This window comes from Oncorhynchus tshawytscha, linkage group LG08 (genome assembly GCF_018296145.1).
Source record: "Oncorhynchus tshawytscha isolate Ot180627B linkage group LG08, Otsh_v2.0, whole genome shotgun sequence".
NCBI classification, from domain to species: Eukaryota; Metazoa; Chordata; class Actinopteri; order Salmoniformes; family Salmonidae; genus Oncorhynchus; species Oncorhynchus tshawytscha.
The window spans coordinates 89229234-89373412 of NC_056436.1; the positions used below are offsets into that span (position 1 = coordinate 89229234).

A 144179-nucleotide genomic window follows, 5' to 3' on the forward strand; every position below is an offset into this window, starting at 1 on the left:
TCTAGCCATCAATAATGGCACGCGAACAACAAAACAACACTGTCAAGAAATCTTAAAGTAAATGATGTTGTCACATCGTTGTTCAGTGACGACAGTAATTTGTCTGATCAATCTGGGTAAAATAGTGTTACTCTTTCATTTATTTATTTAGATAGCTACGGAACATGTCAAATTCAGAAGTGTCAGAACCTTACGGCTGAACCCAGATGATAGTTCAGAGCCATAAGGTTCTATGTATGATTGCACCCCCCCCCCCCTAATAAAATGGGATTTGGAGATGTTGATACTCTGCACATTAGGCACCTTTCATTTGAGGACTTTAATGGGTTATGAATGAAGAATTCACTACAAAACAGATGTGGGATGTGAAAACATTGATGCTTTGCGCAGGTCACGATATCACAGTCGTTGTAAGTAGCTAGCTACCTAGTTCAGTTTGAATTCTCTCATAGCTCTGGATAACTGTCAAACATAGGACACAATCACCAAGCAAGGCAACCACAGCTGTAGTCATAGAAGCTATTGGCTTGGCGGGCAAACAAACAACTACAACTCAACAGCCAACCCCCTCCCTCTCAACAGCCCCCCCTCCCTCTCAACAGCCAACCCCCCTCTCAACAGCCAACCCCCTCCTCTCAACAGCCAACCCCCCCCTCTCAACAGCCAACTCCCCCTCCAACAGCCAACCCCCTCCCTCAACAGCCAACCCCTCCCTCTCAACAGCCAACCCCTCCCTCTCAACAGCCAACCCCTCCCTCTCAACAGCCAACCCCCTTTCCCAGCCAACCCCCTCCCTCAACAGCCAACCCCTCCCTCTCAACAGCCAACCCCTCCCTCTCAACAACAGCCAACCCCCTCCCTCTCTCAACACAACAGCCCCCTCCCTTTCAACAGCCCCCTCCCTTCAACAGCCAACCCCCTCCCTCTCAACAGCCAACCCCCTCCCTCTCTCCAACTCAACAGCCAACCCCCTCCCTCTCTCCAACACAACAGCCAACCCCCCTCTCAACAGCCAACCCCCTCCCTTTCAACAGCCAACTCCCTCCCCTCTCAACAGCCAACCCCTCCCTCTCAACAGCCAACCCCTCCCTCAACAGCCAACTCCCTCCCTCTCAACAGCCAACCCCTCCCAACAGCCAACACCCCTCCCTCTCAACAGCCAACCCCCTCCCTTTCAACAGCCAACCCCCCTCCCTCTCAACAGCCAACCCCCTCCCTCTCAACAGCCAACCCCTCCCTCTCAACAGCCAACCCCCTCCCTTTCAACAGCCAACCCCTCCCTCTCAACAGCCAACCCCCTCCCTCTCTCCAACACAACAGCCAACCCCTCCCTCTCTCCAACACAACAGCCAACCCCTCCTTTCAACAGCCTTGGAACCCCTCCCTTTCAACAGCCAACCCCCTCTCAACAGCCAACCCAACAACAGCCAACCCCTCCCTCTCTCCAACACAACAGCCAACCAACCCAGCCAACCCCTCCCTCTCAACAGCCACCCCCCCTCCAACCCCCCCCCTCTCAACAGTCCCTCCCTCTCAACAGCCAACCCCCTCTCCAGCCAACCCCTCTCTCCAACACAACAGCCAACCCCCTCCCTCTCTCCATCTCTCTCTCCTCTCCTCCTTTCAACGTCTTGGATTTAAATTGAAAAAAGTTCCTTCCAAACCCAGAGCAACTGTCTGATCCAGGACTTCCTGCTCCACCACAATGGTGGTGACATCATCACAGCCCATCCACCCCTCTACTAGACCCCCCAGTTTAAAGAGGTGGTCCCTTTTCATGTGGGAGCCACCAAGCAGACCCAGGCCTCTGCTTTTGTAGCAGGCAGCCAGAGAGAGGTCCCAAATGGCATCTTATTCCCTTTATAGTGCAATGCCCTGCTCTAAAGTAGTGCACTATGTAGGGAATAGGGTTCCATAGGGCCCTGGTCTAAAGTAGTGTACTAAATAGGGAATAGGTTTCCACAGGGCCCTGGTCTAAAGTAGTGCGCTATAAAGGGAAGAGGGAGGCATTTGGGGCGCACCCAGAGAGAGGCTGATGGTTGAATGCAGCTCCCTCCTCTCCCCTCCATCTCTTTGTTTTGTCGGGACAAAAGGTAGTATTCTCCACCAGACTCACGGCCGGCCTTTCTCCCAGATTAATAACCCCAGCAGGGGGGCAGCCAACCCCCCTTTGTCCCCTTCTGCCCCCACCCCCACAGAACCATCTCCCTTGGGGAATAGCTCCCCGATCACCCCCACAGAACCATCTAACTGCCCTCTTCCTGGATTAATGACTAGGGGATCCGTTAGTTCCATTAGTTAGCAACACTATGGAGGGTGATTTGCAACTGAAATGTTGGTCACTTCCTGCTGTGGTTCTGAGATTGTTCTGACATGTTGGTCACTTCCTGCTGTGGTTCAGTAGGCCTACTGACTGAGCAAAGAGGATGTTTGTCACTTCCTGCTGTGGTTCAGTAGGCCTACTGACTGAGCAAAGAGGATGTTGGTCACTTCCTGCTGTGGTTCAGTAGGCCTACTGACTGAGCGAAGAGGATGTTGGTCACTTCCTGCTGTGGTTCAGTAGGCCTACTGACTGAGCAAAGAGGATGTTTGGTCACTTCCTGCTGTGGTTCAGTAGGCCTACTGACTGAGCAAAGAGGATGTTTGGTCACTTCCTGCTGTGGTTCAGTAGGACTACTGACTGAGCAAAGAGGATGTTGGTCACTTCCTGCTGTGGTTCAGTAGGCCTACTGACTGAGCAAAGAGGATGTTGGTCACTTCCTGCTGTGGTTCAGTAGGCCTACTGACTGAGCAAAGAGGATGTTTGGTCACTTCCTGCTGTGGTTCAGTAGGCCTACTGACTGAGCAAAGAGGATGTTGGTCACTTCCTGCTGTGGTTCAGTAGGCCTACTGACTGAGCAAAGAGGATGTTGGTCACTTCCTGCTGTGGTTCAGTAGGCCTACTGACTGAGCAAAGAGGATGTTGGTCACTTCCTGCTGTGGTTCAGTAGGCCTACTGACTGAGCAAAGAGGATGTTGGTCACTTCCTGCTGTGGCTTACGGCTTCTGCATGCTTCAGTTCGGCTGGCGCCTCGCCAAAGTCAGCGTGCTCGTATACTCCCTCCCTCCCATACTTGTTAGTATACCTGCTGTGGCAACAGCTACTTGTTAGTATACCTGCTGTGGCAACAGCTACTTGTTAGTATAACTGCTGTGGCAACAGCTACTTGTTAGTATAACTGCTGTGGGTATTTTATTTGGATCCCCATTGGCTGTTGGTATTTTATTTGGATCCCAATTGGCTGTTGGTATTTTATTAGGATCCCCATTGGCTGTTGGTATTTTATTAGGATCACCATTAGCTGTTGGTATTTTATTAGGATCACCATTAGCTGTTGGTATTTTATTAGGATCACCATTAGCTGTTGGTATTTTATTAGGATCACCATTAGCTGTTGGTATTTTATTAGGATCACCATTAGCTGTTGGTATTTTATTAGGATCACCATTAGCTGTTGGTATTTTATTAGGATCACCATTAGCTGTTGGTATTTTATTAGGATCACCATTAGCTGTTGGTATTTTATTAGGATCCCCATTGGCTGTTGGTATTTTATTAGGATCACCATTAGCTGTTGGTATTTTATTAGGATCCCCATTGGCTGTTGGTATTTTATTAGGATCACCATTAGCTGTTGGTATTTTATTAGGATCACCATTAGCTGTTGGTATTTTATTAGGATCACCATTAGCTGTTGGTATTTTATTAGGATCACCATTAGCTGTTGGTATTTTATTAGGATCACCATTAGCTGTTGGTATTTTATTAGGATCACCATTAGCTGTTGGTATTTTATTAGGATCCCCATTAGCTGTTGGTATTTTATTAGGATCACCATTAGCTGTTGGTATTTTATTAGGATCCCCATTGGCTGTTGGTATTTTATTAGGATCCCCAGGCTGTTGGTATTTTATTAGGATCCCCATTGGCTGTTGGTATTTTTATTAGGATCACCATTAGCTGTTGGTATTTTATTAGGATCACCATTGGCTGTTGGTATTTTATTAGGATCACCATTGGCTGTTGGTATTTTATTAGGATCACCATTAGCTGTTGGTATTTTATTAGGATCACCATTAGCTGTTGGTATTTTATTAGGATCACCATTAGCTGTTGGTATTTTATTAGGATCACCATTAGCTGTTGGTATTTTATTAGGATCACCATTAGCTGTTGGTATTTTATTAGGATCACCATTAGCTGTTGGTATTTTATTAGGATCACCATTTTATTAGCTGTTGGTATTTTATTAGGATCACCATTAGCTGTTGGTATTTTATTAGGATCACCATTAGCTGTTGGTATTTTATTAGGATCACCATTAGCTGTTGGTATTTTATTAGGATCACCATTAGCTGTTGGTATTTTATTAGGATCACCATTAGCTGTTGGTATTTTATTAGGATCCCCATTGGCTGTTGGTATTTTATTAGGATCACCATTAGCTGTTCCTAAAGCAGCAGCTACTCTTCCTGGGGTCCAACACAGAACATTAATAGACAAGAACAGCTCAAGGACAGAACTACATACATTTACAGTCATGTATGCATACATTTTACATACGTTTGGTCCCGGGAATCTAACACACTACCCTGTTATTACAAGCACCATGTTCTACCAACTGAGCTACACAAAGGACCAATGGTATTCTAACACAGTCAAGAGAAACCTTTCAGAAATCTGGCAACAACTTATACAACTGTCTCACACGTACAGAAGAACTAAGTTGAATATGTTGTATTGATACATAGTTGTACTAATCTCCCCTCTCCTTCTCTCTCTCCTGTAGACTCCATCCGTAATAAAGGCGGTCGTGTGTTTGTCCACTGCCAAGCCGGCATCTCCCGCTCTGCCACCATCTGTCTGGCCTACCTGATGAGGACCAACCGCGTGAAGCTGGACGAGGCCTTTGAGTTTGTCAAGCAACGCCGCAGCATCATCAGTCCTAACTTCAGCTTCATGGGCCAACTGCTACGGTTTGAGTCCCAGCTCCTGGCTACTTCATCCTGCTCGTCGGAAGCCGGGAGTCCTGCCCTGGGGAAGAGCAGTACGGTCTTTAACTTCCCCGTGTCTATCCCCGTCCATGGCTCTGCTGGACACGGACAGCTCTCCTTCCTCCACAGCCCCATCACCACCTCACCAAGCTGCTAAGGGGAAGAGTAGGATCAGATGGAGGGCTGTCTGTCTTAGCCTGGACTTGAACTGAACTGTCACTATTGGTGTAGAGTCGTTGTGACTGTACTGTAACAATACTAGTCGTGACAGGGTCATTGACAATGTACTGTCAGTGTCACTCAAATACAGGTGATTAATCATTGAGTTTTGGATAGACATTGAGCTCTAGAACTGATGGAACCCTTATTGTTGCCCTTCCTGGTGTAAAGGTCATAAAGAAGTGATCCTGGCATCACAGGACAAAAGGGATAACTTTTGGAGAGACAAACCAAGTGACCTAGTTTATGGGTTAAATCCACAGGTCTGCCCTATCGACTTGAAAGGAGTTTCTCTCGCTACCAATATGGCAGTATGGTTATCGCAGCATTCTCTGTAGAATAAGGAATGACACCCACAGATCTGCCTAGAACACCTCAACTTCTAGGAAGAGACAGAGAAGTCAATGGCTGAAGGTGAATGACACCCACAGATCTGCCTAGAACACCTCAACTTCTAGGAAGAGACAGAGAAGTCAATGGCTGAAGGTGACTGGGGGAAAGGGTCAATTCTTTAAAGGAAGTTAGAAGTATTTTAATGGGATGAAGAGAAGAAATTGTAGTCAAAGAATCGTTGTCAAAGATACAAAGTTATTTAACGAGAGTGGGCAGCTTTTGATAATCACATGTTTTTTTTTGTTGACCTGACACAACTCTTAACAAAATGGGCAAGTAAACCCTCCCTTGGTCACTCACAGGCAGTTGTCATATTTATTGCTACCAACTAGACTCTCAGGAATCAAGAATTACTTTCAATGTCCCACAGCTTTGTTCACACAGAGACAAACTGTCTTCCTGAGGGACTCCCGCTAATGCCTCGGCAAACGACACCCGTTTGGATAAATCACTCCTCAGACTCTTTATTGTTGACAAACAATGAATGTATCTCTGATCTCTGGCCAATCGGCCGGCTAGGAGAGTGACAGAAGGTTTAGTTTAAAGTGGACTGGAAAGCCCCATTCACATGCAAATGTATGCCTTTTATAAAATACTATGAGACCCTGACAAACCTGAAAATATTGCGGGAAACAGCCAACCAACCATCAGATACCTCTGAAACACCACCATGCCTCTGAAGTGCTAGCAGCTGTTAGCTAACGCTAGCTCTGTTAGCATCATGCTAATTCTGTTAGCGTCATATACTGTTAGCAGCTGCTAGCTCTGTTAGCATCATGCTAATTCTGTTAGCGTCATGTACTGTTAGCAGCTGCTAGCTCTGTTAGCATCAGGTACTGTTATTAGCAGCTAGCTCTGTTAGCATTATTAGCATGCTAATTATGTTAGCAATTTGTACTATTAACAGCTCTGGGAGAGTCAGAACCCCTAAAGCACTAAGACGGGGATCAGACTCACCAGAGACTGCTGTCTGTCTGATTACCTATGTGATATTTATTGATCTAAAGTAATATATTTCTTACATCTATTTTTGCAAATGTTTGTTAGTTGTTTTTGATACCTCTGAATAAATCCAATTTGTCTTTTCTACTTCATTGCAGAACTGTGTCTTCAATATATTAGACCCAAATAAACCACAATCTATGTTATATACATAAAGATAGGATTTATTTTTATTGAACTAGGTTAGTCAGTTCAGAAAAAATCTTATTTTCAATGTCGGCATAGGAACATTGGGTTAACTGCCTGTCAGCTTGGGGATTTGAACTTGCAACCTTTTCGGTTACTAGTCCAACGCTCTAGTATAGTTCCTGTATAGTTCCCATACCTAGTATAGTTCCCATATAGTTCCCATACCTAGTATAGTTCCCATATAGTTCCTATACAAGGTATAGTTCCCATACCTAGTATAGTTCCCATACCTAGTATAGTTCCCATACCTAGTATAGTTCCCATATAGTTCCCATACCTAGTATATTTCCCACATAGTTCCCAAACCTAGTATAGTTCCCATACCTAGTATAGTTCCCATATAGTTCCCATACCTAGTATAGTTCCCATATAGTTCCCATATAGTTCCCATACCTAGTATAGTTCCCATACCTAGTATAGTTCCCATACCTAGTATAGTTCCCATATAGTTCCTATACAAGGTATAGTTCCCATACCTAGTATAGTTCCCATACCTACTATAGTTCCATATAGTTCCCATACCTAGTATAGTTCCCATACCTAGTATAGTCCCATACCTAGTATAGTTCCCATATAGTTCCCATAACTAGTATAGTTCCCATAACTAGTATAGTTCCCATATAGTTCCTATACCAAGTATAGTTCCCATAACTAGTATAGTTCCCCTATAGTTCCCATACCTAGTATAATTCCCATATAGTTCCCATATAGTTCCCATCCCTAGTATAGTTCCCATAACTAGTATAGTTCCCATATAGTTCCCATAACTAGTATAGTTCCCATATAGTTCCCATACCTAGTATAGTTCCCATATAGTTCCCATACCTAGTATAGTTCCCATATAGTTCCCATACCTAGTATAGTTCCCATACCTAGTATAGTTCCCATATAGTTCCCATACATAGTATAGTTCCCATACCTAGTATAGTTCCCATACCTACTATAGTTCCCATATAGTTCCCATACCTAGTATAGTTCCCATAACTAGTATAGTTCCCATATAGTTCCCATAACTAGTATAGTTCCCATATAGTTCCCATACCTAGTATAGTTCCCATATAGTTTCCATATAGTTCCTATACCTAGTATAGTTCCCATATAGTTCCCATATAGTTCCCATACCTAGTATAGTTCCCATAACTAGTATAGTTCCCTTATAGTTCCCGTATAGTTCCCATACCTAGTATAGTTCCCATATAGTTCCCATACATAGTATAGTTCCCATAACTAGTATAGTTCCCATATAGTTTCCATACCTAGTATAGTTCATATACCTAGTATAGTTCCCATATAGTTCCCATACATAGTATAGTTCCCATAACTAGTATAGTTCCCATATAGTTTCCATACCTAGTATAGTTCCCATACCTAGTATAGTTCCCATATAGTTTCCATATAGTTCCTATACCTAGTATAGTTCATATACCTAGTATAGTTCCCATATAGTTCCCATAACTAGTATAGTTCCCATACATAGTATAGTTCCCATAACTAGTATAGTTCCCATATAGTTCCCATACCTAGTATAGTTCATATACCTAGTATAGTTCCCATACCTAGTATAGTTCCCATATAGTTCCCATACCTAGTATAGTTCCCATAACTAGTATAGTTCCCATACCTAGTATAGTTCCCATAAAGTTCCTATAACTAGTATAGTTCCCATATAGTTCCTATACCTAGTATAGTTACCATATAGTTCCCATAACTAGTATAGTTCCCATATAGTTCCCATATTGTTCCCATACCTAGTATAGTTCCCATATAGTTCCCATATTGTTCCCATATTGTTCCCATTTTGTTCCCATACCTAGTATAGTTCCCATATAGTTCCCATATTGTTCCCATATTGTTCCCATATTGTTCCCATAACTAGTATAGTTCCCATATAGTTCCCATACCTAGTATAGTTCCCATATATTTCCCATATAGTTCCTATACCTAGTATAGTTCCCATATAGTTCCCATTCCTAGTATAGTTCCCATATAGTTCCCATATAGTTCCCATATAGTTCCCATACCTAGTATAGTTACCATATAGTTCCTATACCTAGTATAGTTCCCATAACTAGTATAGTTCCCTTATAGTTCCCATATAGTTCCCATACCTAGTATAGTTCCCATATAGTTCCCATACATAGTATAGTTCCCATAACTAGTATAGTTCCCTTATAGTTCCCATATAGTTCCCATATAGTTCCCATACCTAGTATAGTTACCATATAGTTCCTATACCTAGTATAGTTCCCATAACTAGTATAGTTCCCTTATAGTTCCCATATAGTTCCCATACCTAGTATAGTTCCCATATAGTTCCCATACATAGTATAGTTCCCATAACTAGTATAGTTCCCTTATAGTTCCCATATAGTTCCCATACCTAGTATAGTTCCCATATAGTTCCCATACATAGTATAGTTCCCATATAGTTCCCATACCTAGTATAGTTACCATATAGTTCCTATACCTAGTATAGTTCCATAACTAGTATAGTTCCCTTATAGTTCCCATATAGTTCCCATACCTAGTATAGTTCCCATATAGTTCCCATACCTAGTATAGTTCCCATATAGTTTCCATATAGTTCCTATACCTAGTATAGTTCCCATACCTAGTATAGTTCCCATAAAGTTCCTATAACTAGTATAGTTCCCATATAGTTCCTATACCTAGTATAGTTACCATATAGTTCCCATAACTAGTATAGTTCCCATATAGTTCCCATATTGTTCCCATACCTAGTATAGTTCCCATATAGTTCCCATATTGTTCCCATATTGTTCCCATTTTGTTCCCATACCTAGTATAGTTCCCATATAGTTCCCATATTGTTCCCATATTGTTCCCATATTGTTCCCATAACTAGTATAGTTCCCATATAGTTCCCATACCTAGTATAGTTCCCATATATTTCCCATATAGTTCCTATACCTAGTATAGTTCCCATATAGTTCCCATTCCTAGTATAGTTCCCATATAGTTCCCATATAGTTCCCATATAGTTCCCATACCTAGTATAGTTACCATATAGTTCCTATACCTAGTATAGTTCCCATAACTAGTATAGTTCCTTATAGTTCCCATATAGTTCCCATACCTAGTATAGTTCCCATATAGTTCCCATACATAGTATAGTTCCCATAACTAGTATAGTTCCTTATAGTTCCCATATAGTTCCCATATAGTTCCCATACCTAGTATAGTTACCATATAGTTCCTATACCTAGTATAGTTCCCATAACTAGTATAGTTCCCTTATAGTTCCCATATAGTTCCCATACCTAGTATAGTTCCCATATAGTTCCCATACATAGTATAGTTCCCATAACTAGTATAGTTCCCTTATAGTTCCCATATAGTTCCCATACCTAGTATAGTTCCCATATAGTTCCCATACATAGTATAGTTCCCATATAGTTCCCATACCTAGTATAGTTACCATATAGTTCCTATACCTAGTATAGTTCCATAACTAGTATAGTTCCCTTATAGTTCCCATATAGTTCCCATACCTAGTATAGTTCCCATATAGTTCCCATACCTAGTATAGTTCCCATATAGTTTCCATATAGTTCCTATACCTAGTATAGTTCCCATACCTAGTATAGTTCCCATAAAGTTCCTATAACTAGTATAGTTCCCATATAGTTCCTATACCTAGTATAGTTACCATATAGTTCCCATAACTAGTATAGTTCCCATATAGTTCCCATACCTAGTATAGTTTCCATACCTAGTATAGTTCCTATATAGTTCCCATATTGTTCCCATACCTAGTATAGTTCCCATATAGTTCCCATATTGTTCCCATATTGTTCCCATAACTAGTATAGTTCCCATATAGTTCCCATACCTAGTATAGTTCCCATATATTTCCCATATAGTTCCTATACCTAGTATAGTTCCCATATAGTTCCCATTCCTAGTATAGTTCCCATATAGTTCCCATATAGTTCCCATATAGTTCCCATACCTAGTATAGTTACCATATAGTTCCTATACCTAGTATAGTTCCCATATAGTTCCCATACCTAGTATAGTTCCCATAACCATACCTAGTTCCCATGCCGACAGAAACAAACATCTTTCTGGTAAGAAGAGGGGCGGGGGCGTATGCCTTATGACTAACGTGACATGGTGTGATGAAAGAAACATACAGGAACTCAAATCCTTCTGTTCACCTGATTTAGAATTCCTCACAATCAAATGTAGACCGCATTATCTACCAAGAGAATTCTCTTCGATTATAATCACAGCCGTATATATCCCCCCCCCAAGCAGACACATCGATGACTCTGAACGAACTTTATTTTACTCTATGCAAACTGGAAACGATTTATCCGGAGGCTGCATTCATTGTAGCTGGGGATTTTAACAAGGCTAATCTGAAAACAAGACTCCCTAAATTTTATCAGCATATCGATTGCGCAACCAGGGGTGGAAAGACCCTGGATCATTGTTACTCTAACTTCCGCGACGCATATAAGGCCCTGCCCCGCCCCCCTTTCGGAAAAGCTGACCACGAATCCATTTTGTTGATCCCTGCCTACAGACAGAAACTAAAACAAGAGGCTCCCACGCTGAGGTCTGTCCAACGCTGGTCCGACCAAGCTGACTCCACACTCCAAGACTGCTTCCATCACGTGGACTGGGAGATGTTTCGTATTGCGTCAGACAACAACATTGACGAATACGCTGATTCGGTGTGCGAGTTCATTAGAACGTGCGTTGAAGATGTCGTTCCCATAGCAACGATTAAAACATTCCCTAACCAGAAACCGTGGATTGATGGCAGCATTCATGTGAAACTGAAGGCGCGAACCACTGCTTTTAATCAGGGCAAGGTGTCTGGTAACATGACTGAATACAAACAGTGCAGCTATTCCCTCCGCAAGGCTATCAAACAAGCTAAGCGCCAGTACAGAGACAAAGTAGAATCTCAATTTAACGGCTCAGACACAAGAGGCATGTGGCAGGGTCTACAGTCAATCACAGACTACAGGAAGAAACCCAGCCCAGTCACGGACCAGGATGTCTTGCTCCCAGGCAGACTAAATAACTTTTTGCCCGCTTTGAGGACAATACAGTGCCACTGACACGGCCTGCAACGAAAACATGCGGTCTCTCCTTCACTGCAGCCGAAGTGAGTAAGACATTTAAACGTGTTAACCCTCGCAAGGCTGCAGGCCCAGACGGCATCCCCAGCCGCGCCCTCAGAGCATGCGCAGACCAGCTGGCCGGTGTGTTTACGGACATATTCAATCAATCCCTATACCAGTCTGCTGTTCCCACATGCTTCAAGAGGGCCACCATTGTTCCTGTTCCCAAGAAAGCTAAGGTAACTGAGCTAAACGACTACCGCCCGTAGCACTCACATCCGTCATCATGAAGTGCTTTGAGAGACTAGTCAAGGACCATATCACCTCCACCCTACCTGACACCCTAGACCCACTCCAATTTGCTTACCGCCCAAATAGGTCCACAGACGATGCAATCTCAACCACACTGCACACTGCCCTAACCCATCTGGACAAGAGGAATACCTATGTGAGAATGCTGTTCATCGACTACAGCTCGGCATTCAACACCATAGTACCCTCCAAGCTCGTCATCAAGCTCGAGACCCTGGGTCTCGACCCGCCCTGTGCAACTGGGTACTGGACTTCCTGACGAGCCGCCCCCAGGTGGTGAGGGTAGGCAACAACATCTCCTCCCCGCTGATCCTCAACACTGGGGCCCCACAAGGGTGCGTTCTGAGCCCTCTCCTGTACTCCCTGTTCACCCACGACTGCGTGGCCACGCACGCCTCCAACTCAATCATCAAGTTTGCGGACGACACAACAGTGGTAGGCTTGATTACCAACAACGACGAGACGGCCTACAGGGAGGAGGTAAGGGCCCTCGGAGTGTGGTGTCAGGAAAATAACCTCACACTCAACGTCAACAAAACTAAGGAGATGATTGTGGACTTCAGGAAACAGCAGAGGGAACACCCCCCCATCCACATCGATGGAACAGTAGTGGAGAGGGTAGCAAGTTTTAAGTTCCTCGGCATACACATCACAGACAAACTGAATTGGTCCACTCACACAGACAGCATCGTGAGGAAGGCGCAGCAGCGCCTCTTCAACCTCAGGAGGCTGAAGAAATTCGGCTTGTCACCAAAAGCACTCACAAACTTCTACAGATGCACAATCGAGAGCATCTTGGCGGGCTGTATCACCGCCTGGTATGGCAACTGCACCGCCCTCAACCGTAAGGCTCTCAGAGGGTAGTGAGGTCTGCACAACGCATCACCGGGGGCAAACTACCTGCCCTCCAGGACACCTACACCACCCGATGCTACAGGAAGGCCATAAAGATCATCAAGGACATCAACCACCCGAGCCACTGCCTGTTCACCCCGCTGTCATCCAGAAGGCGAGGTCAGTACAGGTGCATCAAAGCTGGGACCGAGAGACTGAAAAACAGCTTCTATCTCAAGGCCATCAGACTGTTAAACAGCCACCACTAACATTGAGTGGCTACTGCCAACACACTGTCAATGACACTGACTCTACTCCAGCCACTTTAATAATGGGAATTGATGGGAAATGATGTAAATATATCACTAGCCACTTTAAACAATGCTACCTTATATAATGTTACTTACCCTACATTATTCATCTCATATACATACGTAGATACTGTACTCTATATCATCGACTGCATCCTTATGTAATACATGTATCACTAGCCACTTTAACTATGCCACTTGGTTTACATACTCATCTCATATGTATATACTGTACTCGATATCATCTACTGTATCTTGCCTATGCTGCTCTGTACCATCACTCATTCATATATCCTTATGTACATATTCTTTATCCCCTTACACTGTGTATAAGACAGTAGTTTTTTGGAATTGTTAGTTAGATTACTTGTTCGTTATTACTGCATTGTCGGAACTAGAAGCACAAGCATTTCACAACACTCGCATTAACATCTGCTAACCATGTGTATGTGACAAATAAAATGTGATTTGATTTGATTTGGCCTAGTATAGTTCCCATATAGTTCCCATATTGTTCCCATACCTAGTATAGTTCCCATATAGTTCCCATACCTAGTATAGTTCCTATACCTAGTATAGTTCCCATATAGTTCCTAAACCTAGTATAGTTCCACATATAGTTCCCATTCCTAGTATAGTTCCCATACCTAGTATATTTCCCATATAGTTCCCATACCTAGTATAGTTCCCATATAGTTCCCATACCTAGTATAGTTCCCATATAATTCCCATACCTAGTATAGTTCCCATACCTAGTATAGTTCCCATAACTAGTATAGTTCCCATATAGTTCCCATACCTAGTATAGTTCCCATATAGTTCCCATACCTAGTATAGTTTCCATATAGTGCCCATACCTAGTATAGTTCCCATACCTAGTATCGTTCCCATATTTTTCCTATACCTAGTATAGTTCCCATACCTAGTATAGTTCCCATACCTAGTATAGTTCCCATATAGTTCCCATACCTAGTATAGTTCCCATATAGTTCCCATATAGTTCCCATATAGTGCCCATACCTAGTATAGTTCCCAAATAGTTCCCATACTTAGTATAGTTCCCAAATAGTTCCTATACCTAGTATAGTTCCCATACCTAGTATAGTTCCCATATAGTTCCCATACCTAGTATAGTTCCTATACCTAGTATAGTTCCCATATAGTTCCCATACCTAGTATAGTTCCCATACCTAGTATAGTTCCCATACCTAGTATAGTTCCCATAACTAGTATAGTTCCCATATTTTTCCTATACCTAGTATAGTTTCCATATAGTTCCTATACCTAGTATCGTTCCCATATTTTTCCTATACCTAGTATAGTTCCCATACCTAGTATAGTTCCCATATAGTTCCCATACCTAGTATAGTTCCCATACCTACTATAGTTCCCATATAGTTTCCATATAGTGCCCATACCTAGTATAGTTCCCATACCTACTATAGTTCCCATATAGTTTCCATATAGTGCCCATACCTAGTATAGTTCCCATACCTAGTATAGTTCCCATATAGTTCCCATACCTAGTATAGTTCCCATACCTAGTATCGTTCCCATATTTTTCCTATACCTAGTATAGTTCCCATACCTAGTATAGTTCCCATATAGTTCCCACACCTAGAATAGTTCCCATACCTAGTATAGTTCCCATATAGTTCCCACACCTAGTATAGTTCCTATACCTAGTATAGTTCCCATATAGTTCCCACACCTAGTATAGTTCCTATACCTAGTATAGTTCCCATATAGTTCCCATACCTAGTATAGTTCCCATATAGTTCCCATACCTAGTATAGTTCCCATACCTAGTATAGTTCCCATATAGTTCCCATAACTAGTATAGTTCCCATATAGTTCCCACACCTAGTATAGTTCCCATATAGTTCCCATACCTAGTATAGTTCCCATATAGTTCCCATACCTAGTATAGTTCCCATACCTAGTATAGTTCCCATATAGTTCCCATACCTAGTATAGTTCCCATACCTAGTATAGTTCCCATATAGTTCCCATAACTAGTATAGTTCCCATAACTAGTATAGTTCCCATATAGTTCCCATAACTAGTATAGTTCCCATAACTAGTATAGTTCCCATATTGTTCCTATACCTAGTATAGTTCCCATACCTAGTATAGTTCCCATACCTAGTATAGTTCCCATATAGTTCCCATAACTAGTATAGTTCCCATAACTAGTATAGTTTCCATATAGTTCCTATACCTAGTATAGTTCCCATATAGTTCCCATACCTAGTATAGTTCCCATACCTAGTATAGTTCCCATATAGTTCCCATAACTAGTATAGTTCCCATAACTAGTATAGTTCCCATATAGTTCCCACACCTAGTATAGTTCCCATATAGTTCCCATAACTAGTATAGTTCCCATAACTAGTATAGTTCCCATATAGTTCCCATACCTAGTATAGTTCCCATATAGTTCCTATACCTAGTATAGTTCCCATACCTAGTATAGTTCCTATACCTAGTATAGTTCCCATACCTAGTATAGTTCATATACCTAGTATAGTTCCCATATAGTTCCCATACCTAGTATAGTTCCCATATAGTTCCCATACCTAGTATAGTTCCCATACCTAGTATAGTTCATATACCTAGTATAGTTCCCATATAGTTCCCATACCTAGTATAGTTCCTTTACCTAGTATAGTTCCCATATAGTTCCCATACCTAGTATAGTTCCTTTACCTAGTATAGTTCCCATATAGTTCCCATATAGTTCCCATACCTAGTATAGTTCTCATACCTAGTATAGTTCCCATATAGTTCCCATAACTAGTATAGTTCCCATATAGTTCCCATATTGTTCCCATACCTAGTATAGTTCCCATACCTAGTATAGTTCCCATACCTAGTATAGTTCCCATATAGTTCCCATATAGTTCCCATATTGTTCCCATACCTAGTATAGTTCCCATACCTAGTATAGTTCCCATACCTAGTATAGTTCCCATATAGTTCCCATATAGTTCCCATACCTAGTATAGTTCCCATACCTAGTATAGTTCCCATATAGTTCCCATAACTAGTATAGTTCCCATATAGTTCCCATACCTAGTATAGTTCCCATACCTAGTATAGTTCCCATATAGTTCCCATACCTAGTATAGTTCCCATATAGTTCCTATACCTAGTATAGTTCCCATATAGTTCCCATACCTAGTATAGTTCCCTTGTAGTTCCCATACCTAGTATAGTTCCCATATAGTTCCCATACCTAGTATAGTTCCCCTACCTAAGAGACTGTAGTTCCCCTACCTAGGAGACTGTAGTTCCCCTACCTAGGAGACTGTAGTTCCCCTACCTAGGAGACTGTAGTTCCCCTACCTAGGAGACTGTAGTTCCCTTACCTAGGAGACTGTAGTTCCCTTACCTAGGAGACTGTAGTTCCCATACCTAGGAGACTGTAGTTCCCATACCTAGGAGACTGTTCCCTACCTAGTGTAGTTCCCTACCTAGGAGACTGTAGTTCCCCTACCTAGGAGACTGTAGTTCCCATACCTAGGAGACTGTAGTTCCCCTACCTACTGGAGACTGTAGTTCCCATACCTAGGAGACTGTAGTTCCCCTACCTAGGAGACTGTAGTTCCCATACCTAGGAGACTGTAGTTCCCCTACCTAGGAGACTGTAGTTCCCATACCTAGGAGACTGTAGTTCCCCTACCTAGGAGACTGTAGTTCCCCTACCTAGGAGACTGTAGTTCCCCTACCTAGGAGACTGTAGTTCCCCTACCTAGGAGACTGTAGTTCCCATACCTAGGAGACTGTAGTTCCCATACCTATGAGACTGTAGTTCCCCTACCTAGGAGACTGTAGTTCCCCTACCTAGTAGACTGTAGTTCCCCTACCTAGGAGACTGTAGTTCCCCTACCTAGGAGACTGTAGTTCCCCTACCTAGGAGACTGTAGTTCCCATACCTAGGAGACTGTAGTTCCCCTACCTAGGAGACTGTAGTTCCCATACCTAGGAGACTGTAGTTCCCATACCTAGGAGACTGTAGTTCCCCTACCTAGGAGACTGTAGTTCCCCTACCTAGGAGACTGTAGTTCCCATACCTAGGAGACTGTAGTTCCCATACCTAGGAGACTGTAGTTCCCATACCTAGGAGACTGTAGTTCCCCTACCTAGGAGACTGTAGTTCCCATACCTAGGATATTTTTGGTGCCTGGAAAGCCAGGTGTCCTTTTCTGAGGTTCAAGACGTAACAAAACAGCATTTATTTTGTTGTATCAACTGGATCAGTGGAAGTTCTATTTTTATTTTTACATGTTGATCCAGATGACGATCTTTAAAAAAAAAATCAAAGGCGTGATTGTAGACATGTGAAGACATCTGACATACTAAGAAGGCAGATGGCCTGGTCTGAGGTTCCTTTGTGAAGTGAAGTTCCCATTCCAAGTTGTGACCTCACACATTCTGCTAGGGTCTAATGCAATGGAATCTCCCTATACTGCATCGGGACTCCCCCTGTATAGAATCCCTGGGGCCTGACGTATGGGATCCATATTAATGTCTCCTATTGTTTAGACAACACAGTGTTGCCCTTCTCCCCACTGAAGTGATCACGGGCCAAGCTGGCAGCAGTCTGGGGTACCATTAACACACACACACACACACACATATATTAAGGAGCCCCCCTCCCCATCCCTCTTCCACACCCCTCTGGAGGCTAAAAGAAGAGCAGCTGCAAAGCGTTTGGGAAAAGTGTGAAAAGTAAACATAAGAACTAAAGAGCCTTGTGTCCCCTTTCTCCTCTGCTGTCCGCCTGGCCCTCTGTTCTCCTCATGACCAATGAGAGATGGAGGTGTGTGTGTGTGTGTGTGTGTGTGTGTGTGTGTGTGTGTGTGTGTGTGTGTGTGTGTGTGTGTGTGTGTGTGTGTGTGTGTGTGTGTGTGTGTGTGTGTGTGTGTGTGTGTGTGTGTGTGTGTGTAGGTCTTCTAGTGCAGGAATACAATACCCCTGTCCTATATCCAGGGAAGACCGGTTCCTCTCAGTGGAACCCCTGTCCTATATCCAGGGCAGACCGGTTCCTCTCAGTGGAACGCCTGTCCTATATCCAGGGCAGACCGGTTCCTCTCAGTTGAACCCCTGTCCTTTATCCAGGGAAGACCGGTTCCTCTCAGTTAGCCAGGGTAGGGGTAGCCAGGTGGAAATCATGGCAAGCCGTGGAAAAATGCTTATTGAAATGATCGATTATTGTAGATTTATCAGTGGTGACAGTGTTTTCTAGCCTCAGTGCAGTGGGCAGCTGGGAGGAGGTGCTCTGATTCTCCATGGACTTTACAGTGTCCCAGAAGGAGGTGCTCTTATTCTCCATGGACTTTACAGTGTCCCAGGAGGAGGTGCTCTTATTCTCCATGGACTTTACAGTGTCCCAGAAGGAGGTGCTCTTATTCTCCATGGACTTTACAGTGTCCCAGAAGGAGGTGCTCTTATTCTCCATATTCTCCATGGACTTTACAGTGTCCCAGAAGGAGGTGCTCTTATTCTCCATGGACTTTACAGTTTCCCTTAGGACTTTAGGAGGTGCTCTTATTCTCCATGGACTTTACAGTGTCCCAGAAGGAGGTGCTCTTATTCTCCATGGACTTTATAGTGTCCCAGAAGGAGGTGCTCTGATTCTCCATGGACTTTACAGTGTCCCAGAAGGAGGTGCTCTTATTCTCCATGGACTTTACAGTGTCCCAGAAGGAGGTGCTCTGATTCTCCATGGACTTTACAGTGTCCCAGAAGGAGGTGCTCTTATTCTCCATGGGCTTTACAGTGTCCCAGAAGGAGGTGCTTTACAGTGTCCCAGAAGGAGGTGCTCTTATTCTCCATGGACTTTACAGTGTCCCAGAAGGAGGTGCTCTTATTCTCCATGGACTTTACAGTGTCCCAGAAGGAGGTGCTCTTATTCTCCATGGACTTTACAGTGTCCTAGAAGGAGGTGCTCTTATTCTCCATGGACTTTACAGTGTCCCAAAACATTTTGGAATTAGTGCTACAGGAAGAACATTTCTGTTTGAAAAAGCCTTTGCTTTCCTGACTGAGTATATTGGTTCCTGACTTCCCTGAAAAGTTGCATATCACGGGGACTATTCGATGCTAATGCAGAACGCCACAGGATGTTTTTGTGCTGGTCAAGGGCAGACAGGTCTGGGGTGAACCAAGGGCTATATCTGTTCTTAGTTCTATATTTTTTGAATGGGGCATGCTTATTTAAGATGGTGAGGAAAGCACTTTTGAAGAGCAACCAGGCATCCTCTACTGACAGGATGAGGTCAATATCCTTCCAGGATACGCGGGCCAGGTCGATTAGAAAGGCCTGCTCGCAGAAGTGTTTTAGGGAGCGTTTGACAGTGATGAGGGGTGTTCGTTTGATAGAGGACCCAGTACACACGCAGGCAATGAGGCAGTGATCGCTGAGATCCATGTCCCAGTTTAGGTCACCTAACAGTGCGAACTCTGAAGATAGATTGGGGGCGATCAATTTACATAAGGTATCCAGGGCACAGCTGGGGGATGGGGGGGGTTATAACAAGTGGCAACAGTGAGAGACTTGTTTCTGGAAAGATGGATTTTTAAAAGTAGAAGTTTGAATTGTTTGGGTATAGACCTGGATAGAACTGTCAAAGGGGGCTGTCATTCTATCTTGTCAGAAAAGTTCTAGTTAGGGATGGAAATGATGATCATCCAGGTGCTTTTCTGGCAAACTTGAGTCAACTTTGTGTTGTTTTAAGACAAAACTCAGGTTCCCTTTATCTAATATCAGGTTTTGGTTGAAGATCTGATAACATTCGGTATCAAAAATATACAAAAGTAGAGAAAATTAGAAAGGGGGCAAATACCTTTTCACCGCGCTGTCTGGTTCTCAGAAAGGTAGCTGGGAAGTGCTTACCCCACCAACCAACCACAGACAAGCTGGGAGTTTGATGACATATGTGCTACTCCCCTTTCTCTCTCTCCCCCTCATCCGTTCACCCTTCCTCTCCCTCCTCTTCACCCTTCTCCCCCCCCCACTTATCCTCCTCCCAGCCTCCTGTTCTTTTGTGTCTTTTCACTTCCTGTTGTTAAGGATGAGGTCACAGGAATAAGGAGGAGATGGGAGTGTGTGTGTGTGTGTGTGTGTGTGTGTGTCACCTCATTGGCCCATCTTTAGAAGCAGACGAATGTGAGAAAAAAACCTTCAGTCAAATCACACACAGGACAGAGAGGAGGATCACACCGTTTGGTGTGTCAACACAGTGGCAGACAATGCCCAAACCGTTGAAATAGGAAATGGTAACCTCTTAATGTTGACAGCCTGTGACCAGCTTGGTGCTGTGGACCACCTGGAAAATATTAGCCTCATTTACTTCAGTATAATCAATACTACTTTTCATCACTTTTTATCTCCCGATAAAGTTACAGTGTTTTATGATTGTTGTTGGTGATTATTTGTTGTTGTCTATGGAAAGAAACTCATATTTGGCCATAGACTAGAAAGTGTTAACTCAGTGAGAGTCTCTTTGGTAATGAGCGCCATCAGGACTGTGAAAGAGAATAATGGCTGGCTATTGAATCAGACACTACTGGAATACTCTGGAATTCTTATCTTCACATTGCCAAAACCTCATCATCTCTCAATAACTTCAAAATGAAGACTGGGGGTCAGCCTGATGAACCAAACTACTCAGTAATCTCCTCAACCTGATTAACCAAACTACTCAGTAATCTCCTCCATGAAGCCTGGAGGTCAGCCTGTTGAACCAAACTACTCAGTAATCTCCTCAACCTGATGAACCAAACTACTCAGTAATCTCCTCCATGAAGCCTGGAGGTCAGCCTGTTGAACCAAACTACTCAGTAATCTCCTCCATGAAGACTGGAGGTCAGCCTGATGAGTGGCAACACTGATTAGAAGCACCTGCTGCTCATTGGTTGTTCTTTATAAATGCTGTTTTGAATTAAAATATAATAGTACTTACACACTGAAGGCTGTAAAGCCTCAGCCTGATGAACCAAACTACTCAGTAATCCCTCCATGAAGACTGAAAATCATGCCTGAGAAACAAATAATGCAGTCAATCTTTCCAGGAGACATCTTTTTGAGGGCATACCTGATGAACCAAACTTTTTGTTTGTCTGAAGACTGTTTACATCCCCTGTTATTGAACATTTCTAGTTTGCCAAGATAATCCATCTACCTGAAGACTGTGGCACCTTAACCAAACTGATTAAACAGCATGAAGACTGGGGTGCACCTTGTGAACTGGGCTACAGATGTCACCATGAAGACTTGAGGTCAGCCTGATGAACCAAATTGGCACACTACTTAGATTTAACCTCCTTTCTACCAGCCAAATGACTGCAAGCATGTCCAACAGAGCTGTTTTATGGCCAGATAATTGAATGTCTGGTGAAGGAGAAGAGGACCAAGGTGCAGCGTGGTAAATGTTCATTTTGATAAACAAAATAAACTGAACACTGAAATGACAAAAGGTAACAATTTAGAGCGGAAACTAAACTGATGATCTTGTAAGGAATGTTCGCACAAACAGAAAACAATCATCTCAACCAAAAAGGGGCTTACAGGCTGCCTGTATGACAGGTAGATGAGAAAAGCCAGGCTGCCTGATTGTATGATTCTCAATTAGAACACCAGGCTGCCTATTGTATGATTCTTTATAAATGCTGTTTTGAATTAAAATATAATCAGAGACAACCAGGCTGCCTCAAGGTATGATTCTCCCTGATCAGAGAAAATAATGCTGAAACATGGAATAATTCAGTCAATTTAGAGACATCCAGGCTGCCTAACCCCTGATTCTCAATTGAGACAACCAGGCTGCCTAAGTTGATTCTGAATCAGAGACATCCAGGCCAAGATAATCCATCAGGTGTGGCAAGAAGCTGATTAAACAGCATCAGAACATTACCAGGTGCACCTTGTGCTGATTCCAATCAGATGTCACCAGGCTTTGAGGATTCTCAATCAGGACAACCAGGCTGCAGGCATGATTCTCAATCAGAGCTGTTAGGCAGATAATTTGATGTCTCAATCAGAGACAACCAGGCTGCCTAGCGTGGTAAATGTTCATTTTAATAAACAAAATAAACTGAACACTGAAATGACAAAATAACAAAGAGAAAACTAAACAGTTCTGTAAGGAATACAATCAAACAGAAAACAATCAGGCTGCCTACAACCAAAGAGAAAACAGGCTGCCTAAGTATGATTCTCAATCAGAGACAACCAGGCTGCCTAAGTATGATTCTCAATCAGAGACAACCTTGCTGCCTAAGTATGATTCTCAATCAGAGACAACCAGGCTGCCTAAGTATGATTCTCAATCAGAGACAACCAGGCTGCCTAAATATGATTCTCAATCAGAGACAACCAGGCTGCCTAAGTATGATTCTCAATCAGAGACAACCAGGCTGCCTAAGTATGATTCTCAATTAGAGACAACCAGGCTGCCTAAGTATGATTCTCAATCAGAGACAACCAGGCTGCCTAAGTATGATTCTCAATCAGAGACAACCAGGCTGCCTAAGTATGATTCTCAATCAGAGACGACGATCGACAGCTGCCTCTGATTGAGAACCATACCCGGCCAAACACACAAATACAACATAGAAAAATAACATAGACTACCCACCCCAACTCACGCCCTGACCAAACTAACACACAGACATAAAAAAGGAACTAAAGTCAGGACGTGACACATAAGCAGTTTACAATGTCGTTTTAGAGAATTTTGCAGTACGTCCAACCGGCCTCACAACCGCAGACCACGTGTATGTCGTCGTTTGGGCGAGCAGTTTGCTGATGTCAACGTTGTGAACAGAGTGCCCCATGGTGGGGTTATGGTATGGGCAGGCATAAGCTACAGACAACAAACACAATTGCATTTTATCGATGGCAATTTGAATGCACAGAGATACCGTGATGAGATCCTAAGTCCCATTGTCGTGCCATTCATCCGCCACCATCACCACATGTTTCAGCATGATAATGCAAGGCCCCATGTCGAAAGGATCTGTACACAATTCCTGGAAGCTGAAAACGTCCCAGTTCTTCTATGGCCTGCATACTCACCAGACATGTCATTCATTGACACTGTTTGTGATGCACTGGATCAACGTGTACAACAGTGTGGCCCAGTTTCCGCCAATATCCAGCAACTCCGCTTAGGCATTGAAGAGGAGTGTTGCAACATTCCACAGGCCACAATCAACATCCTGATCAACTCTATGCAAAGGAGTTGTGTTGCACTGCATGAGTCAGATTGTGGTCACAAATGTATCTGGGACCAACAGATGCATATCTGTACTCCCAGTCATGTGAAATCTATAGATTAGAGCCTAATGAATTCATTTCAATTGATTGATTTCCTCATATGAAATGTAGCTCAGTAAAATATTAGAAAATTGTTGCGTGTTGCTTTTACATTTTTCTTCAGTATAGTTGACATCAGTAAAGTTCTGCCATCTCTGATTCTGAAACTCTGCACGGTCAATCCGTTGTTTGGCCATACAGCATTGACTTTCTTTTCTAAACAACACCAGTTTTTAAAACTTTGGCAAAAAGTAAAGTCTACAAAACTTAGACCTGTTCGTTACATATTTTAGTTTTGGGAACAAAAAACTATATTTAGATCAAGTGTTTAATTAATGAGAAAATGTGCAGAATGCCAGCAAAAATCCAGATAGTCTGGCTAGCTACATATTACACGTTTCTAATTTGGTTAAATTAAAGTGTACTGTGAGCTAGCTAGCTAACGTTACGTGTATGATCTCTGTAGTAATTTTATTCGTATCTCAGAGCCATTTGCATTGCTAGTCGGAGCCTAATGTTAGCTAGCTAACATTGAACCTGGTTGGTTAGCTACCTGCAGATTCATGCAGGGTATTAATATTATGAGTTAGGATTATGGTTCATTGTTTAGCTAGCTAGCTACATGTTGAAACAAAAGACCATTATGCAAGTAACCATTTCAATAGAATGTTCGTGAAGTCACTGCGACCACTGTCGATAGACGTAGCTGGTAAATTCGCTCTGGCCATCTACTACGATTTCAGAGCACTCTCGTCAGAGTGTCCCAGAGCGCAGAATAACTGACACATTTACGAAAGCTCAACACTATCTATATACTCTCTATACCCAGACTACAAGCCCCCCCCACTATCTATATACTCTCTACACCCAAACTACAAGCCCCCCCCACTATCTATATACTCTCTACACCCAAACTACAAGCCCCCCACTATCTATATACTCTCTATACCCAGACTACAAGCCCCCCACTATCTATATACTCTCTATACCCAGACTACAAGCCCCCCACTATCTATATACTCTCTATACCCAGACTACAAGCCCCCCACTATCTATATACTCTACAAGCCCCCCATATCTATATACTCCCCCAGACTACAAGCCCCCCACTATCTATATACTCTCTATACCCAGACTACAAGCCCCCCACTATCTACTACTACAAGCCCAAACTACCCCCCACCTATATACCCCCCAGACTACAAGCCCCCCACTATCTATATACTCTCTACACCCAAACTACCCCCCACTAAGCCCCCCCAGACTATCTATATACTACTCTACATCCAGACTACAAGCCCCCTATCTATATACTATCTATATACTCTCTATACCCAAACTACAACCCCCCCCACTATCTATATACTCTCTATACCCAGACTACAAGCCCCCACTATCTCCCACTATCTATATACTCTCTACACCCAGACTACAAGCCCCCCAGTATCTATATACTCTCTACACCCAGACTACAACCCCCCCACTATCTATATACTCTCTACACCCAGACTACAACCCCCACTATCTATATACTCTCTATACCCAGACTACAACCCCCCCCACTATCTATTTACTCCCCCAGTATATCCAGACTACAACCCTCCCACTATCTCTATACCCAGACTACAACCCCCCACTATCTCTATACCCAGACTACAACCCCCACTATCTCTATACCCAGACTACAACCCCCCCACTATCTCTATACCCAGACTACAAGCCCTCCAGTATCTATATACTCTACAACCCCCCACTCCATCCAGACTACAAGCCCTCCAGTATCTATATACTCTCTACACCCAGACTCCAAGCCCTCCAGTATCTATATACTCTCTCCATCCAGACTACAAGCCCTCCAGTATCTATATACTCTCTACACCCAGACTCCAAGCCCTCCAGTATCTATATACTCTCTCCATCCAGACTACAAGCCCCCCCCCACTATCTATACATAACGCTCTGAGAGACTCTGGGTTGAGGTCAGTGATGAAGTAGGTCACCACAGACTAGTATGTATTTCTGTGCCTGGAAATGATTGATCTCCCCTTCTAGGATGGAGACGCTGTCTTTAATAAAGTATGGGGATTCTATTGGGGTAAGGAGGCACGCAGGAGGACATGTTTCTCTGTTGAGATCATTTCCTTCAGAATCGCTCTCCCTCTTTGGGGCCGGCAGGCAGAAATGAGATCCTGGAATGTCTGGCATCCAACCTTAAGCGCGCACGCGCACTCTCTCTCTCTTTCTCTCTCTTACACAAACACACTACCCTCTCTCTCACGTTCAACTCAAATGTGTCTACCGCATTTAACCCAACCACTCTGAATCAGAGACGTGCGGGGGGCTTCCTTAATCGACATCCACGTCATTGGTGTCCGGGGAACAGTGGGCTAACTGTTTGCTCAGGAGCAGAACGACAGATTTTTACCTTGTCAGCTCAGTGATTCGATCCAACAACCTTTCTGTTGCTAGTCCAAAGCTCTAACCACTAAAAGCCTACCGTGTGTGTGTTTATCAACAAACCGGGACCATTAATTTCACATTAAGGTCAATTGAGTGTTTTATCAAACATTAGGAATGTAAAATGTATGTAAAACTCCATCTGTAACAGCAGAACACTCAATCTGTAACAGAACATTCCATCTGTAACAGCAGAACAGTCCATCTGTAACAGCAGAACCTTCCATCTGTAACAGCAGAACCTTCCATCTGTAACAGAACATTCCATCTGTAACAGAACATTCCATCTGTAACAACAGAACATTCCATCTGTAACAACAGAACATTCCATCTGTAACAACAGAACATTCCATCTGTAACAGCAGAACATTCCATCTGTAACAGCACATTTCATCTGTAACAGCAGAACATTCCATCTGTAACAACAGAACATTCCATCTGTAACAGCACATTCCATCTGTAACAGCAGAACATTCCATCTGTAACAGCAGAACATTCCATCTGTAACAGCAGAACATTCCATCTGTAACAACAGAACATTCCATCTGTAACAACAGAACATTCCATCTGTAACAACAGAACATTCCATCTGTAACAGCACATTCCATCTGTAACAGCAGAACATTCCATCTGTAACAACAGAACATTCCATCTGTAACAACAGAACATTCCATCTGTAACAACAGAACATTCCATCTGTAACAACAGAACATTCCATCTGTAACAACAGAACATTCCATCTGTAACAACAGCACATTCCCAGATCGAATTAAGATCGAATCCTACTACACTGGCTCTGATGCTTGTCGGATGTGGCAGGGCTTGCAAACTATCACGGATTACAAAGCGAAACCCAGCTGCGAGCCCAAGAACACCAAGGTAACTTGTCTAAATGACTATCGCCCCATAGCACTCACATCTGTAGCCATGAAATGCTTTCAGAGGCTGGTCATCAAATCAAATCAAATTTATTTATATAGCCCTTCGTACATCAGCTGATATCTCAAAGTGCTGTACAGAAACCCAGCCTAAAACCCCAAACAGCAAGCAATGCAGGTGTAGAAGCACGGTGGCTAGGAAAAACTCCCTAGAAAGGCCAAAACCTAGGAAGAAACCTAGAGAGGAACCAGGCTATGTGGGGTGGCCAGTCCTCTTCTGGCTGTGCCGGGTGGAGATTATAACAGAACATGGCCAAGATGTTCAAATGTTCATAAATGACCAGCAAGGTCAAATTATAATAATCACAGGCAGAACAGTTGAAACTGGAGCAGCAGCACGGTCAGGTGGACTGGGGACAGCAAGGAGTCATCATGTCAGGTAGTCCTGAGGCATGGTCCTAGGGCTCAGGTCCTCCGAGAGAGAGAAAGAAAGAGAGAATTAGAGAGAGCATACTTAAATTCACACAGGACACCGGATAGGACAGGAGAAGTACTCCAGATATAACAAACTGACCCTAGCCCCCCGACATATAAACTACTGCAGCATAAATACTGGAGGCTGATACAGGAGGGGTCATGTCTCACATCAACATCAACACCATCATCCCAGACACCCTGGACCCACTCCAATTCACATACCGCCCAGTGACGAGAGCCTACCAGACGAGCTAAATGCCTTTTATGCTCGCTTCGAGGCAAGCAATACTGAACCATGTGTGAGAGCACCAGCTGTTCTGGATGACTGTGTGATCCACTCAATGTAGTTGATGTGAGTACTTACCCATCTAGCACCAACTGGCAGACTAACCAAAATACAGGGGGTGGTCCGCCCAGGTCTTACCTAGTGTGCATAGACATAGTACATACTACGGGTATATGTATGCCCGCGGGTCTCTTGCCTAAGCACTCCCTAGGTGCCTTCCTCTTCACGCCTGGGAACAAATGAAACAGAATACAAACAGTTCAATAATCCCCCCCCAAAAAGTGTCCTATTGACACAGACAGGACATACTAATTAGCTACCCAAACTCACAACCTACCGTCCCACCTCAATCACCAATCAGAGAGCTCAGAGCACCCGGGTCTGGTGGGCTAATGATCCCGGATGAGCCCCCATTATGTTACGAACTCCTCTTGGAAGAGGGAACGCAACACCCTGCTACAACTCAACTCCCCGTGGAGGTAAAGAGATATGGGACTGTAGGTGTGAGTAAGGATGACAAAGGCAGAGAGAGGGGTACCATTACATGGGAATTTATTCCTTCACACGGTAAGTAAGGTAGGAAAAGGGGCTTGGACATTTACTTTCTTTGCTTTGGTTCCGTTCAGCCCCTTTTCCCCAAATTTACCGCTGAATTCATGGTTCCTTCTATTAAGTCGTCCAGGTCCTGAGGAAACAAAGCCAAACCATCACACCACCAGCACCATGCTTGACCGTTGGTATGAGGTTCTTACTGTGGAATGTTTGGTTTAAGGCCGGACATAATGGGGACCCATCTCATCCAAAAAGTTGTATGTTTGACTCATCTGTCCATAGAACATTCTTCCCAGAGTCTTGATGATCATCCAGGTGCTTCTAGGTGCCTTTTGGACGAGATGGGTTCTACCTGGTGAAAACCAAAAGCTGAATTCCACAGTAAGATCCTACACTACAGACGCCAGTGAAGTGGGGTCCATCTTAACCCAGATCACACCAGAAGGAGAGAAGGTGACCACATACACTCACAGAGGTATCCGCTGAGTTGAAGGTAAGTAAGAAGGAGTGTCGGGCTGTTGTCTGGGCAGTAAAGATGTGGTCAACCAGATCGGAACACAATCTGACCACAAAGCCACTTTTGTGCTTGCAGATCCGTCACTTCAATGCTGTCTTCGTATTCTGATAGCAGAAGTCACATGTAAGTGTCAAGTGTAGACACGACCCATGTCACGGACGGATCGGATTTATATTGGACTGAGTTGTGTACAAGGCGGGACTTGGGATTATGAACTGATAATTATTGGGTGTTTTAGTTACGGACTCATAGGGTTGAGTCATTGTGAAAATAAAGTGTTTTTTGTTGTCTTTGCCTGAACTTTGATACAATATAATTTAGAGTTTTGCGCCATATACTATTTATGTTTATTTTGTTCCAATTTCATACATAAGGTGTACAAAGAAGGCTTCAGTTTCTCTAGTTATATTCAGTTTCTCTAGTTATATTCAGTTTCTCTAGTTATATTCAGTTTCTCTAGTTATATTCAGTTTCTCTAGTTATATTCAGTTTCTCTAGTTATATTCAGTTTCTCTAGTTATATTCAGTTTCTCTAGTTATATTCAGTTTCTCTAGTTATATTCAGTTTCTCTAGTTATATTCAGTTTCTCTAGTTATATTCAGTTTCTCTAGTTATATTCAGTTTCTCTAGTTATATTCAGTTTCTCTAGTTATATTCAGTTATATTCAGTTTCTCTAGTTATATTCAGTTTCTCTAGTTATATTCAGTTTCTCTAGTTATATTCAGTTTCTCTAGTTATATTCAGTTTCTCTAGTTATATTCAGTTTCTCTAGTTATATTCAGTTTCTCTAGTTATATTCAGTTTCTCTAGTTATATTCAGTTTCTCTAGTTATATTCAGTTTCTCTAGTTATATTCAGTTTCTCTAGTTATATTCAGTTTCTCTAGTTATATTCAGTTTCTCTAGTTATATTCAGTTTCTCTAGTTATATTCAGTTTCTCTAGTTATATTCAGTTTCTCTAGTTATATTCAGTTTCTCTAGTTATATTCAGTTTCTCTAGTTATATTCAGTTTCTCTAGTTATATTCAGTTTCTCTAGTTATATTCAGTTTCTCTAGTTATATTCAGTTTCTCTAGTTATATTCAGTTTCTTTCTAGTTATATTCAGTTTCTCTAGTTATATTCAGTTTCTCTAGTTATATTCAGTTTCTCTAGTTATATTCAGTTTCTCTAGTTATATTCAGTTTCTCTAGTTATATTCAGTTTCTCTAGTTATATTCAGTTTCTCTAGTTATATTCAGTTTCTCTAGTTATATTCAGTTTCTCTAGTTATATTCAGTTTCTCTAGTTATATTCAGTTTCTCTAGTTATATTCAGTTTCTCTAGTTATATTCAGTTTCTCTAGTTATATTCAGTTTCTCTAGTTATATTCAGTTTCTCTAGTTATATTCAGTTTCTCTAGTTATATTCAGTTTCTCTAGTTATATTCAGTTTCTCGAGTTATATTCAGTTTCTCGAGTTATATTCAGTTTCTCGAGTTATATTCAGTTTCTCGAGTTATATTCAGTTTCTCTAGTTATATTCAGTTTCTCTAGTTATATTCAGTTTCTCTAGTTATATTCAGTTTCTCTAGTTATATTCAGTTTCTCTAGTTATATTCAGTTTCTCTAGTTATATTCAGTTTCTCTAGTTATATTCAGTTTCTCTAGTTATATTCAGTTTCTCTAGTTATATTCAGTTTCTCTAGTTATATTCAGTTTCTCTAGTTATATTCAGTTTCTCTAGTTATATTCAGTTTCTCTAGTTATATTCAGTTTCTCTAGTTATATTCAGTTTCTCTAGTTATATTCAGTTTCTCTAGTTATATTCAGTTTCTCTAGTTATATTCAGTTTCTCTAGTTATATTCAGTTTCTCTAGTTATATTCAGTTTCTCTAGTTATATTCAGTTTCTCGAGTTATATTCAGTTTCTCGTTATATTCAGTTATTATATTCAGTTTCTCGAGTTATATTCAGTTTCTCGAGTTATATTCAGTTTCTCTAGTTATATTCAGTTTCTCTAGTTATATTCAGTTTCTCTAGTTATATTCAGTTTCTCTAGTTATATTCAGTTTCTCTAGTTATATTCAGTTTCTCTAGTTATATTCAGTTTCTCTAGTTATATTCAGTTTCTCTAGTTATATTCAGTTTCTCTAGTTATATTCAGTTTCTCTAGTTATATTCAGTTTCTCTAGTTATATTCAGTTTCTCTAGTTATATTCAGTTTCTCTAGTTATATTCAGTTTCTCTAGTTATATTCAGTTTCTCTAGTTATATTCAGTTTCTCTAGTTATATTCAGTTTCTCTAGTTATATTCAGTTTCTCGAGTTATATTCAGTTTCTCGAGTTATATTCAGTTTCTCGAGTTATATTCAGTTTCTCGAGTTATATTCAGTTTCTCTAGTTATATTCAGTTTCTCTAGTTATATTCAGTTTCTCTAGTTATATTCAGTTTCTCTAGTTATATTCAGTTTCTCTAGTTATATTCAGTTTCTCTAGTTATATTCAGTTTCTCTAGTTATATTCAGTTTCTCTAGTTATATTCAGTTTCTCTAGTTATATTCAGTTTCTCTAGTTATATTCAGTTTCTCTAGTTATATTCAGTTTCTCGAGTTATATTCAGTTTCTCTCGAGTTATATTCAGTTTCTCGAGTTATATTCAGTTTCTCGAGTTATATTCAGTTTCTCGAGTTATATTCAGTTTCTCGAGTTATATTCAGTTTCTCGAGTTATATTCAGTTTCTCGAGTTATATTCAGTTTCTCTAGTTATATTCAGTTTCTCTAGTTATATTCAGTTTCTCTAGTTATATTCAGTTTCTCGAGTTATATTCAGTTTCTCGAGTTATATTCAGTTTCTCTAGTTATATTCAGTTTCTCTAGTTATATTCAGTTTCTCTAGTTATATTCAGTTTCTCTAGTTATATTCAGTTTCTCGAGTTATATTCAGTTTCTCTAGTTATATTCAGTTTCTCTAGTTATATTCAGTTTCTCTAGTTATATTCAGTTTCTCTAGTTATATTCAGTTTCTCTAGTTATATTCAGTTTCTCTAGTTATATTCAGTTTCTCTAGTTATATTCAGTTTCTCGAGTTATATTCAGTTTCTCTAGTTATATTCAGTTTCTCTAGTTATATTCAGTTTCTCTAGTTATATTCAGTTTCTCTAGTTATATTCAGTTTCTCTAGTTATATTCAGTTTCTCTAGTTATATTCAGTTTCTCTAGTTATATTCAGTTTCTCTAGTTATATTCAGTTTCTCTAGTTATATTCAGTTTCTCTAGTTATATTCAGTTTCTCTAGTTATATTCAGTTTCTCTAGTTATATTCAGTTTCTCTAGTTATATTCAGTTTCTCTAGTTATATTCAGTTTCTCTAGTTATATTCAGTTTCTCTAGTTATATTCAGTTTCTCTAGTTATATTCAGTTTCTCTAGTTATATTCAGTTTCAGTCTAGTTATATTCAGTTTCTCTAGTTATATTCAGTTTCTCTAGTTATATTCAGTTTCTCTAGTTATATTCAGTTTCTCTAGTTATATTCAGTTTCTCTAGTTATATTCAGTTTCTCGAGTTATATTCAGTTTCTCGAGTTATATTCAGTTTCTCGAGTTATATTCAGTTTCTCGAGTTATATTCAGTTTCTCTAGTTATATTCAGTTTCTCGAGTTATATTCAGTTTCTCTAGTTATATTCAGTTTCTCTAGTTATATTCAGTTTCTCTAGTTATATTCAGTTTCTCTAGTTATATTCAGTTTCTCTAGTTATATTCAGTTTCTCTAGTTATATTCAGTTTCAGTTTCTAGTTATATTCAGTTTATTCAGTTTCTAGTTATATTCAGTTTCTCTAGTTATATTCAGTTTCTCTAGTTATATTCAGTTTCTCTAGTTATATTCAGTTTCTCTAGTTATATTCAGTTTCTCTAGTTATATTCAGTTTCTCGAGTTATATTCAGTTTCAGTTTCTCGAGTTATATTCAGTTTCTCGAGTTATATTCAGTTTCTCGATTATATTCAGTTTCTCGAGTTATATTCAGTTTCTCGAGTTATATTCAGTTTCTCTAGTTATATTCAGTTTCTCTAGTTATATTCAGTTTCTCTAGTTATATTCAGTTTCTCTAGTTATATTCAGTTTCTCTAGTTATATTCAGTTTCTCTAGTTATATTCAGTTTCTCTAGTTATATTCAGTTTCTCTATTCAGTTTCTCTAGTTATATTCAGTTTCTCGAGTTATATTCAGTTTCTCTAGTTATATTCAGTTTCTCTAGTTATATTCAGTTTCTCTAGTTATATTCAGTTTCTCTAGTTATATTCAGTTTCTCTAGTTATATTCAGTTTCTCTAGTTATATTCAGTTTCTCTAGTTATATTCAGTTTCTCTAGTTATATTCAGTTTCTCTAGTTATATTCAGTTTCTCTAGTTATATTCAGTTTCTCTAGTTATATTCAGTTTCTCTAGTTATATTCAGTTTCTCTAGTTATATTCAGTTTCTCTAGTTATATTCAGTTTCTCTAGTTATATTCAGTTTCTCTAGTTATATTCAGTTTCTCTAGTTATATTCAGTTTCTCTAGTTATATTCAGTTTCTCGTTAGTTATATTCAGTTTCTCGAGTTATATTCAGTTTCTCGAGTTATATTCAGTTTCTCTAGTTATATTCAGTTTCTCTAGTTATATTCAGTTTCTCTAGTTATATTCAGTTTCTCTAGTTATATTCAGTTTCTCTAGTTATATTCAGTTTCTCTAGTTATATTCAGTTTCTCTAGTTATATTCAGTTTCTCTAGTTATATTCAGTTTCTCGAGTTATATTCAGTTTCTCGAGTTATATTCAGTTTCTCGAGTTATATTCAGTTTCTCGTTTCTATTTCTCTAGTTATATTCAGTTTCTCTAGTTATATTCAGTTTCTCTAGTTATATTCAGTTTCTCTAGTTATATTCAGTTTCTCTAGTTATATTCAGTTTCTCTAGTTATATTCAGTTTCTCTAGTTATATTCAGTTTCTCTAGTTATATTCAGTTTCTCTAGTTATATTCAGTTTCTCTAGTTATATTCAGTTTCTCTAGTTATATTCAGTTTCTCTAGTTATATTCAGTTTCTCTAGTTATATTCAGTTTCTCTAGTTATATTCAGTTTCTCGAGTTATATTCAGTTTCTCGAGTTATATTCAGTTTCTCGAGTTATATTCAGTTTCTAGTTATATTCAGTTTCTCTAGTTATATTCAGTTTCTCTAGTTATATTCAGTTTCTCTAGTTATATTCAGTTTCTCTAGTTATATTCAGTTTCTCTAGTTATATTCAGTTTCTCTAGTTATATTCAGTTTCTCTAGTTATATTCAGTTTCTCGAGTTATATTCAGTTTCTCTAGTTATATTCAGTTTCTCTAGTTATATTCAGTTTCTCGAGTTATATTCAGTTTCTCTAGTTATATTCAGTTTCTCGTTATATTCAGTTTCTCTAGTTATATTCAGTTTCTCTAGTTATATTCAGTTTCTCTAGTTATATTCAGTTTCTCTAGTTATATTCAGTTTCTCTAGTTATATTCAGTTTCTCTAGTTATATTCAGTTTCTCTAGTTATATTCAGTTTCTCTAGTTATATTCAGTTTCTCTAGTTATATTCAGTTATATTCAGTTTCTCGAGTTATATTCAGTTTCTCAGTTTCTCTAGTTATATTCAGTGTTCTCTAGTTATATTCAGTTTCTCTAGTTATATTCAGTTTCTCTAGTTATTCAGTTTCTCTAGTTATATTCAGTTTCTCTAGTTATATTCAGTTTCTCGAGTTATATTCAGTTTCTCTAGTTATATTCAGTTTCTCTAGTTATATTCAGTTTCTCTAGTTATATTCAGTTTCTCGAGTTATATTCAGTTTCTCGAGTTATATTCAGTTTCTCTAGTTATATTCAGTTTCTCTAGTTATATTCAGTTTCTCTAGTTATATTCAGTTTCTCTAGTTATATTCAGTTTCTCGAGTTATATTCAGTTTCCTCTAGTTTTATGTAGCTTATATTTTTTTGTGAATCAGGGTGAACATTATATCCTAATGAAACATTCTGGGAACGTTTAAAGAACAGATTAAATGTGTTCTGGGAACGTTCTAGTAACGTCAGACTAATGTTTTTAGCCCCTATAAGAAACACGGTAGAATCATCTGCACAACTGGACAGTTTTTGTGTTTTAGGAACATATCTCTTGTGATGTCACCACAATGTCCCCCCCCAGACTGTTCCCACCTGACTGTTCCCCCAGACTGTTCCCACCAGACTGTTCCCACCAGACTGTTCCCATCAGACTGTTCCCCCAGACTGTTCCCATCAGACTGTTCCCCAGACTGTTCCCACCAGACTGTTCCCACCAGACTGTTCCCCCAGACTGTTCCCACCAGACTGTTCCCATCAGACTGTTCCCCCAGACTGTTCCCAGACTCAGACTGTTCCCACCAGACTGTTCCCACCAGACTGTTCCCATCAGACTGTTCCCCCAGACTGTTCCCACCAGACTGTTCCCACCAGACTGTTTCCCCCAGACTGTTCCCACCAGACTGTTCCCCCAGACTGTTCCCCCAGACTGTTCCCCCAGACTGTTCCCACCAGACTGTTCCCACCAGACTGTTCCCCCAGACTGTTCCCATCAGACTGTTCCCACCAGACTGTTCCCACCAGACTGTTCCCATCAGACTGTTCCCCCAGACTGTTCCCACCAGACTGTTCCCACCAGACTGTTCCCCCAGACTGTTCCCACCAGACTGTTCCCCCAGACTGTTTCCACCAGACTGTTTCCACCAGACTGTTCCCACCAGACTGTTCCCATCAGACTGTTCCCCCAGACTGTTCCCATCAGACTGTTCCCACCAGACTGTTCCCACCAGACTGTTCCCATCAGACTGTTCCCCCCAGACTGTTCCCACCAGACTGTTCCCCCAGACTGTTCCCCCCAGACTGTTCCCCCCTGTTCCCACCAGACTGTTCCCCCAGACTGTTCCCACCAGACTGTTCCCACCAGACTGTTCCCCCAGACTGTTCCCCCAGACTGTTCCCACCAGACTGTTCCCACCAGACTGTTCCCCCCTGTTCCCAGACTGTTCCCACCAGACTGTTCCCACCAGACTGTTCCCACCAGACTGTTCCCTGTTCCCATGTTCCCATCAGACTGTTCCCCCAGACTGTTCCCACCAGACTGTTCCCACCAGACTGTTCCCACCAGACTGTTCCCACCAGACTGTTCCCACCAGACTGTTCCCCCAGACTGTTCCCACCAGACTGTTCCCACCAGACTGTTCCCCCAGACCCCCCAGACTGTTCCCACCAGACTGTTCCCCCAGACTGTTCCCCCAGACTGTTCCCCCAGACTGTTCCCCCAGACTGTTCCCACCAGACTGTTCCCACCAGACTGTTCCCCCAGACTGTTCCCATCAGACTGTTCCCATCAGACTGTTCCCATCAGACTGTTCCCCCAGACTGTTCCCACCAGACTGTTCCCAGACTCCCACACTGTTCCCCCAGACTGTTCCCATCAGACTGTTCCCCCAGACTGTTCCCATCAGACTGTTCCCCCAGACTGTTCCCACCAGACTGTTCCCCCAGACTGTTCCCACCAGACTGTTCCCCCAGACTGTTCCCCCAGACTGTTCCCATTAGACTGTTCCCACCAGACTGTTCCCCCAGACTGTTCCCATCAGACTGTTCCCCTGTTCCCCCAGACTGTTCCCATCAGACTGTTCCCCCAGACTGTTCCCATCAGACTGTTCCCCCAGACTGCTCCCATCAGACTGTTCCCCCAGACTGCTCCCATCAGACTGTTCCCCCAGACTGTTCCCATCAGACTGTTCCCATCAGACTGTTCCCCCTGTTCCCCCAGACTGTTCCCTCCAGACTGTTCCCCCCCCCAGACTGTTCCCCCCAGACTTTTCCCATCAGACTGTTCCCACAATCTAATGAAACATTCTGGGAACCTTTAAAGAACATATTGACTGTGTTCTAGGAACATTCTCACAACACCAAGCAATGTTTTATGCAAACATTTTATAATCAGCACAACTGGACAGTTTTGTGTTATTAGAATATTTCCGCGACCTAAAACAATGGTCCGGGAACTTTCACAGAATCAATTTTGGTTTGCTGGGTGGGCTAGCCTGGATGGATTTTATAATACCACATTAGGTACATTATACAAGAATTAAACATTTAATGAAGTTTTAAAATTCTGTAGCCAAAACAATGACAATATCTCTTCATAAGTACGTGGCTTCTTGGTTGGAAGCATATCGCCCACAAGTAGTCCAACTGTTGTTCTATCAGAGAGTGTCGGAGTGGGTCCTAAATGCCAACCTATTCTCTAGCCATTTGGGAATCAACCTAGTGGTCTAGTTCACTTCTACAAGGCAACATTCTTCTAATCTTGGTTCTACAGTTCTACAGGGGTGTGCATGCTTTTGTTCCCACCCAGCACAAACACACCTGATTCTACTAATCAAGGTGAGTAATTAATTAGTTAAATTGGGTGGGTTAGTGCTGGGCTGGAACTAAAGCCTGGAGCTCTCCAGAACACAGTAAACTTCCTCTTGAGTCCTGCTGGTAGACATGGCGCCCCCTAGCGTTGAAACACAGTAAACTTCCTACTGCTGGTAGACATGGTATGTGAGCGCCCTCTAGTCTTGAAAACGTAGAGCTACTGCTGTTCTCTCATTGTGATGTGTGTTTTGTCCTATATTTATAGTGTATTTATTTATTTATTTTTTAATCCCAGGCCCCAGTCCCAGCAGGATGCCTTTTGCCTTTTGGTAGGCTGTCATTGTAAATAAGAAATTGTTCTTAAACTGACTTGCCTAGTTAAATACAGGTTAAATAAAGGTTAAATAAAGGTTAAATAAAGGTTAAATAAAGAAATGAAACAAGTATTTGTTTTCCACCACATGTCAGTTAAGAGCCCGTTCCTCTCCACATGTATCACTGCAATATGATCAGACAGATGATTTATACTTAATAACTTCCTATCAGATTATCAAAGGGATATAACTTTATTAACAACACCACATTATGACATTATGTTCTTAGGTCGTCATTGAAAATAAGAATTTGTTCTTAACTGACTTGCCTAGTTAAATAAAGGTAAAATAAAAAAATAAATGTGAAATGTGACACTTGACTTAACTGCCCAGTGTCAAGTCACTTGACTACTGAATGGTTGGCCAAGATTATTCTGAGCCATGGAGCCATTAGAGATGAGGTGAAATGAAATATGTCTGACTGTATACTAATGGGATATAAATAACCCTGGGACCAGTGTGATATGCTGCGTGTCACTATCTATCTAGTCGGCAAGGCTACATTGAAGGTAGGTAGGGAGGACGCTGAAAGAGGACAGGCAGGTAGGAAGGCAGGGCCCTGAAAGAGAACAGGCAGGTAGGAAGGCAGGGCCCTGACTCTCTCTCTCTGGCCCCGTTTATACCTGGTGCTTTGTCCTGATCTCTCTGGCCCCATTTATACCTGGTGCTTTGTCCTGATCTTGTCTACATTTCCAGAAATATGTCTACACGTGGTATTAACATGCATCAGTTATCGTGTCTGCATCGTGACCAGACTAATTGGTCCTTTCCTTTATGCAAATTATTTCACAGCTCTTCTTCCAAAATAATATTTATTTATTTAATGTAAGATACCTAGATTAAATCAATCAATGGAGCCACCAGTCAATGATTTTAGAGTGCAGAATAATTATGATTTAAATGGTTTCTCTGTCCAGATCTGTCTACACTTGTAAAATATCCAGACACAATGAATGTGTCTGACTACCTCTGGAGGTGATCAGGAAGATCTGATCACAATGTGTCTTTTGTTTGTCTACATCGGTCTAAAAATGTGGGCACAATCAGAATGTGGACAAGATCAGGATAAAGGACGAAGTTAGAACCAGGTATAAACAGGGCTTCTGTGAGAGGATAGAGACAGGATGCATTTAGTTCATTCACACCTATGGGTCAGCCTTTGCATTGAGACGTGATAACCATCCTTAATCAAGAGTCCGCACTATGGCAATCACAACATTTTGTATTTTAAAGGGCATCATTTTCTATTCCCACTGTACCTTTGTAGGAATCATAATGACTAAACAAAAACAACCAGACGTCATGGACCCAGCTCAACCAGTTCCTACATATTTCAGCCAGTCATCCGGACCCTTCCAGTTGACAAGGAAACAACAGAACCTTCTAGTTGAAAGTGTTGTGGAGTTGACTAAGAAGTACATTGGTCACAGTAGGCAGCTTTATGCAACAAAATAAGAAGACTGTCTGTAATGTAAATGAGAACAAGATAGAACCGAATGATGGTTTATTGTTCAGGGCTTTTAACTATGAATGAAGACAGTGCCTTCAGAAAGTATTCATACCCCTTGACTTGTTACAGCCTGAATTTAAAATGGATTAAATTGATTTTCTTCTCCCACCCATCCTTGGGGTATGTCTATCAGCTGTGAGTTGTATTGGGGTATGTCTATCAGCTGTGAGTCGTCTTGGGGTATGTCTTTATCTGCTTTGTACATCTGGATTTGGGGATTTTCTCCCATTCTCCCTTGCAGATTTTCTCGAGCTCTCAAGTTAGATGGTGACTTTCGGTGAACAGCAATCTTCAAGTCGTTCCACAGGTTTTCAATGGGATTCACTTCTGGGCTTTGCTATAAGCCACTCAAGGACGCTCACATTCTTGTTCTGAAGCCATTCCAGCGTTGCTTTGGCTGTATGATTGGTCACATTGTCCTGTTGAAACGTAAATCTGCGCCCCAGTCTAAGGTCGTTTGAACTCTGAAGCAGGTTTTCATCAAGGATTTGCCGGTATTTGGCTCCATTCATTGTTCCCCTCTATTCTTACTAGTATCCCAGTCCCTGCCACTGAAAAACATCCCCATAGCATGATGCTGCCACCACCACCATGCTTCATGGTAGGGATGATGTTAGATGGGTGATGAGCTGTGCCTTTTTTTTTTCTCCGTACATAGCACTTTGCATTCAGGACAAAGAGTTCTGTTTTGTCTCATCAGACCACAGAATCTTTTGATCTGTCTTTCACGTGCCTTTTGCAAACTCCAGGTGTGATGTCATGAGCCTTTTGCGAACTCCAGGTGTGATGTCATGAGCCTTTTGCAAACTCCAGGTGTGATGTCATGAGCCTTTTCTAAGGAGTGGCTTCCATCTTGCCACTCTCTCATGAAGCCCAGATTAGTGAACTCTGTAGTTCTGTCAGAGTGGTCATTGGGTTGTTGGCCACCTCCCTGACCAAGATCCTTCTTGTCCGGTTGTTCAGTTTGATCGGACAGCCAGCTCTAGGCAGAGTCTGGGTAGTTCCATATTTTTTCCAATTCCCAATAATGTAGACCCCTGTGCTCTCAGAAACGTTCAACACTCTAGACATTGTTTAATACCCTTCCTCAGATATATGCCTCATCACAATTACATCTCAGATATCTACGGACAGTTCCTTAGACTTCATGGTTTAGTTTCTGCTCTGACATGCACTGTCAACTGTGGGACCTTATATAGACAGGTGTGTTTCTTTCCAAATCATGTCCAAACAATTGAATTGGCCACAGGTGGACTCCAATCAAGTTGTAGAAACATCTCAAGGATGATCAATGGAAACAGGATGCACCTGAACTCAATCTGGAGTATCATAGCAAAGGGGTGTGAATACTTTTTCTACTGAGCAGTAGAAAAAGAGTGGTTGGGCTGCAATTAGCAGTGAATTCAATGCAAATGTAAATGTAAACCACAAGAAGGTAAACCACAACTTCAGGTGAGATATCTTCATTCTTAACAGTATTTCACATTTCTCATATTCATATTTTTGTGATAGCACTTATATTGAATGATATCTTATGGACTGTGGAAGTACCTTAAAAACTGGCTTTAAGGACCTCCCGGGTGGCGCAGAGGTCTAAGGCACTGCATCACAGTGCTAGCTGTGCCACCAGAGACTCTGGGTTCGAGCCCAGGCTCTGTCGTGACCAGCCGTGACTGGGAGGTCCATGGGGAGACGCACAATTGATCTAGCGCCGTCCGGGTTCGGGAGGGTTTGGACGGTAGGGTTATCCTTGTCTCATCGCGCACTAGGGACTCCTGTGGAGGGGCCGGGTGCACGCTGACCAGGTCGATGGGTGCATAGTGTTTCCTCCGACACGTTGGTGCGGCTGGCTTCTGGGTTGGATGCATCGCTGTGTTAAGAAGCAGTGCGGCTTGGTTGGGTTGTGTTTCGGAGGACGCATGGCTCTCGACCTTCATCTCTCCCGAGCCCGTACGGGATGATGACCAACCTCTGGATGGTACACCGGACGATGACCAACCTCTGGATGGTACACCGGACGATGACCAACCTCTGGATGGTATAACCAGATGACGACCAACCTCTGGATGGTGTACCAGATGACGACCAACCTCTGGATGGTGTACCAGATGACGACCAACCTCTGGATGGTGTACCAGATGATGACCAACCTCTGGATGGTACACCGGACGATGACCAACCTCTGGATGGTATACCAGATGATGACCAACCTCTGGATGGTATACCAGATGATGACCAACCTCTGGATGGTATACCAGATGATGACCAACCTCTGGATGGTATACCGGATGATGACCAACCTCTGGATGGTACACCAGACGATGACCAACCTCTGGATGGTATACCAGATGATGACCAACCTCTGGATGGTATACCAGACGATGACCAACCTCTGGATGGTATACCAGATGATGACCAACCTCTGGATGGTACACCGGACGATGACCAACCTCTGGATGGTATACCGGATGATGACCAACCTCTGGATGGTACACCAGACGATGACCAACCTCTGGATGGTATACCAGATGATGACCAACCTCTGGATGGTACACCAGACGATGACCAACCTCTGGATGGTATACCAGATGATGACCAACCTCTGGATGGTATACCAGATGACGATGACCAACCTCTGGATGGTATACCGGACGATGACCAACCTCTGGATGGTATACCAGATGATGACCAACCTCTGGATGGTATACCAGATGACGATTTGGACAGTTCAGATGAAGAACGGAGCACAAATGGTACATATACAAAATAAAGTAAATGTGTTACTTCCTTTGGTAAATATATTCCACCGTGTGTGTCAATCTTTATTTCATTCTAAGGACGATATGAGTTTATTTGTGCTTTTAACTGTGTTCTTTTTCCAGAGGAAAGGAATTTGAACAGGTTGGAAGAGCCAGTACACAGTGAGTGTGTAATGTGAGCAAGTTGGAAGAGCCAGTACACAGTGAGGGTGTAATGTGAGCAAGTTGGAAGAGCCAGTACACAGTGAGGGTGTAATGTGAAGAAGTTGGAAGAGCCAGTACACAGTGAGTGTGTAATGTGAAGAAGTTGGAAGAGCCAGTACACAGTGAGTGTGTAATGTGAAGAAGTTGGAAGAGCCAGTACACAGTGAGTGTGTAATGTGAAGAAGTTGGAAGAGCCAGTACACAGTGAGTGTGTAATGTGAGCAAGTTGGAAGAGCCAGTACACAGTGAGGGTGTAATGTGAGCAAGTTGGAAGAGCCAGTACACAGTGAGGGTGTAATGTGAAGAAGTTGGAAGAGCCAGTACACAGTGAGGGTGTAATGTGAAGAAGTTGGAAGAGCCAGTACACAGTGAGGGTGTAATGTGAACAGGTTGTAAAGACCTGGATGTAAAGACTCCTCAGTTCACAAAATGGCCCCCGCAGACTTTGAACTATTCTACACGCAGTTGCTTCACTGGCACCACACAAAATCACCAGTTTCACAATGAAAGGTCACCGATGCCAAAAACCTCAACATGATCAGAACTTGGAGATAGTTGGGTAAAGGCCTTCTGAGACAGAGAGGAAAGTCTAGGCTCAAGCAAAGATATCTCAAATACATTTCTTTGTACATATGAAAGTGGTCTCGAAGTAAATTAACAGATGACTCCTACCCAGAAGTACTGGTCTAGCCTCTGTAGTGCATGTTGGTCTTCATTTAGACATTCCACATAGTCCAGGCTCCCTCACATACAGCACAAAGCAGAAATTAAACCTGCCTCTTTCAAAGGATTAATGTAAGCTTTAATTTAGTCCTAGAGTAGCTCTAATCCTGCCTCTTTCAAAGGATTAATGTAAGCTTTAATTTAGTCCTAGAGTAGCTCTAATCCTGCCTCTTTCAAAGGATTAATGTAAGCTTTACTTTAGTCCTAGAGTAGCTCTAATCCTGCCTCTTTCAAAGGATTAATGTAAGCTTTAATTTAGTCCTAGAGTAGCTCTAATCCTGCCTCTTTCAAACAACTTTGTTTAATACAGACAAGCCAAATGTACAACTAAAATATATCTGTGCAAGTCACTTCGAGTTAACATAGCTCAAAAACAGGCATTTTAGTCTGGGACTAGGTTTAAGCATTGTCTGTGAAAACAGCCCTAAGACTATCAGTGAAGAATGGCTAATATTGAACTTGCTATTAAAAAGTGAGGTCTATGCTGAGTCAGAGAGAAGAATGTTTCAAAACACACACACACACGTGCACTTAAAGGTTGTCAGGCCTAAACCAAACCATTCAGGCAAATTTAAAACCAGGTCAAACCCTTGGAGGTCACACAAGGAGAGTTCAGAGAAAGTATTGAGAGGACCACATTTACACAGGGCTCTATTCAATCCACATCACAGAAGTTCAGCTTTACAGTGTGATTTCCATTTAACAAGGCAACGTTCCTGCTGTAGTGGAGATGTTGGATCAATTACCTTCATGGGATCTGTAACACTTGAGCTTTACAGATTGAAGAGAACCCATTTTCTATGGTGGACAGGAATCAAGATGTGATTGAGGGCGTTTTCACTAACAAAGAAACATCCCCCTAACTTCTTGCAGGTGTTTAGTGAGCATGGTGGATTTGAAAAGTGTTGACCTTTTTTTAAAAGAACATCATTTTCTATTCCCACTGTACCTTTGTAGGAATCATAATGACTAAACAAAAACAACCAGACGTCATGGACCCAGCTCAACCAGTTTCTCCACATTTCAGCCAGTCATCCAGTTGACAAGGAAACAATATACTTGGCTAAAATAGTTTTAATTACAGATTAAAAAGGTAGGCAAGTAACATACACATGAAGACTATACCATTTTACCAACAAGTACACTACACAAGTCTTAAAAGACTAGGTAGTGAAGGGTTAAGTCCTCTACGACAGACAGGAAGCCCATACGGTTCGGAAAAGGAAGCAGGTGGTGAGGAACTGATTCAAACGATATTGAGGCACTTGACAGGTTATTTACTGACCCCTTAGCATTTAGAATGCAAAAATACAAATGTCATTGTTTTGACAAGGCAACAGGAAATGGTTCAAAATAATGTTGAAGGCCTGGTGTGTCACTGAGACAGTCATGTTTGGTTCAGCACTCTCCTTTACTCCTGATGTGAATGTTACTCTTCTGCTCCCTGGGAACACACACACACACACACACACACACACACACAAACAGCAAAATTAAAACATGCAAAGCAAGAGAACAAAGTCAGTTGAAAGCTTTAGTTGGACACTTACATGTTTTCAAAGCACAGCATGCATTCATTAGAGTAGTTGGTGCCGTCACTTCCACACACTGGCTTGTAGTTGCGGGGGCACATGGGCAAGTTGTACTGGGAACAGTCAGCCTGTTGGACAAAGACCAGACTATGTAATAAAGGACTTTGGTCTCAATAAATAAGAGCGAGGTATTGGTAATAGTGTTCCGGTATGACACCATTATGAAGAGAACAGATGACAGGGAACAAACCATACATTTCCCCATCCCTTCCACAGTGCACCCGGGGAAAATTCATTAGTTGGATTCTATTACAAAACATTTCACAATGAAACATTTTAAATCTAGAAATCAAACAGACCAACAAAACAAAAACAAAACAAGATGTACAATATAAATTCTCATTTGTTGAAAAACATTTGAGTACACTGTTCGTTGCAAAATGTTCTGCAATGGAATCGGACTCTTAAGCTTCCCTTCCCCCTATCTGGGAGATCTGCTGCAGCCCTCATCCTCCACCCATTCTGCCATCGCATTCTGTTAGATGTCCCCAAAGCAAACATCCCTGGGTCGCTCCTCTTTTCAGGTCGCTGCAGCTAGAGACTGGAACGAGCTGCAACAAACACTCAACCATAGACAGTTGTTGATCTCTTCAAACACGGACAGTTGTTGATCTCTTCAAACACTCAACCATGGGCAGTTGTGACTGTTTTGTATGGTGTACTGTTGTCGCTACGTTCTTGACCTTTGTGCTGTTGACTTTGCCCAATAATGTCTACCATGTTGTGTTGCTACCATGTTGTGTTGCTACCATGTTGTTTTGTAATGTTGTCTTAAGTCTCTTTGTGATTTTGTGATGTGAGTTTTGTCCTATATTTATATTGTATAATTTATTTGTTTAATCCCAGGCCCCCGAGCCGGCAGAAGGCCTTTTAGTAGAGCGTCATTGTAAATAAGTATGTGTTCTTAACTTGCCTAGTTAAATAAATTAATACACCAGACGGTCATGTCAACCAATTGTTAATTAGGAAGTGGCTACACCTAATCAAATCCAATGTTATTGGTCACATACACGTGTTTAGCAGATGTTATTGCGGGTGTAGCGAAATGCTTATGTTTAGATCCGACAGTGCAGTAATATCTAACAATATATACCCAATACACACATCTAAATAAAATAATGGAATATATAAATATGGACGAGCAATGTCAGAGTGCATAGACTAAGATACAGTAGAATACAGGTGTACAATAAAATGTAACATAACTACTGTTAATCGAGCACATAGGACAAGTGTTTAATGAATGCGCAGTCTTTCACTCCCCCATAAAACAAAGAGTGCAGGCTGCTTACCTCGGTGGTGCCGTCAGGGAGACTCGCTCCCCGTGCCAAAACTAAAAATACAGAAAAGATGTCAAGTCTTACACTCATTATGATTTAATGGCAGATTTCAAATCTAAACGACAGAGGGTGCATGTTTATCTAGCCATACATTTGCGCGTTACCCAACAAAAGCAGTCCGCCGGTAGTATCGACGGTTTGTCTAAAGAAGTCTGCTCTTAGAAGTTAATGTACAGTTATTTAATATAACTATTTGACGGCCTCGTGAAACGAATTAGGTAAAGTTAAACAACACTCACCGGCAACACAGACAAGGGCGAGAATCAGCCGTGTAAAGTTCAACATTTTCCCGTTGTGAAGGTGGGTAGACAAGTGACGCTGTCCCGCACCGGAGCCGTAGTTATCCGGTGTAGGTCTCCACCCCCTAAGGTTCGTCACTTGTTACCACAATCACAAAGTCATAAACCTAGCCCATCTAACCTTACATTGTAATGAATTTTTACGAAATAGTAACAGTTTTTTAATGATACGTTTTAACAATGCACCGTAAAAATAACCGCCAAAAGATGTCACGCGTTTTCCAAAACACCATGTGTTCTGTATTCTAAGTGTTTGTATTGTGTTGGCCATGTGTTCTGTATTCTAAGTGTTTGTATTGTGTTGGCCTTGTGTTCTGTATTCTAAGTGTTTGTATTGTGTTGGCCTTGTGTTCTGTATTCTAAGTGTTTGCATTGTGTTGGCCTTGTGTTCTGTATTCTAAGTGTTTGTATTGTGTTGGCCTTGTGTTCTGTATTCTAAGTGTTTGTATTGTGTTGGCCTTGTGTTCTGTATTCTAAGTGTTTGTATTGTGTTGGCCTTGTGTTCTGTATTCTAAGTGTTTGTATTGTGTTGGCCTTGTGTTCTGTATTCTAAGTGTTTGCATTGTGTTGGCCTTGTGTTCTGTATTCTAAGTGTTTGTATTGTGTTGGCCTTGTGTTCTGTATTCTAAGTGTCTGCATTGTGTTGGCCTTGTGTTCTGTATTCTAAGTGTTTGCATTGTGTTGGCCTTGTGTTCTGTATTCTAAGTGTCTGCATTGTGTTGGCCTTGTGTTCTGTATTCTAAGTGTTTGCATTGTGTTGGCCTTGTGTTCTGTATTCTAAGTGTTTGTTTTGTGTTGGCCTTGTGTTCTGTATTCTAAGTGTTTGCATTGTGTTGGCCTTGTGTTCTGTATTCTAAGTGTTTGTATTGTGTTGGCCATGTGTTCTGTATTCTAAGTGTTTGCATTGTGTTGGCCTTGTGTTCTGTATTCTAAGTGTTTGTATTGTGTTGGCCTTGTGTTCTGTATTCTAAGTGTTTGCATTGTGTTGGCCTTGTGTTCTGTATTCTAAGTGTTTGTATTGTGTTGGCCATGTGTTCTGTATTCTAACTGTTTGTATTATGTTGGCCATGTGATCTGTATTCTAGCTGTTCGTATTGTGTTGGCCTTGTGTTCTGTATTCTAAGTGTTTGTATTGTGTTGGCCTTGTGTTCTGTATTCTAAGTGTTTGTATTGTGTTGGCCTTGTGTTCTGTATTCTAAGTGTTTGTATTGTGTTGGCCTTGTGTTCTGTATTCTAAGTGTTTGTATTGTGTTGGCCTTGTGTTCTGTTTGTATTCTAAGTGTTTGTATTGTGTTGGCCTTGTGTTCTGTATTCTAAGTGTTTGTATTGTGTTGGCCTTGTGTTCTGTATTCTAAGTGTTTGCATTGTGTTGGCCTTGTGTTCTGTATTCTAAGTGTTTGTATTGTGTTGGCCTTGTGTTCTGTATTCTAAGTGTCTGCATTGTGTTGGCCTTGTGTTCTGTATTCTAAGTGTTTGCATTGTGTTGGCCTTGTGTTCTGTATTCTAAGTGTTTGCATTGTGTTGGCCTTGTGTTCTGTATTCTAAGTGTTTGCATTGTGTTGGCCTTGTGTTCTGTATTCTAAGTGTTTGTATTGTGTTGGCCTTGTGTTCTGTATTCTAAGTGTTTGCATTGTGTTGGCCTTGTGTTCTGTATTCTAAGTGTTTGCATTGTGTTGACCATGTGTTCTGTATTCTAAGTGTTTGTATTGTGTTGGTCTTGTGTTCTGTATTCTAAGTGTTTGCATTGTGTTGGCCTTGTGTTCTGTATTCTAAGTGTTTGTATTGTGTTGGCCTTGTGTTCTGTATTCTAAGTGTTTGCATTGTGTTGGCCTTGTGTTCTGTATTCTAAGTGTTTGCATTGTGTTGGCCTTGTGTTCTGTATTCTAAGTGTTTGTATTGTGTTGGCCTTGTGTTCTGTATTCTAAGTGTTTGTATTGTGTTGGCCTTGTGTTCTGTATTCTAAGTGTTTGCATTGTGTTGGCCTTGTGTTCTGTATTCTAAGTGTTTGTATTGTGTTGGCCATGTGTTCTGTATTCTAAATGTTTGTTTTATGTTAGCCATGTGTTCTGTATTCAGCCTCCAGTATTTATGCTGCAGTAGTTTATGTGTCGGGGGGCTAGGGTCAGTTTGTTATATCTGGAGTACTTCTCCTGTCCTATCCGGTGTCCTGTGTGAATTTAAGTATGCTCTCTCTAATTCTCTCTTTCTTTCTCTCTCTCGGAGGACCTGAGCCATAGGACCATGCCTCAGGACTACCTGACATGATGACTCCTTGCTGTCCCCAGTCCACCTGGCCGTGCTGCTGCTCCAGTTTCAACTGTTCTGCCTGTGATTATTACTATTTGACCATGCTGGTCATTTATGAACATTTGAACATCTTGGCCATGTTCTGTTATAATCTCCACCCGGCACAGCCAGAAGAGGACTGGCCACCCCACATAGCCTGGTAATTCTCTAGGTTTCTTCCTAGGTTTTGGCCTTTCTAGGGAGTTTTTCCTAGCCACCGTGCTTCTACACCTGCATTGCTTGCTGTTTGGGGGTTTAGGCTGGGTTTCTGTACAGCACTTTGAGATATCAGCTGATGTACGAAGGGCTATATAAATACATTTGATTTGATTTATTCTAAGTGTTTGTATTGTGTTGGCCATGTGTTCTGTAGTCTAGCTGTTTGTATTGTGTTGGCCATGTGATCTGTAGTCTAGCTGTTTGTATTGTGTTGGCCATGTGATCTGTATTCTAGCTGTTTGTATTATGTTGGCCATGTGATCTGTAGTCTAGCTGTTTGTATTGTGTTGGCCATGTGATCTGTATTCTAGCTGTTTGTATTGTGTTGGCCATGTGATCTGTATTCTAGCTGTTTGTATTATGTTGGCCATGTGATCTGTAGTCTAGCTGTTTGTATTGTGTTGGCCATGTGATCTGTATTCCAGCTGTTTGTATTATGTTGGCCATGTGATCTGTAGTCTAGCTGTTTGTATTGTGTTGGCCATGTGATCTGTATTCTAGCTGTTTGTATTGTGTTGGCCATGTGTTCTGTATTCTAGCTGTTTGTATTGTGTTGGCCATGTGATCTGTATTCTAGCTGTTTGTATTATGTTGGCCTTGTGTTCTGTATTCTAAGTGTTTGCATTGTGTTGGCCTTGTGTTCTGTATTCTAAGTGTTTGCATTGTGTTGGCCTTGTGTTCTGTATTCTAAGTGTTTGCATTGTGTTGGCCTTGTGTTCTGTATTCTAAGTGTTTGCATTGTGTTGGCCTTGTGTTCTGTATTCTAAGTGTTTGTATTGTGTTTGTATTGTGTTGTAATGAAATGCTTACTAATAACCTCTTTCAGAGATATCACACCACACACACTTTTTATTTATTTACGTGTATATTTTATTGAACCTTTATTTAACGAGGTAAGTCAGTTAAGAACAAGTTCTTATTTACACTGGTGGCCTTCTAAAAGGGAAAGGGCCTCCTGCGGGGACGGGGGCTGTGGTTTTTCACCTTGTTGGCTTGATGATTTGAACTAGCAACATTTCGGTTACTGGCCCAACACTCTACCCGCTAGGCTACCTGCCATGTGTGTTTCTGCCTCGCTATGTTGTTGTCTCAGGTCTCTCTTTATGTAGTGTTGTGTTGTCTCTCTTTATGTAGTGTTGTGTTGTCTCTCTTTATGTAGTGTTGTGGTGTCTCTCTTTATGTAGTGTTGTCTCTCTTTATGTAGTGTTGTGTTGTCTCTCTTTATGTAGTGTTGTGTTGTCTCTCTTTATGTGGTGTTGTGTTGTCTCTCTTTATGTGGTGTTGTGTTGTCTCTCTTTATGTAGTGTTGTGTTGTCTCTCTTTATGTAGTGTTGTGGTGTCTCTCTTTATGTAGTGTTGTGTTGTCTCTCTTTATGTGGTGTTGTGTTGTCTCTCTTTATGTAGTGTTGTGTTGTCTCTCTTTATGTAGTGTTGTGTTGTCTCTCTTTATGTAGTGTTGTGTTGTCTCTCTTTATGTCGTGTTGTGTTGTCTCTCTTTATGTCGTGTTGTGTTGTCTCTCTTTATGTAGTGTTGTGTTGTCTCTCTTTATGTAGTGTTGTGTTGTCTCTCTTTATGTAGTGTTGTGTTGTCTCTCTTTATGTAGTGTTGTGTTGTCTCTCTTTATGTCGTGTTGTGTTGTCTCTCTTTATGTCGTGTTGTGTTGTCTCTCTTTATGTAGTGTTGTGTTGTCTCTCTTTATGTAGTGTTGTGTTGTCTCTCTTTATGTAGTGTTGTGTTGTCTCTCTTTATGTAGTGTTGTGTTGTCTCTCTTTATGTAGTGTTGTGTTGTCTCTCTTTATGCAGTGTTGTGTTGTCTCTCTTTATGTAGTGTTGTGTTGTCTCTCTTTATGTAGTGTTGTGTTGTCTCTCTTTATGTAGTGTTGTGTTGTCTCTCTTTATGTAGTGTTGTGTTGTCTCTCTTTATGCAGTGTTGTGTTGTCTCTCTTTATGTAGTGTTGTGTTGTCTCTCTTTATGTAGTGTTGTGTTGTCTCTCTTTATGTAGTGTTGTGTTGTCTCTCTTTATGTAGTGTTGTGTTGTCTCTCTTTATGTAGTGTTGTGTTGTCTCTCTTTATGTAGTGTTGTGTTGTCTCTCTTTATGTAGTGTTGTGTTGTCTCTCTTTATGTAGTGTTGTGGTGTCTCTCTTTATGTAGTGTTGTGTTGTCTCTCTTTATGTAGTGTTGTGTTGTCTCTCTTTATGTAGTGTTGTGGTGTCTCTCTTTATGTAGTGTTGTGTTGTCTCTCTTTATGTAGTGTTGTGTTGTCTCTCTTTATGTAGTGTTGTGTTGTCTCTCTTTATGTAGTGTTGTGTTGTCTCTCTTTATGTAGTGTTGTGTTGTCTCTCTTTATGTTGTGTTGTGGTGTCTCTCTTTATGTAGTGTTGTGTTGTCTCTCTTTATGTAGTGTTGTGTTGTCTCTCTTTATGTTGTGTTGTAGTGTCTCTCTTTATGTAGTGTTGTGTTGTCTCTCTTTATGTAGTGTTGTGTTGTCTCTCTTTATGTGGTGTTGTGTTGTCTCTCTTTATGTGGTGTTGTGTTGTCTCTCTTTATGTAGTGTTGTGTTGTCTCTCTTTATGTGGTGTTGTGTTGTCTCTCTTTATGTAGTGTTGTGTTGTCTCTCTTTATGTAGTGTTGTGTTGTCTCTCTTTATGTAGTGTTGTGGTGTCTCTCTTTATGTAGTGTTGTGGTGTCTCTCTTTATGTAGTGTTGTGTTGTCTCTCTTTATGTAGTGTTGTGTTGTCTCTCTTTATGTAGTGTTGTGTTGTCTCTCTTTATGTAGTGTTGTGTTGTCTCTCTTTATGTAGTGTTGTGGTGTCTCTCTTTATGTAGTGTTGTGTTGTCTCTCTTTATGTAGTGTTGTGTTGTCTCTCTTTATGTAGTGTTGTGGTGTCTCTCTTTATGTAGTGTTGTGGTGTCTCTCTTTATGTAGTGTTGTGGTGTCTCTCTTTATGTAGTGTTGTGGTGTCTCTCTTTATGTAGTGTTGTGGTGTCTCTCTTTATGTAGTGTTGTGGTGTCTCTCTTTATGTAGTGTTGTGGTGTCTCTCTTTATGTAGTGTTGTGGTGTCTCTCTTTATGTAGTGTTGTGGTGTCTCTCTTTATGTAGTGTTGTGGTGTCTCTCTTTATGTAGTGTTGTGTTGTCTCTCTTTATGTAGTGTTGTGTTGTCTCTCTTTATGTAGTGTTGTGTTGTCTCTCTTTATGTAGTGTTGTGTTGTCTCTCTTTATGTAGTGTTGTGGTGTCTCTATGTAGTGTTGTGTTGTCTCTCTTTATGTAGTGTTGTGGAGTCTCTATGTAGTGTTGTGTTGTCTCTCTTTATGTAGTGTTGTGGTGTTTCTCTTTATGTAGTGTTGGGGTGTTGTCTCTTTATGTTGTGTGGTGTTGTCTCTCTTTATGTAGTGTTGTGTTGTCTCTCTTTATGTTGTGTTGTGGTGTCTCTCTTTATGTAGTGTTGTGTTGTCTCTCTTTATGTAGTGTTGTGTTGTCTCTCTTTATGTTGTGTTGTAGTGTCTCTCTTTATGTAGTGTTGTGTTGTCTCTCTTTATGTAGTGTTGTGTTGTCTCTCTTTATGTGGTGTTGTGTTGTCTCTCTTTATGTGGTGTTGTGTTGTCTCTCTTTATGTAGTGTTGTGTTGTCTCTCTTTATGTGGTGTTGTGTTGTCTCTCTTTATGTAGTGCTGTGTTGTCTCTCTTTATGTAGTGTTGTGTTGTCTCTCTTTATGTAGTGTTGTGTTGTCTCTCTTTATGTAGTGCTGTGTTGTCTCTCTTTATGTAGTGTTGTGTTGTCTCTCTTTATGTAGTGTTGTGTTGTCTCTCTTTATGTAGTGCTGTGTTGTCTCTCTTTATGTAGTGTTGTGTTGTCTCTCTTTATGTAGTGCTGTGTTGTCTCTCTTTATGTAGTGTTGTGTTGTCTCTCTTTATGTAGTGCTGTGTTGTCTCTCTTTATGTAGTGTTGTGTTGTCTCTCTTTATGTAGTGTTGTGTTGTCTCTCTTTATGTAGTGTTGTGTTGTCTATCTTGTCCTGTTGTGTTGTCTCTCTTTATGTCGTGTTGTGTTGTCTCTCTTTATGTACTGTTGTGGTGTCTCTCTTTATGTAGTGTTGTGTTGTCTCTCTTTATGTCATGTTGTGTTGTCTCTCTTTATGTCGTGTTGTGTTGTCTCTCTTTATGTAGTGTTGTGTTGTCTCTCTTTATGTAGTGTTGTGTTGTCTCTCTTTATGTAGTGTTGTGTTGTCTCTCTTTATGTAGTGTTGTGTTGTCTCTCTTTATGTAGTGTTGTGTTGTCTCTCTTTATGTAGTGTTGTGTTGTCTCTCTTTATGTAGTGTTGTGTTGTCTCTCTTTATGTAGTGTTGTGTTGTCTCTCTTTATGTAGTGCTGTGGTGTCTCTCTTTATGTAGTGCTGTGTTGTCTCTCTTTATGTAGTGTTGTGTTGTCTCTCTTTATGTAGTGTTGTGTTGTCTCTCTTTATGTAGTGCTGTGTTGTCTCTCTTTATGTAGTGTTGTGTTGTCTCTCTTTATGTAGTGCTGTGTTGTCTCTCTTTATGTAGTGTTGTGTTGTCTCTCTTTATGTAGTGCTGTGTTGTCTCTCTTTATGTAGTGTTGTGTTGTCTCTCTTTATGTAGTGCTGTGTTGTCTCTCTTTATGTAGTGTTGTGTTGTCTCTCTTTATGTCCTGTTGTGTTGTCTCTCTTTATGTCGTGTTGTGTTGTCTCTCTTTATGTACTGTTGTGGTGTCTCTTTATGTAGTGTTGTGTTGTCTCTCTTTATGTCATGTTGTGTTGTCTCTCTTTATGTCGTGTTGTGTTGTCTCTCTTTATGTCGTGTTGTGTTGTCTCTCTTTATGTCGTGTTGTGTTGTCTCTCTTTATGTAGTGTTGTGTTGTCTCTCTTTATGTAGTGTTGTGTTGTCTCTCTTTATGTAGTGTTGTGTTGTCTCTCTTTATGTAGTGTTGTGTTGTCTCTCTTTATGTAGTGTTGTGTTGTCTCTCTTTATGTAGTGTTGTGTTGTCTCTCTTTATGTTGTGTTGTGTTGTCTCTCTTTATGTAGTGTTGTGTTGTCTCTCTTTATGTAGTGTTGTGGTGTCTCTCTTTATGTAGTGTTGTGTTGTCTCTCTTTATGTAGTGTTGTGTTGTCTCTCTTTATGTAGTGTTGTGTTGTCTCTCTTTATGTAGTGTTGTGTTGTCTCTCTTTATGTAGTGTTGTGTTGTCTCTCTTTATGTAGTGTTGTGTTGTCTCTCTTTATGTAGTGTTGTGTTGTCTCTCTTTATGTTGTGTTGTGGTGTCTCTCTTTATGTAGTGTTGTGTTGTCTCTCTCTATGTAGTGTTGTGTTGTCTCTCTTTATGTAGTGTTGTGTTGTCTCTCTTTATGTAGTGTTGTGTTGTCTCTCTCTATGTAGTGTTGTGTTGTCTCTCTTTATGTAGTGTTGTGTTGTCTCTCTTTATGTAGTGTTGTGTTGTCTCTCTTTATGTAGTGTTGTGTTGTCTCTCTTTATGTAGTGTTGTGTTGTCTCTCTTTATGTAGTGTTGTGTTGTCTCTCTTTATGTAATGTTGTGTTGTCTCTCTTTATGTAGTGTTGTGTTGTCTCTCTTTATGTAGTGTTGTGTTGTCTCTCTTTATGTAGTGTTGTGTTGTCTCTCTTTATGTAGTGTTGTGTTGTCTCTCTTTATGTAATGTTGTGTTGTCTCAGGTCTCTCTTTATGTAATGTTGTGTTGTCTCTCTTTATGTAGTGTTGTGTTGTCTCTCTTTATGTAATGTTGTGTTGTCTCTCTTTATGTAGTGTTGTGTTGTCTCTCTTTATGTAGTGTTGTGTTGTCTCTCTTTATGTAGTGTTGTGTTGTCTCTCTTTATGTAGTGTTGTCTCAGGTCTCTCTTTATGTAGTGTTGTGGTGTCTCTCTTTATGTAGTGTTGTGGTGTCTCTCTTTATGTAGTGTTGTGGTGTCTCTCTTTATGTAGTGTTGTGTTGTCTCTCTTTATGTAGTGTTGTGTTGTCTCTCTTTATGTAGTGTTGTGTTGTCTCTCTTTATGTAGTGTTGTGTTGTCTCTCTTTATGTAGTGTTGTGTTGTCTCTCTTTATGTAGTGTTGTGTTGTCTCTCTTTATGTAGTGTTGTGTTGTCTCTCTTTATGTAGTGTTGTGTTGTCTCTCTTTATGTAGTGTTGTCTCTCTTTATGTAGTGTTGTGTTGTCTCTCTTTATGTAGCGTTGTGTCTCTTTATATAGTGTTGTAGTTTCTCTCTTTATGTAGTGTTGTGGGGTCTCACTTTATGTAGTGTTGTGTTGTCTCTCTTTATGTAGTGTTGTGTTGTCTCTCTTTATGTAGCGTTGTGTTGTCTCTCTTTATGTAGTGTTGAGTCTCTATGTAGTGTTGTCTCTCTTTATGTAGTGTTGTGTTGTCTCTCTTTATGTAGTGTTGTGGTCTCTCTTTATGTAGTGTTGTGTTGTCTCTCTCTATGTAGTGTTGTGTTGTCTCTCTTTATGTAGTGTTGTGTTGTCTCTCTTTATGTAGTGTTGTGTTGTCTCTCTTTATGTAGTGCTGTGTTGTCTCTCTTTATGTAGTGTTGTGTTGTCTCTCTTTATGTAGTGTTGTGTTGTCTCTCTTTATGTAGTGTTGTGTTGTCTCTCTTTATGTAGTGTTGTGTTGTCTCTCTTTATGTAGTGTTGTGTTGTCTCTCTTTATGTAGTGTTGTGTTGTCTCTCTTTATGTAGTGTTGTGTTGTCTCTCTTTATGTAGTGTTGTGTTGTCTCTCTTTATGTAGTGTTGTGTTGTCTCTCTTTATGTAGTGTTGTGTTGTCTCTCTTTATGTAGTGTTGTGGTGTCTCTCTTTATGTAGTGTTGTGTTGTCTCTCTTTATGTAGTGTTGTGTTGTCTCTCTTTATGTAGTGTTGTGTTGTCTCTCTTTATGTAGTGTTGTGTTGTCTCTCTTTATGTAGTGTTGTGTTGTCTCTCTTTATGTAGTGTTGTGTTGTCTCTCTTTATGTAGTGTTGTGTTGTCTCTCTTTATGTAGTGTTGTGGTGTCTCTCTTTATGTAGTGTTGTGTTGTCTCTCTTTATGTAGTGTTGTCTCTCTTTATGTAGTGTTGTGTTGTCTCTCTTTATGTAGTGTTGTGTTGTCTCTCTTTATGTAGTGTTGTGGTGTCTCTCTTTATGTAGTGTTGTGTTGTCTCTCTTTATGTAGTGTTGTCTCTCTTTATGTAGTGTTGTGTTGTCTCTCTTTATGTAGTGTTGTGTTGTCTCTCTTTATGTAGTGTTGTGGTGTCTCTCTTTATGTCGTGTTGTGTTGTCTCTCTTTATGTAGTGTTGTGTTGTCTCTCTTTATGTAGTGTTGTGTTGTCTCTCTTTATGTAGTGTTGTCTCTCTTTATGTAGTGTTGTGTTGTCTCTCTTTATGTAGTGTTGTCTCTCTTTATGTAGTGTTGTCTCTCTTTATGTAGTGTTGTGTTGTCTCTCTTTATGTAGTGTTGTCTCTCTTTATGTAGTGTTGTGTTGTCTCTCTTTATGTAGTGTTGTGTTGTCTCTCTTTATGTAGTGTTGTGTTGTCTCTCTTTATGTAGTGTTGTGTTGTCTCTCTTTATGTAGTGTTGTGTTGTCTCTCTTTATGTAGTGTTGTGTTGTCTCTCTTTATGTAGTGTTGTGTTGTCTCTCTTTATGTAGTGTTGTGTTGTCTCTCTTTATGTAGTGTTGTGTTGTCTCTCTTTATGTAGTGCTGTGGTGTCTCTCTTTATGTAGTGTTGTGTTGTCTCTCTTTATGTAGTGTTGTGTTGTCTCTCTTTATGTAGTGTTGTGTTGTCTCTCTTTATGTAGTGTTGTGTTGTCTCTCTTTATGTAGTGCTGTGGTGTCTCTCTTTATGTAGTGTTGTGTTGTCTCTCTTTATGTAGTGCTGTGTTGTCTCTCTTTATGTAGTGTAGTGTTGTCTCTCTTTATGTAGTGTTGTGTTGTCTCTCTTTATGTAGTGTTGTGTTGTCTCTCTTTATGTAGTGCTGTGTTGTCTCTCTTTATGTAGTGTAGTGTTGTGTTGTCTCTCTTTATGTAGTGTTGTGTTGTGTTGTCTCTCTTTATGTAGTGTAGTGTTGTGTTGTCTCTCTTTATGTAGTGTTGTGTTGTCTCTCTTTATGTAGTGCTGTGTTGTCTCTCTTTATGTAGTGTAGTGTTGTCTCTCTTTATGTAGTGTTGTGTTGTCTCTCTTTATGTAGTGTTGTGTTGTCTCTCTTTATGTAGTGCTGTGTTGTCTCTCTTTATGTAGTGTAGTGTTGTCTCTCTTTATGTAGTGTTGTGTTGTCTCTCTTTATGTAGTGCTGTGGTGTCTCTCTTTATGTAGTGTTGTGTTGTCTCTCTTTATGTAGTGCTGTGTTGTCTCTCTTTATGTAGTGTAGTGTTGTCTCTCTTTATGTAGTGTTGTGTTGTCTCTCTTTATGTAGTGTTGTGTTGTCTCTCTTTATGTAGTGTTGTGTTGTCTCTCTTTATGTAGTGTTGTGTTGTCTCTCTTTATGTTGTGGTGTCTCTCTTTATGTAGTGTTGTGTTGTCTCTCTTTATGTAGTGTTGTGTTGTCTCTCTTTATGTAGTGTTGTCTGTCTTTATGTAGTGTTGTCTCTCTTTATGTAGTGTTGTGTTGTCTCTCTTTATGTAGTGTTGTGTTGTCTCTCTTCATGTAGTGTTGTCTCTCTTTATGTAGTGTTGTCTCTCTTTATGTAGTGCTGTGTTGTCTCTCTTTATGTAGTGTAGTGTTGTGTTGTCTCTCTTTATGTAGTGTTGTGTTGTGTTGTCTCTCTTTATGTAGTGTAGTGTTGTGTTGTCTCTCTTTATGTAGTGTTGTGTTGTCTCTCTTTATGTAGTGCTGTGTTGTCTCTCTTTATGTAGTGTAGTGTTGTCTCTCTTTATGTAGTGTTGTGTTGTCTCTCTTTATGTAGTGTTGTGTTGTCTCTCTTTATGTAGTGCTGTGTTGTCTCTCTTTATGTAGTGTAGTGTTGTCTCTCTTTATGTAGTGTTGTGTTGTCTCTCTTTATGTAGTGCTGTGGTGTCTCTCTTTATGTAGTGTTGTGTTGTCTCTCTTTATGTAGTGCTGTGTTGTCTCTCTTTATGTAGTGTAGTGTTGTCTCTCTTTATGTAGTGTTGTGTTGTCTCTCTTTATGTAGTGCTGTGTTGTCTCTCTTTATGCAGTGTTGTGTTGTCTCTCTTTATGTAGTGTTGTGTTGTCTCTCTTTATGTAGTGTTGTGTTGTCTCTCTTTATGTAGTGTTGTGTTGTCTCTCTTTATGTAGTGCTGTGTTGTCTCTCTTTATGTAGTGTTGTGTTGTCTCTCTTTATGTAGTGTTGTGTTGTCTCTCTTTATGTAGTGCTGTGGTGTCTCTCTTTATGTAGTGTTGTGTTGTCTCTCTTTATGTAGTGTTGTGTTGTCTCTCTTTATGTAGTGTTGTGTTGTCTCTCTTTATGTAGTGTTGTGTTGTCTCTCTTTATGTAGTGTTGTGTTGTCTCTCTTTATGTAGTGTTGTGTTGTCTCTCTTTATGTAGTGTTGTGTTGTCTCTCTTTATGTAGTGCTGTGGTGTCTCTCTTTATGTAGTGTTGTGTTGTCTCTCTTTATGTAGTGTTGTGTTGTCTCTCTTTATGTAGTGTTGTGGTGTCTCTCTTTATGTAGTGTTGTGTTGTCTCTCTTTATGTAGTGTTGTGGTGTCTCTCTTTATGTAGTGTTGTCTCTCTTTATGTAGTGTTGTGTTGTCTCTCTTTATGTAGTGTTGTGTTGTCTCTCTTTATGTAGTGTTGTGTTGTCTCTCTTTATGTAGTGTTGTGTTGTCTCTCTTTATGTAGTGTTGTGTTGTCTCTCTTTATGTAGTGTTGTGGTGTCTCTCTTTATGTAGTGTTGTGTTGTCTCTCTTTATGTAGTGTTGTGTTGTCTCTCTTTATGTAGTGTTGTGTTGTCTCTCTTTATGTAGTGTTGTGGTGTCTCTCTTTATGTAGTGTTGTGTTGTCTCTCTTTATGTAGTGTTGTGGTGTCTCTCTTTATGTAGTGTTGTGGTGTCTCTCTTTATGTAGTGTTGTGTTGTCTCTCTTTATGTAGTGTTGTGTTGTCTCTCTTTATGTAGTGTTGTGGTGTCTCTCTTTATGTAGTGTTGTGTTGTCTCTCTTTATGTAGTGTTGTGTTGTCTCTCTTTATGTAGTGTTGTGGTGTCTCTCTTTATGTAGTGTTGTGGTGTCTCTCTTTATGTAGTGTTGTGTTGTCTCTCTTTATGTAGTGTTGTGTTGTCTCTCTTTATGTAGTGTTGTGGTGTCTCTCTTTATGTAGTGCTGTGTTGTCTCTCTTTATGTAGTGCTGTGTTGTCTCTCTTTATGTAGTGCTGTGTTGTCTCTCTTTATGTAGTGCTGTGTTGTCTCTCTTTATGTAGTGCTGTGTTGTCTCTCTTTATGTAGTGCTGTGTTGTCTCTCTTTATGTAGTGTTGTGGTGTCTCTCTTTATGTAGTGTTGTGGTGTCTCTCTTTATGTAGTGCTGTGTTGTCTCTCTTTATGTAGTGCTGTGTTGTCTCTCTTTATGTAGTGCTGTGTTGTCTCTCTTTATGTAGTGCTGTGTTGTCTCTCTTTATGTAGTGCTGTGTTGTCTCTCTTTATGTAGTGCTGTGGTGTCTCTCTTTATGTAGTGTGTGGTGTCTCTCTTTATGTAGTGCTGTGTTGTCTCTCTTTATGTAGTGCTGTGTTGTCTCTCTTTATGTAGTGCTGTGTTGTCTCTCTTTATGTAGTGCTGTGTTGTCTCTCTTTATGTAGTGCTGTGTTGTCTCTCTTGTCGTGTTTTGTGTCTCTTTTATGTAGTGTTTTGCCTGTTCAGGCAGTTAACCCACTGTTCCTAGGCCAGTTAACCCACTGTTCCTAGACTCTCTTGTCGTGTTTTGTCCTATATTTGTATTTCATGTATTGTTATTTTAAATCCCGCCCCCGTCCCCGCAGGAGGCCTTTTGCCTGTTCAGACAGTTAACCCACTGTTCCTAGGCCAGTTAACCCACTGTTCCTAGGCCAGTTAACCCACTGTTCCTAGGCCGTCATTGCAAATAAGAATTTGTTCTTAACTGACTTGCCTCGTTAAATAAAGTTTAAATAAAGGTTAAATGAAGGTTAAATAAAATATACAATTAAATAACTAAAAAGTGTGAGCTGTATGATATCTCTGAAATAGCTTATAAGTAAGCATTTCACTTAAAGGTCTACCTACACCTGTTGTATCAACGCATGTGATAAATACAAAGTTTATTGTTTAAAGTTTATTGATCGCGTGTACAGATTTGCAAATGGTATCGTAGGTACAGCGAAATTCTTGTGTTTCTCCAACAGTAGCTCCGCATCATCCAAAAAGTAAAACAAATAATGAACAAATACCAGAACGAGCAATGTCAGAGTCCGGAATGTCAGAGTCCGGAATGTCAGAGTCCGGAATGTCAGAGTCCGGAATGTCAGAGTCCGGAATGTCAGAGTCCGGAATGTCAGAGTCCGGAATGTCAAGAGTCCAGAGTCATTTTTGCAAAATTGTTTTACCTTATTTACATAAGTATTCAGACCCCTTGCTATGAGACTCGAAATTAAGCTCAGGTGCTTCCTGTTTCCATTGATCATCCTTGAGATGTTTCTACAACTTCATTGGAGTCCACCTGTGGTAAATTCAATTGATTGGACATGATTTGGAAAGGCACACACCGGTTTATATAAGGTCCCACAGTTGACAGTGCATGTCAGAGCAAAAACCAAACCATGAGGTCGAAGGAATTGTCCGTAGAGCTCCCAGACATGATTGTGTCGAGGCACAGATCTGGGGAAGGGTACCAAAACATTTCTGCATCCTTGAAGGTCCCAAAGAACACATTAGCCTCCATCATTCTTAAATGGAAGAAGTTTGGAATCGCCAAGACTCCACCCGGCCAAAGTGAGTGATCAGGGAAGAAGGGCCTTTGTCAGGAAGGTAAACAAGAACCCGATGGTCACACTGACAGAGCTCCAGAGTTCTTCTGTAGAGATGGGAGAACCTTCCAGAAGGACAACTATCTCTGCAGCACTCCACCAATCAGGCCTTTATGGTAGAGTGGCCAGATGGAAGCCACTCCTCAATAAAAGGCACATGACAGGCTGCTTGGAGTTTGCTAAAAGGCACCTAAAGACTCGCAGACCATGAGAAACAAGATTCTCTAGTCTGATGAAACTAAGATTGAACTCTTTGGCCTGAAAGCCAAGCATCACGTCTGGAGGACACCTGGCACCATACCTATGGTAAAGCATGGTGGTGGCAGCATCATGCTCCCAGGGACTAGAAGACTAGTCAGGATCGAGGGGAAGGATGATCGGAGCAAAGTAGAGATCTTTGATGCAAACCTGCACCAGATTGCTCAGGACCTAAAACTGGGGCGCAGGAGTGGCTTCGGGACAAGTCTCTGAATGTCCTTGAGTGTCCCAGCCAGAGCCCGGACTTGAACCCGATCTAACATCTCTGGAGAGACCTGAAAATAGCTCTGCAGCGACGCTCCCCATCCAACCTAACAGAGCTTGAGAGGATCTGCAGAGAAGAATGGGAGAAACTCCCCAAATACAGGTGTGCCAAGCTTGTACCGTCATACCCAAGAAGACCAGAGGCTGTAATCGCTGCCAACGATGCTTCAACAAAATACTGAGTAAAGGGTCTGAATACTGATGGAAATGTTTTATGTTTAATAGAGGTCACACCAGATACTGACCGGTTTTCTGATCCATGCCCCTACATTTTTTATTTTATTTGTGACCAACACATGCATATCTGTATTCCCAGTCATGTGAAATCAATAGATTAGAGCCTAATTTATTTATTTCAACTGACTGATTCCCTTATATGAACTGTAACTTATTAAAACCTTTGAAATTGTTGCATGATGCTTATATTTTTTGTTTTCGACAGTGTGCTCTCTGAATTGACCTATGACCCAGAGCACACTCTGATCCACTGGAGGCAATTATCGAACGCACCCATAATTTCGGCCACGCCGCCATTAAACCTCAAAGAAGAATAAAATGAAGTGACACGCTGTCAGATTACATTCTCAAATCAAACGTTTTGGTCCAGCCTCATCAGTCACTATAATGCCGCTGCAGCAGAGTCCTGTGTGGCTTCCCACCGACCTCAATGTCACCAAAAGATGTATAATGTACAAACTGCTCGTCTTGGAGGACGCCAGGAATACACTGGACAAACAACTACGACGTTTAACCGAAAAGGTAATTGGCTAACTACAGCTAGTTCAATAGCTCCATCGGTAGACAGCAAAGCATGATTGAACTAGCTGGCTATGCTAACACTAGCTGGAAACGTGTGAATTAAGAGTTGTGGCCCAGCTACCTAGTCAACTAGATTGAGCTAAATATACTGGTAAATGTCCCATTTGGTCTGTGATTTAAACGTTCAATCATGACTTACTATTTGAATGATAACTAGGTTGTAAGGTAATGAATGTGGTAGTTGGTTAGTGAACTTTTAGGCAGTTTTGGGTAGTAGTGAACTACTCCGGGTGTGCCTAACTCGTCATAGTCGTGATTGGAAACCCGGTAGTGCGCTTTACTGCTCAAGAACATATCAGAGCGCATCATTATGTTCCTTCACTTATTCCCATACAATGTTCAAAAATAAACGACCCCGACAGAAGAAAATGCACGATTTAGTCCTATTGAATGATCAACTAAATAGTCTGAATAGCCCAATGTGTGGTTGGTTACTATTGTCATCATTTATTCCAGACACTGATTTAGGTGAAGGTTGATTTGTAGGTGAAGGTTGATTTGTAGGTGAAGGTTGATTTGTAGGTGAAGGTTGATTTGTAGGTGAAGGTTGATTTGTAGGTGAAGGTTGATTTGTAGGTGAAGGTTGATTTGTAGGTGAAGGTTGATTTGTAGGTGAAGGTTGATTTGTAGGTGAAGGTTGATTTGTAGGTGAAGGTTGATTTGTAGGTGAAGGTTGGCTAATTCGCTTGCTCCCAAACGTTTCACTTTAGAGAGGAGTTCAACTTCTCTCCCGACACTTTACGCCACACCATTTGAACAATCGACATTTGTAATTTTATTTTCTAATGATCTGTTGCTCAGTAAACATGCATTTTCGAAATGATATAATAATGGCAAGTATGGGCTTGGATACAGACAGTCATCAGCAATTAAATAATTATACTTACAAAGTACTTTATTTAACTAGGCGAGTCAGTTAAGAACAAATAATTATTTACAACGATGGCCTACCCTGGACGACCCTGGACGACCCTGGGCCAGTTGTGCACTGGCCGACGTGACTCCCGATTACGGCCGGTTGTGATACAGCCCGGGATCGAACCCGGGTCTGTAGTGACAGCTCTAGCACTTTTATTTTTTATTTATTTTTTATTTCACCTTTATTTAACCAGGTAGGCTAGTTGAGAACACCTTTATTTAACCAGGTAGGCTAGTTGAGAATAAGTTCTCATTTGCAACTGCGACCTGGCCAAGATAAAGCATAGCAGTGTGAACAGACAACAGAGTTACACATGGAGTAAACAATTAACAAGTCAATAACACAGTAGAAAAAAAAGAGTCTATATACATTGTGTGCAAAAGGCATGAGGAGGTAGGTGAATAATTACAATTTTGCAGATTAACACTGGAGTGATAAATGATCAGATGGTCATGTACAGGTAGAGATATTGGTGTGCAAAAGAGCAAGTAAATAAATAAAAACAGTATGGGGATGAGGTAGGTAAAAATGGGTGGGCTATTTACCGGTAGACTATGTACAGCTGCAGCGATCGGTTAACTGCTCAGATAGCAGATGTTTGAAGTTGGTGAGGGAGATAAAAGTCTCCAACTTGAGCGATTTTTGCAATTCGTTCCAGTCACAGGCAGCAGAGAACTGGAACGAAAGGCGGCCAAATGAGGTGTTGGCTTTAGGGATGATCAGTGAGATGCACCTGCTGGAGCGCGTGCTACGGGTGGGTGTTGCCATCGTGACCAGTGAACTGAGATAAGGCGGAGCTTTACCTAGCATGGACTTGTAGATGACCTGGAGCCAGTGGGTCTGGCTACGAATATGTAGCGAGGGCCAGCCGACTAGAGCATACAAGTCGCAGTGGTGGGTGGCATAAGGTGCTTTAGTGACAAAACGGATGGCACTGTGATAAACTGCATCCAGTTTGCTGAGTAGAGTGTTGGAAGCTATTTTGTAGATGACATCGCTGAAGTCGAGGATCGGTAGGATAGTCAGTTTTACTAGGGTAAGTTTGGCGGCGTGAGTGAAGGAGGCTTTGTTGCGGAATAGAAAGCCGACTCTAGATTTGATTTTTGATTGGAGATGTTTGATATGAGTCTGGAAGGAGAGTTTGCAGTCTAGCCAGACACCTAGGTACTTATAGATGTCCACATATTCAAGGTCGGAACCATCCAGGGTGGTGATGCTAGTCAGGCGTGCGGGTGCAGGCAGCGAACGGTTGAAAAGCATGCATTTGGTTTTACTAGCGTTTAAGAGCAGTTGGAGGCCACGGAAGGAGTGTTGTATGGCATTGAAGCTCGTTTGGAGGTTAGATAGCACAGTGTCCAAGGACGGGCCGGAAGTATATAGAATGGTGTCGTCTGCGTAGAGGTGGATCAGGGAATCACCCGCAGCAAGAGCAACATCATTGATATATACAGAGAATCATCAGAAAAACCAGGGCTACTGAGTCTGCCGATAAGAATATGGTGATTGACAGAGTCGAAAGCCTTGGCAAGGTCGATGAAGACTGCTGCACAGTACTGTCTTTTATCGATGGAGGTTATGATATCGTTTAGTACCTTGAGCGTGGCTGAAGTGCACCCGTGACCGGCTCGGAAACCAGATTGCACAGCGGAGAAGGTACGGTGGGATTCGAGATGGTCAGTGACCTGTTTGTTGACTTGGCTTTCGAAGACCTTAGATGGGCAGGGCAGGATGGATATAGGTCTGTAACAGTTTGGGTCCAGGGTGTCTCCCCCTTTGAAGCGGGGGATGACTGCGGCAGCTTTCCAATCTTTGGGGATCTCAGACGATATGAAAGCGAGGTTGAACAGGCTGGTAATAGGGGTTGCGACAATGGCGGCGGATAGTTTCTGAAATAGAGGGTCCAGATTGTCAAGCCCAGCTGATTTGTACGGGTCCAGGTTTTGCAGCTCTTTCAGAACATCTGCTATCTGGATTTGGGTAAAGGAGAATCTGGAGAGGCTTGGGCGAGTAGCTGCGGGGGGGTGGCGGCTGTTGGCCGAGGTTGGAGTAGCCAGGAGGAAGGCATGGCCAGCCGTTGAGAAATGCTTGTTGAAGTTTTCGATAATCATGGATTTATCGGTGGTGGCCGTGTTACCGAGCCTCAGTGCAGTGGGCAGCTGGGAGGAGGTGCTCTTGTTCTCCATGGACTTTCCCAGAACTTTTTGGAGTTGGAACTACAGGATGCAAATTTCTGCCTGAAGAAGCTGGCCTTAGCTTTCCTGACTGACTGCGTGTATTGGTTCCTGACTTCCCTGAACAGTTGCATATCGCGGGGACTATTCAATGCTATTGCAGTCCACCACAGGATGTTTTTGTGCTGGTCGAGGGCAGTCAGGTCTGGAGTGAACAAGGGGCTATATCTGTTCTTAGTTCAGCATTTTTTGAACGGAGCATGCTTATCTAAAATGGTGAGGAAGTTACTTTTAAAGAATGACCAGGCATCCTCAACTGACGGGATGAGGTCAATGTCCTTCCAGGATACCCGTGCCAGGTCGATTTAGAAAGGCCTGCTCACAGAAGTGTTTTAGGGAGCGTTTGACAGTGATGAGGGGTGGTCGTTTGACTGCGGCTCTCCGTAGCGGATACAGGCAATGAGGCAGTGATCGCTGAGATCCGGGTTGAAGACAGCGGAGGTGTATTTGGAGGGCCAGTTGGTCAGGATGACGTCTATGAGGGTGCCCTTGTTTACAGAGTTAGGGTTGTACCTGGTGGGTTCCTTGATGATTTGTGTGAGATTGAGGGCATCTAGCTTAGATTGTAGGACTGCCGGGGTGTTAAGCATATCCCAGTTTAGGTCACTTAACAGAACAAACTCTGAAGCTAGATGGGGGGCGATCAATTCACAAATGGTGTCCAGGGCACAGCTGGGAGCTGAGGGGGGTCGGTAGCAGGCGGCAACAGTGAGGGACTTATCTCTGGAGAGAGTAATTTTTAAAATGAGTAGTTCGAACTGTTTGGGTATGGACCTGGAAAGTATGACAGCCTGCAAAGTAATATCTCTGCAGTAGACTGCAACTCCTCCCGCTTTGGCAGTTCTATCTTGACGGAAAATGTTATAGTTGGGTATGGAAATCTCAGACTTTTTGGTGGCCTTCCTGAGCCAGGATTCAGACACGGCAAGGACATCAGGGTTAGCAGAGTGTGCTAAAGCAGTGAGTAAAACAAACTTAGGGAGGAGGCTTCTGATGTTGACATGCATGAAACCAAGGCTTTTTTGATCACAGAAGTCAAAAAATGAGGGTGCCTGGGGACATGCAGGGCCTGGGTTTACCTCCACATCACCCGAGGAACAGAGGAGGAGTAGTATGAGGGTGCGGCTAAAGGCTATCAAAACTGGTCGCCTAGAGCGTTGGGGACAGAGAATAAAAGGAGCAGATTTCTGGGCATGGTAGAATATATTCAGGGCATAATGCGCAGACGGGGGTATGGTGGGGTGCGGGTACAGCGGAGGTAAGCCCAGGCACTGAGTGATGATGAGAGAGGTTGTATCACTGGACATGCTGGTTGTAATGGGTGAGGTCACCGCATGTGTGGGAGGTGGGACAAAGGAGGTATCAGGGGTATGAAGAGTGGAACTAGGGGCTCCATTGTGAACTAAAACAATGATAACTAACCTGAACAACAGTATACAAGGCATATTGACATTTGAGAGAGACATACAGCGAGGCATACAGTTATCACAGGTGTTGGAATTGGGAGAGCTAGCTAAAACAGAAGGTGAGACAACAACAGCTAATCAGCTAGCACAACAACAGCAGGTAAAATGGCGTTGACTAGGCAGGGAGGGTCGGCTTAACTACACACAGAGCCTGAGTGCGGCTGGGGCCGACAGATAAAACATAAACAAGCAGAATGGAGTACCGTGATTAATGGACAGTCCAGAGTGCATCAGCTATGTAGCCAAGAGATCAGTGTCCAGGGGGCAGCGGTGGATGGGGCAGGGAAGCTGTGATGCATTGCCTTAGACCGCTGCGCCACTCAGGATCCCAAAGTAGGCCTACTACACAACGCCAAGTAGACAGACAAAAACAACCACGTGGCCCCATAAGTCTACAGGAAATAACTAGATTGACCAACTGACTAGCTACAGATTCTGATTCATTCAGGATGACTTGTACCTTGAGACAACGCAAGTCACATGAGTTAGGCACGCGTGGCTCTGTTTGAGAGTGGTTTGTTCTAGTCCAGTCTTTGCAGCAGGCTCAATCGATACCACGCTCGTTTCTTTACAGACAGAATAACTAGCCAATATTTGTTTGGAGCACGCTGTGCCTCACACTGTTTGACTGAATGAGAGAGGCTTGTTATATTTGTCTGGAGCACGCTGTGCCTCACTGTTTGACTGGTGAATGAGAGAGGCTTGTTATATTTGTCTGGAGCACGCTGTGCCTCACACTGTTTGACTGGTGAATGAGAGAGGCTTGTTATATTTGCCTGGAGCACGCTGTGCCTCACTGTTTGACTGGTGAATGAGACAGGTTTGTATAGTTGTCTGGAGCACGCTGTGCCTCACACTGGTTGAACTAAATTCAAACCTAGGTAGCCAGAGGTCTGGTCTCTAGCCTAAACGGTTCAATATGAACTATATATATGAACCATATTACCAGAGGTCTGGTCTCTAGTCTAAACGGTTCAACATGACCCAGAGGTCTGGTCTCTAGTCTAAACGGTTCAATATGACCCAGAGGTCTGGTCTCTAGTCTAAATGGTTCATTATGACCAATATTACCAGAGGTAATACTATACATTTTACCCACCCACGTTGAACCATCTATTACTGATGTCCTTCCTCTACCCTCAACCATCTATTACTGAGGTCCTTCCTCTACCCTCAACCATCTATTACTGAGGTCCTTCCTCTACCCTCAACCATCTATTACTGAGGTCCTTCCTCTAGCCTCAACCATCTATTACTGAGGTCCTTCCTCTAGCCTCAACCATCTATTACTGAGGTCCTTCCTCTCTAGCCTCAACCATCTATTACTGAGGTCCTTCCTCTAGCCTCAACCATCTATTACTGAGGTCCTTCCTCTACCCTCAACCATCTATTACTGAGGTCCTTCCTCTACCCTCAACCATCTATTACTGAGGTCCTTCCTCTACCCTCAACCATCTATTACTGAGGTCCTTCCTACCCTCAACCATCTATTACTGAGGTCCTTCCTCTACCCTCAACCATCTATTACTGAGGTCCTTCCTCTACCCTCAACCATCTATTACTGAGGTCCTTCCTCTACCCTCAACCATCTATTACTGAGGTCCTTCCTCTACCCTCAACCATCTATTACTGAGGTCCTTCCTCTACCCTCAACCATCTATTACTGAGGTCCTTCCTCTACCCTCAACCATCTATTACTGAGGTCCTTCCTCTACCCTCAACCATCTATTACTGAGGTCCTTCCTCTACCCTCAACCATCTATTACTGAGGTCCTTCCTCTACCCTCAACCATCTATTACTGAGGTCCTTCCTCTACCCTCAACCAGCTATTACTGAGGTCCTTCCTCTACCCTCAACCAGCTATTACTGAGGTCCTTCCTCTACCCTCAACCAGCTATTACTGAGGTCCTTCCTCTACCCTCAACCAGCTATTACTGAGGTCCTTCCTCTACCCTCAACCAGCTATTACTGAGGTCCTTCCTCTACCCTCAACCAGCTATTACTGAGGTCCTTCCTCTACCCTCAACCAGCTATTACTGAGGTCCTTCCTCTAGCCTCAACCAGCTATTACTGAGGTCCTTCCTCTAGCCTCAACCAGCTATTACTGAGGTCCTTCCTCTACCCTCAACCATCTATTACTGAGGTCCTTCCTCTAGCCTCAACCATCAGTACTTCCGGCGCCGACAGAGATGGCCGCCTCGCTTCGCGTTCCTAGGAAACTATGCAGTTTTTTGTTTTTTTTACGTGTTATTTCTTACACTAGTACCCCAGGTCATCTTAGGTTTCTTTACATACAGCCGAGAAGAACTACTGAATATAAGATCAGCGTCAACTCACCATCAGTACGACCAAGAATATGTTTTTCGCGATGCGGATCCTGTGTTCTGCCTTACAACCAGTGTAACCGAGTGGATCACATGCAGCGACCAAAAAAAAAAAACGACTCAGAAAAAGAGGGAAACGAAGCGGTCTTCTGGTCAGACTCCGGAGACGGGCACATCGTGCACCACTCCCTAGCATTCTTCTTGCCAATGTCCAGTCTCTTGACAACAAGGTTGATGAAATCCGAGCAAGGGTAGCATTCCAGAGGGACATCAGAGACTGTAACGTTCTTTGCTTCACGGAAACATGGCTAACTGGAGAGACGCAATCCGAGCGGTGCAGCCAGCGGGTTTCTCCACGCATCACGCCGACAGAAACAAACATCTTTCTGGTAAGAAGACGGGCGGGGGCGTATGTCTTATGGCCAACGTGACATGGTGTGATGAAAGAAACATACAGGAACTCAAATCCTTCTGTTCACCTGATTTTAGAATTCCTCACAATCAAATGTAGACCGCATTATCTACCAAGAGAATTCTCTTCGATTATAATCACAGCCGTATATATCCCCCCCCAAGCAGACACATCGATGGCTCTGAACGAACTTTATCTAACTCTCTGCAAACTGGAAACGATTTATCCGGAGGCTGCATTCATTGTAGCTGGGGATTTTAACAAGGCTAATCTGAAAACAAGACTCCCTAAATTTTATCAGCATATCGATTGCGCAACCAGGGGTGGAAAGACCCTGGATCATTGTTACTCTAACTTCCGCGACGCATATAAGGCCCTGCCCCGCCCCCTTTCGGAAAAGCTGACCACGACTCCATTTTGTTGATCCCTGCCTACAGACAGAAACTAAAACAAGAAGCTCCCACGCTGAGGTCTGTCCAACGCTGGTCCGACCAAGCTGACTCCACACTCCAAGACTGCTTCCATCACGTGGACTGGGAGATGTTTCGTATTGCGTCAGACAACAACATTGACGAATACGCTGATACGGTGTGCGAGTTCATTAGAACGTGCGTTGAAGATGTCGTTCCCATAGCAACGATTAAAACATTCCCTAACCAGAAACCGTGGATTGATGGCAGCATTCGTGTGAAACTGAAGGCACGAACCACTGCTTTTAATCAGGGCAAGGTGTCTGGTAACATGACTGAATACAAACAGTGCAGCTATTCCCTCCGCAAGGCTATCAAACAAGCTAAGCGCCAGTACAGAGACAAGGTAGAATCTCAATTCAACGGCTCAGACACAAGAGGTATGTGGCAGGGTCTACAGTCAATCACGGACTACAGGAAGAAACCCAGCCCAGTCACGGACCAGGATGTCTTGCTCCCAGGCAGACTAAATAACTTTTTGCCCGCTTTGAGGACAATACAGTGCCACTGACACGGCCTGCAACGGAAACATGCGGTCTCTCCTTCACTGCAGCCGAAGTGAGTAAGACATTTAAACGTGTTAACCCTCGCAAGGCTGCAGGCCCAGACGGCATCCCCAGCCGCGCCCTCAGAGCATGCGCAGACCAGCTGGCCGGTGTGTTTACGGACATATTCAATCAATCCCTATACCAGTCTGCTGTTCCCACATGCTTCAAGAGGGCCACCATTGTTCCTGTTCCCAAGAAAGCTAAGGTAACTGAGCTAAACGACTACCGCCCCGTAACACTCACATCCGTCATCATGAAGTGCTTTGAGAGACTAGTAAAGGACCATATCACCTCCACCCTACCTGACACCCTTGACCCACTCCAATTTGCTTACTGCCCAAATAGGTCCACAGACGATGCAATCTCAACCACACTGCACACTGCCCTAACCCATCTGGACAAGAGGAATACCTATGTGAGAATGCTGTTCATCGACTACAGCTCGGCATTCAACACCATAGTACCCTCCAAGCTCGTCATCAAGCTCGAGACCCTGGGTCTCGACCCCGCCCTGTGCAACTGGGTACTGGACTTCCTGACGGGCCGCCCCCAGGTGGTGAGGGTAGGCAACAACATCTCCTCCCCGCTGATCCTCAACACTGGGGCCCCACAAGGGTGCGTTCTGAGCCCTCTCCTGTACTCCCTGTTCACACACGACTGCGTGGCCACGCACGCCTCCAACTCAATCATCAAGTTTGCGGACGACACAACAGTGGTAGGCTTGATTACCAACAACGACGAGACGGCCTACAGGGAGGAGGTGAGGGCCCTCGGAGTGTGGTGTCAGGAAAATAACCTCACACTCAACGTCAACAAAACTAAGGAGATGATTGTGGACTTCAGGAAACAGCAGAGGGAACACCCCCATCCACATCGATGGAACAGTAGTGGAGAGGGTAGCAAGTTTTAAGTTCCTCGGCATACACATCACAGACAAACTGAATTGGTCCACTCACACAGACAGCATCGTGAGGAAGGCGCAGCAGCGCCTCTTCAACCTCAGGAGGCTGAAGAAATTCGGCTTGTCACCAAAAGCACTCACAAACTTCTACAGATGCACAATCGAGAGCATCCTGGCGGGCTGTATCACCGCCTGGTATGGCAACTGCACCGCCCTCAACCGTAAGGCTCTCCAGAGGGTAGTGAGGTCTGCACAACGCATCACCGGGGGCAAACTACCTGCCCTCCAGGACACCTACACCACCCGATGCTACAGGAAGGCCATAAAGATCATCAAGGACATCAACCACCCGAGCCACTGCCTGTTCACCCCGCTGCCATCCAGAAGGCGAGGTCAGTACAGGTGCATCAAAGCTGGGACCGAGAGACTGAAAAACAGCTTCTATCTCAAGGCCATCAGACTGTTAAACAGCCACCACTAACATTGAGTGGCTACTGCCAACACACTGTCAATGACACTGACTCTACTCCAGCCACTTTAATCATGGGAATTGATGGGAAATGATGTAAATGTATCGCTAGCCACTTTAAACAATGCTACCTTATATAATGTTACTTACCCTACATTGTTCATCTCATATGCATACGTTGATACTGTACTCTATATCATCGACTGCATCCTTATGTAATACATGTATCACTAGCCACTTTAACTATGCCACTTGGTTTACATACTTATCTCATATGTATATACTGTACTCGATATCATCTACTGTATCTTGCCTATGCTGCTCTGTACCATCACTCATTCATATATCCTTATGTACATATTCTTTATCCCCTTACACTGTGTATGACAGTAGTTTTTTGGGGGGGGGGGGGAATTGTTAGTTAGATTACTTGCTCGTTATTACTGCATTGTCGGAACTAGAAGCACAAGCATTTCGCTACACTCGCATTAACATCTGCTAACCATGTGTATGTGACAAATAAAATTTGATTTATTACTGAGGTCCTTCCTCTAGCCTCAACCATCTATTACTGAGGTCCTTCCTCTAGCCTCAACCATCTATTACTGAGGTCCTTTCTCTAGCCTCAACCAGCTATTACTGAGGTCCTTCCTCTAGCCTCAACCATCTATTACTGAGGTCCTTCCTCTAGCCTCAACCATCTATTACTGAGGTCCTTCCTCTAGCCTCAACCATCTATTACTGAGGTCCTTCCTCTAGCCTCAACCATCTATTACTGAGGTCCTTTCTCTAGCCTCAACCATCTATTACTGAGGTCCTTCCTCTACCCTCAACCAGCTATTACTGAGGTCCTTCCTCTAGCCTCAACCATCTATTACTGAGGTCCTTCCTCTACCCTCAACCATCTATTACTGAGGTCCTTCCTCTACCCTCAACCATCTATTACTGAGGTCCTTCCTCTACCCTCAACCATCTATTACTGAGGTCCTTTCTCTAGCCTCAACCATCTATTACTGAGGTCCTTCCTCTAGCCTCAACCAGCTATTACTGAGGTCCTTCCTCTAGCCTCAACCAGCTATTACTGAGGTCCTTCCTCTAGCCTCAACCATCTATTACTGAGGTCCTTCCTCTAGCCTCAACCATCTATTACTGAGGTCCTTCCTCTAGCCTCAACCATCTATTACTGAGGTCCTTCCTCTAGCCTCAACCATCTATTACTGAGGTCCTTCCTCTAGCCTCAACCATCTATTACTGAGGTCCTTCCTCTAGCCTCAACCATCTATTACTGAGGTCCTTCCTCTAGCCTCAACCATCTATTACTGAGGTCCTTCCTCTAGCCTCAACCATCTATTACTGAGGTCCTTCCTCTACCCTCAACCATCTATTACTGAGGTCCTTCCTCTAGCCTCAACCATCTATTACTGAGGTCCTTCCTCTACCCTCAACCATCTATTACTGAGGTCCTTCCTCTACCCTCAACCATCTATTACTGAGGTCCTTCCTCTAGCCTCAACCATCTATTACTGAGGTCCTTCCTCTAGCCTCAACCATCTATTACTGAGGTCCTTCCTCTACCCTCAACCATCTATTACTGAGGTCCTTCCTCTAGCCTTTCTATTTGCCGTATCTTTCAAACTGTGTTCTTTCACAAAAGTTCTGAACCTATATATGTTTTACGGACACAGTATGTTGTACATTAGGTATCGTGTTGTTATTAGTCCCTTCAGCTCCATTCAACCCTCCCATCCATCTCTCAACACCATCCAGGCCCATCGGCTCCATTCAACCCTCCCATCCATATTGGATTTCTGTTTGATATATTTTTCAGCTGTGATGTTTAAAAAAGAGTTCTTAACCTTTTCTATTCTCATAGTTTCTACAGATTGTACATTTAAAATACATATTTTTACTAAAAGTATTGTTGATCGATTGATGACTTTTCAAATCCCCCAGTACTTCAATACAACAATACTGTGTAACTCCGGTAGGGCGACATCTGAAAAATAGCACCTACTTGATCGTGTGTTCCCGGTGCTCGACTAGTTGGCGAAAGCCAACACCACCCACAACAGAGAATGGTGGATTGTCAAGGGCAATGAATTCCATTATCTTGACTTTAATGGATTTCTCCTTTTGAGTTGTCTCACTGAAGTTCTGTTAGTCTTTCAAGCGACTGCTCGACATGTTGACGACTCGATCCACACAGCAGACGTTGTGGGCTAGTTCAGGAATGCTGTGTTGAACGTATAGAACAACATTTTTCGTGGCGTCATCACGTCATCTAGCTATGTTAATATAGGCACGCACTAGAGGTCGACCGATTTTTCATAACAACCGAAAATTAATATTTTTGGACACCGATTTGGCCGATAAATTTTTTTTTTTGTAATTTTTTTTTTTTTTAAAGACCATTTTAAACATTTTATTAAATTTTTTACACCTTTATTTAACTAGGCAAGTCAGTTAAGAACACATTCTTGTTTTCAATGATGGCCTGGGAACAGTGGGTTAACTGCCTGTTCAGGGGCAGAACGACAGATTTGTACCTTGAATCGCAGAGCTGACAATCTGGCAACCTTACGGTTAACTAGTCCAACGCTCTAACCACCTGCTTTACGTTGCACTCCACTCCTGTTACGCAAATGCAGTAAGAAGCCAAGGTAAGTTGCCAGCTAGCATTAAACCTATCTTATAAACAACAATCAATCAGTCAATCAATTATAATCACTAGTTAACTGCACATGGTTGATGATATTACTAGTTTATCTAGCGTGTCCTGCGTTGCATATAATCGATGCGGTGCGTATTCGCGAAAAGGACTGTCGTTGCTCCAACGTGTACCTAACCATAAACATCAATGCCTTTCTTAAAATCAATACACAAGTATATATTTTTAAACCTGCATCTTTAGTTAATATTGCCTGCTAACATGAAATTCTTTTAACTCAGGTAATTGTGTCGCTTCTCTTGCAACAGAGTCAGGGTATATGCAGCAGTTTGGGCCTCCTGGCTCGTTGCGAACTGTGTGAAGACTATTTCTTCCTAACAAAGACAGCCAACTTCACCAAACGGGGGATGATTTAACAAAAGCACATTTGCGAAAAAAGCATAATCATTGCACGACTGTACCTAACCATAAACTCAATACACAGAGGTATATATTTTTTAACCTGCATATCTAGCTAAAATAAATCCAGGTTAGCAGGCAATATTAACCAGGTGAAATTGTCACTTCTCTTGCGTTCATTGCACGCAGTGTCAGGGTATATGCAACAGTTTGGGCCGTCTGGCTCGTTGCGAACTAATTTGCCAGAATTTTACGTAATTATGACATAACATTGAAGGTTGTGCAATGTAACAGGAATATTTAGACTGATGGAAGCCACCCGTTAGATAAAATACGGAACGGTTCTGTCACTGACAGAATAAACGTTTTCGAAATTAAAGTTTCCGGATTGTACCATATTAATGACCAAAGGCTCGTATTTCGAGGGTGGCTGTTGTCGGTGTGTTCCTGGTTCGAGGGTGGCTGTTGTCGGTGTGTTCCTGGTTCGAGGGTGGCTGTTGTCGGTGTGTTCCTGGTTCGAGCCCAGGTAGGGGCGAGGAGAGGGACGGAAGCTATACTGTTACACTGGCAATACTAAAGTGCCTATAAGAACATCCAATAGTCAAAGGTTAATGAAATACAAATGGTATAGAGGGAAATAGTCCTATAATAACTACAACCTAAAACTTCTTACCTGGGAATATTGAAGACTCATGATAAAAGGAACCACCAGCTTTCACATGTTCTCAAGTTCTGAGCAAGGAACTTAAACGTTAGCTTTCTTACATGGATCATATTGCACTTTCTTACCCAACACTTTGTTTTTGCATTATTTAAACCAACATGTTTTATTATTTATTTGAGGCTAAATTTATTTTGATGTATTATATTAAGTTAAAATAAGTGTTTGTTCAGTGTTGTTGTAATTGTCATTATCACAAATATAAATCAACCTTTTTTTTATTTTTTAAATCGGGATCGGCTTTTTTTTGGTCTACGTTGAAAAATCATTATCGGTCGACGTCTAGTTTGCACGTCAACTTCGACATCGGTTTTGCACATCAGCGTTAAACCAGACATCATGCCGATGTTGGCATTAATAGCTAATATCTTCCGATATGGTCATCGATTTATCATTGCATATGTCCGTAAACACACCAGCCAGCGGGTCTGCGCATGCTCTGAGGACGCGGCTAGGGATGCCGCCTGCAGCCTTGCGAGGGTTAAAACGTTTAAATGTTTTACTCACGTTGACTGCGGTGAAGAAGAGTCCGCAGGTTTTGGTAGCGGGCCGTGTCAGTGGCACTGTATTGTCCTCAAAGCGAGCAAAGTAGTTGTTTAGTTTGTCTGGGAGCAAGACATCGGGGTCCAAATACTAATTGAGTGTATGTAAACTTCTGACCCACTGGGAATGTGATGAAAGAAATAAAAGCTGAAATAAATCATTCTCTCTGCTATTATACTGACATTTCACATTCTTAAAATAAAGTGGTGATCCTAACTGACCTAGGACAGGGAATTTTTACTAGGATTAAATGTCAGGAATTGTGAAACTGAGTTTAAATGTATTTGGCTAAGGTGTATGTAAACTTCCGACTTCAACTGTACTTCCAAAAGACAACATTGAATGTTTCTAAGTGGCATATTTAAATTTTTTACTTAAATCGGCTTGACAATCTTTGGCAAGACATGAAATTGGCTGTCTAGCATTGATCAACAACCAACTTGACGGAGCTTGAATAATGCAAAAAATAATAATGTGCAAATATTTTACAATCCAGGTGTGCAAAACTCATAGACTTACCCAGAAAGACTCCCAGCTGTAGTCACTCTCAGAGACTTACCCAGAAAGACTCCCAGCTGTAGTCACTCTCAGAGACTTACCCAGAAAGACACGGGTGTGAATGCTTACGTAAATGAGATTTCTGTAAAATGTTCTAAAAACATGTTTTCATTATGGGGTGTAGATGGGTGAGAACTGTTTTTGAATTCAGGGCTGTAACACAACAGAACGGGGAATAAGTCAAGGGGTCTGAATACTTTCTGAAGGCACTGTAGGTATTCACTGTGTCACATTTATTCACAAAGTTGTTTGGATGTAGTGATCTACTTTTTTCCCCCAAAGTAACTAGTTACGTAAACTATATTTCTCTTAAGGTAGATTTAGTGTAGCTTAGCTTCTTCCATGGTTTAGTCATGTCTAGCTTGGTAAACTATATTTTCAGACTTATTTACCTAACTCTGTCTTTGTTGGGTAACTTATCCATAGAAGCTATATTTTGTAATAAAAGTTCCCAATACTGACACGTTTCTGAATTCCTACAGGCCAACGTGGAAGTCCGAAGCTTCCTGAGCGCGCCTCATCCTATCAATGTGCTGGACAATCTCGTCAGGTCTTTGGATGCTAAATGTTATGCCATTGAGAAACTTTCAACTGCACTCAAAAACCTGACGACCGGTAAGTTCCATTGAGTGATTGTTATGCCAGGTGGGTAAGGTCCATTGAGGGATTGTTATGCCAGGTGGGTAAGGTCCATTGAGGGATTGTTATGCCAGGTGGGTAAGCACAGCACTCTGATGTGTAGCTACTGTTCTCCATCATTCTATCAGCAGACAGCACTGACTGATGTGGAGCTACTCAGGTAGTTTTGTCAGCGTAGCCAGCCTACTTTTCACCGGTAAAATGCAAGTCTAACTTTAAGCAAAACATTAGGAAATGTAGCTGGCTATATTCTTTCTATGATAGAACTAAACATTTAAAAAATTATGGCCAAGTGTCTTTTTGCCCCAAAAAAAGACCTTGCTTTTTCATTCTCCTGCTTTCTCCCGTTTTACGAACGAACACGTGACTGTCTCAACTGTGCTGGGGAACTAACTTCATAATGTGACAGGTGAGATATGATTGGATTCTGCTTTACATCCTAATGCATTGCACGTATTTACTTAAAATAAAAAAAAATGGCTACAAATATTTCTAATGCATTGAAAAACCATCCTGTGGCTATTTCCAAATACACCAGTAGATGGTATACTGCCCACTAGAATCTCCTCTTCTCTCCACAAGTGTGAGGTGATCTAAGGTCACCAACCTTTTCTGAGTCCAGATCACTTTGAGTCCCAAAAAGCAGAGCTCTACCACTCGGATGTGTTTTTTTGAAAAACAGGACTTAAAAAGTGTGAGCTGTTGCAACGTTAACCATTTTAAAAACAGATCTAGAGCAATAAGGTTTGTGCAGTAGGCCAAATACATTATGACTGCATATTGTCTGTGAATTGCCCTACCAGTGTTGTTCTTCTCATACCATTTATATTTTTAATTTGTATACAGGGCATTCGGAAAGTATTCAGACCCCTTGACTTTTTCTCACATTGTTACGTTTCAGCCTTTTCAGACATGGATTAAAATGTTTTTACCCCCTCAATCTACACACCCCATAATGACAAAACGCGTTTTCTAAATGTATTTGCCAATGCCTTATTTACATAAGTAGTCAGACCCTTTTCTATGAGACTTGAAATTGAGCTCAGGTGCATCCTGTTCCCATTGATCATCCTTCAGATGTTTTTTAATTTGGAGTCCACCGGTGGTAAATTAAATTGATTGTCTGGAAGAAACCTGGCACCATCCCGACGGTGAAGCGTGGTGGTGGTGGCACCATCCCGACGGTGAAGCGTGGTGGTGGTGGCACCATCCCGATGGTGAAGCGTGGTGGTGGTGGCACCATCCCGACGGTGAAGCGTGGTGGTGGTGGCACCATCCCGACGGTGAAGCGTGGTGGTGGTGGCACCATCCCGACGGTGAAGCGTGGTGGTGGTGGCACCATCCCGACGGTGAAGCGTGGTGGTGGTGGCACCATCCCGACGGTGAAGCGTGGTGGTGGTGGTGGCACCATCATGCTGTGGGGATGTTTTTCAGCGGCAGGGACTGGGAGACTAGTCAGGATTCGAGGGATTTTTAAATTTAAATTTCACCTTTTTATTTAACCAGGTAGGCAAGTTGAACAAGTTCTCATTTACAATTGCGACCTGGAAACATGAACAGAGCAAAGTACAGAGAGATCCTTGATGCAAATCTGCTCCAGAGCGCTCAGGACCTCAGACAAGGGCGACGGTTCACCTTCCAACAGGACAACAAGCCTAAACACACAGCCAAGACAACACAGGAGTGGCTTCGGGACAAGTCCCTGAAGTGGCCCAGCCAGAACCTGGACTTGAACCCGATCGAGCATATCTGGAGAGACCTGAAAATAGCTGTGCAGCAACGCTCCCCATCCAACCTGACAGAGCTTGAGAGGATATGCAGAGAAGAATGGGAGGAACTCTCCAAATACAGGTGTGCCAAGCTTGTAGCATCATACCCAAGAAGACTCGAGGCTGTAATCACTGCCAAAAGGTGCTTCACCAAAGTACTGAGTAAAGGGTCTGAATACTTATGGAAATGTGATGTTGAGGGGGGAAACAATTGAATCCATTTTAGAATAAGGCTGTAACGTTAATTTTGTTGTCGTAAAAAGTCAAGGGGTCCGAATACTTTCTGAATGCACTATATGATCACAGTGGTAATAGATCATTAGTTATATTACTTGTGAGACCCAGCTGAGTTACTGGACTGACGGGCTCCGTCTGATGCTCAGTCTGAGGGAGGGATCAGTGGTGAGGCTGCCTCTCACCTGACTCACCTTCCCTCCGCTGAGGAAAGGGGACGCCGTCCCTCCGCTGAGGAAAGGGGACGCCGTCCCTCCGCTGAGGAAAGGGGACGCCGTCCCTCCGCTGAGGAAAGGGGACGCCGTCCCTCCGCTGAGGAAAGGGGACGCCGTCCCTCCGCTGAGGAAAGGGGACGCCGTCCCTCCTCCTATGACCAGAGACCGTGAAATATTCCACTTCATTAAAAAGACAAGCCTCTAATAAAAACAGCCAATCTTATTGGAACACATTGCCATACTCATTCATTACAGCTGCAGTGATGGTTGTCCTCATTCATTACAGTGATGGTTGTCCTCATTCATTACAGCTGCAGTGATGGTTGTACTCATTCATTACAGTGATGGTTGTACTCATTCATTACAGCTGCAGTGATGGTTGTCCTCATTCATTACAGTGATGGTTGTCCTCATTCATTACAGCTGCAGTGATGGTTGTCCTCATTCATTACAGCTGCAGTGATGGTTGTACTCATTCATTACAGCTGCAGTGATGGTTGTCCTCATTCATTCCAGCTGCAGTGATGGTTGTACTCATTCATTACAGTGATGGTTGTCCTCATTCATTACAGTGATGGTTGTCCTCATTCATTACAGTGATGGTTGTCCTCATTCATTACAGTGATGGTTGTATTCATTCATTACAGTGATGGTTGTATTCATTCATTACAGTGATGGTTGTACTCATTCATTACAGTGATGGTTGTATTCATTCATTACAGCTGCAGTGATGGTTGTACTCATTCATTACAGTGATGGTTGTACTCATTCATTACAGCTGCAGTGATGGTTGTCCTCATTCATTACAGTGATGGTTGTCCTCATTCATTACAGCTGCAGTGATGGTTGTCCTCATTCATTACAGCTGCAGTGATGGTTGTACTCATTCATTACAGCTGCAGTGATGGTTGTCCTCATTCATTCCAGCTGCAGTGATGGTTGTACTCATTCATTACAGTGATGGTTGTCCTCATTCATTACAGTGATGGTTGTCCTCATTCATTACAGTGATGGTTGTCCTCATTCATTACAGTGATGGTTGTATTCATTCATTACAGTGATGGTTGTATTCATTCATTACAGTGATGGTTGTACTCATTCATTACAGTGATGGTTGTATTCATTCATTACAGTGATGGTTGTACTCATTCATTACAGTGATGGTTGTATTCATTCATTACAGTGATGGTTGTACTCATTCATTACAGTGATGGTTGTACTCATTCATTACAGTGATGGTTGTCCTCATTCATTACAGCTGCAGTGATGGTTGTCCTCATTCATTACAGCTGCAGTGATGGTTGTCCTCATTCATTACAGCTGCAGTGATGGTTGTACTCATTCATTACAGCTGCAGTGATGGTTGTCCTCATTCATTCCAGCTGCAGTGATGGTTGTACTCATTCATTACAGTGATGGTTGTCCTCATTCATTACAGTGATGGTTGTCCTCATTCATTACAGTGATGGTTGTCCTCATTCATTACAGTGATGGTTGTATTCATTCATTACAGTGATGGTTGTATTCATTCATTACAGTGATGGTTGTACTCATTCATTACAGTGATGGTTGTATTCATTCATTACAGTGATGGTTGTCCTCATTCATTACAGCTGCAGTGATGGTTGTACTCATTCATTACAGTGATGGTTGTACTCATTCATTACAGTGATGGTTGTACTCATTCATTACAGTGATGGTTGTACTCATTCATTACAGTGATGGTTGTACTCATTCATTACAGTGATGGTTGTACTCATTCATTACAGTGATGGTTGTACTCATTCATTACAGTGATGGTTGTACTCATTCATTACAGCTGCAGTGATGGTTGTACTCATTCATTACAGTGATGGTTGTACTCATTCATTACAGTGATGGTTGTCCTCATTCATTACAGCTGCAGTGATGGTTGTATTCATTCATTACAGTGATGGTTGTACTCATTCATTACAGTGATGGTTGTACTCATTCATTACAGTGATGGTTGTACTCATTCATTACAGTGATGGTTGTACTCATTCATTACAGTGATGGTTGTAGTCATTCATTACAGTGATGGTTGTCCTCATTCATTACAGTGATGGTTGTACTCATTCATTACAGTGATGGTTGTACTCATTCATTACAGTGATGGTTGTACTCATTCATTACAGTGATGGTTGTCCTCATTCATTACAGCTGCAGTGATGGTTGTATTCATTCATTACAGTGATGGTTGTCCTCATTCATTACAGTGATGGTTGTCCTCATTCATTACAGTGATGGTTGTACTCATTCATTACAGTGATGGTTGTACTCATTCATTACAGTGATGGTTGTACTCATTCATTACAGTGATGGTTGTACTCATTCATTACAGTGATGGTTGTACTCATTCATTACAGCTGCAGTGATGGTTGTATTCATTCATTACAGTGATGGTTGTCCTCATTCATTACAGCTGCAGTGATGGTTGTACTCATTCATTACAGTGATGGTTGTCCTCATTCATTACAGCTGCAGTGATGGTTGTCCTCATTCATTACAGTGATGGTTGTACTCATTCATTACAGCTGCAGTGATGGTTGTAGCGTGAGTGGAAGTAAGGAGAAAGCACATTTTATGGCTTTATAAAAGTGTTGAACAAAGTGACAGTGGTAAATAACTTTAACCAACTTATAAAAACCACTTTTCTGTATTCGTAGAGTCACAGTATCAGCTTTGCTACCATCTCCTATCCTACCCACCTTAGTGGTGGCCACTGGTCTAAAGTAAGGATCCCCCAACTCTGTCTTGCCCCCCACACTGGGTGAACATCTTAGTTTTTCCCCTAGCACTACACAGCTGTTGTTTTTTAAAATCTGCTGTGGGCACCCAGGGGGGCCTGGTCCCTGGTCCAAGGGAACATTTGGGATGGTCTGTATTTCTTAAAGATATTTTCTCTCCCCCTGCCATTGGCTCCACAGATCCACAATTCAGTGCCCCAGCTTCCACCAGACCCCTAAACAGCCTGTTGCAGCCAGCGCTATCCAGAGACCGAGGCATCATGACATCGTCAGACGTGCTGAAGTTTGGTCCCATGCTGCAGAACGTCCTCATGGCCGGCTCCATCACCAAGGCAGTACAGATGCTGGGAGCCTTGCCTGCCCTACAGCAACTCAAACTCTTCTGCTCCTCTTCCTCCTCTCAAGATGAAGACTTCCAGAAGGATCAGGTCTTTATATGCAGCATCTCCTCCTCCAGCAAAGTGGCAAAGCTCCCAATCCCCAGCTCCTCAACCAGCGTAGGCAGTCTGAATCTGACCAAAGACAATGGGATCTTTATCTCCAAGGAGAAGACACCGCAGCAGCCAAATACAACGACGGTTACAACCACTCAAATCAAAGAGAACAGTCAAATCAAACAAACACCTGGAGCAACAGATCTAGACCTACCTGTCCCAGGTGAGCTCCTCTCAGGGTTCAGTAACCCAGCCTACCAGATGACAGCCCTGGCTCCTCCCCCTCTAGAATCAGGAAGTGACACCAGAGTGCAGCACCAGAAGCAAACTTCCTCGCAGCTCATGCAATTCCTGCGAACCAATTGCAGGAACGAGCCGTTCATGGAGTTGGCCGCTTTCTTCCAGCACACCAGCTACTACCAGTACACCTCTGATTCCACCGCCCCGGCAATGATCTCTGACCCCCTCCCGGAAACCAAGCATGCCCAGGAAACCCAGAATGTTCTAGAAACTAAGAACCACAACGTCAGCGTCCCAAAGAAGGAGCTGTTCTCAGAGCTGCCAGATAACCAGCTGAACCAATATGTATGTATTATGTTAAGTGTAATGTAAAGTCTCTTTTATATACACCACTACTGTGTGTCTGAAACTATTTTCACCTCAGGACGTTCAAGTTAATCATGTCCTCTCCTATCCTACCCTCTCCTACCCTACCCTCGCCTATCTTCTCCTACCCTACCCTCGCCTATCTTTTCCTACCCTCTCCTACCCTACCCTCGCCTATCTTCTCCTACCCTACCCTCTCCTACCCTACCCTCGACTATCTTCCCCTACCCTCGACTATCTTCCCCTACCCTCGACTATCTTCTCCTCCCCTACCCTCGACTATCTTCTCCTACCCTCGACTATCTTCTCCTCCCCTACCCTCTCCTACCCTCGACTATCTTCTCCTACCCTCGACTATCTTCTCCTACCCTCGACCATCTTCTCCTACCCTCGACCATCTTCTCCTACCCTACCCTCGACCATCTTCTCCTACCCTACCCTCGACTATCTTCTACCCTCGACTATCTTCTCCTACCCTACCCTCTCCTACCCTCTCCTCGACTATCTTCTCCTACCCTCGACTATCTTCTCCTACCCTCGACTATCTTCTCCTACCCCCTCGACTATCTTCTCCTACCCTCGACTATCTTCTCCTACCCTCGACTATCTTCTCCTACCCTCGACTATCTTCTCCTACCCTCGACTATCTTCTCCTACCCTCGACTATCTTCTCCTACCCTCGACTATCTTCTCCTACCCTCCCTCGACTATCTTCTCCTACCCTCGACTATCTTCTCCTACCCTCGACTATCTTCTCCTACCCTACCCTCGACTATCTTCTCCTACCCTCGACTATCTTCTCCTACCCTCGACTATCTTCTCCTACCCTCGACTATCTTCTCCTACCCTCGACTATCTTCTCCTACCCTACCCTACCCTCTCCTACCCTACCCTCTCCTACCCTCTCCTCGACTATCTTCTCCTACCCTCGACTATCTTCTCCTACTCTACCCTCGACCATCTTCTCCAACCCTACCCTCTCCAACCCTACCCTCGACTATCTTCTCCTACCCTCGCCTATCTTCTCCTACCCTACCCTCGACTATCCTCTCCTACCCTACCCTCTCCTACCCTCGACTATCTTCTCCTACCCTACCCTCTCCTACCCTACCCTCGACTATCTTCTCCTACCCTCGACTATCTTCTCCTACCCTACCCTCTCCTACCCTACCCTCTCCTCGACTATCTTCTCCTACCCTACCCTCGCCTATCTTCTCCTACCCTCGCCTATCTTCTCCTACCCTACCCTCTCCTACCCTACCCTCGACTATCTCTCTCCTCCTCGACTATCTTCTCCTACCCTCGACTATCTTCTCCTACCCTCGACTATCTTCTCCTACCCTCGACTATCTTCTCCTACCCTCGACTATCTTCTCCTACCCTCGACTATCTTCTCCTACCCTCGACTATCTTCTCCTACCCTCGACTATCTTCTCCTACCCTCGACTATCTTCTCCTACCCTCGACTATCTTCTCCTACCCTCGACTATCTTCTCCTACCCTCGACTATCTTCTCCTACCCTCGACTATCTTCTCCTACCCTCGACTATCTTCTCCTACCCTCGACTATCTTCTCCTACCCTACCCTCGACTATCTCCTCCTACCCTACCCTCGACTATCTTCTCCTACCCTACCCTCGCCTATCTTCTCCCCTCGCCTATCTTCTCCTCCCCTCGCCTATCTTCTCCTCCCCTCGCCTATCTTCTCCTCCCCTCGCCTATCTTCTCCTACCCTCGCCTATCTTCTCCTACCCTACCCTCGACTATCCTCTCCTACCCTACCCTCTCCTACCCTCTCCTCGACTATCTTCTCCTACCCTCGACTATCTTCTCCTACCCTCGACTATCTTCTCCTACTCTACCCTCGACCATCTTCTCCAACCCTACCCTCTCCAACCCTACCCTCGACTATCTTCTCCTACCCTACCCTCGACTATCTTCTCCTACCCTCGCCTATCTTCTCCTACCCTACCCTCGACTATCCTCTCCTACCCTACCCTCTCCTACCCTCGACTATCTTCTCCTACCCTCGACTATCTTCTCCTACCCTACCCTACCCTCTCCTACCCTCTCCTCGACTATCTCCTCCTACCCTCTCCTCGACTATCTTCTCCTACCCTACCCTCGCCTATCTTCTCCTACACTCGCCTATCTGCTCCTACCCTACCCTCTCCTACCCTACCCTACCCTCTCCTCGACTATCTTCTCCTACCCTCGACTATCTTCTCCTACCCTACCCTCGCCTATCTTCTCCCCTACCCTACCCTCGACTATCTTCTCCTACCCTCGCCTATCTTCTCCTACCCTCGCCTATCTTCTCCTACCCTACCCTCGCCTATCTTCTCCTACCCTACCCTCGACTATCTTCTCCTACCCTCGACTATCTTCTTCTACCCTCTCCTACCCTACCCTCTCCTACCCTCTCCTCGACTATCTTCTCCTACCCTCGACTATCTTCTCCTACCCTCGACTATCTTCTCCTCCCCTCGCCTATCTTCTCCTACCCTACCCTCGCCTATCTTCTCCTACCCTCGCCTATCTTCTCCTACCCTCGCCTATCTTCTCCTCCCCTCGCCTATCTTCTCCTCCCCTCGCCTATCTTCTCCTCCCCTCGCCTATCTTCTCCTCCCCTCTCCTACCCTACCCTCGACTATCTTCTCCTACCCTCGACTATCTTCTTCTACCCTCTCCTACCCTCTCCTCGACTATCTTCTCCTACCCTCGACTATCTTCTCCTACCCTCGCCTATCTTCTCCTCCCCTCTCCTACCCTACCCTCGACTATCTTCTCCTACCCTCGACTATCTTCTTCTACCCTCTCCTACCCTACCCTCTCCTACCCTCCCTCGACTATCTTCTCCTACCCTCGACTATCTTCTCCTACCCTCGACTATCTTTTCCTACCCTACTCTACCCTCTCCTACCCTACCCTCTCCTACCCTCGACTATCTTCTCCTACCCTCGACTATCTTCTCCTACCCTCGACTATCTTCTCCTACCCTCGACTATCTTCTCCTACCCTCCCAGGCCCCGGTGTTCACAGTAAAGCGTGTGGAGTCTGGAGGCTCTCTGATCTTCAGCTGTATCATTGCCACCAAGACTGAGCTCTGGGACATAGGAGACGTCTTTACCGAGGCGACAAGGAGCGGTCCTTCCTCTGACGTCGTCACCACCTCGGAGAACAAGATGTCTGCCGCTAGTCTCCAGTGTCGGAGTGTAGAGATCTCTAATACAACCCTCCAACCCCCAGCTCCATCCATCCACAGCCTACAGATCAAAGAGGGACATGTGATTGGGGAGGTTCAGGAAGATATCAACAATATCAGTCTGACTCCAGAACTCCAGAGATTCCAGAACTGTTGTTCCTTGGGTACCCCAGGCAACCAGTGTCTGAACATTCCAGAGTTCCAGATCCGTAAGTTTGAGGAGATGGCAGTGGTGGTGAGTCACGTGGTGCATCCTGGGAACTTCTACATCCAACAGGCCGACGCCACCCTCCAGCTGGAGGACCTCAACACTGAGTGAGTTATATTGGGTGTCCAAGATGGTACCCTATTCCCTATATAGTGCACTACTTTCCACCAGGGCCTGTATAGTGCCACATTGAGCTAACATTTGTACTCTGTAGTACCCTTCTCCTCAAAGTGTGCTCTTATCCACTCCCTCTCAAGAAGCATTGGTGTAAGAAGTATAGTAGACACACTCAGGCTGCATCCTAAATGGAAGCCTATTCCTGATGTAGTGCACTACCTTTTAAGCAGAGGTCAAGTCTAAAACAGGACTTGACCCAAGTTCTTTTCATTTAGTAATTTTCTCAACCCTGTCGTTGGCTGGTTGTCTTGCAGTAGTTTAGCAGAGCTGAAGTGTACTCCAGACATCGGGACCTACGTCATGGCTTGGTTCCCCCAACAGGAGAGGTGGTGTCGGGCACAGGTGGTCAAGATATGTGGCATGAGTGGAGGTACGATATGTTTCATGATGAGTGGAGGTTAGTGTTGGGCCAGCAACCAAAAGGTTGCTAGTTCGAATCCCTGAGCCGACAAGGTGAAAAATCTGATGTACCCTTGAACAAGGCGATGAACTCTAATTGCGTCTGTAAATCGCTCTGGAAAAGAGTCTGCTAATTGACGTAAATGTAAAACATGAGGTAAATGTTAGTAATCCCTGGGACGCTGCGGAATGTTAGTAATCCTGCTATAACAGCCTCCACTATTCTGGGAAGGCCCCTTATTTACAGTGAAGGGAAATCTTAACGCTACAGCATACAATGACAGTCTAGATGACTCTGTGCTGCCAAATTTGTGGTAACAGCCCTAAACTGTTTTAGTATGACAATGTCCCTGTGCACAAAGACCGGTTCGTACAGAAATGGTTTGTTGAGATCGGTGTGAAAGAACTTGACAGACCTGCACAGAGCCTTGACCTCAACCCCATCGAACACCTTTGGGATGAATTGGAACGCTGACTGTGAGCCAGGCCTAATCACCCCCAACATCAGTGACCGACCTCACTAATGCTCTTGTGGCTGAATGGAAGCAAGTCCCCGCAGCAATGTTCCAACATCTAGTGGAAAGCCTTCCCAGAAGGCTGCCCCTGAACAGGCAGTTAACCCACTGTTCCTAAGCCGTCATTGAAATTAAGAATTTGTTCTTAACTGACTTGCCTAGTTAAATAAAGGTAAAATTTAAAAAATAAAAAATTGTGGAGGCTGTTACAGCAGCAATGTTGCAACATCTAGTGGAAAGCCTTCCCAGAAGAGTGGAGGCTGTTATAGCAGCAAAGGGGGGTCCAACTCCATATTAATCCCATGATTTTGGAATGAGATGTTAAACGAGCAGGTGTCCACATACCTTTGGTCATGTAGTGTACTTCTCCTCGCTCTGTCATACAATAAGGGCAACGTATACATTTCTCCTCTGTCTGTCAGACATCAATGAGGTGGAGGTGAGGAGGCTGGACTACGGAGACACTTCCTGTCTGTCTCTATGTAACATCAAGGAACTCAGTGCTGAGATGACATCACTTCCTCTACAGGCCATACAGGTCTCCCTGGCTAATGTGAGTGGTTCGCCCTGGTTGTTGTCAGGTTCTACTGTGGCCAATACTTAACCACACCACAATGTATCCCTATAGCCGTACCGGTATATAACATCACTTGACTGGATAAATAAAGGTTTAAAAAATGAGTTATTTAGTTGAGAGGGTCATATCTTTTTACTTTCCTGTATTATATGACCCCAAGTTACTGGTCTCATCCCAGGTGCGCCCAGTGGACGTGTGTGGCTGGACCCAACAGGCAGTATATTGGTTCAGAGACATGGTGGGCAACAGGACGCTGTACGCACGGCTCTACCCTCAGGGAGAGAGACACAACCCCATGGTGGAACTCTTCATGGAGAAGGGAAAACTGGGGTCCATGAGGTATGAGGTTATTATAACTGGGGGGACGTGAGGTATGAATCAAATCAAATCAAATTTATTTATATAGCCCTTCGTACATCAGCTGATATCTCAAAGTGCTGTACAGAAATCCAGCCTAAAACCCCAAACAGCAAGCAATGCAGGTGTAGAAGCACGGTGGCTAGGAAAAACTCCCTAGAAAGGCCAAAACCTAGGAAGAAACCTAGAGAGGAACCAGGCTATGTGGGGTGGCCAGTCCTCTTCTGGCTGTGCCGGGTGGAGATTATAACAGAACATGGCCAAGATGTTCAAATGTTCATAAATGACCAGCATGGTCGTATAATAATAAGGCAGAACAGTTGAAACTGGAGCAGCAGCACGGTCAGATGGACTGGGGACAGCAAGGAGTCATCATGTCAGGTAGTCCTGGGGCATGGTCCTAGGGCTCAGGTCCTCCGAAAGAGAGAATTAGAGAGAGCATGTATGGTATGAGGGGTATGAGGTTATATTAACTGGGGGGACGTGAGGTTATATTAACTGGGGGGACGTGAGGTTATAACTGGGGGACGTGAGGTTATATTAACTGGGGGACGTGAGGTGAGGTTATATTAACTGGGGGACGTGAGGTATGAGGTTATTATAACTGGGGGCGTGAGGTTATTATAACTGGGGACATGAGGTTATTGTAACTGGGGGACATGAGGTTATTGTAACTGGGGGACGGGGTTATTGTAACTGGGGGGGGGACGCGGGGGGGGACGGGGGTTATTGTAACTGGGGGACGCTGGGGGACGGGGGGTTATTGTAACTGGGGGGGGGGGGGACGCGGGGTTATTGTAACTGGGGGGACGGGGGTTATTGTAACTGGGGGGGGTTATTGTAACTGGGGGGACGCGGGGTTATTGTAACTGGGGGACGCGGGGTTATTGTAACTGGGGGGACGCTGGGTTATTGTAACTGGGGGGGGGGACGCGGGGGTTATTGTAACTGGGGGGACTGGGGGGACGCGGGGTTATTGTAACTGGGGGGACGCGGGGGTTATTGTAACTGGGGGGACGGGGGTTATTGTAACTGGGGGGACGGGGGACGGGGTTATTGTAACTGGGGGACGCGGGGTTATTGTAACTGGGCACCAAATCAAATCAAATTTTATTTGTCACATACACATGGTTAGCAGATGTTAATGCGAGTGTAGCGAAATGCTTGTGCTTCTAGTTCCGACAATGCAGTAATAACGAGCAAGTAATCTAACTAACAATTCCAAAAAAAACTACTGTCTTATACACAGTGTAAGGGGATAAAGAATATGTACATAAGGATATATGAATGAGTGATGGTACAGAGCAGCATAGGCAAGATACAGTAGATGATATCGAGTACAGTATATACATATGAGATGAGTATGTAAACCAAGTGGCATAGTTAAAGTGGCTAGTGATACATGTATTACATAAGGATGCAGTCGATGATATAGAGTACAGTATCTACGTATGCATATGAGATGAATAATGTAGGGTAAGTAACATTATATAAGGTAGCATTGTTTAAAGTGACTAGTGATATATTTACATCATTTCCCATCAATTCCCATGATTAAAGTGGCTGGAGTAGAGTCAGTGTCATTGACAGTGTGTTGGCAGTAGCCACTCAATGTTAGTGGTGGCTGTTTAACAGTCTGATGGCCTTGAGATAGAAGCTGTTTTTCAGTCTCTCGGTCCCAGCTTTGATGCACCTGTACTGACCTCGCCTTCTGGATGACAGCGGGGTGAACAGGCAGTGGCTCGGGTGGTTGATGTCCTTGATGATCTTTATGGCCTTCCTGTAGCATCGGGTGGTGTAGGTGTCGACCAGCATCGGGTGGTGTAGGTGTCCACCAGAATGCACTATACTGTACATCTTGATTGGAGTCCACCTGTGGTAAATTCAATTGATTGGACAAGATTTAGAAAGGCACACACCTGTCTATATAAGGTCCCACAGTTGTCAGTGCATGTCAGAGCAAAAACCAAGCCATGAGGTTGAAGGAATGGTCCGTAGAGCTCTGAGACAGGATTGTGTCAAGGCACAGATCTGGGGAAGGGTACCAAAACATTTCTGCAGCATTGAAGGTCCCCAAGAACACAGTGGCCTCCATCATTTTTAAATGGAAGATGTTTGGAACCACCAAGACTCTTCCTAGAGCTGGCCATCAGGCCAAACTGAGTAATCGGGGGAGAAGGGCCTTGGTCAGGGAGGTGACCAAGAACCCGATGGTCACTCTGACAGAGCTCCAGAGTTCCTCGTGGAGATGAGAGAACCTTCCAGAAGGACAACAATCTCTGCAGCACTCTACCAATCAGGCCTTTATTGTAGAGTGGCCAGAAGGAAGCCACTCCTTATTAAAAGGCACATGACAGCCTGCTTGGCGTTTGCCAAAAGACACCTAAAGGACTCTGACCATGAAAAACAAGATTATCTGGTCTGATGAAACCAAGATTGAACTCTTTGGCCTGAATGCCAAGAGTCACCTCTGGAGGAAACCTTTCACAATCCCGACAGTGAAGCATGGTGGCGGGGGCAGCATCACTATGGTGAAGCATGGTGGCGGTGGCAGCATCACTATGGTGAAGCATGGTGGCGGTGGCAGCATCACTATGGTGAAGCATGGTGGCGGTGGCAGCATCACTATGGTGAAGCATGGTGGCGGTGGCAGCATCACTATGGTGAAGCATGGTGGCGGTGGCAGCATCACTATGGTGAAGCATGGTGGCGGCGGCAGCATCACTATGGTGAAGCATGGTGGCGGTGGCAGCATCACTATGGTGAAGCATGGTGGTGGCAGCATCACTATGGTGAAGCATGGTGGCGGCGGCAGCATCACTATGGTGAAGCATGGTGGCGGTGGCAGCATCACTATGGTGAAGCATGGTGGCGGCGGCAGCATCCCTATGGTGAAGCGTGGTGGCGGCAGCATCCCTATGGTGAAGCGTGGTGGTGGCAGCATCATGCTGTGGAGATGTTTTTCAGAGGCAGGGACTGGGAGACTAGTCAGGATCGAGGGAAAGATGAACGGAGCAAAGTACAGGAAGATTCTTGATGAAAACCTGTTCAAGACAACACAGGAGTGGCTTTGGGACATGCCTCTGAATGTCCTTGAGTGGTCCAGCCAAAACCCAGACTTGAACCCGATCGAACATCTCTGGAGAGACCTGAAAATAGCTGTGCAGTGACGCTCCCCATCCAACCTGACAGAGCATGAGAAGATCTTCAGAGAAGAATGAGAGAAACTCCCCAAATACAGGTGTGCCAAGCTTGTAGCGTCATACCCAAGAAGACTCGAGGCTGTAATCGCTGCCAAAGGTGCTTCAACAAAGTACTGAGTAAAGGGTCTGAATACTTATGTAAATGTGATATTTCAGTTTTTATATTTTATATACATTTGCAAACATTTTCTAAAAACATGTTTTTGCTTTGTCATTTATGAGGTTTTGTGTGTAGATTGATGAGGGGGGGGAAATGATTTAATCAATTTTAGAATAAGGCTGTAACTTAACAAAATGTGGAAAAAGTCAAGGGGTCTGAATACTTTCCGAATGCACTGTGTTTATCTCACATGGTAAATAAACTGAAATGTTTAAGCACTGAGTGATTCTGTAATGAAATGTTTTGTCTGTTTCAGGAGAGGAGCCTCTCTGTCTCTGAGACTGGCTCAGAATGGACATGCTAAACATGACAAGCTGAGGAACCTGGGAATCAAGAGAAGTAGGTGCCTTCTACTTTGTCTGGTGATCATTCTGAGCTTCTCCACTAGAGGGCAGCAGCTTATATACAATAGTCTTGTAGCTCAACTCTCACTGTGGTCCTCGCTCTTTCACTCTGCCTGTCTCATGTGTCTGCCTCTTTCTGTCTCTCTCTGTCTGTGTTGTAGGTAGTGCGCAGGAGCGAACCAAGAAATGTCAGTCTGCCTGGAACAAGTACCTTATTTCCTGTTACACCCAGAATAAGAAGTAATCAGGCTGATAAAGGTGTTGTAGTTCATTCCCCCTCACCTCCCTCTCCCCTTCATGAGCCACCTGCCTCCATCACATTAACCAGCCTTGATACAGGTTGTCACTATGTGGCCAAATTGGAAGCCCAGCCTTGTTCTAAAATGTTCTGCCATTGTAATCCTTTGGGCGGGCAGTGTCATCTTTTTTGCTTTTGACTATTTTCTACGTTGTAGAATAATAGTCATCAAAACTATGAAGTAACACATGGAATCATGTAATAACCAAAAAAGTGTTAAACAAATCAAAATATTTTTGAGATTCTTCAAATAGCCAGCCTTTGCCTTGATGACAGCTTTGCACACTCTTGGCATTCTCTCAACCAGCTTCACCTGGAATGCTTTTCCAACATACTTGAAGGAGTTCCCACATATGCTGAGCATTTGTTGGCTGCTTTTCCTTCACGCTGTGGTCCAACTCATCCCAAACCATCTCAACTGAGTTGAAGTCAGGTAATTGTGGAGGCCAGGTCATCTGATGCAGCACTCCATCACTCTCCTTCTTGGTAAAATAGCCCTGATACAACCTGGAGGTGTGTTGGGTCATCGTCCTGTTGAAAAACAAATGATCGTCCCACTAAGCCCAAACCAGATGGGATGGCGTATCACTGCAGAATGCTGTGGTAGTCATGCTGGTTAAGTGTGCCTTGACTTCTAAATAAATCACAGACCGTGTCACCAGCAAACCATCACACCTCCTCCTCCATGCTTCAAGGTGGGAACCACACATGCAGAGATCATCCGTTCACCTACTCTGCATCTCACAAAGACACGGCGGTTGGAACCAAAAATCTAAAATTTGGACTCTTCAGACCGAAGGACAGATTTCCACCTGTTTAATGTCCATTGCTCGTGTATCTTGGCCCAAGCAAGTCTCTTATTATTGGTGTCCTTGTAGTGGTTTCTTTGAACAGTTGAGATGTCTGTTACTTGAACTCCGTGAAGCATTTATTTTGGATGCAATTTCTGAGGCTGGTAACTCTAATGATCTTATCCTCTGCAGCAGAGGTAACTCTGGGTCTTCCTTTCCTGTGGTGGTCCTCATGAGAGCCAGTTAACTCTAATGATCTTATCCTCTGTAGCGGAGGTAACTCTGGGTCTTCCTTTCCTGTGGTGGTCCTCATGAGAGTCAGTTAACTCTAATGATCTTATCCTCTGTAGCGGAGGTAACTCTGGGTCTTCCTTTCCTGTGGTGGTCCTCATGAGAGTCAGTTAACTCTAATGATCTTATCCTCTGTAGCGGAGGTAACTCTGGGTCTTCCTTTCCTGTGGTGGTCCTCATGAGAGTCAGTTAACTCTAATGAACTTATCCTCTGCAGCAGAGGTAACTCTGGGTCTTCCTTTCCTGTGGTGGTCCTCATGAGAGTCAGTTCCATCATAGCGCTTGATGGTTTTTGCGACTGCACTTGAAGAAACTTTCAAAGTTCTTGAAATGTTCTGCATTGACGGACCTTCATGTCTAAAAGTAATGATGTCGTTTCTCTTTGCTTATTTGAGCTGTTCTTGCCATAATATGGACTTGGTCTTTTACCAAAAAGGGCTATCTTCTGTATACCACCCCTACCTTTTCACAACACAACTGATTGGCTCAAACGCAAATGAACTTTTAACGAGGCACACCTGTTAATTGAAATGCCTTCCAGGTGACTACCTCATGAACTAGGGCTCCTGAGTGGCTCAGCAGTCTAAGACACAGCATCTCAATGCAAGATGCCTCACTACAGTCCTTGGTTCGAATCCAGGCTGTATCACATCCGGCCGTGATTGGGAGTCCCATAGGACAGCCACACAATTAGCCCAGCATCGGCCGGGGTGGGCCGTCATTGTAAATAAGAATCTGTACTTAACTGGCTTGCCTAGTTAAATGAAGGTTACACAATCTGGTTGAGAGAATGCCAAAGGGTGGCTACTTTGAAGTATCTCAAATATAAACTATATATTTTGATTTGTTTAACACTTTTTTGGTTACTATGTGTTATGTCATAGTTTTGATGTCTTCACTATTATTCTACAATGTAGAAAGTAGTAAAATAAAGAGAAACCCTTGAATGAGTCGGTGTGTCCAAACCTTTGACTGGTACTGTATATTTTCATGTTTAAATACATTTTTGTGAAGGACAAACTAAAACCAGATGAAGAATTTATTTTTTACCTTTATTTAACCAGGCAAGTCAGTTAAGAACAAATTCTTATTTTCAATGACGGCCTAGGAACAGTGGGTTAACTGCCTGTTCAGGGGCAGAACGACAGATTTGCACCTTGTCAGCTCGGGGGTTTGAACTTGCAACCTTCCGGTTACTAGTCCAACGCACAAACCACTAGGCTACCCTGCCTCCCCTCCACTCTAACCACTAGGCCACCCTGCCACCCCAACATGTAATGTAGATAATGGTAACTGTTCATAAAACCAGATGAAGTAATGTAGATAATGGAGCTGTTCATAATATATTCTCTGAGAACTACCACTCACCAAAATAAAAGCTGGACATTCGGGGAGAAATATAAAATTACAAGAACAATTTAGCATTATTGATATTGTTTATATTTGAGCAAAATAACACATTACCCATGGAGAAATGCATTGCATGAAATTCCTTTTAAAACTGTAAACATTTCTCTACATCACCAAGATGAGGCTTGATTTTTCTCTCTCATGCCAAAAGGTGGGCCTTTAAAATGTTCCTTCCCAGGGTGCACTATGGGTGACCGTTGGCTGTCTTTAGTCAGCCAGCAGACCGGCTGTCTTTTATTTAGTCAGCCAGCAGACCGGCTGTCTTTTATTTAGTCAGCCAGCAGACCGGCTGTCTTTATTTAGTCAGCCAGCAGACCGGCTGTCTTTTATTTAGTCAGCCAGCAGACCGGCTGTCTTTATTTAGTCAGCCAGCAGACCGGCTGTCTTTATTTAGTCAGCCAGCAGACCGGCTGTCTTTATTTAGTCAGCCCTCATAATCCTGTAAATGTAGGAGGATGATCCATTATGTGTATTTGACAACAGTTCCTCACTGTGAATTTTCCTTTTATGACTTTAAATGATGCTGTGGCATGTTATTTTTCCTTCACTAAGTTTGCAATGTTTTTGCCTTCTGTCATATTATTAGCTACTTTTCTGACCATTTACATATTTGATATGTCTGTGTGTTGAATAATAAATGGTTTATTCATTACAGGATCTCTCACTGGTCTTCATTTTGTATTTGACAGAACAATTCAAATGTACCATATTGTCCAAAACGCGTTTCTCAAGCAATCATAACTCATTACGATGTTGTATTCTCTCAAGTCTCCATAACTTGTATTAACCAACAACAGGATGAACCTGACCCCCCTCCCTCCCACCTCTTTATCACAACTGATGCAGGAACAGCCCTGGGCATCGAGATGTAGAATAATGGTACAGTGAACTGATTCTAGGTCATCTGATATCACAGGACAAACAGGTGTTGTTTCTGTAGCCTGAGTGCCGGTCTGTTTCTGCTGTCAGGTCAACCCCTTGGTCTGTTTCTGTCGTCAGGTCAACCCCCTGGTCTGTTTCTGTCGTCAGGCCAACCCCTTGTTCTGTTTCTGTCGTCAGGTCAACCCCTTGGTCTGTTTCTGTCGTCAGGCCAACCCCTTGGTCTGTTTCAGCCGTCAGGTCAACTCCTTGTTATGCCAATTGGCTTGACAATGACTGCAATGGAGTACTAGATCACACACAGATCTGGGACCAGGCTAGCTTTCCCTTAACTGTAAATATTTTTTTCCAAGTCTATTTTGGTCAGGGGGCATCTGCGCTGAATCAACTCTTTCAGATGAGCTGATGGTGCCATGACGGAGGGCGATGCAGGAGTGAGGTCAACTGTTTTCATCTTTCTGTCTCGGGAATAGGACACTCCCGACCTGTAAAACAACTAACCAAAAATCGAGCTGAGTACCAGCACCTCAAATGTTGTACTGCTTGAGCTCCTGTTCCTCTTAGAGAATATCAGCTCAACAGTGTTGTGGATCTCCTGCACCTAAATATAAAACAGTACCGGCACCGATTTCAGTCCAAGTCGAGCGCTGCCATTACCTTCTCCCTAATTTGAACCAATTCTGAAATGAAATGTTGGTTTGCAGGTCAGGAGTGTCCGTATAGCCTTTTCCGTTTGTCTCTGCAGCCGTCATGTTGAGGATATATGGATGAGTCTAAAATGGCGCCCTATTCCCTAATGGGCTCTGCTCAAACATACTTCACTGTATAGGGAACACGCTAGCATTTTGCCTGGAGCTTTTCTGTGGTGGAACCATCTAATGGATAGATCAGTGGAACAAGCCAATCAGAACCATCTAATGGATAGATCAGGGGAACAAGCCAATCAGAACCATCTAATGGATAGATCAGGGGAACAAGCCAACCAGAACCATCTAATGGATAGATCAGGGGAACAAGCCAATCAGAACCATCTAATGGATAGATCAGGGGAACAAGCCAATCAGAACCATCTAATGGATAGCTCAGGGGAACAAGCCAATCAGAACCATCTAATGGATAGCTCAGGGGAACAAGCCAATCAGAACCATCTAATGGATAGCTCAGGGGAACAAGCCAATCAGAACCATCTAATGGATAGATCAGGGGAACAAGCCAATCAGAACCATCTAATGGATAGATCAGGGGAACAAGCCAATCAGAACCATCTAATGGATAGATCAGGGGAACAAGCCAATCAGAACCATCTAATGGATAGCTCAGGGGAACAAGCCAATCAGAACCATCTAATGGATAGCTCAGGGGAACAAGCCAATCAGAACCATCTAATGGATAGATCAGGGGAACAAGCCAATCAGAACCATCTAATCCCTAAATAAACACCCAGTATATAGCACAAAGACATTGACTGTCCACTTCTGGAACTGTTTGATTCATAGTTTCTTGAATGATTTTGCAAACATCTAATTTTGCCCACTGCCCGCCTTTTTCCCCCTGCTCTCTCGCTCAGTGGTTCGGGTCAGAAGCCCTCTGCCCTCCCCTCCCAGCACCATAAATAATGTGGCATGGAGCTCAGGTCTTTTGTGTCCACACAGATTCTTTCTACTGCATGTTCCGCTGGGGGTAGGCAGAAACCAGGGCGTTTTATCAGAATAACACAGAGTCTTGTTGGGGCTCTGATAAAGGGCAGCATTGTATGGTAATAGTTTATATAAGACCATATGACTGCTGTGCTGCGCTGGGCTCTGCTACGGTGCAGGGTAGTGGCTAGTGTCGCGGGAATGATTAGCATTATACCAACGCATCGTGTTCACAAGCCAAGAGCCTTCTGATTCGATGATAAAATAAACACTTAATTTAACCCTTATTTGTACACATTTTGTGTACCACCACAGCTGAAGGTAAAATCCATCATATCTCTGATTCTCTTCATTAACCATTCGGATGATTAATTGTTGAGATTCCTGAGGAAAAGGAAAGAGATTCTGACTGTCTGAGGTGTTCTGGAGTTCTCTGAGAATTCTAGAATTCCAGACTAGATTCTAGAATGGTTCTGCAGAAAGAGAGTAGTTACTGATATGAAACATCAGTTCACTCGAATACAATAACTTCTCTTGGTTTGATCTGGGTGTATTTTATGATTGGTATAGTTTAAAGACTGTTTTGAGATTTGCTATATATTTCTTCAGTTACAGTAGAGGTCTTAGACAGTGTCTGTCTGAAGTTAGATGTAAGATTCTTCTAGTGAGATGGATGTTTTGAGTCGTTGCTTGGAGAATATATCTTGGCCTGTCTGTCTGGTGTAGCCGTGTCCGTCTGTCTGAAGGTCAGGTTACGGCCAGTCAGTATTAATACTTGTTGAATGGATCACATGTCTCCGTTATCGTTTCGCTATTGGCTATCAGAGCGTTACGTGGCGTGACGTTACGCCCGTGTTAGGCCATCGCCCCGAGGTTCTTAAAGCGCAGGCCAGGGATTGGCTGAGTCTTGTTTGCCGTTGCTGTGACCTGACCGTTCCAGCTCCATGGCCAGGCTACACCTGACGGTGGTGGTTTAAGGACCCGGTGCTGCCGCCACTGCCGGCGGAGACTGGTAGGACCAACAGCTCAGGGAGTACTGGGGCTGCTTTCTAAATCACAACCTATTCAGTGGACCCTGGTTGAAAGTAGTGCAATTTTCTAGGTGCAGACAAGGGTGTGTTAGGTTGGGGGGTTGTTGACTATATAGGAGGAAGGTTCTGTTTTAGTCCACATTAGTACGGTTTGAGAATGTTTTTCTGTCTGGTGCTTTAGTGATTTGAGCTCAAGCGTTTCGGGTGATTGTTGGTTGGATACATACAGTACACCTGTGGGGTTATTTAAGAACTCTCTCTTCCTCACTACAGGTTTGATTGATTGCCTTTATTATGACTCAGAGATTGTACAGTTTCAATGACTAAATCAATATGTTACCAACATGTGATGTACCTTGATGTCCCCTAATTCCTTCATTACATGTTTCCTTCATTACATGTTTCGCTTGTATTTATTTTACCTTTTATTTAACTAGGCAAGTCAGTTAAGAACAAATTCTTATTTTCAATGACGGCCTAGGAACAGTGGGTTAACTGCCTGTTCAGGGGCAGAACGACAGATTTGTACCTTGTCAGCTCGGGGATTTGAACTTGGAACCTTTCGGTTACTAGTCCAACGCTCTAACCACTAGGCTACCCTGCCGCCCCTCCACTCTAACCACTAGGCTACCCTGCCACCCCAGTGAGATGCATTGTCAACAAAGTTGTTTCCTAAGTCCTATATTCTTCTAAGGAACAGTTAGTCTCTTGAGTGTCAGCTTGACATTTCTCCTTTCCAGACTGGGCTTGAGAAAAGCTTTCAGAGCTGAAACATTAAACAGTCTAAACTATATCCCTTCTTGTTTCTCCTCTCCAGACCTGGAATCGAAAATGAACTGGGGGTCCTTTTACGCCGTAATCAGCGGCGTAAACAGGCATTCCACCGGCATCGGCCGCATCTGGCTGTCTGTCATCTTCATCTTCAGAATCCTGGTCCTCGTGGTGGCGGCCGAGTCGGTCTGGGGCGACGAGAAGTCTGGCTTCACCTGCAACACCCAGCAGCCCGGCTGCAACTCTGTCTGCTATGACCAGTTCTTTCCCATCTCACACATCCGCCTGTGGGCCTTGCAGCTCATCCTGGTGTCCACGCCTGCTCTCCTAGTGGCCATGCATGTAGCCCATCGCAGACACATCAACAAGAAGATCCTGAAGAAGTCCGGGCGCGGTTCCCCTAAGGAGCTGGAACAACTCAAGAACCAGAAGTTTGCGATCACAGGCGCCCTCTGGTGGACCTACATGATCAGTGTGCTGTTTAGGATCGTTCTGGAAGTCTGCTTCCTTTATATATTCTACTTGATCTACCCTGACTTCAAGATGTTCCGTCTGGTCAAGTGTGACTCGTACCCCTGCCCCAACACTGTGGACTGCTTCGTGTCGCGACCCACGGAGAAAACCATCTTCACCGTGTTCATGCTCTCCGTGTCGGGGGTGTGTGTTCTCCTCAACCTGGCCGAGGTGGCCTACCTGATTGGCAGAGCCTGTCTGAGGTGTATCCATGGTAACCAGGAAGAGACTAAGGTAGCATGGATCGGTCAAACTGTCCTCCTACAAACAGAATGAAATCAACCAGATGATCGCTGACCAGTCGAAGTTCAAGTTCAACATGGGAGCTAGGAAGACCTCTATGGAGAAGGGAGAGAGGTGTTCTGCTTTCTGATAGGCTGCCCTGGAAGGGAGAGCGGTGTTCTGCTTTCTGATAGGCTGCCCTGGAAGGGAGAGCGGTGTTCTGCTTTCTAATAGGCTGCCCTGGAAGGGAGAGAGGTGCTCTGCTTTCTAATAGGCTGCCCTCGAAGGGAGAGAGGTTCTCTGCTTACTAATAGGCTGCACTGGAAGGGAGAGAGGTGTTCTGCTTTCTGGAAGGGGAGAGGTGTTCTGATAGGCTGCCCTGGAAGGGAGAGAGGTGTTCTGCTTTCTGATAGGCTGCCCTGGAAGGGAGAGAGGTGCTCTGCTTACTAATAGGCTGCCCTGGAAGGGAGCGAGGTGTTCTGCTTTCTGATAGGCTGCCCTGGAAGGGAGAGAGGTGCTCTGCTTTCTAATAGGCTGCCCTGGAAGGGAGAGAGGTGCTCTGCTTTCTGATAGGCTGCCCTGGAAGGGAGAGAGGTGCTCTGCTTACTAATAGGCTGCCCTGGAAGGGAGAGAGGTGCTCTGCTTTCTAATAGGCTGCCCTGGAAGGGAAAGAGGTGCTCTGCTTTCTAATAGGCTGCCCTGGAGGGAGAGAGGTGCTCTGCTTTCTGATAGGCTGCCCTGGAGGGAGAGAGGTGCTCTGCTTTCTGGTAGGCTGCCCTGGAAGGGAGAGAGGGGCTCTGCTTTCTGATAGGCTTTCAAGTCCTAGTTCCCACTCCTTTTCACTGCTTCAAACTAAAGAACTAACCAGCTTGGAACCATACTGTAGAGAAATCCTCATACAACAGCTCCATCCAGTCATAATGCCAATCATCGTTTATTTCTTGCTCCATTTATTCTGGTGACTGGTGCTAGGTTCTGGTAGGATATGAAGAACAAACAGACCCAGACAGGGGGTATTGGATGGGCCCCCAAAAAATAAGCTAACCCGGACAAACTCGATGCTGGATTGGAGGGAGAATTTTGTTTCTGGATTGGAGGGAGAATTTTGTTTCATCGTGATCGACACAGCCACTGTTTTCTCACAACCTTGGGGCAGAAACTGGTGGATAAAGGAACATTTGTTTCAGCACATGACTTGACAAACCCATTGTATTGGAACTCACTGAGTCTCCCACGGCGGGGGGACTGCTCCCACGGCGGGGGGACTGCTCCCACGGCAAGAACGAATCACTCATTAAGACATTGAAGGTCTTTTTAATGGTGCACAGCAAACGATGGCACTTTACTACGTTGTTTTAGTACTATCAGCACCAAGAGGGTTAGCAGCAGCAGCGTGGAAAAATGGATTACTGACAACTTCCATTAACCAGTACAAAAGGATATGTTCATATCTCATATCCCACATTATAGTATTACAGTATATACTGCATCTCACACTATACTGTTATATGTTCATATCTCATATCCCACATTATACTGTTATGTTTATATCTCATATCCCACATTATAGTATTACAGTATATACTGCAGTACTGACGATTGAGGTTCTTTACACAACAACATCCTTAGCTGCAAAGTAAACCTTATTTATTGAGGTTATTGCTCACAACCAAAGGATTGATTGATGGATACACATCTTTGTTATTAATAGGCGTTGGTGTTTCTAGGCTCTCAGATGGTACTATATAGTCTCATGGTGTTTCTAGGCTCTCAGATGGTACTATATAGTCTCGTGGTGTTTCTAGGCTCTCTGATGGTACTATATAGTCTCGTGGTGTTTCTAGGCTCTCTGATGGTACTATATAGTCTCATGGTGTTTCTAGGCTCTCAGATGGTACTATATAGTCTCATGGTGTTTCTAGGCTCTCAGATGGTACTATATAGTCTCATGGTGTTTCTAGGCTCTCTGATGGTACTATATAGTCTCATGGTGTTTCTAGGCTCTCAGATGGTACTATATAGTCTCATGGTGTTTCTGGGCTCTGATGGTACTATATAGTCTCATGGTGTTTCTGGGCTCTCTGATGGTACTATATAGTCTCATGGTGTTTCTGGGCTCTCTGATGGTACTATATAGTCTCATGGTGTTTCTAGGCTCTCTGATGGTACTATATAGTCTCATGGTGTTTCTAGGCTCTCAGATGGTACTATATAGTCTCATGGTGTTTCTAGGCTCTCAGATGGTACTATATAGTCTCATGGTGTTTAAAAAGCTCTGACATGTTAATCACAGGCTTCAACACATTCTTGTGGATCTGTCCAGAAATTGTGGCATTGTTGACAAGTCACATGATGTGCAGTGGAACCTATGAAGAGGCAAGAATGAATTATTTCAGGCTTGGGCGTTGCCAGGCAAAGTAGATTAACCAATAACCTCCTGGTTTTTGATTGGTTGAAAACAGGCTGTTGCCATTTTATATTTACCTACAGTCATTTTATTTGCATAATATAATTTATTTTCATATTTAATGTAGGAAAGTTATTGTACTGTAATATAATACTACTCCATCTCTCTCTCTTCCAGTTCGTCAGTTTACAATTGACACATTGTTGTACAGTAAAATGATAATGATAATGAATTGAACCTGTGCTTGTCATTCAGCTGTACAACAGCTCTTTATTTCTGCTTTAGTATTAATGTCCGTCTCCCGTAGGTAAACAATCCAAGTGTGTGGTATACTTTCCTAAAATGTCCTTGTTTCCAGAACTCCTAGTTGGATGATTATGGATTTCCTGCTTTTTTTGGGGGGGGTTTGCAACCTTAATCCAGTCCATGGTGTATATAAAGACAGGTTGTAACAGTGTATATGTATATATTATTGGAATAAAATACATAATGATTTGAACAACTCAAATGTGTTGACATGTTTTATAATGTTGACTGACCCAAAGTGTCAGTGGCGGTATGTTATAGTTCCAAACCTCTGGTTTCACGGCTCAGTGTGCAGTAAATCCATGTTGATTCCTTCTGTTCTACTCCTGTCATTGGTGACTTCAGGACCTAAACGGCTGCTCTTCTCCAAAGCTTTGTCCCAAATGGCACCCTGTTCCAAATGTAGTGCACTGCTTTTGACCAGGAGGCTCATTAGGGCTCTAGTCAAAAGTTGTGCACTCTGCAGGGACTAGGGTGACATTTGGGACACAATCTTAGTCATTCCCCCCTCCACCACAGTGATAGAGACACCATCTCCCTCTATTTAGCAATGAGTTGGTCTTGGCTAGCAGCAGCGGTGTTCAGCTGGTTGGGAGGGAGAGAGGAACTCTAGGAGGGGAGAGAGGGTCGGAGAGGAACTCTAGGAGGGGAGAGGGGGTCGGAGAGGAACTCGAGGAGGGAAGACAGGGAAGACAGGGAGAGTCGGAGAGGAACTCAAGGAGGTTAGACTGGGAGAGCGGGTCGGAGAGGAACTCAAGGAGGGAAGACAGGGAGAAGCAATGACTGACTGAAGAGTGAAAACAGGAGTGTGTTGGTGTGTCCCGTAGTGTGGAATGGTCTTGTGGCCAGCGGTGGGCTGGTCTGGTGTTTCCTGTTAATTCAAGGGCATTGCTGGGGCCTGGAGAGGAATGCCACAGAGGCCTCACTGGGTTGGAGAGGGACTGAGGAGGGAGAGACGCAGGAGGAGGAGCCACATGGTCCCAGTACCACAGGGAGCTACTCTTCTGGGGACAGTTGACTGACAAGGTAGACCCTTCCATATTCTACTTTGTGTTTCAGTCTAACACTCATTTCATGACCCCAATGACGTTGCTGTGGCAGTTTGGAACTCAGTGAGTTGCATTTGAGGACAGAATTTTTATGCGCTACACACTTCAGCGGTCCCGTTCTGCGAGCTTGTTTGGCCTACCACTTCACGGCTGAGCCGTTGTTGCTCCTAGACGTTTCCACTTACAGTTGACTGGTGCAGCTCGAGCAGAGCAGAAATTTGACGAACTGACTTGTTGGAAAGGTAGCATCTTATGACATTGAGAGTCACTGAGCTCTTCAGTAAGGCCATTCTACTGCCAATGTTTGTCTATGGAGATTGCATCATGTGCTTGATTTTATACACCTGTCAGCAACGGGTGTGGCTTAAATAGCAGAATCCGCTAATTTGAAGGGGTCTCCACATACTGCTGTGTGTATATTGTGAATCATTCTGGGGGGAAAATACCTGTATGCCTATGGATGTGTAGCTAGCTATCGAGCCGATCTGTGTCTTGACCCAAACGTTTGGTATTCATTAGTTCAGAACCGAGCTATGAACCTCAGCTATCATAGCCAGTTGTATCAACTTCAAAACAGTCTGAATGACATTAATGAAGCCTATGAATTGAGTAGAATATAATATAACTTTGTGCCAAGGATGCAAGTCGTGGCCAAAATACTAACTAATAGACTAGAAACAATATTTAACTAGTTAAACGGCTGATTTGTAATTGTTTTATACAGATATAATTTAAGGATGCAAGTCCTATATACATGTAGTTATTACCATGCACGAGATCCCCACATTGTGGCCTGTACATTGAATATATTCACTGATCATGTACTCTACCTTGGCAAATAAAGGTGCAGTTTAGGTATGAATGTCTTTGAGATTATTTTTCAGTCATATCCAATACCAGGAGTATCAAACTCCAGTCTTTGAATGACTCTGTGTCTGCATGTATGTATTACAATTATACACTTCAACAGTGTTTACCAGTCCTGCTCCTGGGACATCAATGGTTACACATTGTAACTAACAGACTAGAAACAGGATTGAACTCGTTAAACGGCTGATTTGTCATTGTTTTATACAGATATAATTGAAACAGTACACTACACTTCCTATGCATGTAAATACCCTAAAACCAGTTCATCTCAATATCTAATTCCCTTCATCTGCATTGATCTGATAAACACAGGATAGCTGGAGTATTTCATCAAATGAGACTTAATGTCAACCAGTAGAGAATGTAAAATGCTTTATTGAAATAAGCTCATTATCCAAGTGTTATAAATACAAGTTGGATCTGTACTTCATTATAAAACAGAGGAAGAAAGAGGTGTAAAAAGACCAAAGGAAAGAGGTCAAACATAGGAGCAGGGAAGGCAGCATATGATTAATGAATCACAGTGCTACCTAAATATTCTCAGTTCATCACAATTACAGCAAAGTTTGTTTGTCACCAGAGCGTTTTAGAGGATATTACTACTGAACTATGTACCCATTTAATAACCAGACCTTCATACACACTTGCTCTGCTGAATTCTTGATGGACACTCGAAAATGTACCGCTAATATTTAAGTTAATGTTAGCTACTTCTGTGGTTTGAGACTGCTAGCTAACAGTAAACGGACAAGGAGTATGCCAAACCACCCCTATCCATGAATCTGTAGTGACGTCGCGTGCGCGAGCGTCGCAAAATACATTTAGAAATCCATGTTATTCAATTATTGCACCCACACTGCTCGCGCGCGCCAACGAGCGTCTGCGACGCCAACGGCTAAGATAGAACTCATTCCTATTTCTGACGCAGATCGCGCTGAAAGTCCTGCCTCTCCCATCGCCTCATTGGTTTATGGAAGCAGGTACCCACGTGTCATCTCCTCATTGGTTATACCCACGTGGGTGAATGAAAGACTAACTTTTTTTGCTGGTAGTCGTGGTAATACAATGAAAGTTTTGATGCGATCACCATAAACGATAAAAGCCTGGAAGACGGAGAGATGACTACGATTCGGTTGACCGTTTTATGTGTGGATTAATTGTCGGAGTAGAGGACCTTGTGCATTTCAGGTAAAATAACAACTCAATGTTTATATCCCAGGACAAAACAGAACAGCAAGCTAGCTAAATAGCCATACATGTTTAATGCTTTTCTACCTGTCCCCAAATTGATGTCATTGGTTCCGTTTGTTTTGATATTTTAACCTGCGTGTGTCGTGATCGCGTTTGGTGTGGGGGGGACAAAATAAATGCATGATGACGCACGCGAGCAGCCGGTTTGGGTTCCGTGTAATCTGTTCCAGTTATCTTGGGTTTGACGAGTCGCTAACTAACCTGCACCGAGGTTGACTGTACACCAACCTGTCCTTTTAGATAGCAGTCCCCTGGGGGTCAGTGTTGTCTGTGTCCTCAGGGGCAGACAAATGAGGGTTGTGTTGATGTTGTGTGTCCCAGGTGTAGGCTGACAGAGCGGTCAAGGGCTGTGTGGTTGTATTGAGGTTTTGTCCCAAGGTCAAATCAAAGGTTATTGGTCGCCTAAACAGTTTAGCAGATGTTATAGCGGGGCTGCGAAATGCTTATGTTACAGCGCCTAACAATGCATTAAAATGGCAAACTGGCACACAAATAATCCATTAAAAAAATAAATGTCAGAAAGAATCTAATTAACAACTCAAATAACACTAACAGTAATCCATATGTATCTACACAATATATACTATGAATGATATGTACAGCAGATATACTAATAATGGCAGGTAGCCTAGTGGTTAGAGCGTTGGACTAGTAACTGAAAGGTTGCTGGATCGAATCCCTGAGCTGACAAGGTACAAATCTGTTGTTCTGCCCCTGAACAAGGCAGTTAACCCACTGTTCCTAGGCCGTCATTGAACAACAGCAAAGGACCTTGTGAAGATGCTGTAGGACACAGGTACAAAAGTATCTATAATCACAGTAAAACGAGTCCTATATCGACATAACCTGAAAGGACGCTCAGCAAGGAAGAAGCCACTGCTCCAAAACCACCATAAAAAAGCCAGACTATGGTTTGCAACTGCACATGGGGACAAAGATAGTACTTTTTGGAGAAATGTCCTCTGGTCTGATGAAACAAAAATATAACTGTTTGGCCATAATGAGGCTTGCAAGCCGAAGAACACCATCCCAGCCGTGAAGCACTGGGGTGGCAGCATCATGTTGTGGGGGTGCTTTGCTGCAGGAGGGACTGGTGCACCTCACAAAATAGATGGCATCATGAGGGTGGAAAATTCATATATTGAAGCAACCTCATAAGACATCAGTCAGGAAGTTAAAGCTTGGTCGCAAATGGGTCTTCCAAATGGACAATGACCCCAAGGATACTTCCAAAGTTGTGGCAAAATGGCTTAAGGACAGCAAAGTCAAGGTATTGGAGTGGCCAACACAAAGCCCTGACCTCAATCCTAGAGAATATTTGTGGGCAGAACTGAAAAGGCGTGTGTGAGCAAGGAGGCCTACAAACCTGACTCAGTTACATCAGCCCTGTCAGGAGGAACAGGCTAAAATTCACCTAACTTATTGTGGGAAGCTTGTGGAAGGCTACCTGAAGCTTTTGGCCCAAGTTACACTCAATTAGCATTGCCTATAAATTGTTTATGTAAACTTCTGACCCACTGGGAATGTGATGAAAGAAATAAGAGCTGAAATAAATCATTCCCTCTTATTATTCTGACATTTCACATTCTTAAAATAAACTGGTGATCCTAACTGACCTAAGACTTTTTACTAAGATTAAATGTCAGGAATTGTGAAAAAAATGAGTTTAAATGTATTTGGCTAAAGTGTATGTAAACTTCAACTGTATGTATGGGGGACAGAGGTCATGAAAAAAATGGTCAACCCCTTCTATTTAACACAAGAGTCCATATAACTTACTATATTGAACAAAATCAACATGCAACAATTTCTAATATTTTACTGAGAAAGAAAATCAGTCAATTTAAATGAATTAATTAGGCCCTAATCCATGGATTTCACAGTCATGGGTGGACCTGGGAGGGTTTAGGCCCTCCACCAACCAAAGAGGATCTGCAGAGAAGAATGGGAGAAACTCCCCAAATACAGGTGTGCCAAGCTTGTAGCGTCATATCCAAGAAGACCAGAGGCTGTAATCGCTGCCAAAGGTGTTTCAACAAAGTACTGAGTAAAGGGTCTGAATACTAAATGTACTTGTGATTTTTCAGTTTTGTATTTTTTTATGAATTAGCAAAAATGTCTAAACCTGTTTTTGCTTAGTAATTATGTGTAGATTGATGAGGGGGGACTTTAAAAAAATCTATTTTAGAGTAAGGCTGTAATGTGTTAAGAGTCCAGGGGTCTGAATTATTTCCGAATGCCCTGTAGGCCAGCGGTCTGGATATAACAGGAAGTAACGGACATACACTCTATGAGGTTGTTCTGCAGCGGTGTGCCGGTGAGCACCACTCTCCTTCGGGTCTTGATGGAGTTCATGGCTTTAGAGATGGCCGACACCTCGTTCTTCAAGATGTGGCCCTCATCACAGATCACAAAGTCTGGGCCTGGGGAGGGAGACAACACAGAGCAGAGAGTTGAGAAGAAACTGGATACAAGAAATAACTGTGTGTGTGTGTCCTCTACCTACCTGGGTCAACCAGGGTCTTCTGGAAGGTCTCTTTGAGTTTCTTGCTCTTGATGTTTCTACCCTGTGTGAGGTTACGGTACATCTCATAGCCAATGATCATGATTCCTCCATCCTCCTGCCACTGCTGCAGAGCAGACGCTCTCTCCTGAGGACGCTTCACCGTGGCCAGCTCCGTCACCTAGTGACACAGAGCGTAAAGACACACAGACAGCGTAAAGACACACAGACAGCGTAAAGACACACAGACAGCGTAAAGACACACAGACAGCGTAAAGACACACAGACAGACAGCGTAAAGACACACAGACAGCGTAAAGACACACAGACAGCGTAAAGACAGCGTAAAGACACACAGACAGCGTAAAGACAGCGTATAGACACACAGACAGCGTAAAGACACACAGACAGCGTAAAGACACACAGACAGCGTAAAGACACACAGACAGCGTAAAGACACACAGACAGCGTAAAGACACACAGACAGCGTAAAGACACACAGACAGCGTAAAGACACACAGACAGCGTATAGACACACAGACAGCGTAAAGACACACAGACAGCGTAAAGACACACAGACAGCGTAAAGACACACAGACAGCGTAAAGACACACAGACAGCGTAAAGACAGCAGCGTAAAGACAGCGTATAGACACACAGACAGCGTAAAGACACACAGACAGCGTATAGACACACAGACAGCGTAAAGACACACAGACAGCGTATAGACACACAGACAGCGTAAAGACACACAGACAGCGTAAAGACACACAGACAGCGTAAAGACAGCGTATAGACACACAGACAGCGTAAAGACACACAGACAGCGTAAAGACACACAGACAGCGTAAAGACACACACAGGTATATCAGAGTAAGTGTGTACCTCTAAACTCTCCTTGTCCTTGAAGCCGTACTGCCACTTCTCAAACTCATTGAGCCAGTTGAGAACGGTGTTGAGAGGACAGACGATCAGAGCCGTGGAGAAGTCTAACTTTTCACACAGCAGTAGTGTGTGGAGTAGGGTTACCACCTAGTGATATAGACAGGGTTAGATACAGTATAGATATATACACATAGAGAGAGAAGTCTAACTTGTCACACAGCAGTAGTGTAGAGTAGGGTTACCACCTAGTGGTCAAAGTACGTAATGAGGGTCAGATGAGATAAATGGTTGGGATTGGAGGGAAACATTATGCTCCTCCCACAACCCAGAAACATCCCGTTCTATAGGAAGTCTACCGGCCAGGGACCCCAGCAGTCTACCGGCCAGGGACCCCAGCAGTCTACCGGCCAGAGACCCCAGCAGTCTACCGGCCAGAGACCCCAGCAGTCTACCGGCCAGAGACCCCAGCAGTCTACCGGAGACCCCAGAGACCCCAGCAGTCTACCGGCCAGAGACCCCAGCAGTCTACCGGCCAGAGACCCCAATCTACCAGAGTCTACCGGCCAGAGACCCCAGTCTACCGGCCAGAGACCCCAGTCTACCGGCCAGAAAAACAAGTAAAGGAATGAGTGGTACAGACCTGCAGTGTTTTTCCCAGACCCATACAGTGAGTGGTACAGACCTGCAATGTTTTGGTCCTAAGTGGTACCAAGAACGAGATTAGAACCTTGTCAAAGAGAGCAAACTGAACGATAATTTATAGCTAATGCTGTCTGGCTATGGGACACTCCTCTCTCAAGTAAGGTCTTCCTTTGCAATGTTCCTGAGATCTGTGTTTTGTCATGTGAGTTGAGATGGGTGTGTCTTGGCTATAAATTATACTAAGAACTGTTTTGTAAGCACTCTCAGAGAATTCATTTATAGACACTGAATTGATCTGAGAGTCAAACAGGGCTATGTTGAAGCTCATATATAATTAAAGTTGGACTTTATGATATAACTCTTGACTTATGTGTGCTTTGCTCTCTCAATGTTTAGTAATACAGGAAATTACCACGACACAGGTAAAGGGATGAGTGGTACAGACCTGCAGTGTTTTTCCCAGGCCCATACAGTGAGCCAGGATACATCCAGAACCAGAGTTCTTGTTGGTTTTCTTCACCGACTCACAACAGCAGTCCCACATGAACTGGACCCCTAGAGAGACAGAAAGCTCAGACTACAGAAATCCTACCATTGTTGGCAGCACTGAACCCATGAAGCATGGCATTGACTTGATAAGTGAGTAAAAGACGAACACCCTTGTTTTCACCATAAACAATCAACATGATTAAAGACAAACATTGATACTACTACTAACTATTACTACTGTTACTACTGTTACTACTACTACTGTTACTACAACTGCTACCACTACTGTTGCTACTACTACTACTGTTACTACTACTACTACTGTTACTACTGTTACTACTACTACTGTTACTACAACTGCTACCACTACTGTTGCTACTACTACTACTGCTACTACTGTTACTACTACTACTACTGTTACTACTACTGTTACTACTACTACTACTACTGTTACTACTACTACTACTACTGTTACTACTACTGTTATTGCTACTATTACTGTTACTACTACTGTTACTACTACTACTGTTACTACTACTACTACTACTGTTACTACTACTACTACTGCTATTGCTACTATTACTACTACTGTTACTTTTACTACTACTGCTACTACTTCACCAAGGGCTCTACTACTACTACTACTACTACTACTTCACCAAGGGCTCTACTACTACTGCTACTCCTACTATTGTTACAACTACTACTGCTACTTCACCATGGGCTCTACTACTACTACTACTCCTACTATTCCACCTTCACCATGGCCTCTACTACTACTACTACTACTACTGTTACTACTACTACTACTACTACTACTACTACTACTACTACTCTTCCACCTTCACCATGGGCTTTACTACTACAACAACATGTCTCTCACCGTCGACCTGGTGTGGTTTGAGCTTAGTGACCAGATTGCGGTGAACCTGCACCATGGGCTCCTTGGTCTCCTCGTCTTCATCCAGCACCAGCTTGGTTGTGATTGGACAAGCCACAGCGGACGCCTCCTCCACCACTAGTACCTGGTCGGGAGGGACATGTAGAGTCTAGTCTAAAAGCATTACAGTCTGCACATACAAATACATACATTTATTCTGCTGGTTGGGACAGGTTATGTTCCTAGGAGTATAGGGCAGCTGGGAGACTGTTCTGCTGGTTGGGACAGGTTATGTTCCAAGGAGTTTAGGGCAGCTGAGAGACTGTTCTGCTGGTTGGGACAGGTTATGTTCCAAGGAGTTTAGGGCAGCTGAGAGACTGCTGCTGGTTGGGACAGGTTGTGTTCCTAGGAGTATAGGGCAGCTGAGAGACTGTTCTGCTGGTTGGGACAGGTTGTGTTCCTAGGAGTTTAGGGCAGCTGAGAGACTGTTCTGCTGGTTGGGGCAGGTTGTGTTCCTAGGAGTTTAGGACAGCTGAGAGACTGTTCTGCTGGTTGGGACAGGTTGTGTTCCTAGGAGTATAGGGCAGCTGAGAGACTGTTCTGCTGGTTGGGACAGGTTGTGTTCCTAGGAGTATAGGGCAGCTGAGAGACTGTTCTGCTGGTTGGGACAGGTTGTGTTCCTAGGAGTTTAGGGCAGCTGAGAGACTGTTCTGCTGGTTGGGACAGGTTGTGTTCCTAGGAGTATAGGGCAGCTGAGAGACTGTTCTGCTGGTTGGGACAGGTTGTGTTCCTAGGAGTTTAGGGCAGCTGATCTTCTAGTCCACAAGCATTCAAACCTTAATACTAAGGAAATGCTAAGCGACTTCCACTCTATTCAAAGAGCCCATTCAGTACATGTATGTGATCACCGTGGAAACATGGCATAGCTGGTACCATGCTCTTATCTGAACCACAATGGACCACACATCCATCTGGCTCCTTAGCGAACCATCGGGCAGAAGGAGTAGTTGACTTATTGATAGACTGAGTCTATCTTCATTTCCATCCCATTAGCAGATGCCATGACAACAGCGTACACACAGTTGACTTTTACCTCCCTGAGTTTCTCCCTGAGCTGTTCCCTCTCAGCGATGCGTCTCCTCCTCTCCTCCTTCTCCTTCAGGGCATCCCTCGTTTCCGTCCTCAGCTCGTAGCACTTGAGGATTTTTCTGATCTTCTTCCTCTGTCCTTTAGGAGTGTCTCCATCCTCCTTCCCCGAGCCGTCCTCTCCTGACCCACTCTGGAGGAGAGAATGAGGGTTAACCTCTCAACTTCAACCCCCAGGGGTCAACTGACCAATCCAATCACACATTGTGACCTATGATGTGGTAACAATCAAACATCGACAAATCAATGAATTCCAGACCAAATTCACAAATATAGAATTGTTTAGGAGTAAGGAGAAAATCCTCTCCTTCCCTATTTATTTTATTTGACCTTTATTTAACTAGGCAAGTCAGTTAAGAACAAATTCCTATTTTCAATGACAGCCTAGGAACAGTGGGTTAACTGCCTGTTCAGGGGCAGATTTGTACCTTGTCAGCTCAGAGGTTTGAACTTGCAACCTTCCGGTTACTAGTCCAACACTCTAACCACTAGGCTACCCTGTCACTCTAACCACTAGGCTACCCTGCCTCCCCTCCACTCTAACCACAAGGCTACCCTGCCTCCCCTCCACTCTAACCACAAGGCTACCCTGCCTCCCCTCCACTCTAACCACTAGGCTACCCTGCCTCCCCTCCACTCTAACCACTAGGCTAACCTGCCTCCTTATACCTTGTCGTCGGATGAAGAATCCTGGGCCTTGATGCGGCGCCGTTTCTTCTTCTGAGCGTAGCTCCTCTCCTCCTTCTTCTTCTTCACGGAGGAGCGCGTGGTCCTCCTGTGTCTACTGCCTTCCTTTTCAGACTCTGACTCCTCTGACGACAATTCCTTCTCACTGATCTCCTCACTAACTCCTGACTCACTGCTGCTAGCTGACTCCTTAAAGTCTGAGTCTGCTGAGTCATCACTACCCACTGGAGAGGTGGAGGGAGGAAGAGAGAAGAGAAGACAGGGAGAGGTTAATTAACCTCTTGAAGCTAGGGGGCACCATTTTTATGTTTGGAAAAATAACGTTCCCAAAGTAAACGGCCTATTTCTCAGGAGCAGATGCTAGAATATGAATGTAATTGACAGATTAGGATAGAAAAAACACTAAAGTTTCCAAAACTGTCCAAATATTGTCTGTGAGTATAACAGAACTGATATTGCAGGTGAAACCCTGAGGAAAATCAAACCAGGAAATGGCTTCTATTTTGAAAATTCCATGTTAAATAGCCTGCCTTTGCTCCATTTTAAAGGGATATCAACCAGATTCCTTTTCCTATCGCTTCCTCGAGGTGTCAACAGTGTTTAGTTTCAGGCTTGTATTTTGAAAAATTTGCGAGAAAGATAACATCGCTTCATTGTATGGCTGGTGCCAGACAAACGGAGGTATTTTGGATGTAAAAATAATCTTTATGGAACAAGAGGAACATTTATTGTGTAACTGGGCGTCTCTTGAGTGAAAACATCCGAAGATCAAAGGTAAACGATTAATTTGATTGCTTTTCTGATTTTCGTGACCAAGCTAGGTGTTCATAATGTTTCGTCGAGCGATCGATAAACTTACACAAACACTTGGATTGCTTTCGCTGTAAAGCATATTTTCAAAATCTGGCACAACAGGGGGATTAACAAAAGGCTAAACTGTGTTTTCCTATATTGCACTTGTGATTTCATGAATATAAATCTTTTTAGTAATATTATTTGAATGTGGCGCTATGCAATTCAGTGGTTGTTGATGACAATTATCCCGCTAAAGGTAGCGTCAAGAAGTTAACCTCTTACGTCGACCCGAGACGCAATCGCCCCATCTAGCCATCTGGAAATGCAAATGCGCTACGCTAATAGCACTCGTTAAAACTCAAACGTTCATTAAAACACACATGAAGGGTACTGAATTAAAGCTACACTCGTTGTGAATCTAGCCAACAAGTCAGATTATTAAAATGCTTTTCGGCGAAAGCATGAGAAGCTATTATCTGATAGCATGCAACACCCCGAAATACCCAAAGGGGACGTAAACAAAAGAATTCGCGTAGCCGGCGCTACACAAATAGCAGAAATAAAATATAAAACTTTCATTACCTTTGACGAGCTTCTTTGTTGGCACTCCTATATGTCCCATAAACATCACTATTGGGTCTTTTTTTCGATTAAATCGGTCCATATATACCCAAAATAGCCATCTATGGAAACTGTGTGATTCAGAAAAAAACAGTTTCAAAACGCTACGTCATTTTTTTTAAATTAAAAAAGTTGACGATAAACTTTCACAAAACACTTCGAAATACTTTTGTAATCCAACTTTAGGTATTAGTAAACGTTAATAATCTATCAAATTGATCACGGGGCGATGTGTATTCAATAGCTCCACGATTTCAAATCATCTTCCGAAATCTCTTCCAAAACTTCCTGTCGGAGACCGGATGGAAAGTGGTCTGTCTAACTCGTTTGACCAAGAAACAATGAAAAGGCAATTGACAAGACTGGCGACATCGTGCGGAAGCTGTAGGACTTGCAATCTCGGCCCCATTTAATTTCGTGCCCCTTAAACAATACATGCAAGTGGCGCATGGATATTTTTTCCAGTTTTCAGTGATCAGTTTTTCTTGCGCCTTTCGATGAAACAGACGCTCTGTTATAGTCAGAGCGGTGATTTAACCAGTTTTAGAAACGCGAGAGTGTTTTCTATCCACACATACTAATCATATGCATATACTATATTCCTGGCCTGAGTAGCAGGACGCCGAAATGTTGCGCGATTTTTAACAGAATGTTCGAAAAAGTAGGGGGTCGACTTAAGAGGTTGGGGAGTGGGCACGGGGAGAGGGAGAAGAGAAGACAGGGAGAGCGGAGAAGGAGAAAGAGGGGGATAGAGAGAAAGGATGGAGGTAGAGTTGATTGAAAACAGTCATCGGTTTGCAGAGTAGGACTTTCATTCTGTTCCATAGGTATTAATACACAGGCCTAGGCAGACCAGCTTAGAGACCAGGCCAGACAGCCCTCGTACCTTTCCGTCTGGTCCTCTTGGTCTCCTTCTTCTTCCCCTTGCTGGCTGGTTTCTCCTTCTCCTCTCCCGACTCCACTTCGTACAGCGTCAGTTTGTGGCGGAGCAGCCGGTGGCGACGCCCCACACTCGTCTTCACATCCACATCAGAGCCAGAGCCCCCTTCATCATCATCGTCGTCTGTTGAGGGGAACAAGCAGTTATTTCTACATCTAGTGGTGGAAAGAGGCACTGCAGAATCACTGTATCAACGAGTATGAAATGAAAAAGTGAATGTAGCTCACCCTCCTCCTGCTCCTCTCCTCTCTTCCCCTTCTTCTGTTCCTTCTCTTCTCTGTCCTCGTCAGAGCTCTCCTCTGCTCCTGAAGTGTAGTTAGCCTTGATCTGGGCCAGCATCATCTTGGCAATTCTATTGAGGAAGACATTTAAATCAATGTTATTTGTCACATGCTCCAAATACAACAGGTGTAGTAGACCTGAGTGAAATGCTGAATACAACAGGTGTAGTAGACCTTACAGTGAAATGCTGAATACAACAGGTGTAGTAGACCTTACAGTGAAATGCTGAATACAACAGGTGTAGTAGACCTTACAGTGAAATGCTGAATACAACAGGTAGTAGACCTTACAGTAGTAGACCTTACAGTGAAATGCTGAATACAACAGGTGTAGTAGACCTGAGTGAAATGCTGAATACAACAGGTGTAGTAGACCTTACAGTGAAATGCTGAATACAACAGGTGTAGTAGACCTTACAGTGAAATGCTGAATACAACAGGTGTAGTAGACCTTAGTTAAATGCTGAATACAACAGGTGTAGTAGACCTTAGTTAAATGCTGAATACAACAGGTGTAGTGAAATGCTTACTAACAAGCCCTTAACAAACAATGCAATTCTAGAAATAGAGTTAAGATATTTACTAAAAAAAACAATTCTAACAAGGCTGTATACAGGGGGTGCCGGTACCAAGTCAATATGCAGGGTGCAGGTTAGTTGATGTAATTTGTACCAGAAGGTAGGGGTAAAGTGTTTATTTATGCATAGATAATAAACAGTGTGTAGCAGCAGTGTAAATACAGCCTTTCAAAGCACTTCATGGCTACTGACGCGAGTGCTACAGGGCGGTAGTCATTTAGGCAGGTTACCCTCGCTTTCTTGGGCACTTGGACTATGGTGTAGCTACTTGAAACATGTAGGTATTACAGGCTTGGTCAAAAGTTGAAAATGTTAGTGAAGACACTTGCCAGTTGGTCAGCGCGTGCTCGGAGAACACGTTGTGGTAATCCGTCTGGCCCAGCAGCCTTGTGAATGTTGACCCATTTAAAGGTCTTGCTCAAATCGACTACGGAGAGCGTGATCACAGTCGGCTTCTGGTTGGGATATGTACGTACGGTCACTGTGGGGACGGCGTCGTCAATGTTCTTATTGATGAAGCCGATGACTGAGTTGGTATACTCCTCAATCCCATTGGATGAATCCTGGAAAACAGTCCTGTAGCGTAGCATTCGCGTCACCTGAACCGTAATGAGCGAGTCACTGGTACTTCCTGCTTTAGTTTTTGCTTGTAAGCAGGAATCAGCAAGATAGAATTATGGTCAGATTTGCCAAATGGAGGGCGGGGGAGAGCTTTGTATGTGGAGTAAAGATGGTCAAGAGTTTAAAGTACCCAGCCACCAGGAGTGCAGCATTTTCTTGTTTGCTTATGGCCTTATACAACTCGCTGAGTGCAGTCTTAGTGCCAGCATCGGTTTGTGGTGGTAAATAAACAGCTACGAAAAATATAGATAGTGTGGTCTACAGGTTATCATGAGGTACTCTACCTCAGGCGAGCAATACCTTGAGACTTCATTAATATTAGACATCTTGCACCAGCTGTTGACAAATACACACCACCCTCGTCTTGCCGGGCTTAGCTATTCTGTCCTGCCGATGCACGGAAAACCCAGCCAACTGTATATTATCCATCTCGTCGTTGAGCCACGACTCTGTGAAACATAAGATATTACCGTAATTGCTGGACTATTAAGCGCACCTGAATATAAACCGCACCCACTGAATTATTCAAAAATATGTATTTTGTACATAAATAAGCCACACATGTCTATAAGCCACAGGTGCCTACCGGTACATTGAAACAAATGGACTTTACACAGCCTTTAAACGAAACACGGCTTGTAACAAACATTAAACAGCAGCCTACCAGTAAAGCCATTGGTCACTATCTTCCTCCTGTGCACTGAAACCACTGAAGTCATCTCCTTCGGTGTCGGAGTTGAATAGCTTCAGAATTGCTTCATCCGATGTTAGATCGTTTTCATTGTCGCTCTCGTCACTTTCATCCGGAGGCAAATACCCCGCTGAGCTCATGCTGCCCCTTCAACACGCAGCAGTCCAGCCTTTCCAAACCCGTTGATGATAGTGGACTTTTTGACAATGCTCCACCCTGTCAGGACCCACTGGCAGACTTGACCATAAGTTGCTCTTCGCATAAGGATTTCTCCCCACTTGTCATCCAAGCCTCCCACTGAACACGGAGCGCCACCTTAAATGCACGATTTACACTGATGTCGAGTGGCTGCAAATACTTTGAGCCATCTGCTTGTCTTCCCTCTGAAAGGTTTGTTGTCTTTTTGCACTGAGTCAGTTCCTCACGCTGCTGTTTCCAACGTCTTATAATCGACTCATTAAGGCCAAGCTCCCATGCAGGAGCACTATTTCCTTTTCCAACAGGCAGATCGATCGCCTTCAACTTGAAAGCTGCATCATATGCAGTTCTCCGTGTCTTTGCCATGATGAGGGTGACAAAATTACTACCGTAATCAGAATGATGGGAAGTTTGAGCGTGCTCGATTTACGTCACATTATGTGACGGTGCTCAGTTTTTTGGCGGCGGCATGAATCTTGCGAAAGCGGGAAAAATCCACCCGCGTCATTGTATAAAACTGCGAGGTTCAAAGTGTGGGAATAAAGTAGCGGCTTATAGTCCGGAAATTACGGTACAGTTTTGAATGTCCCGTTGGTAGGCTAGTCTTGAACGGAGCTCATCCAGTTTATTCTCCAGTGATTACACGTTGGCCAATAGGAAGGATGGTAGAGGCGGATTACCCACTCGCAGACGAATTCTCACAAGGCACCCAGATCTTCACCCCCTGTACCTCCATCTTTTCTTAACACGAGGTACGAGGATTTGGAACCGTTCTCGGAGAAGCAGTATATCCTTTGCGTCGGACTCATTAAAAAGTCTTTGTCCAGTCGAGGAATGTAATCGCTGTTCTGATATCCAGAAGCTCTTTTCGATCATAAGAGAAATAAGTTACAATTTGAAAAAACACAACTGGTTAGGAGCCCGTAAAACAGCAGTCATCCCGTAAGTAAGTAAAGGAAATAAGAAAAAGGATTGAAGGACGTTCGTCAGCTGGTTGAGAAGCATGCAGTTCAGGACATATTTGGTTTGTCTTGAATGAAAATACTTTTAAATACCTGTTCTCAGGCTCATCATCATCGTCCTCCTCATCGTCCATCTGAGAAGCGTCATGGTTACCTTCATCTCCTTCAGACACACAGAGAAGGGTCAGGCGTTAGAGACCGTGTTTTCCCATAAGAGACGGACATCAGTTAATCAGCTACATTTTCCACTTCAGATAAACTAGGATACTTTTCATTTAAAAGTCTTAGTTTGCCAGTCTGTTAGACCGTCTCCTGCTATATAGAATAATATGCATCTGCTAGCCATCTATTGATAGGATAGTCCTGTCCGTCACAAAGCGAGAGATGACACGTCCCGCCCACGGTAACACGTCACGTCCCGCCCCCGGTAACACGTCCCGCCCCCAGGTACAATTTCTGCACACTGTCTTGCAGTTTAATTTCCTTACAGAGCATGCTGGTGAATTAGAATGTAACGTAAATGGTCATGACGAGAGAAAATCCACTTGTTTTCTGGCACATTTATTTTCTTTGTCCTGTTTCACATAGCAAACCACGCGGAGTCATGGTAGTCTATTTACTGTGCTTTGACAACTGACCAGCAAGTGTGGACTATTTTATAAAAGGTGTAGAACTGAATAAAGTTGATCTCCTATGCGCCTTTGCCGTTTATAAATCATGCAACGTGGTTATATGTCCATGGTATTGCTAGGCTCGCCGCTAAACAGCCTCTCGCTAGGCTCGCCATAAACAGCCTCTCGACTAGATTCACCATAAACAGCCTCTCGACTAGATTCACCATAAACAGCCTCTCACTAGATTCACCATAAACAGCCTCTCGCTAGATTCACCATAAACAGCCTCTCACTAGATTCACCATAAACAGCCTCTCGCTAGATTCACCATAAACAGCCTCTCACTAGATTCACCATAAACAGCCTCTCACTAGATTCGCCATTGAATTTGAGGCCAACAACACCCAAACATTTTAATGGATCAGGTTTAATTTTAATTTTAATGGATCACACTCAACGTCAACAAAACTAAGGAGATGATTGTGGACTTCAGGAAACAGCAGAGGGAACACCCCCCCATCCACATCGATGGAACAGTAGTGGAGAGGGTAGCAAGTTTTAAGTTCCTCGGCATACACATCACAGACAAACTGAATTGGTCCACTCACACAGACAGCATCGTGAGGAAGGCGCAGCAGCGCCTCTTCAACCTCAGGAGGCTGAAGAAATCACCAAAAGCACTCAAAACTTCTACAGATGCACAATCGAGAGCATCCTGGCGGGCTGTATCACCGCCTGGTATGGCATGCACCGCCCTCAACCGTAAGGCTCTCCAGAGGGTAGTGAGGTCTGCACAACGCATCACCGGGGGCAAACTACCTGCCCTCCAGGACACCTACACCACCCGATGCTACAGGAAGGCCATAAAGATCATCAAGGACATCAACCACCCGAGCCACTGCCTGTTCACCCCGCTGCCATCCAAAAGGCGAGGTCAGTACAGGTGCATCAAAGCTGGGACCGAGAGACTGAAAAACAGCTTCTATCTCAAGGCCATCAGACTGTTAAACAGCCACCACTAACATTGAGTGGCTACTGCCAACACACTGTCAATGACACTGACTCTACTCCAGCCACTTTAATCATGGGAATCGATGGGAAATGATGTAAATATATCACTAGCCACTTTAAACAATGCTACCTTATATAATGTTACTTACCCTACATTGTTCATCTCATATGCATACGTTGATACTGTACTCTATATCATCGACTGCATCCTTATGTAATACATGTATCACTAGCCACTTTAACTATGCCACTTGGTTTACATACTTATCTCATATGTATCTACTGTATCTTGCCTATGCTGCTCTGTACCATCACTCATTCATATATCCTTATGTACATATTCTTTATCCCCTTACACTGTGTATGACAGTTTTTTTTGGAATTGTTAGTTAGATTACTTGCTCGTTATTACTGCATTGTCGGAACTAGAAGCACAAGCATTTCGCTACACTCGCATTAACATCTGCTAACCATGATTTTTCCCAGATATCAAAGCGGTCTCCTGATGAGGTTCATTGTTGTGGACTTAAAACAATTGTTTAACGATTTTTTTAAGTGTAATTTCAAATGTATTTATTTTTACCTCTTGGAACTACGCTCCCGGATCCGGGAGAATTGTCATCAACTGACACTAATTAGCATAACGCAACGGACAAAAAATATTACTAGAAATATTCATATTCATGAAATCACAAGTGAAATATTGAAACACAGCTTAGCCTTTTGCTAATCACCCTGTCATCTCAGATTTTGAAATTATGCTTTACAGCCAAAGCAAGACAAGCGTTTGTGTAAGTTTATCGATAGCCTAGCATAGCATTATGCCTAGCTAGCAGCAGGAAGCTTGGTCACGAAAATCAGAAAAGCAATCAAATTAATTCGTTTACCTTTGATGAGCTTTGGATGTTTTCACTCACGAGACTCCCAGTTAGATAGCAAATGCTCCTTTTTTCCATAAAGATTATTTCTATAGCCGAAATAGCTCCATTTGTTCTTCAGAAATCGACCGGAAATTGCGGTCACAACAACGCCGAAAAATATTCCAAATTAGATCCATAATATCGACAGAAACATGGCAAACGTTTTTTATAATCAATCCTCAAGGTCTTTTTCAAATATCTATTCGATAATATGTTGGCTTCTTAGTTGGAGTGAGAGAAACAATGGCCGCATTTGTCTATTACGCACAAATCACTCAGAACCACCAGGTGACCACTGACGCAATGTTGTCGCTCACGCTCATTTTTCAAAATAAAAGCCTGAAACTATGTCTTGTGACACTAGACACATTAGGGAAGCCATAGAAAAATGAATCTGGTTGATATCCCATTCACTGCTCAATAGGGAGGCATAGGAACGCAGAGGTTTCTAAATAAGAGACTTCCTGATTGGATTTTTCTCAGGCTTTTGCCTGCAATATCAGTTCTGTTATACTCACAGACAATATTTTTACAATTTTGGAAACTTTAGAGTGTTTTCTATAATAAGCTGTCAATTATATGCATATTCTAGCACCTTGTCCTGAGAAATTCTCTGTTTACTTTGGGAACGTTATTTTTCCAAAAATGAAAATAGTGCCCCCTAGTTTCAAGAGGTTAAACAGTAACCAGAAAACGGAATTCGGGAAATAACTAAATATAATCCGACAAAAAATAAAAAATGTATAGGGTCCAAACGAATGATCATTTCAAATTAATTAATTTTTTTAATGGTGTGCAACTTAATTCATATCTAAAACGTTTAAAGACACTTAACCTCAAGAGAAGACAGGTTTAATTGAGTCTTATTTAGAAAATAATCCTGATCATATTCAAAACAACTAACTGAATTCATTTAAATTATAGTCTTTCTTTACCAGAGCTCTCTATCTCTGTTCCTGGAGAGCTACAGGCCTGTAGGTTTTCACTCAAACCCTAATCTAGCGCAACTGACTAATAATGAACGGGTTGATAGTTGTAACCTAACAGGATTCAGTTTGAGGTTCGAGTTACAAACTACAGGAGGGTATCTCTCCAGGAATCAAGGTTGGAGAGCCCTGTTCTGCACAAAACCACAACTAATGTTTCCAATCTGGGAGGTAAACTCGATAAGGTATAAAATAATTTCACTGTCTTTTTCGGGTGTAATCTTAAGAAATAAACTCTTTGGCCAAAAAATGTCAAACCCTGGGGGTCAAGCCTCAGACCCCGGGGGCGCCTGGCTGGCTACTCTATGTACTTGTGGAAAACACTGCAGAGGTCAGGTGTTAAATCAGTGGAGTTTAGGTCGAGGTGTATTGACAACACAGTGTACCGTCTGCCTTGTAGAAACAGAGAGCTCAATATACCGCTTTCAGAAACAACAGCTCTACTCACCTGAGGACTGGTGGAAGGTTCCCCTCCCTGCTACCACCGTCTCCTCCACGATGGGTTTAATCTTCTGCTGGTCTCCACTCTCCTCTCCAGACCCTCCTCCCTCCTCCTCCTCCTCCTCGTCATCAGACGATGAATCTTGCTGCTTGGCTCCTCTACTTCTGGCTTTGCGTTTCAGTTCGTACGACCGCCTCCGATCTCCGCCCTTGTTCTCCTTCTCCTCTCTTTCCTTCTTCACACGGCTGCTCCTCCGTTTCCCCGTCGCCAGTTTGCTGAGTCCCTTCATCTCCAGGTCCGAGTCGGAGGAGCCGTCCGAGCCCTTCTTCTTGGATGTCTTTTTGGCAGAAGCTGAGGACTTCTTTTTCTTCTTCTTCTTCTTCTTCTTCGCGTCTTCGTCTGAGTCGGACTCTGAGTTGTCTGAATCGTCGGCTTTCAGTTTGCGTTTGGCCGCCAGCTTCTTGTCAGTCTTCACCTTGTCATTCTCCTCCTCCTCTCCATCTTTCTTGCTGAGTTTGAACAGGCACCTTTTGAAGCTCCTGTTGCCCTGGTTACCATCGGCGTCCTGCTGCGCATCCTCGTCCGAGCTGTGTTCTGCCGCTGCAGTCTGGAGCAGGATGTCCAGAACCTCGTCAGAGTCCACTTCTTGTTTAGAAGGATCAGTGGTCACCTTGGATGAGGCATTTCTCTGCTGCTCCTCCTCCTCACGTTCCTTCTCCGAGCTGCCTTTGGTTCTACTCTTCAGCCTGCTGGGACTCTTGCCCTCTGAGTCACTGTTCTCCGGAGAGGATTCAGCCATCTTGTTCTTCCCGTCCGGTGACTTCCTTAGGGGTGTGGTCTTTGTGCAGCTGGAGCGGCGGCCGTCCTCCTCAGAGCCCCCACCTTCCTCCACCTCCTCCTTACTCTTCTCCTTCCCTCCATCCTTATCCTTGCTCATAGACCTGGAGGTGCGTGTGGTAACCACTGGAACGGGCGTCAGCTTCACGATCAGGTTCTTCACCTTGGGCATGGCCTTCTCCTTATGGGTTTGAAGTGACTTCCTGTTTGAGTCGGCGGCGGGGCTCTCGGATTGACTAGCAGCGGTGGTTTCCATGGCGTCGTTGCCGGGCTTTAACCCTGCGGAGTCCGCCAGACTCTCTACCATTTGGAAGAGCTCGTCAGGGACGGCCGGCCCGACAGACACAATGTCTTTTTTCCGGTCACCCTCCTCTCCATCCTCCTCCTCCTCCACTGCTGTCTGGTCTTTGGCCTGGCTGTCTGTCTCTGTGTCCGAGTGGTCCTGAGGCGCGGGGGCAGGGCTCCCCTCCATCTCTGCGTCCTCTGACAAGCCCCCATCCTCCTCTAGCTCCTCCCCATCCTCAGTGTCGGCCATTTTATCCTCTTCTGCCTCCTGTCCATCAACCATGTTGTCAATCTGATCGTGGCCATCATGGCCGTCGGTGTTGGAAACAGCATCCCCGTTCTGTATCCCCTGGTCCTGGGAAGTGAACTGTGACTCCAAGTCCTCCTCTAGGGCAGCATGGGCCTTCTTCAGATCAGCCAGAACAGACCTAGAGAGAGAGAGAGATAGATGGATGAATGGATAGATTAGGCAAAAGAACAGAATTGGGTTGCCTCACTTACTTTGTAGCAGTCATATTAACATGTGTTAGGATACCTGAAGGCCTTGAGGTGTCTGGTCCCGCTGCCACCTCCTCCTGCTCCCTGCTCCTCCTCAGCCTGCTGGATTAAATGGATGAAGGTGTTGTTGAGCACTGTGGTTGTCTCAATCAGCTTCTTGGTCCTCTTCACCAGCTCCTTGAGGACCTTCAGGGTCTTATAGGAGAAGGTGAGGGTCCCTGACCCGTCTGAATGTTCCTTACCGTTCACCACAGCTTTACCATGGTGGTGGTGACCTTTACCCTTTCTGTGCCCTTTCACCTCCTTCCTCTCTTTCTTGTGTCCCGTGCGCCAGAAGCTCTCCAGCTTGGTCAAGATGTTGGAGCAGTTGGAGGCGATGTCTGAGAGAGGCTGAGGGCTGCAGATATAGCAGGACCATTTACTGTCCTCGTCGGTGATCATGGACAGCTCCTTGCGCCCCAGGTTACGCAGGATGCACTTCTTACAGAAGGCGTTGTGGCAGTAGTCACAGCAGATCAGGTTGCCACCTTCAGCACACCACCTTGGGGCGTAGTTAAGATAGCGAGGGAAGTCAACTTCAAAACGTGACGCATCTTAATTGGGATTATCAGCTGTTGTTGGGAAGCAATGAATCATTCTAAAAATGACAAAAATAGTGCACTATATAGGGAATAGGGTGGCAGTTGGGACGTAGCCCTTGGCATGGACAAAAATAGGTGCCGGGACTCTTCGAAAGTAGGTACTCATAATCGAGAGCCAATATTGTACAAGAGGTGGCAACACTCAAGCAGTAGAACAGGGACCTTACGGCAGCTAGAACAATGGCGACCATTTGAGGGGACCTACCTGCACTGTTCGTCCATGTTTCTGTGAGGGGACCTACCTGCACTGTTCGTCCATGTTTCTGTGTTCTGTGAGGGGACCTACCTGCACTGTTCATCCATGTTTCTGTGAGGGGACCTACCTGCACTGTTCGTCCATGTTTCTGTGTTCTGTGAGGGGACCTACCTGCACTGTTCGTCCATGTTTCTGTGAGGGGACCTGCCTGCACTGTTTGTCCATGTTTCTGTGAGGGGACCTGCCTGCACTGTTTGTCCATGTTTCTGTGAGGGGACCTGCCTGCACTGTTTGTCCATGTTTCTGTGAGGGGACCTGCCTGCACTGTTTGTCCATGTTTCTGTGAGGGGACCTGCCTGCACTGTTCGTCCATGTTTCTGTGTTCTGTGAGGGGACCTACCTGCACTGTTCGTCCATTCCGTCCTCGTCTTTATTGATGTCATCGCTGGTGTAATACTTATAACACGACTAGAGGGAGAGGAAACAACAGTGATGCACAGATATTACGTTTTTGGCTGATACCGATATTGTCCTTGCTAAAATAAAACAATACCGATAACCGATATTTAAAATTTTAGCAGCCTTTGAAGCATTTTAGTACAGTTAAATAGTTTGGATGCAGCGGTCTAAGGCACTGCATCTCAGTGCAAGAGGCGTCACTACAGTCCCTGGTTTGAATCCAGGCTGTATCACATCCGGCTGTGATTGGGAGTCCCGTAGGGCGGCGCACAATTGGCCCGGCGTCATCCAGGTTTGGCCGGTGTAGGTTGTCTTTGTAAATAATAATTTGTTCTTAACTGACTTGCCTAGTTAAATAAAGGTTACACACACACACAAACAAAATATACACTATTTGACGTGTTAAATAAGCTTGTTGACCAATCAGGACCTGAATATGAATCTCGGCGTTATCTAATAATTTAACACGTTCATAAAAAAAGATGTGGTTATTGATTATCACTCGTGTCACAACGATTCGTCGATACGTACTGTATGCTATGATGCTGGTAAAGTTGTCTCGTACACCTACAGTGCTGATCATAAAAAAAGCTAGCTAGCTGATGGAGGCAAACAATGTTCTAGGTGTCATATAAAATAACCCAAATGTATTTAGATTAATGGTGGTCTGACTATATAGCTAGGTGACTATATAGCTAGGTGACTATATAGCTAGGTGTCATCATCTAAAATAACCCTAATTTATAAGACAGTTCTTATTTGATAAATGGTGGTTTGGACCAATCTACGTGAAGCTAGCCACAATAAAGATTAGCCACAAGTGGAATTTGCGGTTAGCCTTCAAAATAAGAGTATTGCATAATTCTACTGTTTGTAGTCATTTGCATCACTGTCAATTACATACTTTTATTTTGAAGTCAAAACACAAATCCCACTATTTTGCATAATCCTTATTGGGGATAGCTTCACAACGCATAACCCAGACTAGTCGAGCATCGCTAGCTGGCTGCTTATAACGTTATATCTCTCCACGAACTGAAGTTCAATTTCAATAGGCAAACAACAATACAACAATACTTACTCACAAGGATTCCTAAATCATTGCTAAGAATAATGAAAATGACTGCAGTTTCTACTGGTCATTGTTATCAGGCTGGTTGTATTGGTGCTAGCTAGGTACTAAGCTAAAGCTAGCGACCCCAGAAGTTGCGGTCGACCAAATGATGCTTTATTACCAATGCGGTATTGTAAACACATCGTTCGTGGCCGGTATTTGCTTGTTTGTAGACTTTTTAGTACAGCTTTGACAGAGCTACTGGATCTTTTTTAACACGCAAAGACCCAAACGGCGTTCCATAGTATGTGCAACTCCGGTAGAGCAACATCTGAAAAAATAGCGCACTTGGTAGTGTGTACCGGTGATCGACCAGTCGGCGAAAGCCAACACCACCCACGACAGAGAACGGTTGATTGTCAAGGGCAATGAATTCCATTATCTTGGCTTTAATGGCTTTCGCCTTTGAGTTGTTACTCTTTCAAATGAGGGTTGACGGCTTGATCCACACAGCAGACATTGTGGGCTAGCTCAGGAATGCTGTGTTGAACGTATAGAGCATTTTACATGGCATCATTACGTCATCTACCTACGTTATATAGGTACGCACCGTCATCTACCCACGTTATATAGGTACGCACCGTCATCTACCTACGTTATATAGGTACGCACCGTCATTACGGCATCTACCTACGTTATATAGGTACGCACCGTCATCTACCTACGTTATATAGGTACGCACCGTCATTACGTCATCTACCTACGTTATATAGGTACGCACCGTCATCTACCTACGTTATATAGGTACGCACCGTCATCTACCTACGTTATATAGGTACGCACCGTCATCTACCTACGTTATATAGGTACGCACCGTCATCTACCCACGTTATATAGGTACGCACCGTCATCTACCTACGTTATATAGGTACGCACCGTCATCTACCTACGTTATATAGGTACCGCTACCGTCATCTCTACCTACGTTATATAGGTACGCACCGTCATCTACCTACGTTATATAGGTACGCACCGTCATCTACCTACGTTATATAGGCACCGTCACCTACGTTATATAGGTACATCTACCGTCATCTACCTACGTTATATAGGTACGCACCGTCATCTACCTACGTTATATAGGTACGCACCGTCATCTACCTACGTTATATAGGTACGCACCGTCATCTACCTACCGTTATATAGGTACGCACCGTCATCTACCTACGTTATATAGGTACGCACCGTCATCTACCTACGTTATATAGGTACGCACCGTCATCTACCTACGTTATATAGGTACGCACCGTCCTCTACCACCGTCATCTACGTTATATAGGTACGCACCGTCATCTACCTACGTTATATAGGTACGCACCGTCATCTACCTACGTTATATAGGTACGCACCGTCATCTACCTACGTTATATAGGTACGCACCGTCATCTACCTACGTTATATAGGTACGCACCGTCATCTACCTACGTTATATAGGTACGCACCGTCATTACGGCATCTACCTACGTTATATAGGTACGCACCGTCATCTACCTACGTTATATAGGTACGCACCGCCATCTACCTACGTTATATAGGTACGCACCGCCATCTACCTACGTTATATAGGTACGCACCGTCATCTACCTACGTTATATAGGTACGCACCGTCATCTACCTACGTTATATAGGTACGCACCGTCATCTACCTACGTTATATAGGTACGCACCGTCATCTACCCACGTTATATAGGTACGCACCGTCATCTACCCACGTTATATAGGTACGCACCGTCATCTACCTACGTTATATAGGTACGCACCGTCATCTACCTACGTTATATAGGTACGCACCGTCATCTACCTACGTTATATAGGTATCTACCGTCATCTACCTACGTTATATAGGTACGCACCGTCATCTACCTACGTTATATAGGTACGCACCGTCATCTACCTACGTTATATAGGTACGCACCGTCATCTACCTACGTTATATAGGTACGCACCGTCATCTACCTACGTTATATAGGTACGCACCGTCATCTACCCACGTTATACGTTACCTACGTTATAGGTACGCACCGTCATCTACCTACGTTATATAGGTACGCACCGTCATCTACCTACGTTATATAGGTACGCACCGTCATCTACCTACGTTATATAGGTACGCACCGTCATCTACCTACGTTATATAGGTACGCACCGTCATCTACCTACGTTATATAGGTACGCACCGTCATCTACCCACGTTATATAGGTACGCACCTACCTACGTTATATAGGTACGCACGCATCTACCCACGTTATATAGGTACGCACCGTCATCTACCTACGTTATATAGGTACGTACCGCACTACCCACGTTATTACACGTCATCTACCTACGTTATATAGGTACGCACCGTCATCTACCCTACGTTATATAGGTACGCACCGTCATCTACCTACGTTATATAGGTACGCACCGTCATCTACCTACGTTATATAGGTACGCACCGTCATCTACCTACGTTATATAGGTACGCACCGTCATCTACCTAGGTACGTTCTACCTATTATAGGTACGCACCGTCATCTACCTACGTTATATAGGTACGCACCGTCATCTACCATCTACCTACGTTATATAGGTACGCACCGTCATCTACCTACCTACGTTATATAGGTACGCACGTCATCTACCTACGTTATATAGGTACGCACCGTCATCTACCTACGTTATATAGGTACGCACCGTCATCTACCTACGTTATATAGGTACGCACCGTCATCTACCTACGTTATATAGGTACGCACCGTCATCTACCTACGTTATATAGGTACGCACCGTCATCTACCTACGTTATATAGGTACGCACCGTCATCTACCTACGTTATATAGGTACGCACCGTCATCGTATCTACCTACGTTATATAGGTACGCACCGTCATCTACCTACGTTATATAGGTACGCACCGTCATCTACCTACGTTATATAGGTACGCACCGTCATCTACCTACGTTATATAGGTACGCACCGTCATCTACCTACGTTATAGGTACGCACCGTCATCTACCTACGTTATATAGGTACGCACCGTCATCTACCTACGTTATATAGGTACGCACCGTCATCTACCTACGTTATATAGGTACGCACCGTCATCTACCTACGTTATATAGGTACGCACCGTCATCTACCTACGTTATATAGGTACGCACCGTCATCTACCTACGTTATATAGGTACGCACCGTCATCTACCTACGTTATATAGGTACGCACCGTCATCTACCTACGTTATATAGGTACGCACCGTCATCTACCTACGTTATATAGGTAGGTCATCTACCTACGTTATATAGGTACGCACCGTCATCTACCTATCTACCTACGTTATATAGGTACGCACCGTCATCTACCTACTACCTACGTTATATAGGTACCGTCATCTACCTACGTTATATAGGTACGCACCGTCATCTACCTACGTTATATAGGTACGCACCGTCATCTACCTACGTTATATAGGTACGGGGCTACGCACCGTCATCTACCTACGTTATATAGGTACGCACCGTCATCTACCTACGTTATATAGGTACGCACCGTCATCTACCTACGTTATATAGGTACGCACCGCTCTACCTGTGTTAGTGGTACGGGTGGCAGGGGGGGCTTGGTGTGAGTGGCATGGGCTCGGGGAGTGGCAGGGGGGGCTTGGTGTGAGTGGCAGTGGGAGGGGAGGGGCTTGGTGTGTGTGTAAACAGAGGAGGAAACGAAGTGAGAGGTCTCACTCTCGCCCAAATCTGTTCAAAATCATCCCAATGTGTTTCTATGGGCGTATTTTGGTCCTAAGCTTGTCGCCTATAGGTACGCACCGTCTACCCACGTTATTGGGACGACTCCCATTGTTAAGGGGACATTAGCATCTCCTCATTATATTCAGATCTCTGGTGTAAACGGGAAGGAGACGAGAGCAAAAAGACATGAGAACATGCGGACACAAACGCTAAACCTTTTTTTTTTAATTAAAAAGCTATTCTTGTGATATTGGCATTTGGAATATCTCGCAAAAACATACATTCAAATGAATCATATATATATATATATATATATGGCCCTACCCTAAAGGAGCATGGTGGAGCTCAGAGAGAGAGACAGGCAGACAGAGAGAGAGACAGGCAGACAGAGTGAGAGAGAGAGAAAGGCAGGCAGACAGAGAGAGAGAGACACAGGCAGAGAGAGAGAGAGACACAGGCAGAGAGAGAGAGAGACACAGGCAGACAGAGAGAGAGACACAGGCAGACAGAGACACAGGCAGAGAGACCTAGAGAGACACAGGCAGACAGACAGAGAGAGACACAGGCAGAGAGAGACACAGGCAGGCAGAGAGAGACAGGCAGACAGAGAGAGACACAGGCAGAGAGAGAGACAGGCAGACAGAGAGAGAGACAGGCAGAGAGAGAAAGACAGGCAGACAAGAGAAAGACAGGCAGACAGAGAGAGAAAGACAGGCAGAGGGGCAGAGAGAGACAGGCAGACAGAGAGAGAGAAAATCAGGCAGACAGAGAGAGAGACAGGCAGACAGAGATTCAGAGAGAAGGAGACAGGCAGACAGAGAGAGAGACAGGCAGACAGAGAAAGAGAGAGGAATATCTCGACAGGCAGACAAGAGAAAGACAGGCAGACAGAGAGAGAGAAGACAGGCAGACAGAGACAGAAAGACAGGCAGACAAGAGAAAGACAGGCAGACAGAGAGAGAAAGACAGGCAGACAGAGAGAGACAGGCAGACAGAGAGAGAGACAGGCAGACAGAGAGAGACAGGCAGACAGAGAGAGAGACAGGCAGAGACAGGCAGACAGAGAGAGAGACAGGCAGACAGAGAGAGACAGAGAGAGAGACAGGCAGACAAGAGAAAGACAGGCAGACAAGAGAAAGACAGGCAGACAGAGAGAGAAAGACAGGCAGACAGAGAGAGAAAGACAGGCAGACAGAGAGAGAAAGACAGGCAGACAGACAGACAGACAGACAGACAATCATCCCACAATCGCAGACTAGAGAGGAAAGGATATGTGAGAAAGACAGACCGATGGAGACAGAATTTGATAGAGAGACAGACAGATAGATGGAAAGATGTAGAGCCCGATAGGAGACAAATAGTCAGGTGGAAGATAGACAGAGAGGGTCTTGCAGGTGTATCTACCTTGCAGAGGAGCACATGGAGCATCGGGTGCTCAAACACTGAGTGGCGCTGGAAGTGGTTGACCTGCTGTCCACAGGCGGTGCAGTCTATCCTCTCCTGCAAAGTGGTATCTGGATATAAACAGAGGAAGACCGAGAGACAAACATGTTTAGTTTACATCCAATATCAATCCCAAACTGAATGATTTCATTAAACTGGCAGCGGGTCTGGATATTAGGCTGTAGGAAGACACATTCCTGGTCAAAACCTTATCTTTAACGATGGGAGGATTCAAACCGTTTATCTGACTATTCCCTATATAGTACACTACTTTAGACCAGAGCCCTATGGCACCCTATTCCCTATATAGTGCACTACTTTAGACCAGAGCCCTATTCCCTATATAGTGCACTACTATAGACCAGAGCCCTATTCCCTATATAGTGCACTACTATAGACCAGAGCCCTATTCCCTATATAGTGCACTACTATAGACCAGAGCCCTATTCCCTATATAGTGCACTACTATAGACCAGAGCCCTTCCCTATTCCCTATGTAGTGCACTACTTTAGACCAGGGCCCTATTCCCTATATAGTGCACTACTTTAGACCAGATCCCTATTCCCTATATAGTGCACTACTTTAGACCAGATCCCTATTCCCTATATAGTGCACTACTTTAGACCAGAGCCCTATTCCCTATATAGTGCACTACTATAGACCAGAGCCCTATTCCCTATATAGTGCACTACTATAGACCAGAGCCCTATTCCCTATAGAGTGCACTACTATAGACCAGGGCCCTATTCCCTATATAGTGCACTACTTTAGACCAGGACTCATAACTCTCAACAAGTGCTCTTTCACCACCACATAAACCTTGAATATCAACTCAAAACCTTTTTAAAAACATGAACAACAGTATTATCTACCTTGAACATCAACTCAGAATAGACCAGCAACAGTATCAGCCACCTTGAACATCAACTCAGAATAGACCAACAACAGTTATCTACCTTGAACATCAACTCAGAATAGACCAGCAACAACAGTATTATCCACCTTGAACATCAACTCAGAATAGACCAACAACAACAGTATTATCTACCTTGAACATCAACTCAGAATAGACCAGCAACAACAGTATTATCCACCTTGAACATCAACTCAGAATAGACCAACAACAACAGTATTATCTACCTTGAACATCAACTCAGAATAGACCAACAACAACAGTATTATCTACCTTGAACATCAACTCAGAATAGACCAACAACAATATTATCCACAAAGTGTAGAAATGCACCTTCTGGCTCCACAATGATATGAAGAGGCATTAAAACACGTGCTGGCCCCAGGTCGTGGTAGACCTTACCATCTGAGGGGTTGTCAGAGGCGCCATCTTCCTGTCCACTCTCGTCCGAGGTGTCAGACTCATTCCCTCCGGTGTGCTTGGCTGTAACAGCAGGCTTCCTCTTGGTGTGAGAAGAAGAGGGTCTCTCAGTCTCTGCTGAGCTCCCAGGCTGAGGAGTAAACAAGAGTCAACATGAGTCTAATGAAAAATCTCAGAATAGACCCTGAGTGATCGTCCTGTTATCTGCTACAGAAGCTACAGTCCATCTGTGTCCCAAATGGCACCCTATCTAGCGCACTACGTTCAACCAGCTCTGGTAAGACATTCATGAAGTTCACAGGTGGATACATCTGAAAAAGTGAGCAGGTAAATAGACAATCTGATGTTGACCTACCTCCTCCTCCTCCTCCTCCATCTGGTCTGTAATCGGAAGTTGACCTACTTCCTGCTCCATCATTTGGTCTGTAGATTCAGCTGAGGTTCTACTCATTTAACCTGCCAACAGCAAGAAATCCCACTATTAGGTCAGAAATTAGACAATTTAAAAGGCCGGGGGAGATGAAGAGCGGACTAAATTACCAGGTTAGAGGCTCTTTCCTTTTTGTGAGTAAAAGCAAAACAGCCTGATCTGAATCAAGATCTAGGGCTTTGTCCCAAATGACACCCTGTTCCCTGTAGTAGTGCACTATTTAACGGAGCAGGCCAGCAGCACCAATGGAGCAGCCCGGCAGCACCAATGGAGCAGCCCAGCAGCACCAATGGAGCAGCCCAGCAGCACTAACGGAGCAGCCCAGCAGCACTAATGGAGCAGCACCAATGGAGCAGCCCAGCAGCACTAATGGAGCAGCACTAATGGAGCAGCCCAGCAGCACTAATGGAGCAGCACCAATGGAGCAGCCCCGCAGCACCAATGGAGCAGCACTAATGGAGCAGCCCAGCAGCACTAATGGAGCAGCCCAGCAGCACTAACGGAGCAGCCCAGCAGCACTAATGGAGCAGCACTAATGGAGCAGCCCAGCAGCACCAATGGAGCAGCACTAATGGAGCAGCCCAGCAGCACAGTTCAAATCGGAGTTATTTGTCAGCCCAGCAGCACTAATGGACATGCACTAAACTGGAGCAGCCCAGCAAATGCACCAAAACAACAGGTGTAGACTAATGGAGCAGCCCAGCAACTAACGGAGCAGCCCAGCAAATGCATCAACAACAGGTGTAGAAGCCCATTTTGCAGCACTAACATCAGCCCAGCATGCACAAATAAATTTGATTTGCAGCACTAACAGGAAAGCCCAGCAGCACCAATGGAGCTAACACTGAAATGGAGCAGCCCAGCAGACTAACAGTGACATGCCCGGCAGCACCAACGGAGCAGCCCGGCAGCAATAATGGGAAAAAAATATAATAAAAGTAATAATAAATACACAATGACTAACCTGACTATACACAGGACCTAAATAAGCCAGATTTGCTAGGCCTACTGTTTCAACAAAAACCTGGCTATATACACAGAGTACCAGTTGTTTCAATAGTGTGAACATGTGAAATTAGCAACCTGACAGTAACTAGACAGTTCAAATCAGATGTTATTGGTCACATGCTTACATATACAGAGTACCAGTACTAACTACAGGTGTAGACTAACAGTGACATGCTTCATAAACACAGGTGTAGACTAACAGTCAAATGCTCCATAAACAACAGGTGTAGACTAAGAGTGACATGCTTCATAAACTACAGGTGTAGACTAACAGTCAAATGCTTCACTATATACAGGTGTAGAAGTCATTTTGCTAACCTGATATAACATCTGAGTAACCAGTATGTGACAAATAAATTTGATTTGATTTAGACTAACAGTGAAATGCTTCATAAACAACAGGTGTAGTCTAACAATGAAATGCTGACTATAAACAGAGTACCAGTGAGTCAATGAAACCTGACTTATAAACAGACAGGTGTAGTCAACAGTAACCTGACATAAACACAGGTGTAGACTAACAGTGAAACCTGACTTATACATAAACAACAGGTGTAGACTAACAGTGACATACTGAGTCAATGACGGCCCTTCCCAACAACGAAGAGAAAGAAAATAGAGAAATAATAGAAAACCAGGGAAAAAACCTATAATAAAAGTAATAATAAATACACAATGAGTAACCTGACTATATACACAGAGTACCAGTACTGAGTCAATGACTAACCTGACTATATACACAGAGTACCAGTACTGAGTCAATGAGTAACCTGACTATATACACAGAGTACCAGTACTGAGTCAATGAGTAACCTGACTATATACACAGAGTACCAGTACTGAGTCAATGAGTAACCTGACTATATACACAGAGTACCAGTACTGAGTCAATGACTAACCTGACTATATACACAGAGTACCAGTACTGAGTCAATGACTAACCTGACTATATACACAGAGTACCAGTACTGAGTCAATGAGTAACCTGACAATATACACATGATACCAGTACTGAGTCAATGAGTAACCTGACTATATACACAGAGTACCAGTACTGAGTCAATGAGTAACCTGACTATATACACAGAGTACCAGTACTGAGTCAATGACTAACCTGACTATATACACAGAGTACCAGTACTGAGTCAATGAGTAACCTGACAATATACACAGGATACCAGTACTGAGTCAATGAGTAACCTGACTATATACACAGAGTACCAGTACTGAGTCAATGAGTAACCTGACTATATACACAGAGTACCAGTACTGAGTCAATGAGTAACCTGACTATATATACAGAGTACTAGTACTGAGTCAATGAGTAACCTGACTATATATACAGAGTACCAGTACTGAGTCAATGAGTAACCTGACTATATACACAGAGTACCAGTACTGAGTCAATGACTAACCTGACTATATACACAGAGTACCAGTACTGAGTCAATGACTAACCTGACTATATACACAGGATACCAGTACTGAGTCAATGAGTAACCTGACTATATATACACAGAGTACCAGTACTGAGTCAATGAGTAACCTGACTATATACACAGAGTACCAGTACTGAGTCAATGAGTAACCTGACTATATACACAGAGTACCAGTACTGAGTCAATGAGTAACCTGACTATATACACAGAGTACCAGTACTGAGTCAATGAGTAACCTGACTATATACACAGAGTATCAGTACTGAGTCAATGACTAACCTGACTATATACACAGAGTACCAGTACTGAGTCAATGACTAACCTGACTATATACACAGAGTACCAGTACTGAGTCAATGACTAACCTGACTATATACACAGGATACCAGTACTGAGTCAATGAGTAACCTGACTATATACACAGAGTACCAGCACTGAGTCAATGAGTAACCTGATTATATACACAGAGTACCAGTACTGAGTCAATGAGTAACCTGACTATATACACAGAGTATCAGTACTGAGTCAATGACTAACATGACTATATACACAGAGTACCAGTACTGAGTCAATGACTAACCTGACTATATACACAGAGTACCAGTACTGAGTCAATGACTAACCTGACTATATACACAGAGTACCAGTACTGAGTCAATGAGTAACCTGACTATATACACAGAGTACCAGTACTGAGTCAATGACTAACCTGACTATATACACAGAGTACCAGTACTGAGTCAATGAGTAACCTGACTATATACACAGGATACCAGTACTGAGTCAATGAGTAACCTGACTATATACACAGGATACCAGTACTGAGTCAATGAGTAACCTGACTATATACACAGGATACCAGTACTGAGTCAATGAGTAACCTGACTATATACACAGAGTACCAGTACTGAGTCAATGAGTAACCTGACTATATACACAGGATACCAGTACTGAGTCAATGAGTAACCTGACTATTTACACAGGATACCAGTACTGAGTCAATGAGTAACCTGACTATATACACAGGATACCAGTACTGAGTCAATGAGTAACCTGACTATATACACAGGATACCAGTACTGAGTCAATGAGTAACCTGACTATATACACAGAGTACCAGTACTGAGTCAATGACTAACCTGACTATATACACAGAGTACCAGTACTGAGTCAATGAGTAACCTGACTATATACACAGAGTACCAGTACTGAGTCAATGACTAACCTGACTATATATACTGGATACCAGCACTGAGTCAATGAGTAACCTGACTATATACACAGAGTACCAGTACTGAGTCAATGAGTAACCTGACTATATATACAGGATACCAGCACTGAGTCAATGAGTAACCTGACTATATACACAGAGTACCAGTACTGAGTCAATGAGTAACCTGACTATATAAACAGGATACCAGTACTGAGTCAATGAGTAACCTGACTATATACACAGGATACCAGTACTGAGTCAATGTGCAGGAGTACGAGGTAATAACATGGCTATATTCAAGGCGGCAGGTACCCTAGTGATTACAGCCTGGAATCGAACATGGGTCTGTAGTGACGCCTCTAGCGCTGCGATGCAGTGCCTTATATGCTGACCATGCGACGCGAGTAGTGCAAAATATATTTACACATTCTTGTTATTCAATCACTGCACCCACACTACTCGTGCTCGTCATTTGAGTGTCTGCGTAGTTGGGCGCTAAAATAGAACTTGGTTCCATTTGTAATGATTGACATGCTGCAAATCCCGCCTCTCCCATCTCCTCATTGGTTTTTAGGAGCATTGAAAGATGAACTGAGGTCCACACTCCAGTCCAGTTGGTGGTGGTAAAGCACCTTCAAGTTGGAGGATTCATTTGTCGGAGTAGAGGACCTTGTGCATTTCAGGTAAAATAACAACCCAATGTTTATATCCCAGGACAAATTAGCTAGCTAGCTACATTTCCATAAATGTTTAATGCTTTTCGACCTGTCCCCAAATGAATATAGTTGGTTCGGAGTTCGTTTTCATATTTTAAACTGCATGTCCTGATCTCCTCTGGTGTGGGAGGACAACCTCAACATGCGGACGGTGTCTCGGGTGGATGATGTCTCATGAGGAAGTGCATGTTAGACCGCTGCACCACTCAGGATCCCAAAACATAAGAATAAAGTGACTGATGAACAGTAGCTATTTGAGCTAAAAATGCAGTTACAACAGCTCGGTGTAAAGAAAAATGGCCCATGTGTGTGCGACCTAAAGGTTTAACTCCAGCATTATTTATGGACGATTTTCATCTCCATTGTGCGTTTCTGTTGAGCATCGGGTTCCTGTCTGGTGCGAATGAACGAACTAACATGGACCTTGTCTGCTACAATTAATGCTTTCTGACATGAACAGAGTACAAAAATCAGGCGAGATGGAAGAAAAACATACTACAAAAACCGGGCATCTTCCCACCAAAGGCGAACTAACTAACCGGAGTGTCTGTGCACTAAGTCAACCTGACTCTTATCAAAACAACCTTTTATTTGTCACATGGGCCGAATTACAACAGTTTAGACCCTTACGAGAAATGCTGACTTACAAACCCTTAACCAACAATGCCGTTTTAAGAAAATATGAATTAAGAAAATATCTACTCAATAAACCACCTAAAAAAAGCTTAACAACAAGAACCAGGCGATATACAAGGTGTACCGGTATCGAGTCCATGTGGGGGGGTGCAGGTTAGTCGAGGTAAACAGACATCTATTATCTGATTTCACCTTTATTTAACCAGGTTGAACAGTTGAGAACAAATTCTCATTTACAACTGGGACCTGGTCAAGATAAAGCAAAGCAGTGAGACACACATGGAATAAACATAGTCAATAACACAATAGAAAAGTGTGATCAAACTGTATATATAAAAATCCAACATCTCTGCAGTATGTCCACATTTCAGACATCAGATTCCCGGACAACCCTGCAATACCGTTTCAATGGTCCAGAGCATTCAGAGACATGCAACGAAATGCATCAGTTTATCCCCCTCGCCAGATATGTCAGATCCCACATTAGTTAGCATGCTAGGTAGCTAGCTTATACATTCCGGGCCAAAACACAGGTGGAAATCGACCAAAACCCGCTGACATGTTTTGTTTTACAACCTTTTACCTTTTCAACTAAAAATACTAACTTAGTAATAGTGGTTGAGTTAGCTAGCTAGGTTATAAATCCTCCGTTAGAACAGCAGTAGCTGTTTTCGTAGTGTAGCTAGCTACGTTGGTACCGTGGGAAACCGAGCCGGTTCCGCTGCATAACACCGGTACATCGCTAACGAGCCCAGAGCATCAATGCAAAGATGCTAACGTTAGGCACTGAGGAAAAGATAATACCTACTGTACTCTTTGTCATTTATTGAATGACTGAAACACGTGTAGTTCTTGGCACGTCGTCCCGGAGATGTAAAACAAATAATTCTCAGTAATTTGTCATTTTAGAAAAATGTTAAAATATTGAAGCAAACCTCCTTTTTTTCAGTGGAGACAAAGCAAAGGCGCCATTTTACCGGATGGTTTGAGACGCACTAAAATGGCGCATCTAGCCCAAATCCTATCTGTTGTCCTATTGGTTGTTGAGTCAGGAAATGATGGCTTTCTGATTGGCCAAATAAATGTGAGCGTTTCCATAGGCTTAGTGTGAATCGTATTCTCTCAATCTACTGGCGACTTTTTTTTGTGTCCCACCTCTATGCTCTGGTTTTTATTTTTGATTAATTCACACGTTCCACAATGGAAATGCCACATGGAAATGACACTGTTTTCTCTGATAATCTGAGCCTCCCATAGAGGCAGGCTGCATTCTGGTCTGCCTTGAATTCTAAACTCTATTGCTTAGTAAACTCTATTGTGCTAGACTCTAAACTTTAGTCAATTGCTCTGCCAAACATATTCCCCACTCAGAGCCTGTCCTGTCCCCTCAGGTAGGTCAACATATTCCCCACTCAGAGCCTGTCCTGTCCTCTCAGGTAGGTCAACATATTCCCCACTCAGAGCCTGTCCTGTCCCCTCAGGTAGGCCAGCATATTCCCCACTCAGAGCCTGTCCTGTCCCCTCAGGTAGGCCTACGTATTCCTCACTCAGAGCCTGTCCTGTCCCCTCAGGTAGGCCTACATATTCCCCACTCAGAGCCTGTCCTGTCCCCTCAGGTAGGCCAAACATATTCCCCACTCAGAGCCTGTCCTGTCCCCTCAGGTAGGCCAAACATATTCCCCACTCAGAGCCTGTCCTGTCCCCTCAGGTAGGCCTACGTATTCCCCACTCAGAGCCTGTCCTGTCCCCTCAGGTAGTGATGCGTTTCCCGTCGACACCCTTGGAAGCTCCTCAGACCCTCAAGAACTTCTAGTAGATGCACCATTGAGAGCAACCTCCGGGCTCTCCAGAGGGTGGTCCGGTCAACCCAATGCATCATCGGAGGCAAGAAGATCATCAAGAACCTCAGCCACTCGAGCCACGGGGCCCAGTACCCTGCCCTGAACATAGTCCCTGTTAGTCATAGTCACATCCACCGGGCATGTGCTGACCAACTGTCAGATGTCTTCACTGACATTTTCAACCTCTCCTTGTCTAAGTCTGTAATACCAACATGTTTCAAGCAGACCACCATAGTGCCTGTGCCCAAGAACACTAAGGTAACCTGCCTAAGTGATTACAAACCCGTAGCACTCACATTCGTAGCCATGAAGTACTTTGAAAGGCTTGTAATGGCTCATATTAACACCATTATCCCAGAAACCCTAGACCCACTCCAATCTGCATACCGCCCCAACAGATCCACAGATGACTCAATCTCAATCGCACTCCACACTGCCCTTTCCCACCTGGACAAAAGGAACACCTACGTGAGAATGCTATTCATTGACTACAGCTCAGCATTCAACACCATAGTGCCCTCAAAGCTCATCACTAAGCTAAGGATCCTGGGACTAAACACCTCCCTCTGCAAATGGATCCTGGACTTCCTGATGGGCCGCCACCATGTGGTAAGGGTAGGTAACAACACATCCGCCACGCTGATCCTCAACACACAGGGGCCCATCAGGGGTGCGTGCTCAGCCCCCTCCTGTACTCCCTGTTCACTCATGACTGCATGGCCAGGCACGACTCCAACACCATCGTCAAGTTTGCAGATGACACAACAGTGGAGGCCTGATCACCAACAACGACGAAACAGCCTATAGGGAGGAGGTCGGAGACCTGGCCATGTGGTGCCAGGACAACAACCTCTCCCTCAACGTGATCAAGACAAAGGAGATGGTTGTGGACTACAGGAAAAGGAGGACCGAGAACACCCCCATTCTCATGGATGGGGCTGTAGTGGAGCAGGTTGAGAGCTTCAACTTCCTTGGTGTCCACGTCACCAACAAACCTACATGGTCCAAGCACGCCAAGACAGTTGTGAAGAGGGCACGACAAAGCCTATTTCCCCTCAGGAGACTGAAAAGATGGATCCCCAGATCCTCAAAAGGTTATATAGCTGCACCATCGAGAGCATCCTGACTGGTTGAACCACTGGCTGGTTTGGCAACTGCTTGGCCTCCGACCATAAGGCACTACAGAGGGTAGTGTGCATTACGGTACATTACTGGGAACAAGCTTCCTGCCATCCAGGACCTCTATACCAGGCGGTGTCAGAGGCAGGCCCAAAAAATTGGCAAAGACTCCAGTCACCGAAGTCATAGACTGTTGTATCTGCTACCGCACGGCAAGCTGTACAAGTCTTGGTCCAAGAGGCTCCTTAACAGCTTCGACAACCAAGCTATAAGACTGCTGAACAATTAATCAAATGAACACAGAGACTATTTACATACCCCCCCCTTTGTTTTTACACTGCTGCTACTCGCTGTTTATCATCTATGCATAGTCACTGTACCCGTACCTACATTTACAAATGACCTTGACTAACCTGTACCACTGCACATTTACTAGGTACCCCCTGTATATAACCTCGTTATTGTTATGTACTTCTTATAGTTTTTAGAAAAAGTCTGTAATGTAATAAAATGTGGGAAAAGTCAAGGGTTCTGAATACTTTTCAACATGCACTATATAGTGGGGAGAACAAGTATTTGATACACTGCCGATTTTGCAGGTTTTCCTACTTACAAAGCATGTAGAGGTCTGTAATTATTTATCATAGGTACACTTCAACTGTGAGAGACTGAATCTAAAACAAAAATCCAGAAAATCACATTGTAAGATTTAAGTAATTAATTAGCATTTTATTAAATACAAAACACGGAACGGTTCAGTATTTCACTGAAAGAATAAACGTCTTGTTTTCGAAATGATAGTTTACGGATTCGACCATATTAATGACCAAAAGGCTCGTATTTCTGTGTGTTATTATGTTATAATTAAGTCTATGATTTGATATTTGATAGAGCAGTCTGACTGAGCGGCGGTAGGAGGCAGCAGGCTCGTAAGCCTTCATTCAAACAGCACTTTTGTGCGTTTTGCCAGCAGCTCTTCCCTGTGCTTCAAGCGTTGAGCTGTTTATGACTTCAAGCCTATCAACTCCCGAGATTTGTCTGGTATAACCAATGTGAAATGGCTAGCTAGTTAGCGGGGTGCGCGCTAATAGCATTTCAATCGGTGACGTCACTCACTCTGAGACCTTGAAGTAGTTGTTCCCCTTGCTCTGCAAGGGCCGCGGCTTTTGTAGAACGATGGATAATGATGCTTCGAGGGTGGCTGTTGTGTTCCTGGTTCGAGCTAAAGAGCCTATAAGAACATCCAATAGTCAAAAGTATATGAAATACAAATGGTATAGAGAGAAATAGTCCTATAAATACTACTATAATAACTACAACCTAAAACCTCTTACCTTGGAATATTGAAGTCTCATGTTAAAAGGAACCACAAGCTTTCAAATGTTCTCAAGTTCTGAGCAAGGAACTTAAACGTTAGCTTTCTTACATGGCACATATTGCACTTTTACTTTCTTCTCCAACACTTTGTTTTTGCATTATTTAAACCAAATCGTTGTCCCCGCTCTGCCGTGAAACACCTGATTCAGATCGTACTACTACAGTACTACAGCAGATTGTACTACTACAGGACTACAGCAGATCGTTCTACTACAGTACTACAGCAGATCGTTGTCCCCACTCTGCCATGAAACACCTGATTCAGATCGTACTACTACAGTACTACAGCAGATCGTACTACTACAGTACTACAGCAGATCGTTGTCCCCACTCTGCCGTGAAACACCTGATTCAGATCATCATAGTGCCGAAGACCAGTTGATTACTTTCACTTTTCCCAAAATAATGCTTTCCTGAGGCCCCTGGTAGAGACAGGAGGCTCCTCCTCTGACAGGATGATGTCCTCCTCTGACAGGATGATGTCCTCCTCTGACAGGATGGTGTCCTCCCCTGACAGGATGGTGTCCTCCCCTGACAGGATGATGTCCTCCCCTGACAGGATGATGTCCTCCTCTGACAGGATGATGTCTCTAGTGGATGTCCTCCTCTGACAGGATGATGTTCTCCTCTGACAGGATGATGTCTCTAGTGGATGTCCTCCTCTGACAGGATGATGTCCTCCCCAGACTGGATGATGTCCTCCCCTGATGTCCTCCCTGACTGGATGATGTCCTCCCCTGACTGGATGATGTCCTGCCCTGACTGGATGATGTCCTCCCCTGACAGGATGATGTCTAGTGGATGTCCTCCTCTGACAGGATGATGTTCTCCTCTGACAGGATGATGTTCTCCCCTGACAGGATGATGTTCTCCTCTGACAGGATGATGTTCTCCCCCAACAGGATGATGTCTCTAGTGGATGTCCTCCTCTGAC

General features: G+C 43.4%; 4 protein-coding genes and 1 pseudogene across 15 annotated transcripts in view; 3 read left to right on the plus strand and 2 right to left on the minus strand.

Annotated features, from left to right (window-relative positions):
- LOC112241347 (dual specificity protein phosphatase 1) overlaps window positions 1-6735 on the plus strand; it is an 8761-nt gene extending 2026 nt beyond the window's left edge. The window contains exons 4-5 of one of the 2 annotated variants that reach the window (XR_006083963.1): window positions 4830-5667; window positions 5740-6735. Coding sequence is in view for 1 of the 2 variants with exons in the window: in XM_024409457.2 (XP_024265225.2) it covers window positions 4830-5191 (362 nt within the window). In the remaining variant the exon portion in view is untranslated. Of the gene's footprint in view, window positions 1-4829 lie in introns of both variants that reach the window. The other variant, XM_024409457.2, reaches the window with a different exon arrangement.
- Window positions 6736-43927: 37192 nt separating this feature from the next.
- Window positions 43928-46193, minus strand: LOC112263641 (trypsin inhibitor ClTI-1). The gene is made up of 4 exons (XM_024440109.2): window positions 46043-46193; window positions 45756-45796; window positions 44422-44531; window positions 43928-44315 (listed from the first exon to the last, which is right to left on the minus strand). The coding sequence occupies exons 1-4, from the start codon at window positions 46086-46088 to the stop codon at window positions 44270-44272; spliced, it is 243 nt and encodes an 80-aa protein (XP_024295877.1). The 5' UTR covers window positions 46089-46193; the 3' UTR covers window positions 43928-44269.
- A 15361-nt stretch (window positions 46194-61554) lies between these two features.
- On the plus strand, window positions 61555-92870 carry LOC112232723. Its single transcript, XM_024399921.2, has 9 exons — window positions 61555-61816; window positions 76989-77121; window positions 82312-83150; window positions 86198-86691; window positions 87016-87131; window positions 88098-88228; window positions 88431-88591; window positions 92229-92311; window positions 92478-92870. The coding sequence occupies exons 1-9, from the start codon at window positions 61682-61684 to the stop codon at window positions 92558-92560; spliced, it is 2175 nt and encodes a 724-aa protein (XP_024255689.1). The 5' UTR covers window positions 61555-61681; the 3' UTR covers window positions 92561-92870.
- A 5673-nt stretch (window positions 92871-98543) lies between these two features.
- LOC112232728 lies at window positions 98544-102270 on the plus strand (annotated as a pseudogene).
- Window positions 102271-108204: 5934 nt separating this feature from the next.
- Window positions 108205-139929, minus strand: LOC112232729 (transcriptional regulator ATRX). Of its 11 annotated transcripts, none has more exons than XM_042326168.1 (17): window positions 139844-139929; window positions 133828-133922; window positions 133449-133596; window positions 132094-132203; window positions 125792-125859; window positions 124592-125095; window positions 122941-124484; window positions 119055-119124; window positions 115858-115982; window positions 115577-115753; window positions 113257-113498; window positions 112535-112720; window positions 111445-111610; window positions 110518-110627; window positions 109431-109577; window positions 108549-108726; window positions 108205-108465 (listed from the first exon to the last, which is right to left on the minus strand). In XM_042326168.1, exons 2-17 carry the CDS (start codon window positions 133915-133917, stop codon window positions 108269-108271), a joined length of 4062 nt encoding a protein of 1353 aa, XP_042182102.1. In that variant the 5' UTR covers window positions 133918-133922; window positions 139844-139929; the 3' UTR covers window positions 108205-108268. The 11 variants fall into 11 exon arrangements, 8 of the variants coding, with proteins under 8 accessions (XP_042182102.1, XP_042182100.1, XP_042182099.1 ...); XM_042326166.1 differs by having other exon boundaries at window positions 133822-133922; XM_042326165.1 differs by having other exon boundaries at window positions 133822-133922; window positions 139717-139914.
- Between the last annotated feature and the right edge of the window lie 4250 nt (window positions 139930-144179).

Excerpts from the sequence above, each read along its gene's own strand:
- LOC112232729 (XM_042326166.1), bottom strand. The coding sequence starts at position 133,917 with ATGAGTAGAACCTCAGCTGAATCTACAGACCAAATGATGGAGCAGGAA. Across the intron at positions 133,597-133,821 it reads TGGAGGAGGAGGAGGAGGAG|CCTGGGAGCTCAGCAGAGAC; the intron begins GTAGGTCAACAT and ends TTTACTCCTCAG. Across the intron at positions 115,754-115,857 it reads AGGAGAGGAGCAGGAGGAGG|ACGACGATGATGATGAAGGG; the intron begins GTGAGCTACATT and ends TCCCCTCAACAG.
- LOC112263641 (XM_024440109.2), bottom strand. The coding sequence starts at position 46,088 with ATGTTGAACTTTACACGGCTGATTCTCGCCCTTGTCTGTGTTGCCG. Across the intron at positions 45,797-46,042 it reads CGCCCTTGTCTGTGTTGCCG|TTTTGGCACGGGGAGCGAGT; the intron begins GTGAGTGTTGTT and ends CTGTATTTTTAG. Across the intron at positions 44,316-44,421 it reads ATGCTGTGCTTTGAAAACAT|GGAGCAGAAGAGTAACATTC; the intron begins GTAAGTGTCCAA and ends GTGTGTTCCCAG.
- LOC112232723 (XM_024399921.2), top strand. The coding sequence starts at position 61,682 with ATGCCGCTGCAGCAGAGTCCTGTGTGGCTTCCCACCGACCTCAATGTC. Across the intron at positions 61,817-76,988 it reads TACGACGTTTAACCGAAAAG|GCCAACGTGGAAGTCCGAAG; the intron begins GTAATTGGCTAA and ends GAATTCCTACAG. Across the intron at positions 87,132-88,097 it reads GATATGTGGCATGAGTGGAG|ACATCAATGAGGTGGAGGTG; the intron begins GTACGATATGTT and ends TCTGTCTGTCAG.